This window comes from Anguilla anguilla, chromosome 15 (genome assembly GCF_013347855.1).
Source record: "Anguilla anguilla isolate fAngAng1 chromosome 15, fAngAng1.pri, whole genome shotgun sequence".
In the NCBI taxonomy this organism is placed as follows: Eukaryota; Metazoa; Chordata; class Actinopteri; order Anguilliformes; family Anguillidae; genus Anguilla; species Anguilla anguilla.
The window spans coordinates 17,386,317-17,528,347 of record NC_049215.1 but is presented as its reverse complement, the minus strand read 5'-3'; the positions used below and the strand labels follow the sequence as shown (position 1 = coordinate 17,528,347).

General features: G+C 44.9%; 7 protein-coding genes and 2 long non-coding RNA genes across 13 annotated transcripts in view; 4 read left to right on the top strand and 5 right to left on the bottom strand.

The window, feature by feature from the left end:
- The window catches only part of LOC118214230 (ras-related protein Rap-2a-like), a 13,625-nt gene extending 12,443 nt beyond the window's left edge, over window positions 1-1,182 (top strand). The window contains exon 2 of the mRNA XM_035394004.1: window positions 912-1,182. Within this exon, the coding sequence (XP_035249895.1) occupies window positions 912-1,149 (238 nt within the window). The 3' untranslated portion in view covers window positions 1,150-1,182. The remainder of the gene's footprint in view (window positions 1-911) is intronic.
- Window positions 1,183-6,487: 5,305 nt separating this feature from the next.
- Window positions 6,488-30,396, top strand: dzip1 (DAZ interacting zinc finger protein 1). 4 transcript variants are annotated; one of them, XM_035393985.1, is made up of 19 exons: window positions 6,488-6,506; window positions 13,545-13,700; window positions 14,034-14,627; window positions 16,722-16,806; window positions 17,235-17,371; window positions 18,835-19,002; window positions 20,206-20,331; window positions 20,425-20,487; window positions 21,220-21,345; window positions 21,970-22,018; window positions 22,152-22,196; window positions 22,660-22,728; window positions 23,205-23,353; window positions 23,507-23,711; window positions 23,918-24,077; window positions 24,457-24,695; window positions 25,127-25,263; window positions 27,830-27,992; window positions 28,787-30,396. In XM_035393985.1, the coding sequence occupies exons 2-19, from the start codon at window positions 13,698-13,700 to the stop codon at window positions 28,864-28,866; spliced, it is 2,598 nt and encodes an 865-aa protein (XP_035249876.1). In that variant the 5' UTR covers window positions 6,488-6,506; window positions 13,545-13,697; the 3' UTR covers window positions 28,867-30,396. The 4 variants fall into 4 exon arrangements, with proteins under 4 accessions (XP_035249876.1, XP_035249874.1, XP_035249877.1 ...); XM_035393983.1 differs by lacking the exon at window positions 6,488-6,506 and adding an exon at window positions 12,354-12,567; XM_035393984.1 differs by lacking the exon at window positions 6,488-6,506 and adding an exon at window positions 12,702-12,940.
- Window positions 30,397-31,101: 705 nt separating this feature from the next.
- LOC118214228 (claudin-10-like) lies at window positions 31,102-35,304 on the bottom strand. Its single transcript, XM_035394001.1, has 5 exons — window positions 34,850-35,304; window positions 32,324-32,485; window positions 31,999-32,080; window positions 31,592-31,699; window positions 31,102-31,502 (listed from the first exon to the last, which is right to left on the bottom strand). Exons 1-5 carry the CDS (start codon window positions 35,079-35,081, stop codon window positions 31,229-31,231), a joined length of 858 nt encoding a protein of 285 aa, XP_035249892.1. The 5' UTR covers window positions 35,082-35,304; the 3' UTR covers window positions 31,102-31,228.
- A 2,319-nt stretch (window positions 35,305-37,623) lies between these two features.
- LOC118214229 (claudin-10-like) lies at window positions 37,624-40,312 on the bottom strand. Its single transcript, XM_035394003.1, has 5 exons — window positions 40,081-40,312; window positions 39,012-39,173; window positions 38,820-38,907; window positions 38,365-38,472; window positions 37,624-37,852 (listed from the first exon to the last, which is right to left on the bottom strand). The coding sequence occupies exons 1-5, from the start codon at window positions 40,310-40,312 to the stop codon at window positions 37,657-37,659; spliced, it is 786 nt and encodes a 261-aa protein (XP_035249894.1). The 3' UTR covers window positions 37,624-37,656.
- Window positions 40,313-42,527: 2,215 nt separating this feature from the next.
- On the bottom strand, window positions 42,528-48,238 carry si:busm1-52i16.2 (claudin-10). Its single transcript, XM_035394281.1, has 5 exons — window positions 48,007-48,238; window positions 46,494-46,655; window positions 45,044-45,125; window positions 44,584-44,691; window positions 42,528-42,831 (listed from the first exon to the last, which is right to left on the bottom strand). The coding sequence occupies exons 1-5, from the start codon at window positions 48,236-48,238 to the stop codon at window positions 42,528-42,530; spliced, it is 888 nt and encodes a 295-aa protein (XP_035250172.1).
- A 5,060-nt stretch (window positions 48,239-53,298) lies between these two features.
- LOC118213659 lies at window positions 53,299-61,117 on the top strand. Its single transcript, XR_004762481.1, has 2 exons — window positions 53,299-53,457; window positions 60,630-61,117. It is a non-coding gene; the product is annotated as an uncharacterized LOC118213659 (long non-coding RNA).
- On the bottom strand, window positions 55,110-65,129 carry cldn10a (claudin 10a). Of its 2 annotated transcripts, XM_035392672.1 has the most exons (6): window positions 64,966-65,129; window positions 60,655-60,875; window positions 57,938-58,099; window positions 57,747-57,828; window positions 56,818-56,922; window positions 55,110-55,636 (listed from the first exon to the last, which is right to left on the bottom strand). In XM_035392672.1, exons 1-6 carry the CDS (start codon window positions 65,127-65,129, stop codon window positions 55,492-55,494), a joined length of 879 nt encoding a protein of 292 aa, XP_035248563.1. In that variant the 3' UTR covers window positions 55,110-55,491. The 2 variants fall into 2 exon arrangements, with proteins under 2 accessions (XP_035248563.1, XP_035248562.1); XM_035392671.1 differs by lacking the exon at window positions 60,655-60,875 and having other exon boundaries at window positions 64,916-65,129.
- Window positions 65,130-72,441: 7,312 nt separating this feature from the next.
- On the bottom strand, window positions 72,442-74,331 carry LOC118214541. The gene is made up of 2 exons (XR_004762643.1): window positions 74,213-74,331; window positions 72,442-73,627 (listed from the first exon to the last, which is right to left on the bottom strand). It is a non-coding gene; the product is annotated as an uncharacterized LOC118214541 (long non-coding RNA).
- abcc4 (ATP-binding cassette, sub-family C (CFTR/MRP), member 4) lies at window positions 74,196-127,030 on the top strand. The gene is made up of 31 exons (XM_035394584.1): window positions 74,196-74,666; window positions 77,105-77,215; window positions 79,696-79,816; window positions 83,701-83,925; window positions 84,957-85,046; window positions 86,160-86,323; window positions 87,500-87,625; window positions 90,592-90,841; window positions 92,528-92,635; window positions 93,353-93,442; window positions 94,680-94,871; window positions 95,250-95,344; window positions 96,847-96,933; window positions 98,745-98,841; window positions 99,405-99,596; window positions 101,003-101,140; window positions 101,317-101,354; window positions 102,753-102,859; window positions 103,338-103,484; window positions 108,539-108,618; window positions 111,093-111,243; window positions 111,539-111,658; window positions 112,913-113,023; window positions 113,559-113,659; window positions 113,996-114,187; window positions 115,966-116,121; window positions 121,119-121,208; window positions 121,576-121,748; window positions 122,107-122,212; window positions 124,410-124,544; window positions 126,115-127,030. The coding sequence occupies exons 1-31, from the start codon at window positions 74,593-74,595 to the stop codon at window positions 126,205-126,207; spliced, it is 3,960 nt and encodes a 1,319-aa protein (XP_035250475.1). The 5' UTR covers window positions 74,196-74,592; the 3' UTR covers window positions 126,208-127,030.
- Window positions 127,031-142,031: the final 15,001 nt, after the last annotated feature.

Sequence of the window (142,031 nt, the reverse complement as noted above, 5' to 3'; positions counted from 1 at the left end):
GGCTCGTACTTTTAAGAGGCTGTTTCAGTGTGTGTGCGTGTGAGTGTGTGTGTGTGTGTGTGTGTGTGCGTGCATCTGTGTGTGTGTCTGGGTATGTGTGTGTGAGCCTGATTTCTGAGCTGTGGTGTGAGGAGAGACAGTGGCTAAACATTGTGGGAGGGAATATGCTTGTCTGGGATCTCCTGGATCAGTCACCGAGGTTTGTGGCAATGAGTGCTGTTATATAGCCTATATGTATATCACCACTCATTGCTCAGGAAATCAGAACCACTTATTTTGTATTTTGTATTTTATACATAAAAATAACGTTGTTAGTTGTACATTTATCATGACTGTTGTGTAGTGTACTGGCTTAAATATTGCGCTAATTGACCTGTGTCTGGAGCTGAGTCATTAAAGCCTGCCTGAGAGATGAGTCAGCTCAGCCTTAATTGGGCTAATGCTGGCCTGAGCGCTTCTCTCCTGTTTAATCTTGCTGTTGTGAGTTGGACTCCCTTAATACTTTCTGTACTGTGCTTCCATCTCTGTCTGTGGCCCTCTGGGTACTAGAGTGAAAAAAATAGCCCTACATAAAGTGGCTGGACTGTCTGTTCTCCTTTATAAAACCACAAAACAGACTTTGGCATTTGATTTGTGACTATAGAAACCATGTGCAACATTCTAGACTTTTTAATCTCCACTAATTCCAGACTCTGCCAGTTTGTGTTAGCCGTAAAGCATATATGAATTTTTTTCCTCTATCAGCTCTTCACTGGGAAAATGGTGTAATGAGCCAGCCTGGTTCTAACTGTGCGGTGGGAGAGGTGTGTGGGTGGAGTGATTGCAGAGATTGCATTAGCCTGAGTGTTATTGCGTGGTAATGTAAAGTGCCATTTATGAAGCTTGTTTGTGTTTTTCTGTGTGCTTTTCAGGTACGAGAAGGTGCCGGTGATCCTGGTGGGGAACAAGGTGGACCTGGAGAGTGAGCGGGAGGTGTCGTCGGGAGAGGGGCAGGCCCTGGCCGAGGAGTGGGGCTGCCCCTTCATGGAGACGTCGGCCAAGAGCAAGACCATGGTGGACGAACTGTTCGCCGAGATCGTGCGGCAGATGGACTACGCGGCCCAGCCGGACAAGGACGAGCCCTGCTGCTCCTCCTGCAATATACAATAGCCCCGCCCCTGGGGAGGGGGAGGGGGAGGGGGAGAGCAGAGGAGGGGAGGGGAGGGGAGGTCAAACTGGGAACCCCAGCATGGGATCACCTGTATGAACGTAACAAAAAAAAAAATGAACAAGAAACAAAATGGTGGTTGCATGATGGATTCCTCTACGATGCATTATAAGCAGTTATAAGCAGTAATTTTGATGTTGGTACCGTGTTGGAAGGCGAAGGAAACGGCAGTAGTAGGAAGGGCCTGGTAGTATGGAAATTGGTTCACCTCACACACCCATTTTTAAAAACCCTCTGGTACGCAGTTTTTGGTCTTTTGGCTTTTGGGCCATCACCAGATAACCAAAGTTTTTTTTATTTTTTTAAATTTGTTTTTAAATTCCATTCTGCAGTGTGACTTGCTTGCATTCTCTTAAATAGTTTTAATGCATATTTTAATTGGTTAATTTTTTTTATTGTCAGGTTTTTATTTAATCGGATTTTGTTACTACTTTTGTTACGGATTTTGGCTACTTTCTGCTGTTTTTCTTATTTGGCCCACTCTGACCAATGAGAGCAGATAACCCCCCATAACCCTGTTTAACAGTGATGGGCGATCGGTCGAATTTGTTTTGCTAGAAGGAAGGAGCCCCTCATCTCAGGAGGTCATCCTCCTTCCTTTTTTTATTTTTCACAGGAATGAAATGAACAGAAGGGAAAAACAAAGGAAGAAAACGCTGTTTTGATTGAAAGTCATGATTGTGTTGTGTTGCTTATTTCTCTTCTTCCTCCCTTTCTTTCTAGAAGTCCTTTTTTTAAAGACAGCACATGAACCACAGGTCCTGCCCTAGGGTCTTCTTTCCTCAGTTTCACAATCGATCTGCAAATCTGGCAGCTCTGGTTTTAATCCAAACAGTACAGAGCTCCCATTTTGTCAGTATTCAATCATGTCCTGACTTCAGGATACATACTTTTATCAGGGGAGATTCCAGCAGGTTTTCTTTTCCTTTACATATGTTCCGATTGGCTAATAAACTGACAGCAGTTAGCAGGCTGCAACAAGTGTTTGTTTGTGCAAACTACAACAATCTAATCACGTCGAGGTTTCACCCTGTGTACTGAATATTCAGATGAACCGTGCGCACGGTTTAATCATAATTATGACACTATGACAACAGTTAGGAGAAATGCTAAGCTGCAAATGTGTAAATATTTTGTACGGAAAGGATTGAGCTATTTAGACTATGTTCAAATGGGATTGTCGACCGTACGCATGGGTAGTTAATGGCAGAACATGGGTGTGCTGTGGACCGCGTCACGCGGATTCTGTGACTGACTCTGACGTGCGAGAGCCCTGGGCTGCACCTGAGTGGTGGAGGGAGGGGGGGGGGGGATTGGGGGAGAGGAGCCAACCTCGTTGCCATTTTCATTGTTGATTTTATATTTTTTTATGTGAACATTTACTCTTCCCCACCCTGACTGACTGGTGACACGCTTTTGTTTGGCACCTGAACAATAAATGACGTCTTCAACACCACAGTCTCAGTACGGGTCGTTTTTTTTGGAGGTTGGAGGGTCACAGCAAATCAGCGTCTGGTCCACAGACATGCTTCTATTCTCCTCTCTCTCCCTCTCCTTCCCTAACTGCTTCACCATGGCTTCTTGGCTTCTCTTTTTGAGTAGCTTTACGCATTCCCTGTTACACACATGTACACACAGTTGTGTGGTTCCATAAAACTAGCTAATCATTTAGGGGAGAAAAAAAAACCTGTTCCCTGTTCCCACAATCCCCGTTTCACTGCCCAACACCACCAGGACCAACTGTTTCAATATGTTGGCAACAGGTTGCTGACTGGCTCAGTACAACTGCTGCTTGTGTCTCCCCGCCCACCCACAGCAGCAACTGCAATGCTGTTGGCCATTTGCCATCGTCCTCAGCTGTGTGCTCGTGAGAGAGAGCCCAAAGCTGGAACTAAGACTGAGACTGAGCGCATGATGATTATCTACAGGAACATTGAAACCTCGCTGAAGCACTTTCCTTTTGCTGCACAGAGATCAGACAGTTTCTCCTTTTGTACTTTGGCTTCTTAGAGGAGCTCAGTCTGTTCCCTGTGGTCAGTAGAACAGAGAGGTTGAGATGAGTGACCTGTGCTCCTCCTTGGTAGCTTTGTGACGCTGTTCCTATGGACCCGGTGCTGGTCTGCACTCTCCAAATCGACAGGGAGTGTACCAGCGACGGGCTGGGCTTACGTGTAGAACCCGATTTGGGAAACAAATTGAAACATTTTGGTCCCACTTGCTATTTGTCTTTCCACTTCCAACTGGAATTGCTAGTCAGAATTGTAGGCTTCATCCCAACCCTGCAACATCATCTTTCAGCTCCCACCGCCACACTGGTCCTTTGAAATCCATTCTAGCAGCGCTGCTCTTTTTCCGCTCTACATAGCAGTTGGGCTATGCAGCTACTGGGCAGGGCGACAGTGCGAGAGGTGCTGACCGTTGCCAGTTTGCGTGCCAGTGCGGCGCGGATTTGATCCAAACCATAAGGCTCCTCACAGCAGAAGAAGGTACAGTACGCATCCTCTGGATACTCCACAGACGCCCTCATATTTTTTTATTTTTGCACTTGCTGTCTTCTCACTGATGTGTGTGATGTGTTATCATTTGCATCTTACACGCAGGAATAAACTAATCAAATTCAGTCCGTCCAATGGTCCATTTGAATGGAAATACATAAATGATTTGTATCGCTAATGTGTGTAGTGAACAACTGATAGTTCCCCTTCTAATGCTTTTGAATATTACACTGGGAAATTGTGAGCTCATCAACTTAGTTAAATTATTTTTTTATTTTGATTAAAAATGGAGATTTTGGGGTGGGAGGAGGGTCTTCATTTAAGCTGTATCTGTGAAAGGATGCCCCTGTCACTCATCTTTGAAACGGGAATGAGAGTTGATCTCTGATTAGCCTTCTGCCTCAGCAGGGGGCCCGTGCCTCTGGGGAGGGTTATAGGGGTGGGAGTGCGGGTGTGGGTCTGTTTTAAATAGACTCAAGGATGTTTCTGTAAAGCATCCCCTGAGAAACTCGTCAGCAGCTCTGCAGTCAGCCTCCCACCTTCAGAGAATACGTTTCACCGCGTTCTGTCTGTTAAAAATACCCTTTTCCTTTTCTGCTGTCTCCTCATCTTCCGTTTTCCTGGTGTGAGTTTTTCAGGGTTCCTGCAGCCGCAGTCCACTGTGGTGCACAGCTCTGGACAAAATGAGAGAGGTGAGATCAAATTTCAGTTCCACAGTGTATGGGTATGTACCTGTGTAAAATTGATATTTTTTCATGAACTATTAACCACATTTGATTGTAATTCCAAACAAAATGTTGTCATTCCGAACATTTATTGCCAGAAATGAGCAACTGGGGAAAATCGTGTTATACATTGAACAATGCAAACGGAACAAGTTTATACCCATAAATGAATGAATGAAAATAACAATGTATTTGCTAAACATTTGACGTAACACCAAATCTTTTTTTTTTTTAAATATGGGGTTGTCTCTTACTTTTTTCCAGAGCTGCAGAAGACAGTAGGATATATCCTTAGGGCAGCACTATGTAATAATAATAATAATAATAATAATAATTTCAGCAGCAGCAGCAGCAGAGGCATCCACCTCCTCCTCATCCTAACTTTATACAAGGCTTCTTGCAGAGGCGTTCAAAGCACTTTGCAGTCAATAGAGAATAAATTGTGCACTGCAGGCAGTTTCTATTTCTAGTGTTCATTCTATCCAAAATAAACAGGTTACGTGTTTAACCCAGGGGTGTCAAACTCAAGTACAGAAGCGCCACAAGCATCTCTGGGTTTTTTGTGGTTTCCTTTCAATCAGTCTATGCCTCGGAAACAAGGTGTGCACACTCTTTAGCCAATCACTTAAGCGCTGAAATCAGCACAAAAACTGTCCCCCCAGGTCAGGACACTGACACCCCCTGGTTTAAACAGTCAATGCTGTGGTGCATTTCCTGGCAAACACAGGTGAACAAGGTTCTTCCTGGTTACCCATAACCATGTTTCAAAGAGAACAGTTTGTGTTACCCTTTCCTTGCTTGTTAGTTTTATGAGGCATTCAATCCTGGTTGCAATCCTGTTTGAAAAAAAGACCTCAGCAGACAGCGGTGATTCAGAGATTTTATAGCTTTCTGGAAGTGTTTACGTGAGGCTTACGTGATCTTTTCTTACGCAGAGGGGTGTTCATTTTAGGGGGCATTGGGATGGAAATAGTTGAGAGATTAGACCCCTGTACTGTGTTCTGCCTTCATTTAATCCAGAAACATTAATGAAAAATTCTCATAAACCAGTGGTTCCCACACCCATTCCTGGAGATGTACCATCCTGTAGGTTTTACACTCCAACCGTAACAAAGCAAAGCACACCTCATTCAACTGCTAGAGATCTCACTGAGCTGCTAATCAGCGTGCTAAATTAGGGTTGGAGTGATGACCTACAGGACAGTACATCTCCTGGAACCGGGCTGGGAACCATGGCCATAAACAGAATGAATGTGGGTGTAGAATAAATGGGGCAGAGTCAACCAGTTCACTAAAGGGAGGATTGGATATCCAGATGTACATAGCCAGTGTAGGAATTTGACCTTACCATTGGAATTAAAACTACTATTTGGTAAATGCTTGTTTGGATAGGAGCCATGGTACCTTTGCTGACATATTTTAACATCCAATTTGAAAACATGCAAACACGAAAACATCTCCTGGAGCAAAAGGCCTCTCATTGCATTGAGAGGCTTGAATTTTAATTGGTCTACAGGAAACAGCGCTCCCTACTGGCTTACCAGCTGTACTGCTGAAAACACCTCTTTAACTGGGTTGAGCAAAAACATTTTGAGAAGTGTGGAATTAGTTTTGTTAATTAACTTCAACATTTTCTGCTTTCTTATCCAAGTTGCAGTTGTTGACATTTTGATAAATTACTGTGGGAAACATTTAATTTAAATTAAATTTTCTTTCTTTTTAGCAATTCATAAAGGTATAGTGAAAGAAGTGAGTAAAATAATATTTAAGAGTAACTTTTTCCAGCATAGTCAAGACAGGGAAAACCTGATCAGCACTCCCATGCAGAAATTCTTTATTGGTATTATTCCTGGTCATACAACCAGCTTTCCTTTTCTCAAGAACTGTGCATTGATGAAAAAAGTACTGCTGTCTGTTTGAAATCCTCATTGGTGTGTTGAATACAGGTTCTGGGCAGGGGTTGAATGATCAGCTCCAGCACAGCAGGTTCCTGCCAATACTGCCGTTACCAGGGTAATGATCTGAACCCACCTGGACCCTGTTACAACTGACTCTGGAAGAGGAGAGAGGTACCAAGATGTAAGTGTAAAATTACAAAATGGAGTCAGACGAAAAGCTTAACCCCACCGCCCCAAAGCTGTCCGGTCGCGTTGATCTTTGAGTGACAGCCGTGGTGACGGGAACCCTCTTTCCTGACAGCAGAGCAGAGCTAGGCGAGGTTAAAAAGCCACTGGAGATTTGATTGAGTCATGGAAGCGTTTGACAAACTCGACCGAACAGTCCAGATTCCGATCTCTTATTAACAATGTTGCTTATTTATATGAATTGGAGCTTCTAGGCACTGGGACTTCATGAACTATTTGATCCACTGATAGTCAACGCACATCCAAACTAGTCAGTGACTGTTTTGTATTTTGGCTTTGATATAATGTAAAACAAATAATCAAAAGGCAACCAAGTGCCTGATGGCCGTCCGAGCACCCGTAGCTTCCTCTCTGCGCACACGTATGATTGGGTCTCCTCCGCCCCCTCTTCTGTGTGCACACCACGTGTTTCGGAGAAGAATCCCAAGAGAAAGAAAGTGTGTGTGACTGAGAGGGAGAGAGAGAGAGTGTAGTGGGGCCACCGTAAGGTCCCAATCTGGTGTCATGGCAACCATATGGCTGCACATCAGCTGTCAATTTCAGTCTAATTTGCAGCTGTTGCATGGACAATGTGCGTGCGTGTGTGTGTCTGTATGTGGTAATGGGGGGTGGAGGGACACACACGTTCTGCTTTCTACAACATGCGGTCGTACATTTCTGTGTGTATGGAAATCCATGGCCCCATGTTTATACCTTTACTAAAATACATTTTTATGAATACATTTTCCTTTGGTATGCACTACAGTACACAGCTCCCTTTCCTTCACTCCTAATGCGGATTACCCAATCACATTCGTAGTCCAGTGGCTTTGCTGCAGTGGCCTCTGTTGCTCTGGGAGAGACCACCAGCCGAGCCCCCAGCTTTCTCCCGGCTGCCCACCTGGATGCTCCTAATCTTCAGGCCCCGGACTCTTTTCCCAGGGACAGTTCATGGTGCGCTCAGCAAAGTGAAGCGGAACCAGAGGGGAGCAGCGGGGCTGTTAGGGCTGAGCAGATTTGGATCATATCTGGCATTATTACGGCCTCTGCTAGCGTAGAGCAGTGCATCAGAGTGTTGTGGCCTTGGCCCGAGGCCATGGGCAGGCAGGCGGAGCCAAGGAGTTTCCCCAGAGCTGCGGTGGGAGGGGCCAGTGTGGTTGACTGACATTTTGCTGATTGTTGCCGTTTAGTAAAAACCTTAATAAATCAAGTGCCTAGACTTGCAGGGTTCTGACATTTTTGTAAAAAGAAAAATGTGTTCTTAACATGCCAATGTTTTTTGTTTTTGCTATGAAACAGATTAAATACCTGAAATTGTTTTTTTTCATATGTTAGAACTAGCATAGAGTACATAGCACCGTACAATGCTAAGATACAGGACCTGAAAGTTATAACTCTTGATAGTTTGGAGCTATACAACTTGCAGATAGAACGCTATAATGCTATGGTTCTGATTCTTGAAATATCCAAATATATTCTGTTGCATCAATTCTACTCTTGTGCTTTTCTAAAATATGTTGATTTGCAACCATTGTGTTTTTCCCCCTGAGGAATCAAATGAGGACAAATGACACAAAGCACAAAGAATGACATCTCTGTACATTACATACATACTTACTCGCATCATTTTCATTCCAGTTATAAGGGTACAAATAAATGAGTAGGACTTCACAAAAAACACTTGGTAACAGGATACAGGCCAGAATCTGAAGGTGTCTGGTAAATGAGTTGCATGCTTGGCTGGTCACATCGTATGCATTGCCAATAATTAGGTGAGAATAAATGATTACCAGCAAGAATTTTGCACCTGCTTATAATTCAGTGACAGGAATGTCACCAGTACTCTCTTGAGAAAACAAGAGCTTTGCTGAAATGTAGGGCTTTGTGTTGATAACATGTATATTACCCTTCCCTACGCGTATTATTTTCCCTACACATTAGATTCATTTTCTGTGTGCTCCCCACCATGTTATTTCTCTACTGATCTTTGATGAAACGCTACATGTTTTATCAGTCAGTGTTCCAATGCTGCTCACCTCATTGGTGCTGTATGTGCTTGAGCTGATTCTCACTGGAGACGTGACAAACAAAGTTGAAACATACAATTTGGGTGTGTGAGTTTGTGTGTGTTGGTTTAATGTGTGCGGGAGGGTGTATGTGTGTGTCTGTATGTGTTTCCCTGTGTGTATATGTGTGTGTGTGTGTGTGTGTGTGTGTGGAGGGGGGGGGGGTATTTGTATGTAGATTTGTGTGTATGTGTGTGTATGTTCATTTATGTGTGGGTGTATTTGTGGTTGGTTGCATTATTAATGTTTGAAACATGAGGCCATTTCAGGTGCTTTAACACCTCCCCAGTGGACGTGAGATTGGTGTGAATGAGCTCAGGAATACACCGATGCTGTGTTTCATTATGTCTGAGTCAGTCGGGAGATGAACACACCGTTGGTGTTTTCAGACATAGCGCAGGGTGTGCAGGGCCCTCTCTCACCAGCGTTAGACCATCGCTGCATCACGCCCGGGTGGCCCCTTGCTTCAGAGCAAGGAGGAGATTAAATGAATGATATTTGGCTGTCCCGTGTGGCACCTCCTCTCAGAGCATTAGCAGGCGGGGCAGTGACATGCTGAACAGTCAAAACTGGATCCTGACTGTGCCAGGGCCAATTACTGTTCTGCAGCATCATGCAAAAGCAGAGGGGTTCAGCTGGCAGGGTGATGGCTCACCGGTCAATAACAATTACTCAGATCAACTGAGCCCCTGTAGCCAGCCTGAGCTGCAGGTGGAAGGTTTAACTTCACCTAGAAAGACTACACTGTTACCATTATCTGTAATGAATACACTGTTACCATCACCTGTAATTAATACTATGTCACAATCACCTGCAATTAATACACTGTTACCATCACCTGCAATTAATACACTGTCACAATCACCTGTAATTAATACAATGTCACAATAACCTGTAATTAATACACTGTCACAATCACCTGTAATTAATACAATGTCACAATCACCTGTAATAAATACACTGTCACAATCACCTGTAATTAATACACTGTCACAATCACTTGTAATTAATACAATGTCACAATCCCCTGTAATTAATACACTGTCACAATCACCTGTAATTAATACAATGTCACAGTCACCTGTAATGAATACACTGTCACAATCACCTGTAATTAATACACTGTCACAATCACCTGTAATTAATACACTGTTCCTATCATGATGTAATGAATGAATCTTTTGACAGAGTTCAGGGATGTGCAGCCATGGTTCTGAGGAGAGACACACTGTTCAGCATTTGAGTCAGTGATGTGTTCCAGGCTGTCTGGGTTGGGTTGGGTTGGGGGGAGGGGGGAGGGGGGAGGTGGCACACGGGAAGGATAAAAGGTGTCTGAGCGGCAGGGTGAATGGGTTCATGGGCCTGATCACGCTGCTGGGGAATGCAGCATGTGCATCTTACTCTCAGACCGGCGGGGGTAAGCCATTCCAGACGCCCATCTGGCACCAGGCCCAAACATTGGTCAGTGTGAGAGAGATGTGTTTTATAAATCCCTCCCCACCCCAAAATGACTTCCACTTTAAATCCACTGCTGTTAATGTACATTTGTTGTTTGTAAAACTGATTTTCAGCATTTTTAGATGATTATTAGAAATAAACTATATCTCGACAGCCAAATATAGTATATTTTTGCCCGTTCTCTCATTCTCATCATAGCTGATGGCCCCAATTACACTGATGCTCCATAAAATATGGAAACACAGATCAGTTTAGCTTAATCAATCTGATTTAAAAGCTTTATTTGTATTGATCTGTGCAGTGCTTTACATCTGACCCTGCTGTGTCTGCCTCCATTTACAATTCAGCGGTGTTGAATTGGTAGCCTTGGGAAATATTAATCTTTCCTAGTTTAATGATTTCATTTTTCAGGATAAAATGCATTCAAAAATCATGTTTGAAAGACACCAATGGGTCTAGATAATGGCATCATAAACTAATGAAAGAATTATGCTAATACATATACGTGATAATCACAGGAAGCAAGGACACACAACTGATGATAATTGTTCCATTCTGATGGAACGAGAATATATTGATTTCACCTTGAAGTCCTTGTTCTTTTATTTATGGCAGAAACATTATTCATTTATTTGCCTAATTAAGACTAAGGCTAACATGACATGTCTGTATTGAGAGAGCCTAGTCAAAATCGGACATTTCTTCAAGAATGAGACGGCTGCGGTGGTGACGGAAGCAATTTGGGTTGAATAGTTGGAATGCATTATTAGTTATTAACCACTAGAGGGCACAAAGTACTCAAAAAAGAGCTACATTCTCAGCGAAATTTGAACTTGGATATCCATTTGTAGAACTATTTGCCGGACAGGAATAGCCTACGTGTGATTCGATCGCTTTCGATGTCGGGACGTTTTCAGTTTTAAAATAATAACGTAACTTTCCTGAGAAACACGGAATCACTGCTATACAAAAAACCTCAAAACAACTGAGCTGTAGGCTAGTCTGTTTTTTTTTTTTTGGCAATAGCCTACAAAAATAAAATGACAGAAGCAATTATATAGGGAATATAGAAACGAATTATGATTATCTTCATCGCGTCATATTTCACATTTCCAGCAATCCTGTTAAAATAGTAGCCTACTTCAGACCTGCAGTTGCAAGAGATTATGAAAAAAATTACAGAAATCCATTTGGGTTCGGAGAAATGCGAAGAAGCCAACATAGAAATAAGTAATGCTCACAGATGACTCAACGCTACAAGTAAAGAATCAATCGATCAATAAATCTGTATTATACCATTCATGGGAAATGGATATTGCTGCAGCAATAGGCACAGACAATGCGCATTTAGGCTACATATAGGATATTGTTCTGTTCAAATTTCCTCTGGGTAGCCTATACACGAGTGAAAAATTGCGAATAGATTCCCGTAGAGCAAACTGTTTTATTCTACAGTTCTATAACAATTTCAGTCATTTTGCTGACAATTTAGCGATTTAGTAGCCGTATTTAAGTATGACAGTCAATCATAAAAATGTTTACTAGGCTAATAAGAGTAGGCCTAATTATTAAACATTTTAATAAAAACTTGAGAATGAAAATAAATGTATGAAAATAATTCCTAATTAAAATTAACGGAAACATCTAATCCTATTTTTATTATTCAGTTTGGCTGTGTTAATGTTGGGGAGTCAACATTCTCCTGTAAAACCAGGCTATTTGTCGGTGTAACGTTCTAACTTCTGTGCTACAATCCGGAAGCCAAATAATAATGTTCAGCCTTATTTATTTTTCTCAAGGGGCACAAAAGAGAAATTTCAATGCAGGCATAGACAAGTAGCCTACTCTAGCGATCAGTTATGTACAAACTCAGTTAGCATGGTCTGCTACTTTCCTTGATGTCTAGTAACATTCAATAAAACTAGGTAGTTAACTAGCAATTCTTACTTTCATGCAAAACGTCTCCGCAAACACGTTTCACCTAATTGCTACAGAGTATTTTCAGTTTGAGTTAATGACCGTGGAACAGACCTTACGAACTACTGGTGAAGTGAAAATAAAATAATAAAATCAACAAGCTTAATGTTAAAGTTGAATCGCAGAGCCATATCCGTTAGTGATAGATTAACTTAAGTAACTTTAGATGGCTAAGTACTTCCCATTGCAAGACTCAACACTCATACGCTACTTTCAAAAAACAGTTTTTGTGTTTGGGCCACCCTTACTGCGTGCCCCCGCCCAGACCCCAAAATCTGTGGCCTTGCACTGCTTGAATTCCCTTCCCCCTCCCGCACCCCAGAGGAGATGGAGGCTGTGATGAGAAGGTTTAGGAATGTAGCTCCAGCTAACAACGTCATCGCCATCCGCACCAAGAACACTTCTGCACGGTTGTGTAATCAAAACCCTTTTTTGTGTTTTTATATGAAATTCAACGTTTATTTCCTTAGTATCATTTCCTTAAATTAACTGAACCATTATAGCTACATACCTGGGGTAAGTTTGGAAACTTTGTAACTACCGCTGTTTTTCCTAACGCAAATGTAATAATCTCATTGTCATTTTATAACGAGGAAACTCTATTTCGATAGGGTAACGTTAGCAATGGATTCTCCGTTAGTCTAGCCAACTTCCGTTACTCCGTGACAGAGCTAGCGAAGTAAATATTAGCAAGATAGCCAACTAGTTGACCGTAGAAAGTCTGCATAATATTAACCCCGCCACTACCTGCGAGCAGTTTGCTTTGTACCCATTTTGGTTTAAGACGAGAAACGACCTCACTGTTAAATGTGATCGTCGGTATGTCTTCCTTCTTTGTTCGACTTAAGTGCCTGTCCCAACATGACTGGGCTGTGTTTGAGAAGGAAAGGTAATTTCCGAGGACGCATTTGAAGCGGCTTTTACTTAAGTTTAGCCTACAAAGTTAGCTAACGTTAACAGAAGGGGCCACGCTTGCAACTGGTTTGTTAAACATGCAGCGTTGATTTTTTAGCTAGCTAATTATAGCTACCTAGTGTGGTGATATATTGCGTGCAGTGATTTTAGATAGCTATATGTCATAAGCTAATGTAACGGATGGGAAGTGTAATATATGGTTTTATTGTTTGTTTACTACATTTTTTGTAGTAAACAAACCATAGACTAACTGGCTAGCGTTTTGTTTATTTAAGCCACTTATTATACAAATTATAACAGATGAGTGTTAGCTAACGTTAATAGTCAAATGCTGTATCTGTTAGCTATGAACTTTAATGTAGGAAAATGTGATTTAGAGGTAGCTTTTTGGGTGCTGTTTTAATCATAGGTTAGCCACGTGTGAATTTGTGGTAAACGTCACCATTTGGTTAATGCTGCACTGACCATGTCACACGTTTCAGTGACATTCAGTTAGCTAGCTATGTTACATGTTTTTGTATACCGGTTCCAACAGGTGACATGTTAATTCGCTAACGTTAACCTCGTTTTAAAAATAGTCCCCGACCGTGCTGATTTCTGAAGTGGGACGCAAATTGGTTTCCATGGAGACTGTGAGGACGCATTGATTGGTGTTGTCGCGCAGAACTGAAGGGGGAGGCACCGGAGGACGTATCGCTCTCTCCGGCGTCAGAGACGGCGATGGTAGAGAGATGGTAAGCGCAAAACGCAACATCTGCAGGGGGGGGACATGCTATCTGGGATAGAAAATCCAGTATTCACCTCTGGGCTTGCCACTGTTTTTTTCTCTTCTCCTACCATTGTCTTATTTGCCGACCGACACGCATTCCACCGTTTCCTGTTTTCTCTCTGTCTTTTTTACACGACCTCCTGGTTTTGCGAGCTATACCGTTCTGTTGTGGCTCATTTTTTCATTTTTCCATTGAAATTTAAGGACAGCTTTTATTTAAAAGAAGAAAAGGATAAATGGTAAATATATTTTTAATTTGAATCGTGCTACATTTACCTGGTAAATATTCTCTTTTCAGCCATTTCACAACAGCGTGTATTACCCCTACCAGTCGGAACCTCCTGGGGGGCAGTCGTCGGCAGGCATTCCCTCGCTGCTGAACTCCCCCCAGAGCCAGCGTTCCTCCAGCAGCGGGCTGGCCCCCGGGGCGTCGGCCATGTCGGGGGCGCCCCCCGTGCCCGTCTTCAAGTTCCGGCCGCGGCGCGAGAGCGTGGACTGGCGGCGGATCAGTGCGGTGGACGTGGACCGCGTGGCCAGCGAGCTGGACTTCCAGACCCTGCAGGAACACGTGATGGGCGTGACCTTCTGCAGCGTGGAGCACGAGCGCTGCCCCCACTGCCAGAACCCCGTGGACCCCGTGCTCCTCAAGCTCTTCCGCCTGGCCCAGCTTACCGTGGAGTACCTGCTGCACTCCCAGGACTACCTGACCCACAGCCTGCAGGCCGCCGAGGAGAAGCTGCAGGCCGCTGCGCTGGAGAAGGAGCAGCTCCACGCGCAGCTGCAGAAGCAGGTGCAGGACACCAAGGGCCTGAAGGACGAGCTGAAGCAGAGGAAGAAGATCATCGTCTCCCAGCAGTCCATGATCAACGCCGGCATGGGCGGCTACCACAAGGTAAGCGCCGTGAACGATCCTGGCGCTATGCGTTACGCTATGGGTTTTCACCTGCTCCACAAAACACAAACCGCTCTGTTCTGGAGCTGTGAGGCTCGTAGTGTCCTGACTGAACACGATTCATACTGTGAGTCTTTTCTGGGCAAGAGCGCTTGCTAACTGAATGTAATGCAATGCAATGGATTGCAGGCATGGTGAGTGTATTACCATTTGCTTTGTTTGGCACCCCACCCCCCCCTCAAATCTACCCCCCAAACCCCCCCCCCCCTCCCAGCTGTGGTTCCCCCTCAGCCATTGTTCCTGGTGTGTCAGTGAGGGGCGGCGTTTTTGTTCGCGGAACCGTTTGTTCTCGCGTTGCGGGGGGGGGGGGGGGAGCAAGGATGTGACGCCTCTCCTTAAAACGGAACCCCGCGAGGAGACGCGAACCAGGAAATGGCGGCCTCTCAATCTCAGACAGACCCAGAGACACAGCTCCCCCTCCCCCTTTACCGCTTTTTTTTACCGGCAGGTCATTATTGGCCTTATTTGAGGACGTGATAAACAGGATTTGTAGCGGAGCAGATGGTGTCAGCTGGTGACAAAGCGTTTGTTAATCCCCTTACAAAAGTGCGGTGACTCAATATGTCAGAAAATCCTCCTTATCTACATGCTCGTAATCTGGCCCTCACCCTGCCTGTTAACTGCTCTGGCCACCGTGCTTCTCCTCACTGTCTGTGCCTGATGATGCTCGGCTGGGCGTGTTCCGGGGCCGGACGCATGTTTATTTTCTCCTCCGCTTTGTGGGGACTGGTGACTGGCGCTAGCCGTTGCCAAGGTGACACCTGAAGCCCCATGTGACAGAGCACGGTTGCTAGGTGAGGGCTCAATGGTGTGGCTAACTGAGGGAGCTTGATGACATTTTCCCAGGATGGCTCAATAATTAATAGAAAGTCATACAGCCAAGAGGGAAAGATCGCACGCTGTTGCCGGTGACGAGCCACGTGGCGTAAGCTGGCTCGTTTTACACACCCACAGGAAATGACAGCTGTAGAGTGAGCAGCCACCGGGCAGCGGCCTGTACATTACAGCACAGCTCAGAGACCTAACGGGTTGTGTGTGCTTGCTTACTTCCACTGCACTGTAAACAGAGTGGAGTAGCGCGCTGTAGAAAGTATGCTCCGATGCTGTGAATAGGCCCATTGTTTATTTTTTTGCGTTTCTTCCTCGCACACACCAAGCGAAGATTCCCTTATTGCCTTTGTCCCCCGAACCAGTTAATTCAATTTCACAGACGATTTTCGTCTTGTTCTGGAAGAGTCTCTCCGACGCGGTGTTATTTCAGGCAATTGCCGAGGCTAAACGTAATCGGCGCTGGAGACGCGTCTGGTGTGTCGCGCGGTGGCTGCGCTGGAGCGCGTCTGAAGGCGTGTGGTGCCACACGGTGTCAATGCCAGCTGCGTTAAATTTGAATGAAGACGCAAAGACGGGCGGAACTGGCTGGGGAAATTCACCGTGCGATCTGCTGAGCCGGTGTGCAAGCTGCCCTGTCACTACGGTGACACAAAATCAGCGCGAGCCGGTCTCCCAGGAAACCTGCAGTGCTCTATCTCCCACAGCTGACTGACTTGACCAAGTTCTGATTGGCTCTTGATGGTGGGGAGTGGGAGGGGATGTTGTCTGGCACCAATGCCCTCTTAAAATATGCAGATTATTTTGCAATTTTTCAGCCTCAACTCCCAATAAAGGTCAGCTGAGTCTGTGATTCTGATAAACCACAGTGAAGTGTCATTTGCATGCATTAGGGGCCCATTGGCCTGATACTTTGCTTTCTCTGTAAGCTAATATTTGTGTGTGTGTGTGTGTGTGTGTGTGTGTGTGTGTGTGTGTGTGTGTGTGCACGTGCACGTCCAAATAATGTTTTATTTGAAATTTAATGAGCGGGTGGGGGGGTGGGAAACGAATATACCCCCGATCCAGGGTCTTAATCTGAATTGCTCCACGAAATGTACAGATGCAGTGGAGTAGTGCGTAAAATGTAAGTTTTGTGAGTCTGAAGAAGCCTGCGAGTTGAACATTCTGAATAAGCCTGAATGCGAGCGCTGCTGTGTGTTTCAGTGCCAGTGCTGTGACAAGGCCTTCATGAACAGCTCCTTTCTGCAGAGCCACATGCAGCGCCGCCACCCTGAGGAGTATGACATCAGTGAGTGCAATGCATCCTGGGACCTGAGGAAGTAAAGCTAGACTGGACAAACTGTAGTTTTGATTTGTGTTATGCTAATCTCGCTATTCAGGCGACTTTGAGAAATCAGTTTCCAAACCTGTATCGACTGGAAGGTCAAATATAATGTTTTGTGTGAATATGTAATGCCCTGCGATGGACTGGCGACCTGTCCAGGGTGTGTTCCTGCCTGTCGCCCAATGCATGCTGGGATAGGCTCCAGCAGCCCCCGCGACCCTGACCAGGATAAGCGGGTTAGATAACAGATGGATGGATGAATATGTAATGATGCTGTGATGCTCCTGTTTAAAGAGTTGTACTTGTGAATATTAACAGCCTATTTCACTGTGGTAGTAGCGCAATGTGGTGTGTGTGGTAGTGTAGTGAAACGTTTATTTCTGTGTGCTCAGGGCTGATGTCTGAGAAGCAGAGGAAGGTGCAGGCGGTGAAACTGCAGGAGGAGATTAACAAGCTGAAGGAGCAGTTAAGTCTGACCAGGTCCCAGCTGGAGGTGCAGCAGCAGGCCCACACGCTGAAGGCATCTCAGGTAACTGTATCACTGCATTACACCACATTACATCACGCTCCGTTACACTGCATATCACACAGCATACTGCATTGCATCACACTCCATTACACTGCATATCTCACAGCATACTGCATTACATCACACTCCATTACACTGCATATCTCACAGCATACTGCATTACATCACACTCCATTACACTGCATATCACACAGCATACTGCATTACATCACACTCCATTACACTGCATATCACACAGCATACTGCATTACATCACACTCCATTACACTGCATATCACACAGCATACTGCATTACATCACACTCCATTACACTGCATATCACACAGCATACTGCATTACATCACACTCCATTACACTGCATATCTCGCAACGTACTGTATTACATCACACTATATCATACTGAATGCCACCACTTTACATCACGCTCCATTACACTACATATCTCACAACGTACCACATTACATCACGCTCCATTACACTATATATCCCACAGCATACTGCATTACATCACAGTATATCATACTAAATTCCACCACATTACATCACGCTCCATTTCACTGCATACCCCACAGCATACTGCATTTCATCACACTATATCATACTAAATGCCAGCACAGTATACATTATATTCCAGTAATCATTTCTATCACAACACATTACCTTTGTTTGGTATCAGCAAGCCTTTTCCCCTTTTCAGTGGTCACGTTAATGCAGGATTCTGTGTTTTTTATGCAGAAAATAGAGCCAAAATGCAGGAGAAAAATATACACTATGTTCCATAAATGCACATATTCTGAGGTATTTTCTTACTATGGGCAATGACCCAGTCTTGAACCATAACAAAATAATTTCTCCTGTCTCTTTGAGCCAATCGTCTTTCGGTGTCTGATGTTTGTGTTGTGTATTGACCATAGTATTTACAGCTGTTGGTAGCATTGCAAGATTCAAAGAGGAAGTGCTTAACTTGAATGAAAAGTCAAAAACCAGATGTCACTCTTTAGTTAGCAGGCTGAACACGAGTAAATTAAACCTGTAATTGCTCCTAGGGTTTTTAAATACTTGCCTGTGTGGCAAAAATTTGTTTTGATCAGCACGCCAAAACATTATTTGTCATTTATTTAATCTTGCTAATCCCGCTATTTCGTCCTGTTGCAAGTGTCATAATGAAATTTTGAAAGACATACATTTATTTTGTTATTATTGTGAGTTGGCATATTATGGCAAAATTGTTATTTCTGTCTGAATGCAGCTGAGTTAATGTATAACAGATTTTGAAATATCCTGCGTCCCAAAGACGCAACAATCCATGGGCCACTGCTTTTGTCAAGGATAACTGACGTATGCATTTTAACGTTTGCCCAGTGAGATCTGCTCAGCTGAGCTTTGCTTGAAGCCGGCAGGCATTTTGTTGGTTGGGTCTGGCCTCTGTCTGTCTGCTGTGACTAACAGCACTGCTGCTTCAGGAGCAGGAGCAGCAGTCCAAGGAGGAGGACATGCTGAAGCGCCTGGAGAGGTGGAAGGAGGAAGAGAGGGAGCGACAGAGCCGTCAGATGGAGGAGATGAGAGAGATATTCCTGAAGGAATCCAAGGAACTCAAGACCGAGTTGCAGCAGTATAAATCACAAGTCAATGTGAGGACCGGACACTACCGATCACGCTGTTAGGATGTACAGCCACAGAGACTGTAAGGCTAGTTCAGACCCAAGATTTGTCACGCGACAAGCTACAACTGCCTACTCGTTGCAAAACTCTAAAACCGCAACATTCTAAAACTGACCTATTCACATCAAATGAATGAGATGAGATGTTGTTTATGGTTACCATAGCAACAATTCTCTCTACTTCCTTGCTTAGATACTTACATGTGGTAGTCTACAGAGCTAGCTCAGAAGAAGAAAAATTAACTTACTGTAGACCCCCAGACTCTCTGCTATGTGGCAGATGCCGTTTTGTTTATTTTACCTTTTTGAGTACGTTTTTAAACTTGTGTCCTAAATACACAGCTGCTCCTCAAACAGCTGAATCGAGAAATCCTCTCCTCTGTCCAAAACTCTGCCATCACTGTGTTTGCACTTTACTGCTAGAAAAATGTAATTTTGGCACTGACGCTTGCCAACAACAGCAAGCACCAGCATCAGACGGGATCGTTCACACTGCTACAATTTCTTTCTGCAACATTCTAAGACGGTTTCATCATATCGTGAACCTTTGCTCTGAACTGGCCTTTAGACACACTCAGTGCTTACGTTCCTTCTGTCTTCCCTTAAGAAGGCTCTGGTTATTACCTGAACATCTGTTGCCACAGTGTTGTACTTGCTCAAACTCTTAAATTAATGTGTAGGAGATACATGTTATTGGGATTGTGAGGTTTATTTGTCAGGAAGGCGGGACTGTTGGTGTTAAAACTACAGAGCTGACTAACTGCTGGGTGGCGCATTTGGTGTCTCGCTGCACGCTGTCTCCACAGAGTGCTGTGCAGTTGGCGATCGCATTGCTCAGAATACGGGAGGATACTGTCTGTTCTGGTTATGCATTTAATTGCTACTTAGTGACCCCTGCTGGTCGATCAGGCAGCTGTGGAACGCAAGCTCTCACAGCTGAACTCTTGTGGTGTGAAAAGAAGCAGCCTGGCATCACCATGCATTTTGGAGTAGAGATGCTGCCGTTGCAGATAATTAGACATTCCAAATTAGAGTGGGATTTGGAAATGGACAACCCCTCTTTGGGTGCCGTATTATGAAATAATGATACAGAGCTGAGAGTGTGTGGACTCTGTCGTGAGGTGTCTGGGATGACGCTATTCCTTATTCGGCTGGTCTCCCTGTTCCCCGCAGCTCCTCTCTGAGATGGAAGAGAGCAGCCGGAAGATGAGGTCTCTGCAGGAGGAGAAGCTGCAGGCCAGCAGCGAGGAGCGGCACCGCGACGACGTGCGCAAGCTCCAGCTGCTGCTCAAAAAACAGGTACGGGGTGTGGCCTCGTCCTCCTCCTCCAATCAGAAACGAGGTGTGTTTCAGCGGCTTGTGCTTTTAAACTGATGCGTTCTTGTTCTGCAGGACGAGAAGTGGGCGTCACGGTTACAGAAGTCCCAGGAAGAGCACGAGAGAGAAAGGAGCAAGGTAAACATCGGTTTGGTGAACACCAGTCAGGTACACATCAGGTAAAAGTCAGTCATGTTAACCAGGTAAAGGCCTGGTAAAGAGCAGTTGGGTAAATACCAGAGAGATAAAAGTTTATATGGGCTGGGTAATAATGCAAGCATGAGTGCTAATGCGAACATGATGAGAAGTCTGCTAGGCCTCATGTGACCCAGGACACAATAAATAAAATAAAATCTGAAGTAATTTAATAAAAACTGGTTTGGATACAAATCTAAACAGAAAAAAAATTGAGTAGAAGAAAAAATGTACATGAGCACAGAATTACAGGTAATTTGAGTGATCAAAACAGCAGTTCTCACCGATAAAGTGACCAGCCTGAATGATAAATGATCTGTGGTAAAATAATTTCAAAAAATCACCTGAAGTCTAAAGCTGTGGTTCCCAACCTCTCCTCGGTTACACCCAGCCGGATCTGGGTATTTGATGTGTTCCATTTCAAGCACACCTGATGCAGCTGATCAGGTGTGCTTGAAGAGAAACACATGAAATCCCTGTATCCTGCTGGGAGTACACTGGGAGAGCTTTGGTAACCAGTGGTCTGAGGCAATCAGAAGGACCAGTGGCAGCATTAACATTCCATGGCTGTACTGGCGAGGTCACAGCTAAAATGGCCGCCGGGAAGTGAAGTGCGGTGGGCTCGTACCGTCTCCTCCGCCGGCTGGTCTGACGTACGCCTGTGCCCCTCCACAGCTCCAGGGGGACCTGCGCCGGCTGCGGGGCGTGACGGAGGAGCAGGAGGCCAGCAGGAGGCGCCTGGAGGAGATGAGCTGGAAGCTGCAGGAGCAGAGGGAGCTGCTCGCCTCTCAGAGGGAGCAGGTCAGCACGTCCGGAGCGGCAGGAAGTGCCTCATTCAGGAAATCCTGTATCGGGCCCCGGCCCCGCACAGCCACCGATAAGAGCCAAGCGCTCGCCTCCATGCCCTGACTTTCCCATCTGGGGAGAAAGCGCAGTGCAGTCAAATCAAATTCAGCCAGGACCGAGCGCTCAGCGTCTGCTTCTCCTCATGCTGTCCTGTGGGCTGAATTAACATCCATTCTGTGGTCAATTTTATTAAAGGTCACAAGTGGCCATTTTTCATTTCCGGATCATTAAGCAATTAAATTATGAATCTGATGGACATGGAAGCATAATTTTATTTTCTGGGAGCCAGACACAGCGAAGTCTGAATTTTTAAAGTCAGGCAGACGGGCTGAGTAGAGTGTTTAATTTTGTATTGTACATCCAACAGTAACTGAAATTACAGAACCATGAAACAATTACAAATGCGCTTGTTTTGCCCTTTGAAAATAAGGGCATTTTACTTTAGAGTTCTGCAATAATAAACACGAGAAACATCAATGGATAAAATATAGCTGTTGGGTTGGATATGTTAATTAAGGCATTTTCATTTGTATTCAGTCAGCTTTATTTAATGGTTTTTTGTTGTTGTTTGTCCTTTAGATGAGTCAGTTCACCTCGAATCTACCGGTCCGTGTGGCTGAGCCTACAGGTGTGTCTGAGTAGCTCTGAGTAGCTCTCCTGCTCTGCGGGGGTTCGTTTGGGTGCAGTCATTTCATGGATCAGCCGGTTTCAAAATGGAGCTCACAGTAACACATGTCCCTCTTTCTGTTCTACTGTTTCAGTCATTGTTACAGCTCCAGAGCCTAAACCAAAGCCACCAGTCACTGGTGAGTGACATTCCCCTTGCCTTGTCATCAAGAAACAGCACTTTAACATTTTTAACAGAGTTTAAAAGAATTTGATTTGAGAGCTTAATGTGTAAAATACATTGTCACCGTTACTCATGCATGACTGTTTTAATTGCTAGCCGCCAAAAGACTTATTGGCCTGTTAATTTGGCCCATGTGCCAAGATTGTAAACAATGCTGCTACTTTGTTAAGAAAGGCCTATTAGGTAAGTCTAGCCTCTGGTAGCGCACCTGTGTTAGCGTGAGCGGTGTTGAGGAGACTGCAGAATAGCAACACAGTTGCATATTCACTGTAAAGCTACACAAAGTTGCTGCATGCAGGCCATTGCACAGCTGTTACTGGCCTCCACCGCGTGCGTAAAATGTACCTGCCACTCAAACCCCGGCTCCTGGGCCCCGCCCCCCTAACCCCAGTTTCCGTTTGTCTGACCTGTGTGTGCAGTCCAAATAGAGCAGCCTAAGTCAGTGGGTAAGCTGGACCCTATTACGGAGCTGTCAGAGGAGGAGAAAGGTAACAGGGCCTGACGGGTTGCATGCTGTCTGCATGGCTGTCTCAGTCTGTACAGTGTAAACTCCCGTGTGGCAGTGTAAGGCGCTAGGTTGCAGGTTTAAGTCCCCATGCAATGCGGGGGCACTGCTTTTGCACCATGAAAGGGCATAACCAATAGCATTATTTCTAAGCAATTAATTATAATACTGAGCTACACATACATATAAGCTTTCAGACCATGTCAGTTCCATTCTCCTCAGAGCTGAGTTCTCATGATAGCTATGACTCTCCTTTTTCTGTTCATGTTGCTGTAGGTTTTAATGTTTTAATGTGTCACACACTGATACGGCTGTGCAGTAGTGTAGGGAGAGGGTGCAGTGTAGCATTCCTATGCCAGTTACAGCACACAGTCTGCCTCCCTCTAGATTCAAGCTTTTGTCTCTGAGGCTTTGCGTCGGTTTCCAGGAGGGGTTGTGATTGGGCCGATGTTTCCGCAGACTCCTCCAGCATTTCGGAAAAGAAGACGGCGGTGAAGAAGCAGCCCCCTATCAGCGCCTTAAAGAAGAACCCCAATCTGAAGAGGGAACTGCGCTCGGCCCTGGAGCAGACTCTCACGGAGAAGCTGGAGTCTCTCGGCGTCAAGGAGGCAAGAGCTGTTCCGCCCAACGGGGGGAGCACACCTTAAATATTTATTTAACTGTAAAATGTCAGGATTGTTCTCCTGTTTGTCTCCACCCCTCTTCCGTCCGCAGTTCTGAATCTTTAAAGGAAGGATGGATTAGATGTTTCTGTTCGGCAGGGAGTGAGCAGGCTCACTAAGGACGAGCACGTCGCCGTGCTGGCCAAGCTGCGCTCCGAGAGGGAGAGGAGGGCCAAGATGTTTCCGGAGTACCGGAGCCTTCGGGAGGACCTGTCCCACAGCCTGACGCTTAGGGCCAGAGAGAGGGACAGGGAGAGCAGCAGCGCCCCAGAGCAGCCTGGCCCACCCAGACGCTCCCCAGACGGTACCTCCGCCCCCCCGCCCCCCCGCCGGGTCACGCGGCCTCGCGACCGGCGCTGCGCCGACGTCCTGCGATAGGGCGGAGCCCCCCCCCCGCTCCCCCGCCCACCCAAACATTCATAACGGCCCGGGACCGTGCCAGTCCTCTGTGTGCCAGTCCTCCGTGTGCGAATCAGGACTTTTTTTTTCTTCGTTCTTAAACTCCATCAGAAGGGGCTCAGGTGAGGAGCAGGTCCAGCAGTCTCCCCTCCCGGGTTACGCAGGTGGTGTCCAAACCGGGCCCCTCCTGGCCCCAACAGCCCCCTCAGCAGCCCCCCCAGCCCGCCCCCAGGAGCAAGAACAGCACCCTGCCCAAGAGCTCCACCCCCAGGTACTGCCTCACCCGCGTGCCACGCCCAGTGCCTGCCGCTCACCCTCACAGATTACACACTGAGGCGTAGAAGACTCAGTAATCCGGGGGTTGCAGGTTTAAATCCCAGGTAGGGCACAGCATTTGAACCCCAGAACTTTGTGTGGGTTATTTTCTGAAAAATGTTATCTGCATTGACAGAGGTGGTTGCTCTGATGAGCTCAACCTGACACTGATAAAATAAATAGTTTAAAAATAAAACTAATAGGGGTCAAATAAATTTAAAAGTAGCATTGCACAGTGCCGTTTGACAGAGCCGGTTACAGTGTTTGAGGCTGTTGCGAGAGGATGAGGAGGGAGGAAGGACGTCAGACTCAAATTTGCACTCTGGTTTTTTCAGAACTGCAGAAGTCAGCTCGGACGAGGAGTCTGAGGAGGAGGAGGGGCCCTCACTGAGGCGGGGGGGGCCCCAGGGCCACAGTGCGGAAGCAAAGGACGCAGCCCAGAGCGTCATGGCGACCGCGGCGTCGGCGGAGAGCGACAGCGAGTGGTCGGAGGGCAGTGTCATGGAGGAGATCGACCTGCGGCAGCTGCAGCGCTACGGAGGGCAGAACGGCATCATGGGAAAAGCCTCCCAAGGTGAGCAGGCCCCCTCACCTGTCCAAGAGCCGTGGAGCCACAAATACTCTACTGGCCTGCTGCTGAGCTGGATGCTCTTAACACCAAACACTCTCCCTCAGCTGTTGAAACCAAAACATTTCATTTAGATGCACCTCCTCAGAATTCATTTACAGGAGTGAGCAAATGCTTAACTGACAGTAGACACGCTTTACCGTAACATAGAATCTCCTGTAATATGTAACTTCCTGTTATAAATCTGAACTTCCTGTAGTTTAGCGGACAGGAAGGAGGCATCACAGCAGTTGGAGAGTGTGTAGAGCCTGTGGTGCAGCCTTCTTCCCAGCCTGTGGAGAGCGGGGTCTGCAGGGGCTGAGGTTTAGCTGCTTGTGTGCCAGCGCTGGTCCCTATGACCCGGGGGGGCTGACACGTTTCCGCTCCTGTGCCGAAAGGTAACCTAGTGAAGGACCTGAGCCGCAGTCTGGAGAGGCAGCTGCAGGACCGGAGCCAGCGGCGGCCGGCCGGGGGCGTAGGCCTGCTGCCAGGCAACAAGGAGGCGGCAGTGAGGGAGGCGGTGCAGGAGCTGAAGGTGAGGAGAGGGGGCGGAGCCAGCGAGCATAACGTCTGTGCGGGTGGAAATCGACCTGGGGAAGAAGCAGGTTTCTGGTAGCTTCTGCGTGTAGGTGGTCCGCAGGGGTGGTCCCTGTTTCTGCTTTATGATATCTGGGCTCGCCCAGTGTTCTGGCACAAAATGGCTGCTTTGCCTCACCCAACTGTGTACTTACACACTGGCTGTCAGTTGATCTGGGCTTTCACCCTCCAATATGTAGTGCTTTTAGTTGATGAGGTACAAACCTCTTTTAAAATCCAATCCATTGTTATTTGTAATAACTCTTGAGCAGAATGACCGTATATCATGGGGCCATTACCCACAGTCCATCTCAATGCTGAATGCCAAGTTATGCGAGTCTGTTTTAAAGTCTTAATGTGGGGGCCTGGCTGGGAATTAAACAAACAACCTCCTGCGGTTGGGATGGATACTCAGACCCCCTACAGCTGATTATCAGGATTTGAAGTGTATCTCTTTTCTTCTTATGACATTTTATGTTAAGTAGAAAGGAGAATCCCTCCTGAATTATCGTTGTGGGTGGTGAACATTGTGTACTGGTTGTGAAATCAAGTGAGCCTGCCTGCACTTCCTGGGGGGTAAAAAAAACAAAAACAATGTGAGCTGCTGGTTTTTTCCATGTCCTCTTGCCCTCTTATTTTCAGATTCTCTCTGTCTCTCACTTGCTCTCTCTCTCTCTGTCTTGCTCGCTCACTCTCTCACTCTCTCACTCACTCTCTCACTCACTCACTCACTCACTCACTCACTCTCTCTCTCTCTCTCTCTCTAGATTCTCTGTCTCTGTAGTGTTTAGTTTTCCCTCCCAAAGCGGTGTCTGATTTCAGAATCAGCTGGACTGAAAGAGCACAGGGGCTCTGGGTGAATATGAGCCTCTCGAGCTGAACGCAGCTGCATGCAGATGCTAGCCTGGTCAGCAGTGTAGATCAGACTGATAATGCTCCATTAAATCAGGGGTCGCTGGAGCCCTCGCTGGTGTCCAGGCCAAAGGGTGAAGGTGCCACGCACGTGAGAGATTACGTAATTTAATTTGGTGAGCACAGCGCAGTGATTTCACCCGCCGTGGCCACGAAGCTGGGGTTTCCACACGGGCCGCTGCTCTGAGCTGGAGACAGGCTGCTCTGCGCTGGGGACAGACTGCTCTGAGCTGGAGACAGGCTGCTCTGCGCTGGGGACAGACTGCTCTGAGCTGGAGACAGGCTGCTCTGCGCTGGGGACAGACTGCTCTGAGCTGGAGACAGGCTGCTCTGCGCTGGGGACAGACTGCTCTGAGCTGGAGTCAGGCTGCTCTGAGCTGGAGTCAGGCTGCTCTGAGCTGGGGACAGACTGCTTTGAGCTGGAGGCGGTCCGCTCTGTGCTGGGGACAGACTGCTCTGAGCTGGAGTCTGACTGCTCTGTGCTGGGGACAGACTGCTCTAAGCTGGAGTCTGACTGCTCTGAGCTGGAGACAGGCTGCTCTGCGCTGGGGACAGACTGCTCTGAGCTGGAGACAGACTGCTCTGAGCTGGGGACAGACTGCTCTGAGCTGGAGACAGGCTGCTCCTCCCCGCCCGCATGTTTATCCCAAAGCCAGGGTGACAGCAGCCCCAGCGCTGAACCGTCTGTGACCGTTTCACACGCTCGGCTGCAGACGCTGCGCTGTGAGAGCCTGCACTGTGAGAGCCTGCGCTGGTCTGAGCAGGCCTGCAGGGACAGGCCTCAGTTAACCCTTTGAAGAGCGGGTTTTAAAAAATGTTTTTTCTAAATTCAGTGTTCTAGAACTCCATTGCTTTCATTTATCAGTAGTGATTGTTCCATCAGCGTTAGAATGTTCAGTTAAGAACACTTAAAGGGTTAAACACACATGAGTTCTACTACAATGTGTAATGGCTGCCACATCAGTCATGGTGACCTGGACCGAGCCCCTTAACATGTCACAGGACGGTGCTTCTTTTCTTCACAGTGGGCTTGATTTCATTAACAGAGTGCAGTTATGTCCTCTCTATGTGATCTCTAGCAGAAGAGCCTGCCTGCCTGTCTGTGTTTACTCACACACATGAAATGCGTGTGTTTGCACAGCAGGGCTGCTAATCGCAGGTGGGGAAGCCTTGGGCAGGTCTGTACCTGTGTGAGGAGCAGACAGCTAGACCTGTGAGGGCAAGGTGTGAGCTGCAGTGATTAATGCACAGGATACCCCTGGTCTCCTCTGTGCTTTAAAATAAACACTGTGAGCTTTACGGGCTCGCTTCAAATATTTCTGTGTTCTTTGGGTGCTGCAGTGGCACTTTTGAATCAGGAAATGTCTGCTGATATCTGACAGAACCTGTGCTAATACTACTGCCGATTGATGTAGATTGCTGAGGTATCAGTTGTGGTGCTGAAATATCCATTAAACCTGTGGTTGTTGACCACGCTGTGGAGGACTGCATTAGGCGAAACACACCTGTGCTACAGGGAGACGTGTGTTCTCAAATAAAATGTGAAAAAAGGTTTTGTAACTGCATTTAAATTTTGTGACTGCTGACTTTCCTTTGCCGTTTGTGTTCCTCAGTACACAGAAATAGACGAGGATGACGATGATGACTGGGATATCTCCTCTCTGGAGGACAAGCCGTCGCTGCCCAAACAGGACAGTGTGGTCATGGTCAAAAAGAGCCTGGATTCGTCCAACACCAGCGTCTGGGGCACTTCCACAGGGAAAGGACAGGAAGGAGGTCAGCTTTTATTTTTAAAGGAGAGAAGTTAATGTGTGCCAGCTTTGGGGAAAACAACAGACTCGCGTAGATAAATGAAAGATGTGTAAAAGCCTGTTTGTGATGTCTGACCTTTTTAAATGTGTTGTTTTAATCTGCGTATTTGTGGTTTTAAGAGTGATTCTTGGGAATTCAGGGGATTGATTGAAAAAGCCAGTCCATTATTATGAACGTTGCTCATTTATTTATTTCTTTTTTATGCTCTTCCCCTGCTTCTCCCTCATTTTGGATTGCCCAGTCATTTATAAAAGATCTCATTGCCCAGCCTTATCGAATCGGTAGAGCACAGGCGAGCATGTGATCTCCTCCACAGCAGCTAATGTCAGTGGCAGGTTATCACACCGTGCCTCAGCCTCGTACAGACACGAGCCGGAGGAAGACTCTTCCTGTGCAGCTCAGCAGGCGTAGGCAGCGTTGGTAGTAACGGTGTCCAGGGTTAGTGGGGTATCTGTTGGGATCTCATGGTTTTTAGTGACCTCTGCTGGTCGCTCAGCTGCTTGCATGTCTGCCTGTTAAGTGCACATGAACAGTCTTCTTCCGACCCATCTTAGTTCAAGCCTGTCTTAGGAGCTTCTGTGTGGTAAGATGCAGTTGGCACAGCAAAAAAAAAGTAAATAAATAAAAATGAAATTCATAATTCATGCATTAAAATGTTGATGGTGAACATTGCTGTTTAGAGTAACTCTTTCTGACAGTACAGACAGCAGCGTGGCTAGGTTAAGCCCCTCAGTGCTTGTGTGTGTCTCTCCCTTCAGGTCTACAGAAAGGAGGCACCAGCAGCACTCTGAAGAGCAGTCTGGTGACGGTCAGTGACTGGAGCGATGATGACATATAACACACACACACACACACACACAGCATATAAACAGCATATCAACAGCACATCAACAGACTGTCTGTAGGATTACTGTGTCCTTGTACCAATGACAAACGTTACCAATAAAGCAGAACACTGTCAGCAAGTGTGGAGGCTAATGTACTGTACATTTAATCTTTGTGCCTATTCTAGTGCCCACTGCCAGTGGTGCTGTAGTGGGAGGGGAGCTTATATTATCACCCCTGCCCGTCTGTCTGGCCATTTAAATCAGGACACCTGAAATAGCACTAATGGATTTGGTTGTGGGACAGGGTGTAGAAGTTAAGGGCAGATATGACCAGCATTCCGGCCTGCCGAGACCCTACTGCCTTATGGTGGTTCACGTGTTGAAGATTTTATCACAGCAATAATGGAAGGTTCTAGATGCCTTGTTTTTGTAAACTGGCTCCCAGTGAAGGCGAGAGAAAATGACGGCACCAAGTCTTCTAATGGTTTGGGTTTTAATCAGACCCATTTTGGGACCTCATGCGCTCCTTTAGAGTCCCACTTCCTTTGACACTGCTGCCTCCGATGACTGAAGACATCCTCTTGCTTAACTCTGTAAGCAAATATGTCCAGTGTACAGTTTCATATGTAGTGTATTTTCATGAGTTTGCTCAAAATTCACGGAGTAATTGTGGACTGAGGAAGAAGCAGTAGTATCAGTGGTTTGGGTTGGACAGTAATCTCAGTAATTTTGTCTTCAGCGCTGATGTTATTGGCTGGGTTGATGCGCTACACACTAGCTAGCAATAAATAGCCTCTCAGTCCAGGAGCTAAAACCAGGTTTTATTCAACCAGGAGTGAAGGGATTGTGCTCTGACTGCATTAGCCAAGCTCATTCAAGATCTGTTCATTTCGTCTTTGCTGTGTCCTTATTCTGTCCTTATTCTGTCTTCTGTTATGAATTTGTTGACGTTGATGTAAATGAATGAATGCCCATAACTTAAACATTAACACAAGCGCATAACCGATATGAAAGTGTATTCTCAACTCTAGTATGTACATGTGTACTTGGAAACTGAGCGTACTTTGTGGATTAGTAATACCGCTCACTCAAGCAGTGTGGATTTGCGCTAGCTTGTGTTTGTGTTATTATAGCGCCCAATATTTTTTGAGGTTTTAAAACTACCTCACACATTTTAGTATCATGTACACAATATGATTAACCATTGGAGACTCAACAAATGTACTTTTCATATTTCTGTGTGGTAGTCTTTAGTGAGTGTGAGTGTAGCAGTCACAAAAACGCATAATTGAGGTAATAATGGTATGTTGCTTACATATGATCCTTATATGTGATGTTTTTCATGCAATACAGGATGTGTTATGTTGACTTGTGTGCCAGAAAGTGTACTTTAAAAGTATTCTGTCATATATTTGTACTTTTAATTTTATAAAGCAGTTTACAAAGCCATGAAGCATTTTATATGTATATAAACAAGCATTTATTCATATGTACAGGTAGATGAATATTTACACAATAAAAATATTTTCCAAGAAACCAAATGATACTTCTCAGTAATTTTTCTGTTCATAATGATGCTTTCATTTTATTTCAGTTCAAATTTTATCTTAAATATTAACTTATTAATATATGAATGCAATTAAAGAACAGGCAAAACTGTCATATTTATAATTGAGAAAGTCCAGAAGCAAATTATTCAAATGTCTCAAATTAAAATTGCACTCCAACTATAATTTTAAAAATAAAGAGAAATGCTTATTTTAAATGATCATATTCACACAGTACAGATTTAAAAAATATTTATTACACAAAGCACATATTAACAATTTTTTGTTTAAATTAACATTTTCCCATGCATTTTAATAATCATTACTGCCCTCTGCTGGAGAAAGTAAATAACGCGCACACTCATTAATCAGTTGCTATGCCAGTTGGTGGAGTTCATTGGTAAGACAGTTGCCATTATTCTGTTCAGCATGTGAAGTGTCATTAGGCTACATATGGTAAGTTTCAGTTTTAAAGAGGGAGTTTACCTTTGGATATTTTAAAATATTATTTCAGTTTTAGTGTATTTTCATTGGCCCAGGTTTTGTGTGCAAGTCTCTGAAATTCAGGGCAAACCACTGAATGTACCTGTAGCCCATCACCAGAGAGGTTTGTACGGTGTAAACTATGTGCAGTGTGCAGATTTAAAGTTATAAAGTATTCTCAGTATTCTGTTTCGTGTTTGCAGATAGTGACTGAATTATCAAAAAAAAAAAAACTAAATTTAAAACTATTGAGAAGTTTTGTCTCCTTGATATTCAGAAGGTATTCCTTTTGCATCGACCTGTAATGTGGTGCATTAGACATTGACATCTTCACTGAAGTGCATTAGACAAAGGCATCTCTACTGAGGGTTCTGGCGGTTTGGGCGTAGGGAGCTCTACTAAGTGATCTGGCTGTTTGGGCGTAGGGATCTCTACTGAGCGATCTGGCAGTTTGGGCGTAAGGGTATCTAATGAGTGATCTGGCAGTCTGGGCGTAGGGATCTCTGCTGGCCCTGGTCCGTCGGCTCTCTCCACCGTCCCTAGTCTGGGGTGGCAGCATGTACGTGCGCCGGGTTCGAGCAGTGATGTTAGACCCAGGCTTCTTTGGGTTCTTTGAACTGAAAGAGGGAGAGGGGTGTGTAAGGACAGTTCAGGGCGGTTTCTGAGTGGTAAAACTCTCAGAAACAAAGATTGCACAGATTTGTACCTGGAGCCGAGGCCCTCCCTTCCAGCGAAGAAACTGTAGACGAACCCCCCCACTATGAGCAGAGAGGAGCCCCCCCAGCCCACGAAAACCGCTGCTCCGATCTCAAATCTTTAAAAAAATAAAAATAAAACAGTGGAACAATTAAGTAACATACTTTTAATCTCGTGATCACATCTTGTGTAACATACAAACAGATTAATTTGTTGTCTTCAGTTTTTTGTAAATGAACAAAGTGTTGTATACATTTATCAAGGTGGTCTGTGGTATTGATCATTGTTATTCTTCCTTATAGTTGCTCTTGTTAGCTCTGGCTCTTTAGAAGCCATTTTGTGGAAATTTGCCAGCATGTAATCTGATTGTGTATTGAGACTCAGGGTATTTTAAGGCTCAAAGCTGATAAGATTTACTTCTGCGCCTTGTAGTTCGGGTCCACAAATTCGGCTCTTATCTTGTTTCCATACCAGGAGAATGCGATCATGGCACAGAACCCTAGACAAGAGAAAAAGAATGAAGGGAATGAAGGGAATTAGACTTTTAACCAGTAGGTTGTAGGTTTGAATCCCAAGCAGACCAATGCACAGCTGTACTTTTGTATTAAGATACAGCCCTTTTTCTCAATCCTGTAATTGAATATCTACCTGACACACTGCACATGCTATAGTTCTGTATCTGCTGTAGATATTAGCCTGCGTAGCTGATCGAATAGGGCAGTGCTAAAGGGTGGATGCTTACCTGAGATCAGGTAGTTTATCCCCGCTGCAAACGTGACTTTTGCGTTGACGATGTCCGAGCCGCCGATCTTGGTGCACTTCATCCCCACGAGGGCCAGGATGGCCCCGAAGAAGCCCAGGATGATCGCTATGATGATGAGGGCCCGGCACACGTGTATGTACACTGGCAACCGCGTGACCCCATGCAAAAACACGCACGCGCAAACAGAGACCCCGCACAAACACGCACACGCAGAGACCCCGCACACACGCGCACACGCAAACAGAGACCCCGCACACACACGCACACGCAAACAGAGACCCCGCACACACACGCACACACAAACAGAGACCACGCACACGCAAACAGAGACCCCGCACAAACACGCACACGCAGAGACCCCGCACACACACGCAAACAGAGACCCCGCACACACACGCACACGCAAACAGAGACCCCGCACAAACACGCACACGCAGAGACCCCGCACACACACGCAAACAGAGACCCCGCACGCACACGCAAACAGAGACCCCGCACACACACGCACACGAAAACACACACGCACACGCAAACAGAGACCACGCACACGCAAACACGCACACGCAAACAGAGACCCCGCACAAACACGCACACGCAAACACACACACGCACACGCAAACAGAGACCCCGCACAAACACGCACACGCAAACACACACACGCACACGCAAACAGAGACCCCGCACAAACACGCAAACACAAACACGCACACGCAAACAGAGATCCCGCACAAACACGCACACATGCAACCATAGACACCCGCAAACACACAAACACAGACACCAGCAAACACGCACACGCAAACACAGACACCAGCAAACACGCACACGCAAACACAGACACCAGCAAACACGCACACGCAAACACAGACACCAGCAAACACGCACACGCAAACACAGACACCAGCAAACACGCACACATGCAAACACAGACACCAGCAAACACGTACACACGCAAACACAGACACCAGCAAACACAGACACCAGCAAACACAGACACCAGCAAACACGCACACACGCAAACACAGACACCAGCAAACACGCACACACGCAAACACAGACACCAGCAAACACGCACACGCAAACACAGACACCAGCAAACACGCACACGCAAACACAGACACCAGCAAACACGCAAACACAGACACCAGCAAACACGCACACGCAAACACAGACACCAGCAAACACGCACACGCACACGCAAACACGCACACGCAAAGAGAGACCCCGCAAAAACACACACACACACACAGACACCAGCAAACACAGATATATGAATGCACACACAGGCACCCATAAATAAGAAGAGACACCGTGCAAGCAATTTCAAGCACACATGCACAGACGCAGACATGCAAACAGAGACACACACATACAGTCACAGACATGCAAAAACAGACATACACAAGCAAGTACATACAAACACAAAAACATGAATGTTCATACACAGACACAGGAAAAAGTTATTGCCATTATTTGAGATCACTGTTAACACCATTATCATTTGGGATCTAATTTCTGTTACTAACTTCATTTTTAAATGTCGCACTATGCTTACACAGTAATGCGTAACAATATTTAAATATTCACCTGGAAATTACTTCATATCTCAAGGGAATGAGATATTATCTCATGGGAACAGCTTAATATCACAGTATATCTTGTAATTTCTTATCTTGAAAGGACAGCTTGCTATAAGGGTTGAATGATATGAAATAATTCCCTTGAGAAGATAAAACCTGTTCTGTTCACCTTCCTGACCTCTGTTTGATCTATTTATTTATATATTTATTTAGCCTTATAATATAGTTTAATTGTAGTATAGTAATTAAACAGCAGGTTTTCATTTAATTTTCTCACACTTCAAAAGTACACTGAATGTAAAAAAAAAAAGTATATTCAATAGGGAAATATATGGTAGATGATAAAGTGGAAAATACATGTACCTCATTGAGCACGCAGATACCAACTGGGCTACACCGCTTTGCTTCAGTACATTTACAGTTCAGTTACAAAGCTCACCCCAATCAAGATAGAAATCATGCACACGGCAAAGTGGTTTCAAAAGTGCTTGTGTGAATGATAAATGTTGTATAGTTTCAATTTGTATTGTGTTTCATTATTGTTTATTCCAAGAAAGGATCATTGGAGATAACCACTGTTTCTGACATAGAGATTGTTTATTTTTATTTTTTTATCATGTAGTTTTTACCACGGTTTATTTCTTTTTTTGTGAGTTAATTTTCACACTTTTTTGGAATAACCAAGGACTTCCTTTAAATAGTAACATTAATCTGGGCACTTCGAGTTCCTATTCCTAAAAAATCTGGTTCGTCCCTAAAATGACCCTCCCACCTTCGTACAGTTTGATAGAGGGAAATCCTTAGTTGCACAGTGTGAGGCTCCTAAAAAACTCGCAGTAAAGAACAACAAAATATCTGTTATCGCCTTCTAATTATTAGCCCTTCTCCCTTTCTGTAAAGCAGGAAATGAAGAGATCGTACTTACGTTCTAGTGCCAACATTGATGGGAACTCTTTGCAATCAGATACGCCGGTTGAATCGGAAATGCAGTCTTTCCAGAGGTTGGAGAAGTAGTTTGAAGTGGTGAGGACAATGCTGTCAACGGTGGAGTAATTCCAGTACTCCGTGGGCATGGTGGAGCAGACTAGGATCCATCCGGAGACGCACAGCACGAAACACCCGATCTCCGTGTACATGACCACCGTCCGGTACTTCATAGTGGTCTCTTGCAGCGGGGATAGATATCGAGGCTTACAAATGGGGATGTTGGAGGACCTTTAATGTAAAAAAAAAATAAATAAATAAATAAATAAAAAAAGTGGATGAAACGGTCGGCGCGATTAACTCTTGTGAGTTGACGTTGAAGAGCCGGAGTGCGGCCGTGAGTGGTCCAGAACTGTCTCGCGTCTGTCCCTGTTCCAAGCTGTGGGAACCCGACTCTGGCGCACGCTTCACCGCACCCCCACAGGCTACACCCTTACCTGCGAGGTTTTTTTTTTTGCACAGTTTGCGCGTTTCTCTTCGCTGGGGTTTCGTCCTGTGAAGGTCATGCGGGCAGTGCGCTGTTCTTTTTGTTTATTTTCGTTTATTTCCAGCACTACCGTCACAGAACCGGTTTCTTCTCTGACCCCTTATTCCATTGTCCCTGAATATTTATGCAACATATACCAGTTACATACAAATTTTTGCGGTTGTTGTTGTTGTTGTTGTTGTTGTTGTTGTTGTAATATCTATTATTATTATCAAATACTATTTTTATGGAATCCCCTTCCCTTCCCATCCAGGGTGTCTTGCTGAGATTACCCCAATATTGATCTGTTTCTACTGTTTGATACTTTTGTGGAGGTATGGTTCAATACCTGGTTTGTAAGAATTGTTAATTAAGACATTACTACAAAAATAAATCAATGAATAAGTAAAAAAATTCAAAAAAGGAAGATTGCACAAAGTAACTAGTTCTAAAGCACTTGAGGAAGCGCTACAGCTAGGTAACACCTGGTAAAAACAAAAGGCACTGTTGCCACAGTGATTGTGTTCAGTTATGAACGGTGCTCTGAAAAACCTGGTGAAAAACTCGGTGTTTATCACAATGCTCACAGCACAGCAGTGGAACTGAAACAGAGATTTCCTGACTGCCTCTGGAGGAGGAACGACAGTGAGGGAGCTGGTCAGAGTGTGCTGTCAGTGCACGAGGGGGGTCAGTTTACAGAGAAAGACCCCGAGGTTATCTGCTCTGATGAGCCTGCTTGGGTCAGCACTGTGGGAGTGGTGATGGAGCTGACTGACAAACCGATGAGAGGGATCAGGCATCAGAAATCTGCTGTGCTCAGAAAGAACTCTGTGTGTAAAAACAACAAACCAAGACATTTACTTAAAAAAACGATGTCTAAGTATTTCACGGAGGGCGAGCTCTTTATTACGTAAGACATTGTAGCATGTACTCAGACAGATATTTGACAATGGCTTGAAGAAGTGTTTAATGAAGTGCTATTAGTGACTGTTAAACAATGTTAAGTAGGAACAGATTTTAGAAATATGAAGTAATCAGCCATGGATGCTTTTTGAAATTAAATCTTATTTTAATGACTTTTCTAAATATTACATGATTACTTTCTGGATTATTTTAATATACATTTGAATAAATGCCACAGACACACACACACACACACACGCCACATGCAAACATACATAAGCACACCATGTGTACACCTATACAGGGGATTGAGCAATAATTGATGTTTTGTAGCTGGACATTCAAAGAAAAATAGGAACTGCAGTCAGACCACTATACAAACTGATATATTTAGCTAAAATATTTATTCTAGAATATACTTGGCTAATGGAACTCAAATTAATCCAGAAGTAATTCGATTATATTGCTCCTCTGAATAATCCAGCAGGTTCCTTTTATAATTATATTTTTTGGTGATGTCATTTTTAATCAATACTGGCTTACATTTTTCAAGTGTTCTGTCCAGCACTGTCATTAAACCATATAAAACACTTAGTTTTAAGAAAAACTTAATAATGGCAATAGACTTGTTTTAGAGCGTTGATAAACTTTATTTATAAAGCACCTTTCATACATGAAAATGTATTGTGTTAACTTTAATACTTTATCCATCTTTAAAAATATACACACAGTCCTCACAAAAGAGGAAAGAACTGTACACAGAGAGCAGTAGCCTGACCGCACTAGCACTAAATAATGCTGTATTCCAGACTGCGCATGTATTGAACGGATTTCACATTTATGTTCGCATGTGGAGCTACAATAAAAAAACAATCCTAATGGCAACAATACAGTTAATAAAAAAGTTGGTAAAAAAAGTTGGTTGATTCATTCAGTTGTAGGTTTGGAATGGAGGGAGTGGTTTGGTGATGGGTGTGAGCACAGTTGATAGGGTTGCTTTATTTTCCAAACAAAATACTCATTTATTGCAGTCCCTTTTGATAGCACACAGGAAAATGTCACCAAAGCGATAAACAATGCCTTCACAAATCTGCATTTACTCACAAGTGTCGATAAAAAACTACAAAAACAAATAAAATGCGCAACAATTACGTTCATTTACATTTACAGTTTTAATATTTCAGAATTAGTCTTAATGTATGTCAATAATTATTTTATCATCTCGCTGCAATCCGAAGGGAGTCTTTGAAAGGTTATTCCATGCCTTGTATCCGCCTAGCCAAAGTGTTGCTGAGATTGCATAACCATATAAATTAATTAATCGTAGCCATTTTCTTAAAAAAAAAAAAAAAAAAAATGAAAAAAATGACATCGTTTATTCACACAAAGGCGTCTCTGTCCGATATTTTCTCGTCAGTGATCTGAGAAATGTTGGAGAGATCGGAACTCTTGGTCTCGGAAGATAAGGTTGATCGCTGTGATTGGCGCGAGGGCCGGTAGTATCCGGTGTACAGCGTCCTGCTTCTGGTTCGCGGGGTGACGTATGACTTTGAGGCGTTCGTGTACACCACTTTGCTGTGAATAAGGATACGCTTTATTAGTCGTGTGTATCCAACGTCCCTCAAAAAGTTGTATTGATAACACAACGCAGATCAAAAGACATTTGTTTTTAAATCCAGATAAAGATATTTTTTTCCTGAACTGAGCTACAGCACTTGAGTAAATGAGTGTTTCCCCACAGCCTGAAGTATAACTTCTAGATTATGGTTGCTTTCTTTTTGCTATTATTCGCACATTACTGAGGTTTTACAGCAATGCATACATACAGTGTAATAATAACATCAATGTAAATCAATGTAATCAAAATAATCAATGTAAACATGTTAATTGTGGAATCAGTGTCCCCATCGTACATTTGAGGGAATAGTGACCATGTTAGAGGAGGATGGTGTGGTAAATTAATGTTTTCAGAGAGTGCACATGTTACTGCGGTAGACATGATCCTGCAGTGGAGGTCAAGTTGTTGCTGTGCTGGCTCTGTCTGCTCATGAGGTGGATGTGTTGGTGGTTTTTCGTTTAAAACTCACGGTTCTGGGAAGAGGATTCTGAACACAGTGACCAAATAAAAAACGGCGCCAACCAGGATGAGGAAGCTTCCCACCAACCCCAGGAAGAGAGGAGTGCCTATGTCATACCTGGAGACAAATGACAGACGATTACTGAGAAGACAAGTACAGAGCTGTTCACGTATAAGAGCTGCATTCCTCTATTTGTGTCAGTAGTGAATGTAAAAAAACAGTTGTAATCATAGGTAGCATCGTTTCATTTTCTCCGGTGAAACTAAGGGAAATATTTTCCCCTATTTTTCTGAAAGTGCAGTATCATACTGAAAATGTATCTTCATGCACGCTGCAGATGAAAATATTTAAAGAAAAGAGAAAAACAAAATGAGAATAGCCATATTTAGATAAATATACTTAAATATAAATACATCATTAGATATAAGCTTTATGAATGTATGCTACAAGAATTGATGGCGTACCTTAAGCTTGTGGGGTCGAGGTTTGGGTTGAAGGCCGTTCTTGCGATCCTGTTTATGTATAAGCAGTATCCAGAGATGTCAGAAATGCCTGCATGGAGAAGAGGTTTCATCCACACTCAGACGTGTTGAGAGGGAAAACACGGGCCTGTGGTTTCAGTAAACCTGCCTTAACGATGCCAACCGCCTACTCACCTCCGACGATGTGGAAAATAGCGCCCGAGAAGAGGACCTTGTCGTTGGTCTTATCAGTCCACCCGATGTAGGTGCACTCCATCCCCACGAAGGCCAGTATGGCGCCCACGAACCCCAGACCCAGCCCAGTCATCAGTAAGCCTCGGACTCCCTGGATGTAGGCTGCCCAACACAGAACCACAGATACAGCCAGCATTAACCCATTAATGTCCAGACTTTCCCCAGAGATTTCGTACATAAGGATCTATAGTCACCCAAAAAATATTCACAGATGGAAAAAGAGTGGTAGAGACTTCGGGAACTTTAGTTTCTCACAGGCTTAAATGGGTTAAGGGTCCAATGTGCACAGTTCACATTATTACACGCTTCCTAAGGCAACATATACCATTCATAAACATTACTAATTCTGCATGACTAATACTGATATTTCATTGCTATTGTTATAAAAGAAAAGTAGTTACCACCATCAAAATAATAATAGTATTCTTTTTGGCTGGCATCCTTCCCATATCAAGGAAAACTTATGGAGATTGCATTTATTTGAACTATTTATACAGCTGGATTATTATGAACAGGTCAGGTTAAATCCCTGGCTCAGAAAAACAGTGGCAGTGCCTCCCTCTAGGAATCAAACCTGTAATTCTCTAAAACATACATTGAATAAAGAAATTTCCTTAACTCTGACTAAAACATATTAGCCGGCGCATAGTTAACTTGCACTAATGCTTTAGTAATGTTGCGTATTTACTCACTGGTCTGGTAACAATGTTAGCCTGGTCTGACTGTTGCTCAAATGAATCAGGTTATTGCATTTTAATTTCTCCTGTATTGTTAAGCTGTTTGGATGAGAGAGTCTACTAAATGTATGTTATGTAATATAGTGTAATGCATTAAATTTACATCTGTCCATACATCCAAATGTTTTAGTTTTTCTCATTAATTGGACTCTTGAACAAGGTCACCTTGATCAAAACAGTTTCTGTCTGATAGAGAAGTTAATTAATCATTTATGTCCGTTGGTTTCCTAATTGCATGATCGGACCACAGGAGTGACCACAGGGGTACCTACGCGTCACAGACCACAGCACAGCGAAGTCCCTGCAGTTGACCACTGCGGTGGAGTCGATGAAGCAGTCCTTCCACAGGTTGGACCAGTACCAGGCCACTTTGATGATGTTGGACCCTCCCAGGCCTCCGATCTGGGAGACCCTCCAGTAGTCCATGGCCATGGTGCAGGACACGAAGAGCCAGCCCAGGGTGGATATCAGGAAGCCTAAAATCTGGAAGAGCCTTTTCTTCATGCCTCCGGGCCAAAAGGAAGCTTGCCTCTTCGGTGAACGGGGTCAGAAGGACAGTGCTTTTTGGAGGATATCCTGAGGGGGCCTGTCTAATGGTTCAGGAGCCTCACCGGGTGGGCTGCTAATGCTAAACCCACCAGCAGAATCAGTAGAGGCTCATGCTAAACACTTGCCTTCCTCTGCTTTTGTTTTGGGAGGTGGTTTTATTGACACTGGAGCTGGTGTGTGTAGTGTCAGTGTAGTGGGACCTGGGGGGTGAGAGGAGGGTGCTTGTTTGCTGTGATTTTCACTGTGGCTGCTGTTTACCGTCAACTTACCAGGCTGTAGGGTTGAGGTTATAAGGCTTAACAACAGCAATGACATTTTAGACAATGAGTCATTTACTAAAGAAAAGCCATAATAATAATCATCATCATCATCATCGTTGTCGTCGTCATCATCGTTGTCATCATTTTTTCCAGATAGCTTTACAGGCTTACAGAAGGGTACAGTGTAGATTCCAAGCAGGAAATGAAAAGTTATAGAATAACTTTTCACAAAACATGATGCATAGGCAACGTAGAAGTAACAAGTTCTCTTTATTTTTTATAAAGATTTTTATTGAAAATTTTTCAAAATTAAAAAAGTCTCTTTCTGAACTCCCGTAGGCAGGGGTTAAGTTGGGCTGGAACACCATCTGGAATGTTTTTAAATTTGTCTCAAATCATGAAAATCCAGTTAATTTCTCATATGCTCCAGTCTGTTTATTTTACTATCCAGTTTACTTGCTCAACCAGACTAGAGGATGCAGAAGTCAAGCGCATGCATGAGCTGAGTCAGGAAAAACAGAACGAACAATGCTTGACTGGGCTGCTCAGAAGCGGTAGGCCATTTCATTAGCTCTATTTAAACTAACTTCCAGAAGCAGAATCTTTCTTTATTTTTTCTTGCCCCCACCCATAACAAACAAAGGACCCCCCAAAAGAAAGGGAAAATTAAGCTTTGGGGGGGTGGTTACACATTATATTATGGTCGTAAAAAGTGAATGGCAGTAAATGTTCAATTCCTTTTGGGGCACACAGTAGCACTTCTTATTTGGCTAGTAGAAGGAATAAATCTGTGAACCATGCCGTTCTTTATGTTGCACCAGTACTTCTGCCCCCGGTCCCCCCTAGCCCTGAAGTGTCCCTCCCATCACGCCTGATGCTAAGAGCAGATAAAATGCCCTCAACATGGTTGTTGGTTGAAAGTTTCCGTTTCAAAGTGCGTTTTACTTTTAATTCAATGGCAAAGTGAAAATGGAAAGCAGGATGAGAGAGGAAGCTGGCCTTTTGGAGGGTAAACAGGATTTCTCAGCATTCACTCCATGAGCTTGAAATAGGCACACATGTAGGCTATTTATTAATGCAATAGCATCAGTAGATTTTATATGTTTTTTTTTTATACGTTGTTACTTACTTGTTCATGATGCTTTAGAGATGCATTTTATGTGCTTTGTAGACCTAGAAAGTTTAATTTTATTCAATTCTACTTTTTTAAAGTTATTTTTTAAAAATAGATCCCCACCTCCCAAATCCCAGTTTAACCCCTGTCAGCTTTGATACAGTACCCAAAAAGCAATTGTTTTATACTGTACGGCCACTCTAAAGCGTGAAATCATACTTGACAATCAAAGAAAGAGAAAATTTCTGGCCATTTTATCTAACGTTTCCCATCAATTACCCTGCTTTCTGTCTGAAATGATTTCTGGTGTATGTTTTAAGTATTCAGTTTATGAAACAGGTTGTACAGCAGCCTATGCACACAGAAAATACCGACAGATTCAGCAACAGAATAGGCTAATGTTGTGTCAACATCATAGCCTAAACATTCAAATGTGAAATTAAACTACCATCTAAAAGGATTGAATTTGCAGTATTTCCTAAAATGTTCTGTCAGAAGAAATAGTTCCAAAAGGCTCCTCTGTGTCTCCTTAGAGGAACCCTATCTAGTTCAGTAGTTCTTTGTCTGGCAAAATCTGGGAGCTCTCACACTCCACATCTACCATAGAGGTTTCCCCCGTGAAGACAAGCCAAAGAACCCTTCCAGAGCCTTTTGCACGTGGATGTTTGGTTAGCGTCGTGAACGCTCATTGTCTACAGCCAGAATTAAAATGATGCGATTGCAGTTCCGTGAGCAGTTCAGACGCTTTTGACCTCCTGCCCCGATCATGTGGCCCCACTTTGACCCCAGCGCTTTATCACACGTAAGAGTTCCTGTTTACGGACCTCCTGTCACTCCTGCTGCCGCTGGACAGAGAAGAGCCCACAGTGCTGCTGCCGCTGCTGCTGCTGCTGCTGCTCCCGCTGCCACGCCCGCTCTCCCCGGACCCGGAGGAGAGGTCCGACTTGGAGGAAAGAGAAGACTCCGAGGACAGCGCAGATTCCGAGGGGAGCTTGGGTTTGATGGAGAGCTTGGCCTTCGAGTAGAGCACGGACTTCTCATAGAGTTTGGACTTGGTTTCTGCCTGGGATGCTTTAGCCTCAGCGTCAGTCTCAGCAGGTCTTGAGAAGGACAAACAGAAGGAGAGAGAGCGACAGAAAACAACTGGACAATGAGTGACCTATAGTGCAGGACATGCGGCTGCTTTTAAAAGGATTGTTCACTTTCTGGGGGAGATTTCAGGGCTCTTTGAAAGTTTGTGAATTTGAGAAAAGTATATCAGGCCTTGATAGTTTTTGAAAATGGACATAGTCCTTGAAAGTGCTTGAATCCACAGTTGAATATGTTGTGCAGAAATTGAAATGGAGGTTTTTGCCTTGTGGTTCAATTGTATAGCTTTTCTGGATATGTTCTGGATATATAAAATATATGTTTTTTTCACTAATCTGAATTAATTTAGCATCTAATTAAACAGCTGTTGAAGCAACCTGGTCAGTGAACCAAAAACAAACTTAATTTGTGTTCCACATTGCTTATGAACTTTGGGAGTAAGTCAGCATAAGATTAGTTGATATGACCATGCAAATGTTCCAGCAGCCTAGCTAGTAAATAGGCTTGTCATGGTGTTACTTCCCTAAAAAAAAACAGTTTATAACGGTATTACCAGTATTACACTTTAAACTGATCATTGGACTCAACCTGTTTTCATTAGACTAATTGTCCTTGATTAGCAAGTGTAACAATCTGAATAATACACACAGCTTATTTACTGACATCATGTCAGAGAGATAAATGATAGGCCTAAATTCAATTGCGAAAAATCAGTTTTAATCACGAAGTACATTTAAGGAAAAAAGATACACCACTCTGTTAACTACCATGATAGCAAAATGATTTCATTACTCAACTAATAGCCCAATTGAGGAGAACTGGCTGTATCTGATGGCATTGAATGTTATGTGATTCTATACTCAATTCTCCATTTGATTGAAATATAGGTTGAAACCAATCATTTTAAGGGGAAGTTTCCTTCGAATTTTAAAATACTTACGGAAGTTCCCAGTGACCTGCAAGCTTTACAGTGGCTAGTACATAGGCATTGGGGGTTCATTTTTTTAAAGCAATAAAATACGCTCCAATACAACATTTAAGACAATGCTATGTTTCCAGGAACTGTACATATCAACACCTGTTAATAGTGTTTATTCACGCGTATCAACATAAATATCAGTTTTTATCTTGTGCTGGTACCTCCCTTCCCTTGAGCGCAGTGGTCTCAGGTTACATGTGCTGGCCTACAGGAAGTAGTTCCAACTGAAAATATGATTAAATGTAATTTTCTTGAGGGACAATTGTCTAAAATACACGCGTATAATGTCTGGAGACATAATGTCGTTGTACAAGGTGCTTTGTAGTTACTTGACGAGTATTTTCTCACTTTAGGCCACAAACCCCCAATGCCTCAATGTGAACCATTTTAAAGTGGTCAGAAACTTCTGTTAATATTGAAAGTGTGCTTAATCATGCACCAGAGCTGCTTGGGTCTGTACAAAATGTACGCTAAAACAGAAAGAATACCACAGTAATGCCAGAAAGTGAGCTACCCCTTTTAAAGTCTCTATTTGTAGAGCACTTAAAAAGTTTGTTTCAAAATGGAAATTGTAATTAAGGGAGTGACACACATGGTGTGGTAAATAAAGGAAACACAGAGCCATTTTCTGTAATTAAAGCACAAACTCCTTGTCATTGCTTAATGTAAACCTAATTGCTTGTTTTTAGCTATCCTTAGCAAGTGGCAGACTATATATTGGCCTACTACAGCTCTGACAAATCGAGGCAGACCAAAACATTTAGACAGGATCATATATACTCACGTCTTCTGGTTGAGAAGTTTCCGCACTGACACGCAGTAGAACACGCCTCCTGTCATTTCAAACATGGCCCCCACCCACCCAAGAAACAGAGGAGTTCCTAAATCGTACCTGTAAAAAGAGAGAGTACTTAACTTGACTTCCGCTTTCTGTGAAGCTTTCAGTTCAACCAGGATTGTCTCATTCAGTCCTGGAGGGCAACACATCTTGAGTCAATACACCTGATTTCACAGCATAAGCTCTTCCTCCATATATCTGAGTTGCAAAACTCTGCAAATTATTATTCTCAAAACTGCATCCTGCCAAGATTTAATCTAGCACTGAACCATATACTGTCTTGTTTTAATACATGCTTAAATGTATTGCTCAAAGTAAACAGCAAAGCTTCTTATAATAATAATAATTATTATAATTATAATTACAAATGTGCTTATTATAATTTAATGATCCCATTTGATCTTACTTCTGGTCTCCATAGAAGCGGTTCAGATATTCATCTGAAACATGGCGTGCGTAGACCACATAGGCCGAGAAGGACGACATCGCTGGAGTAAAAACGAAAAAAAATTAAGTATTGGTCTAAGGGGGAGATGGGTGTGTTTATGCAAATAAGGAAAAACATTAAATTTTTTTACACAACAATACTGAAACATGTAAATAAAAACTCGTTATAACATCATACAATTGAAATGAAATGTACACTGTATTGCATGCTAGGAGAGGCTCCAGCACCCCCTGTGACCCTGCTCAGGATAAGCGGTTATAGACAATGGATGAGTAGATGGATGGATTGAAATTTCAGGGAACGGCGTCATGAATTTGAAATGGTCCATTTACATGAATTGAGAATTTTGAGATATTAAGTTGTTTCAAGAAACATTGACGAGGTCCATTTGCTGCTCAGTTAGCAGATCTCATCAGTTCTTCCTTTTTTGTCATTATAATTCTCGTACTATTAATTTTGTATGAATCCCTTATATAATAACAGGCAAGTTTCCAATTAATATTATAGAATAATGCTTTAAAAAAACAGACGTGAGAAAAATTAACCTTTTACTTTATCTGTGCAATGCATTCAGAAATACTGTAACTTCCAGGAAGACCCATTTTAAATGAAACAAGACTAGGAAACCTAGTACATGGCTGGACCTAACACACATGATCCGGCCGACCAATGGTGTAACTTCATAACTCGGCCGACCAATGGTGTAACTTCACTCAGTCACTCACTCAGTCACAGACATTCGCATTTGTAGCGCTGGCCCCGCTGTTGCGGTCCAGCCAAAAAGATTGTGCTTAGACAGCTGAGATAAGGCACACCCTCAAATGTAACTAATGCAGCAGAGAAGACGAGACTTGGTGTGACCCTCATGTAAAAAATATTTTACAATCTGACTGCCAAAACATGTTTTGCAACAAAAAACGTAGCCCATTATTGTATTTGTGAGCTAGTTTTGCGCTCCTTCTTCCTCTAAGACAGCTTATTTGTTGTAAAAGGTCAGTTCAAATGCTGGGCTATAGCTAACATGTCAGTAGAGTGTGTGTTGTGGTTGAATTAAGGCCATTGAGTGGACCGCTCTCCTGAATGGTGCCCGTGGCACTGCAATTTGGGGGATGGTGCTGTCAAAGATCGGCCTCTCAGTTCGCCATGCTGACAAAAATGTATTCTCCTGCAAACTGCTAGATAGTTTGTTTAATCAGGGGGTGGCTTCGTTTTTAGTTGCTGTCATTTTATCTGGCGTGAGATGCGTTTGGTAGCCTGAGAGCACGAGACAGAGCTTGAAACATTTGTCTGACGCTAAACGAGTGATAGTTGGCGACCCCATTGTTGCCAGCTGTCGCGCAGTTTAGATTTTCGGGTGGAATACAATTTTAAATGCCTTGCGAGGCCTGCGATTAAACGGAAGACTTACCACTGATGATGTGGCAAATCCCCCCGGTGAGCACTGTGCGGTTCTTGTGTTTGTCTTTCCCGCCGATGTATGTGCACTCCATGCCTGTCAGAGACAGCACGAAGCCCAGCATTCCCCCAGAGAGCCCGATCATCAGCAGCCCGCGCACCGCCTGCACGTAGCCTGGAGATACATGCACACACACACGCACAATGCACACACAGACATGTACACACACACGCACACAATGCACACACAGACATGCACACACACACGCACACAATGCACACACAGACATGTACACACACACGCACACACAGACATGTACACACACACAAGCATGTTCATATTTGTCTTCTTTTTCCCACACCACAGTTAATTATCAAAACAAAGCACGCCACATGCTGTCTGGCAGAGCTGGCTTCTATCCAACTATCCGTGGGCCTCACACTTCCAGTTATGGTGAGTGTGATTTATGTGGGAGTGCTTTGGGGCCACTACAGCATTCTTATTTAGAGAGTCAGGAATGGCCTGGACCTTGGTTACTTCTCAACGTTAATGTTCACTTACACAAACTACTGACATGTAGGGCCTACTTGCATGTCCACAAACAAATATACAAATTTGCACACATGTACTCACAGAGACGTACAGTGCACACACTATTGATATGTGTGCACACGTGTATATACACATGCATATATATGTACACACACGGAAATCTTTCTCTCAAGCTTTGTATCTGTGTCTCTCTGGATTCCTACGTGCTTCATCTTTAGTGGAGGTTCAGAGACCCCCGAAAAATGGCACAAGAGACACTGCTAGTTTCAAATAGATGCATAATAATCTGACCCTAAATGGAGAATGTAAAATTATTGTGTTTTCTCATAATTGCATTGCTTCAGGCTCATTAATTTGACTTTAATATTGATTGATAACGTGACAATACAAAATAATCTTTTTTGTTACACTAATGCCACTTGCTCAATACCCTGTCTCACCCTGTCTCACTGAACATGTACACTGAATGGAGAACATTTCTTGAATAATGACTTTGTGGTCACAAACTAAAAGTATCACCTGAAATGAGGACTCATGGGAAATCTGTGAGATGACAGAAAATTCCCCAAATTTTCCAAGCCCAGCTACTATATTATGAGTAAATGTGTTTTCTGTAGCCAGCCTTTTCTGCAATGTAAAGAACCACATTACACATCCTGCATGACAAGGAAGCGCGTGTCACAAGGCTTGAACAGTGAAAATGAACCTGGAAACTCAATGAAGCCATAGACAAATCTGGATAAATCACAGAAACAAGAGCAAGTGCAAAAATAAGTGTATACAATTCTGCAGAACTTATAGAAGTTAAGTTATTATTCATTCTGTAGTCAAGCTGAACATTGTACTATATGCTGTATCATTTAATAGAGAAGGGAATCGAGCAAGGAGAGCTGAGATGTTGATTATAGAGGTGCGTTTTGAGTTTACGCTGTACGATGTTGCACTTTTAGACTGTAACCGGTGCAGTACCCACCTTCCACGGACCAGAGCACAGGGAAGTCGATGCAGTTGGTGACGGCGGTGGAGTCTGTGAAGCAGGCTCGCCACAGGCTGGACCAGTACCAGGCCACCTTGATGATGTTGGACCCGCCCAGCCCGCCAATGGCCGTGATCTTCCAGTACTCCATCGCCATGGTGCAGGCCACGAAGATCCAGCCCAGCACAGTGAAGAGGAAGCCGAAGATCTGCATCACCCGAACGTTCATCCTGGCCAAGAACGCCTTCGATGTCCCCGAGAGAAAGGAGCTGTCCTTCATCCGGTGGCTCCCGTCGTCCGTACTGCCGCGGTCACATCCTGCGTCACCGCTCAAAACTGCCACCCCCTCAGGTGTTACCCCTGGCCTGGGCGGAGAGGGGGGGGGGGAGGGGGGGAAGGCCTGGTCAGGCCCTGTCTGTGGTTTCGCTCCTCACATCTTGCTGGTGTGGGAAAGGCGACGTGCGTATTTTCCCAGGGTTTTTGCTCAGAAGCTGCTGATGCAGGCAGTGTGCTTCTCAGGTGGCAGCTGACCTTGCTGCGGGAAAAGGTTGTTGCCATGGAGACTTTCTCTCTTTCGTGACCTTTGACTTTCGTGAGTGGTGGGGCTGCTGTACCAACTAGAGTGGCAAAGTAGGTAGTGACAATAGAGTGGTAATGCCAGTAGTATGGCGAGACTGGCCAGTTTGTCATAGTACTGCCGTAATGTTGTGGGGTATTAATGTTATATGCGTGCATGTGAGTGTGTGTGTGTGTGTGTGTGTGTATATATATATATATATATATTGGTGTCAGTTCTGTACAGCACAGGAAAAAGTATTATTGCCAGTGCCAATGTAATTTTCATTTGTTTTTACAAAAAATATAAATACAAAAATGTATATACACTTGATATTCTTCCTTGATTCGGCTCTACTCCCAATTTTAGATTTGTAATCAAACAATTCAGGAGGTGAATCTTGGTCTCATCTGTCCACATCAAAACTCTGCAGGGTATTTTAGGTACTCAACAAACTGTAACCTGCCCATCCTGTTTTTGCGGCTAAATAGTGGTTTGCACCTTTCAGTGAGCGTGACGTCTTCTGCAGACAGTAGTCACTGATACATCCACACCTGCCATCCTGTAGTGTTTCTGATCTGTCAGGTGTTTGGGGGTTTTTCTTCATTACGGTGAGAATTATTCCCTTTGCGATTACTGAGCTCAATAGTGCTTTCTTTCTTTTTAATGATGTTCCAAACAGTTGATTTTGGTTAGCCTAAGGTTTGGCTTATGTCTCTGACTGCTTTCTCACTTCTCATCCTCACAATGACGTCTTTCACGTTCATTATCACAACTCTGGTCCTCATGTTTACAAATGCCAATAACAGACTCCAAAGGCAATTGCCTACACTAAGGGAGCAATTGAACACATTTGACGAATCAGAAACACCTGTCAAGCCATTTCTTCCAGACATTAGAATGCCCTGACGATATGTAAAACATACTGTAATTGCTAAATGATATACACACACACATACGTGCATAAATACATATATAGGTTTTGTATGGGAATGAAATGAAGCATAAACCATGAGAAAATGTTGGTCATCTTAATTTTGTTTTGTCAATGCTCTATCCTTTCAAAGGAAATTAATTACTTTATATACCTTTCATGTGCCAGGCTTTCAAGGGAACTTAGTGAATAAAAGTCAGCCGTTTTTCTTGCTTTAATATAACTGGCTCTAAGACCCTTGATGTGGGATCTTGTTTTATTAGTTTTTCTGGCAAGAATACAGCCTGCTTTGTCACAGAACACAGGCCTCGTTACTGAAAAAGTATTGGAAATTGTTTTCATTTATGGCTTAATTTCTGGAGTCCTTTAAAAAAACGGCAAGTCATTAGCTGTGTTATGGTTTTCATAAGAGTAGTCTGGAGGTCCCACAGCATGCTTACAATGGAGGGGTTATGCACATGAGCTGGCTGTGCTTCAATACAGGAGGATTATTACATAACACCACCTGCTCTATTTTTTAAATTAACATTTTAGTAGCTCTTTATTTAATATTAATAATTTATCTTTCCTCCTATTTCGCCTGGATTTCTTTCTGGGGGCAAATATATATCATAGTGTATAGAAATAATACATATATTAAATTATATATTAAACGTATATATTATTATTATATAGTATGTTTGCAGTGATTTTGATATATATGAAAATGATTTTCATGATCAATATCATTTTCATATAATTCAAGCCTCAGTGCTGAGGCTTGAATACGCTCACATAATATATAATACATAAAAAAATACATGATATATATTTACAATAAATAATCACAATATGACTTATTAACGCAGACTTTCTCATCAGAATCAAATGTGACTTTTTGCCGCATGTTCTTAACAGTTCCTGAAATACAGTATATTTAAATATTTCCATTATGGAGAACCTTTGCATTAAGGCGTGTGTGTTTTACAATAATTCACCGGTAATATCACAAACAGTTCAGCCATGTTCGCGTGCCCGATCCTGCCCTCTGCAGGTGTAATGCTTTATCTCAGGATGTTTCCCTATCCATGGTTTGGAACAGGCAGTACTGAACCGTGTGTGCTTGGAGAAACATAAAGTGGAGGGACAAAGAAGAGGGCATTTCCTGGGGTCAAAATATAAATAAACGTGAGTGAGCTGATGCCCTGACAGAGTGCGGTTCAAATCTACTGGGTCTAGAATAGACTGAATAGCCAGAGCTCTGTTGTGTTAGAGGAGCAAAAACTACCAGATATTGTATCTGTATACTGATGTTCCATCTGTTTATACCATTTGTACTATTCATAGTCACTCTAGTCTAAACCATTCATTTGTACCTCAGTGAAATAGTTACTAGGCTCATACAAGTATGTGTGCTGGCAGATAATAGCATAAATGTTCTGTAGGCTAGCTTTCCAAACCCATTTTATGTCACTTTTATAATAATAATAATAAATTTAAAAAATAAAATAAAATAAAATAATAATAATAATGGTTTTATGGTGCTGTTCATTCTGACATTGCAGGTAACACAAAATTTCACAAAGGAAAAATCCTAAAAGCAAATAAAAACATTCATACTCCTGTAATTGACTGGGGAACCACCTCCACATAAGATGCAGTTGATAGTGTGTGCCGGAGCAGAGCTGGGCCAGCTGCCCTGAGCCCCCATGGTGTTCTACAGGGAGCTTGAGCTGCATGGGTTCCAGTTTCCTTCAGTCATCAGCTGGCTGGAGAGAGACACAAGGTTGCAAGAATGACTACCTCTCCAATTTCCAAAAACAGGAAGAGTTGTGTGGTCACCTGTGTTACACTTGAACTGACTGAGGTTAACACTCAGATCAAAATAATGAAATGTGTGTGTGTGTGTGTGTGTGTATATGTGTGTTTATGTGTGTGCGTGTGTATGTGTGTGTGCATCTGTGTGTTTGTGTGTGTGTGAGTGTGTGTGTGTGTGTTTGTGTGTGTGTGTGTGCGTATGTGTGCATTACATGCTCTCCAGAAGGAAGAGCTGTACAGTGAGACAAAGCAGCTTCACAGCAGAAGCCGGATCTCAGCTGTCTGTGAACATAAGCCATCTGAATTCATGGTGCCGTTTAACAAGGAAACCCACATCTGTGTGCATTCCTCGCCCTCCGTCTTTCACTATCAGCCATATTAGGACATATTAGTACATTCCTGTGGAATGAAGGCATATGGATGATTACTTTTTCAATGTCCTCAATATCCTCTTCATTGGCTGGGATTCCTGGTATAAACAGCCTTACAAAGAGCAGGCAGAGTGTAGATTTGCATTCAAATGTAATTTAATGTCATTCAAATTTAACACAAATTGTTATGGTTATTTGTACAATTCCAGTGAGTAGCATGTTATATTTTGTATCCAATGACTGCCAAATGGATGGGAGTTTTCAAATCCAATGTGCTGGATTGTGGAGCCAAAATGGCAAAAATTGTGTCACTGTCCAAATACTTACAAACTGCTCTGTATCTAGTAGATAGCAGTAGTACCCACCCTGAGAGCGTGTGTGTATCATGAGAACCACATGGCTTTGAGCAGAATATTCCACTTATGCCATAACACTTACCATAAATAGGTATTAAATTACAAGTGTACACAATATCAAAATTAAAGCAAAAATAATTACAGGTTGGTATGTTTACATCCTCCAAGGTATATAGCTATGTCATTAAAGATGAAATTGTGGTTTCTAGTAAATATCAAAATACCAGTGCTGTTCAAGCAATCAAAACAAAATGGGAAGCATATTTGGAAACTGTATGAAAAAGACTTTTATTTATATATATGCTTATAGAATAATAGCAAAATATTGTAGTTAATTTCCCCAAAAATTTTAAATCAAAAACAAGATATAAAAAAGTAACAAATCTGAAGCAAACAAAAAAAGAGAAAAGAATAAGTGTGTGATTTGCTTATATTCAGCCCTTTATAAGCGGACAGGTTTAGGAATGAATGGCGGTCCTGTGACTTTTAAAACAACAATATCCTGAATTTAGACTGCCCCTTAAGTAGTTTGCTGCTTTATGGAGCGGTGAATGTATCAAGTTGCAGCTTCAAGGTGATCTCCAGGCTGTATTGTTGTATTCCCCCCAGACAGAATTTCCTGCAAATTACAGAGTCCATGCCGCTTGTTGACAAGTGAGGCTGCTCAGTTAAAAAACGGAGAAGATTCACAATGTCGCTCTCACGTTTATGGAGCCTTAAACCGTGGACAGGATGCTCTGAATGCTAATCTCCTGTGAAATCAAAGAGATGCAGCATCATCGTGGACCTTGTGATTATAACATCAGCTGCATTATAATGCTGCTTCTTCGTAGATTTTAGACATTTTTGTTTGTGTCTTGTCGGTGAGAACATGAGAAGTAAGAAGGCTTCTTCAGACTAACATATAATGTGACTTTTGTGACATATTTCAAGTACTGGTCTGGCTAAATGCTTCAAGAGTCTGCCTGTTCTATATTGTAACAGCAAAGTTAATATTCATGAATTTACTGAAATGTGAATAGAATATTGGAAATACATATTGCGTTACTGAAAAACACATGCTTCTTACAACAACACAAAATATAAATAAAAAGGACATTAGAAAAAAAAAACTTTTAATCAAGTTAAAAAAAGTTAATTATAAAAGAATGAAAACAAAATAAGTTAATGATAAAAGAGGGATGACTTAAGGTGAGTCATGTGTGGTGCTGCAAGAGTTCCTCTAGCCAGGCACAGCCTTACCCTTTCTGAGAATAAGGATGTTTTTTTGGGGGGGGGGGGGGGGGGGTAGGGGGTGCAACATGTAATTCTATTTTTTCCCTTCACACCCACCAGATGGATGGCACCCTGGACAACTGCCCTTGTCACCTATGGCTAGAACTGGTCCTGCCTCCAGGAGTTCCACTCAAAAAACTGTTTGTCCAACTGCCACAGGTACATATTTCAAAAGCGCTAACGAGTTTCAAAAGGGTTAAAAGAGGATTAGTAGACTGTGATGTAGCCATATAAACACATGGAGCAGCTTACTTCTAGTCTGGAAGCAATGCAAAACATATTTGTATGCACGTGTAACACACTGTTTACAAAGGACAGTGTAAGAAGACAGACAGAATGACAGATATCAAGACATAAACAGGGTGAAACTCCAACAGGTATCTCTCAGTTAAATTCACTCTTTTGAGCGAAGCGGAAGGTGTAAATGTGAGGCGTGCGTTGGGGAGGGAGAGGCCAGTGGAAACAGCGCAGCAGGCTGAACTCAGTGCTCCTGAGTGGGGGCCTTAGGGCTGGAAAACCAGGGAGCCAGGCAGCCACGCCCGAGCACTTTACTACTGATCAAGTGCCGCAACCTCCATGCTCTGCCTTTCTCTTAGGAAGATTTTCAGCCAGATTTACTAAGCAAACAGTCAAAGCACAAACATATTCGCTATATTGTGTCTCTGTTGCAGCTGTACATACCAACAACACATTAACAACTGACTCGCTAAGGCTGTTCCTAATTTTGCGATCAAAGAAATGAAACATCCTCATTCTCAATGTTTGCAGTTGGAGACACCGGTAACAAAAGAAAAGATGACGTGAAGTTAGGCAGTTTTCCACAGGAATACTTTCCTAAAACATAATCCAACCAAAGAAAGAACAGCAACGTGGATGGAACAGCAGGTGGAACAGGAGGAAGTAATGGGGTGGAGGGAATAGACACGGCTGAACTTCGACCCAGTTTATGGGAGAAAGCCACAGGGCATCTGAAGGTAAAACTATTTTTTTTTTTTGTTCTATACCCAACTAACTGTGTACACGCACAGTTTACATTTATAACAGCATTTTTATACTAAGCTGATGGCCGATTGGTCAAAATGGATGCAAAGTCTTGCATCCTTCCAAAAACAAACATTTCCATCTTAGCCTACATCTGAAAATAAATAAGTGATCGATAGAAATAAGTGTATGTTTGTCATCGGGGCAAAGCTTCCAGCACTTCGGACCGCCTCGTGCAATTCCTGCAGCTGTAGGCTACTTTTAAAAGATCGGGACGCACGGAAATGTAAAGTTGAGAGCAACTTCACAGTAACCGGCAGAGAATGAGATCTTTGGGATCACGGCTCACGTTCCTTTTTTAAATCGTCCAGTGGTGCGGCTGTGTGGCTGTGCAGCCTGTCTTCAGCGCTTCGCTAACTGCCGATCAGCTAACTGAAAGAGTGCAACTCTGGGAAGAAAGACCCTGTCCTGTCTTATTCTGATTTGCTTTTGTCGTGCGTACAGTCTTCTGTCTGAGCTGAGTGCCGCCATGGTTGGGAGAGAGAATGCCTTAGCAGGGCTTTTAAAATCTCAGGTCAGTATCAGCACTCTGCAAATGACCACATACTTTCAGAAAGTCTTAGAATCCACAGGCAAAGAGGACAGTCACAATTCAAGGAGTTACATTAGAGTACAATGACTTTCTTCTCCAGAGCGACATATCAAAGTGGAGAAGCATGCTTCAGTAAATTATATGGAATATTTCACTGACATAATTTAATAAGTCTCCACCCTGTTTTTGCATGTTCTCATGTATACATACGGTATGTATGAACAGATTCAACTATCTAGCAAAAGGAGAGAGATTTAATCCCAGCAAATCACATGCTAATTGTGATTTTCACCCGTTGTGACCGATTAGTAAGTCAGACATAGATATTGCTATCTTGTAGCGCCTGCATTTACATTGGAAAAGCAGTTGCAACCTCAGTAAATCGGGCCCTGTGTATTTAAACCGTGTTGCGACTGCACATTTCCCAGACCCCCATTAGTCCTTTTCCTGTGTCTCTGCACCTGTGTCCGTTACTGGATACATACATAGACTCTGTTTCCTGTACACTTGATGTTCCAGTCAAACTCATGTCCATAGAAAAGGGGCGACCGGTGGCTGTGTTTGCGTCCATCAGACTGAAAGACCGCTCCCCTTTGCGCCCCCTCCTCTGGCGTGATTGGCTACACGTAGGCGTTCTTTCCGAATTGCCGGGAGGAGTCGCTGTAGTCCGGCGAGCCCTTGGGGGCGCTGGGCTTGGCCTTGGCGTTGGTTTTGGGGTGCGAGGACACGAAAGAGGGCGCTCCGGCGTACGTATACTGCGGCCGACTGGCGTGAGAGAAACAACACATTAACAAGGTTAATGCCACGAGCCGCATGAGGAGAGTCAGATTTAATATTTAATCATTGCTTAACTGCGAGTAATGACCTTTGCTTAACTATGAGTAATGGCCATTTTCCATCACTTCTTTGGCTTCCAGGAAAATGCCCTCAGTTCTCCATAAAGCAGGGCTGCGTGCATTTTGCGGACCCTCTTATCCAGGGTAGATTACGCAGATGACCTTTCGCACACAATCCATTTATACCGCTGGATATTTACTGAAACAGCTCAGAATATATTCCTTGCTCAAGGGTATAACCGCAGTGCCCTCAACTGCGAATGTGACCTTCCACCTGCGAGGGGTAGCAGACCTGAGGGGTGTTGGGGTGGGATGGGGGAGGGCGTGGGTGGGTAGGGGGGGGGGGTTGTGTACTGGCCCATTTGGCATCTGCTGGAACTGCCAGACGGCCAGTCCAGCCATGTCCACTGGTGACAGCGTACAGCGTGTGTCCGCATTACCATGGTTCAGATCCGACTAGCCCCTCCCAGAGGACTGGGGAACAGTAATAACAGCAAAGCGTCTTTTGACTGGACTGGAGTCATAAGGGGCGGAGTCATATGAAGGCCCCAGCTCTGAAAGGGATAATTAGTCACCACGGCAACAGCGATGATGCTTGCACATCTGTCATACTTTCGAGGAACAGAGAGGAGTTCATAAAGTCACAGAGGCCTCTTAGTCACTCCTCACTGGGGTGGTGGTGGTGGTTGGGGGGGTTATGACTTCTTCATTTCCCTTCATAATGCTCAAGCCCCCAAACCCAAGGTGACTTTCAGAGGAACAAGATCTGATATCAGAGATTAACAAAGGAAACATTCACTCTGCAACAAGCATGACTCCTATGCTGCTGTATGTACCTACGGCTGATCTCCAGTGGCCGTACGTCATACAGTCTCTCTGTGACAGCCTAACAGGTACTGCCACTTCCATTGGCTGGTAAAACTGAAGCTGTGTTCTGCGGAAAGTTTGGGGTTTGGGCGAACCTGCCTGGGCGAACCTGCCTCTTTCTCTCTCCGACTCGTTTCCAGTGGTTTCCACAGAGTACTCATGTTCACCGAGTGCATGCTACATGTCATGTATATGTCACCCTAAATTCTAGAACCCGTACACATCCATTAAGCCCATACTAACCTCTCAGTGAAGCCCTCCGCCATGGAGAAGCAGAAAACCACGCCTCCTAAAATGCAGAGGACAGACCCTGCCCAGCCAATGAACAGCGCCGCTCCCAGCTCAAACCTAAATCACAGGGGGAAATAACACCAATAATTACTTACGATGATGTGGCCAGCTCTTTTATACACTCTGCTGTATTTAACATTAAACCAGTTATACATTTAGGTTATCTCTGAACAGTTCAGGCTTAATATCCTGCTCAAAAAGCACAACAGCAATGCCATGCCTCATCTGAGACTTGAGCCTGCAAGCTCTTAACCAACACACCACCCTGGCTTTCTGATTGGGCGTCACAATCACCGATTGACACTACTAACATTCATCAGTGTGGTGTAGTAGTTAAGCCAGGGGATCCCAGACCTTTTCATCTCATGGCTCCTGACATGGCCACACTGTGGCTGAGGACCTGCACTTATATAAAACAGCTAATGCTTCACACTTCCTCCTACAGCGCCCTGCAGCCTGCAATGCTGTAGCTAGCGTAAATCATGAAGATCGATTTAGCACATATCAATATAGGACAATATACATATTTTACTATTATTATGATCCACAGTTTACCAAGGATGTGCAAATCAGGCCGGCTTTGATCTTAGCTGAATTTTGAACATGTCACATGAAATATATAAATATATATTTTTTTTTAAGTAAGGTGCAGGGATTGAAACTAGAAGTCTGCAGGTTCAAGGATCAGGTCGGGCACTACATTCGTAAATGTGAGTAATCTGTAACTGTGTATGAGACGATTGAATGTGCTGAGTCATATTTCTAAGAAAATAGATAGATTTTCTGTTTAATAGATGCAGATGTTCCCAATTCTCAATAAGCGAAATCCGTGGTACCAGAGAAATCATTAACAGAATTCACTAGCGGAACAAACGACTTACTTCTGAGCGATGAACATGGGGTCGAAAAACTCGGAGGTTATTCGGTGTGCGTACAGGGAGCACGCTGTCAAAGAGCAGAGACCTGCAAAGAGCACAGTGTTTAAAGCCCGTCCAGAGAGAGACGGTGTGAGACTCAACAACAAACAGCAGACTGAGAGCCCTCAGGGAGACGAGCGAGCCGCCATGTTTACCGCTCAAGATGAAGTTGAATCCCGCCAGGCAGACGATCCTGGCCTTGGTCTTGTCGGAGCCGCCGATCTTGGTGCACTTCATGCCGACCAGGGCGAAGACGGAGCCGAAGAATCCCAGGCAGACCGCTGAGATCATGAGGCCTCGGCACACCTGGATGTACCCTGGAGATCAAAGGCATCGCGTGGTCAGATTCGCCTGGTAACATATGGAACTGCCAGCATCAGTCCAGCACTATTATTATTATTATTATTATTATTATTATTATTACTATTATTATTATTGGAGTTGTTAATAATGACATAATCAATGTCATGATTATCAACAAACAGAACAAGAACAATGTCGAAAATCATCATCATCATCATCATCATCATCCTACTTAGCATCATCATAATCATAATAATGGCAATCACTTTATGTACTTCTAGTTTCCAGGGCAATTTACAGAGCATTTTAATTGACTGTACAAAAATAAGTAGATGACCAGGAAACAAGAAGTACTAAAGCAGTCGTAACCAACCCTGTTCCTAGAAATCTACCATCCTGCAGGTTTTTACTCCAACCCTCACAAAGCACACCTCATTCAACAGCTAGAGATTTATGCTGCGTTGCTAAGCAGTGGAGTCCAGTGTGCCAAATTAGGGTTAAAATGAAAACCTACAGGATGGTAGGTCTCCAGGAACAGGGTTGGTTACCACTGTACTAAAGGATAAACAAACATAAACATTTATAAACCAAGTACTCATTCCATTGAAAAATTCAGCACAACATTCTTGGCTGAAGTTTGGGACTAATACATTTTTCCTTTCTTTTGACTTTTGAAGACATTGCATTTATCACGATTTTGTAGTGAACAATTAATAGAGATTTGGTAGAAGCAGACTAGTGCATGGTAAGCACGCACACTGCTACACTGACGACACCCATAATTAAGTCACTGTTTAATCTTAACGTTTTTTTGGTTTGAATGCGGAGTATTATGGTAACTTCTTAAAACTCATTTATGGATTTTGAGGAGTGGGTCATCATAGCTGCCCTTAGAGAGGATTAATGCGTGAGCCTCGTCGTGGGTGACCTCACATTGCCTGCACCTGTGCCCGCTTGCGGAATTGGGGGGGGGGGGCAGATCTAGATCCGACACGCTGGTTTGAGAGAGAGCTGCGCGGCGGCACTGCGATGAAGCAGGTGGGCAGGAAGGGAGCGCACAGAGCCGCCATTGTTCCTGGCGGCTCCCCCCCCCCCCACCCACCCCTGGGGGGGATTTCATCCAGGACCTGTCATCGTCTGGTCTATCGGTGTCCACTTCAGGACCCCCAGGACTACAACTCCCACTCCCCTCTGCTCTCACGCCTTGGGGCCACTTCAGGACCCCAGGACTACAACTCCCACTCCCCTCAGCACTCACGCCCTGGGGCCGCTTCCCAGCTCATCATTTACCACTGCTGACTGACAGCTGTGTAACGGTGAGCCTTTGACTTAATTAAATTATTTATGGCTTGTGATTGGCTGTCTGGAGTTCAGGCAGCTTTTTGTCCATATACATTTATACAGCTTGCTCTGTCATCGAGCCATCCCCATGGCTTTAAGTGGACAAAAAGAAAAGCACTGCGCATCGGATCAGATGGCGGTGGCAACAGAATCCCTTGCGGTCGTTTTTAAATTAGAGGTGTCTATCTCATCACACCATCATTTCCTTGTTTTCATCAGCGACTTATCAGCCACCTATACCGCTGCAGACTAACTAGAAGCATGGCAATTGTAGTGAAACGGTAATTACCGTCACAGTGATACAGCATGCACGCCCTTGGATTTGTATTCCGCCTACAATTTTTGTGTACGGGCAAAGTAACGGGTCTTTTTTGGAACTGACGCTCGTCTGGTGAATCAATGAGCCACAGTTACGTCACAAACATTTTAAGACGAGAGGGAAGTCACATTGTGCTATTACATGACACAAATACACATCTGCGGTTCACAAGACCTCAACCTGAACCATAATGTGTGAGTACAGCGACCGAGAACCGTAATTAGCCGGTGGAGTGGTCAGTCCTCTGCCCATATTAGAAATGGCTACGCATGGGTTGTGATTTATGGGCAAATATTAACCCCTAAAACAAGTGGAGCGTGCAGGAAACAGACCTTGAGCGCTCGTAAAAATAATTTATCACTTGCCACCTCAAAGGAGTAATGCTAAACATTGACATTGGGGGATAAACGAGTTGACCCTGAAGGAGGGCTTTGCCTTGTGCCCTCTAGTTGATATATTATCGCTGAGAGTTATTTAAAGTTCTTGCCAAAGGTCCAAAGTGATGTTTCAGAGAGAGGGAAAGGCCAGCTATCCTCAACAGAGACTGGTACTCTGTGCTGCCTTTGGAAATAAATAACAGATTCGGTTACAACTGCTATTGAGTAAAAACAAGCTCGAGGTAAGATTGTACTTGTGTAATGAAGTACATTTTACACCGATACTTTCCCTAATAGCCCTTGGATTAATACCGGATTCAAACACTTCCCTCCTACCCTCTACCTTACATGGCTTGTGCTGTGGCATCTCTTAAGCTTCATCCAACACACACACACACACGCACACACTCACACAAACGCAACCAATCACACAGATTAAGCACATAGATTCACTCGAATAACAAAAAAAAGAAACTTTTTTTTTTTGCCTCGTTTACTCTCAAAAAGGGGAAGAAAGAAAAGCTTGTCAGACCATCCAGCGCCAGCATGGAGGGGAAGTCCTTGCAGTTGGAGACCCCGGTGGAGTCGGTGACGCAGGTCTTCCACAGGTTGGACCAGAACGTGGCGGTGGTGATTACCGTGCCGTCTATGGAGGACACCTTCCAGTAGTCCGTGGGCAAGGTGGAGGAGATGAGCACCCAGCCCGAAACGCTCAGGATGAAGGCCAGGATCTCCGTGGCCATGTTGCTCATTTTCGCGCGGCGACGGTGGCGGTGATTGGACGCTTTCAAGGGTGAGTGAGCGCGGCTGCTGGCTGTAGCTGCTCGGGCTCCAGGTGAGGCACTCTGTGGCTGGGATCCCAGTTAAAGGCACAAGGTGGGGTCGCTTGGTGCCGGTGGTTATATGCGCTCAACTGATTTATATTCAACTGGGAGGGCTTAGTTTCACAGCATCATCTTCCTGCTGACCAATAGCCTTGGACTACCCCCCCCCCCCCCACACACACACATAAACACTCACTTACACATACACACACTCTAACTTAGATGCATACACAGACATCACTCTGTAGGTCACAGGGAAGAGGGGGCGGTGAATGCAGGTAAAAGATGAATGTGTGTGAGTGTGTGGGAGACAACTCATAATGACTCATGTGGGGATTTAACACGTGTGTGTGTGCGTAAGTGTGTGTGTGTGTGCACATGTGTGCTGGTGCTTGTAGGGGCAAAGTTATGAATGTAAAAGTGTTTTGACATGGGTGGGCTATAGTGGGAAGTATTGTGTGAATGCTGGAATTGATCAAATTAGAAATGTGTCTTGGCCGAGAATAACACTTAGAATATCGTGCAGCTGTCCTGCTGTTGCCCTGATGAAAATTTAAACTGGAGTGTTGCTCCAGAAGGATGGCAAATGGACAGTACAGACAAACTACAGAACAGTACAGACAGCCTACAGAACACTTCAGACAGCAGGATGGTACAGACAGCCTACAGAACAGTACAGACAGCAGGGCAGTACAGACAGTGAGGGCTGCAGCAGAGTGATGTGATTGGCTCTTTCTCTCCCCTCAGAACACCCAGTGCCCTCAGATTGGAATATACGCCTATCCTGTTACGTCAGCCTTTTTTTTTTAGCCGATGAACAAGACCATGCAAACTCAACATGCTTTTCTTACTCGAGACATCCCTTTGGAGTTTAAAAATAACATGTGCAAGGTGCTTGTTACTCATTTACTTGTACTGACACTTACACTGAAAGGGGATGGGGTGGGGGTGTGGGGGGGGGGGGGGGGGGGCTGGCTGAGGTGTGTTGTTAGCTCATGTGCCAAAAGATTGTGCCCACTTCCTGAAATCACAAACCGAATTGGGAGAGTTTGAGAGACGGGGGAAAACAACAAAATAGTCAATGGCCCATAAAGCAGTTTTGGAAAAGGTTCAGAAAAGGTGGAAGCAAAATGTAGAACATATAAATACCGTTTTCCATAAGGTATATAATGTAATTTCTTTATTTTCAAGTGGTTTCTAGTGACAATGTGCCGTAAATGTGTACTACTGAATCAAACCACTAGGGGGGGAACGTGTATAGGAAAATATCGCTTCAGGAGTCATGTTGAGAACCGGAGGATGAATTATGTTCTTTAATATAGCCTAATTTAAAATAATCTTGAGCTACATATCTAAGTAATTTAAGGTAATGTCCGGTCTTTCCTTGGGTGATGTTTACGTTTATAAGAACAATGTAGCTGTGGAACTGTGAAGGATATTGCAGCTGATAAACAGAAATTCCCAATGGGGCCGAATAAGCGGATTTGCACGATGATCGTGAGAAGGGGTTCCACGTGACTGACTCGTAACCAGTTTATACCACCTGGGCTTAGGTAGGGAGAGAGAGAAAAAACTAACGGATAGGTTCTCACTACCGGTGTGACCCACACCACAGGATCTGGGAAATTCCGTGCATGCGGAGACCTTTCTGACACGCCTTTAAAAGCGCCTTAAGCAAGCAAGAACAAGCAGAATGTGTTTAAAGCAAGAAGCCAAAACAGTCACAAAACACCGAAACAGTAGGTGAGCGGCGTTTGGGTTTCTCACCCGGGCCGTGGTGTCCTGCCCCACGGAAAGGCGGAGCGCGTCGTTTACGCAGGATGTGGTCTTTAATCAAAGGTTAACGGTGTTTCCTCTCGGCTACCGTGAAAGCCTCACATTGTGGGATGTGTATGGGGGGGGGGGGGGTTGGCGACATTATGTACCCACACCTTCAGCTGACACAGGCACGAGCGTTCCTGTTAGCCCTCCCCGTTTAAACATTCTCTCTGTGATGCACACATTAACCACGATGACCAAGTGACCCTCGTCCCTGACAAAGTCTTCCTCCATCAGTAAAAACATTGACAAAACGCCGTAATGTCCGTATTTAAATTAAACAGACTGAAACGAACTGTGAACCGGATCCCATAACGTTCCAATTTTTTATATGGCCTAATACAGTAATCACATGAATCCGAAAGGTTACTAACGCATGCAAGCGCCTTCTACATTTCCCCACTTCTTGCAGAACATGAGTTAGTCGTTATTAAAATAAAAGAAAGAATTTTGAGTGCATTAAGGCTGGGTTGATTGGGGCCCCGTTTTTGTTACTGAACTAAGAAAAGGGAGGGAATTTATTTTAAGTATTATATTATTGTGAAATAAATATTTATCCCTTTTCATAATACAAAATCAATATTCAAGTTCTAGTCCTGCATTATGAATATATGAACATTTTTCGGATGATCTGGGGAAAATAATTGGAAAACAACTGGTAGAAATGCACTCCACTGATTATTAATAGCGGTAGCTAATTCGGCATTGAGCTTGTCTGTCTGTCACAGTGCTTTTGGTAGTTTGTTTGCTCTTGAAAAAAAACATACTCACTGGATCTTTATTGAACGTTGTTGATGGATTTAAGATTAAAAAAAAATCTTCCATCAATCCACACGAGGCCAGTAGACATCCCCAAACAGCAAGAGTATAGGCACCCCTCAACAACAGCGGCTGCAGAATGTAGCCAGGGACGAGGGAACAGGGCCGTACGACACGTGAGCTACTACTCATGTAGAATTTCCGTATGCTATTACTGTCACTTTTGCCTGTTTCCTCTCCAGACAGGTGTTTAACTCTCGAGGTTTGTTCTCTGGCTGTCCACAACAGAAGTTCAGAGCAAGTTCTCTGCGGTCAGTGCTTAACAGAACTATTTTCATTTTCATATTCACCTCAAATGCATGTAACACTCCCATTGTTAAGTTACTAGTGCATCAACTGCAGCTTTGTAAAATCAATAAACATCCTGAAAATATATTATTAAGAATATGAAAGAAACATATCTCCTTTTAAAAACAATGACACCGTCTACTTTTGAGAGCACATAATGTTTGCTTAGCAGTTTCCAGAAATCTGATATTTGAAGAAGAGAAGTGCAATTGTTTTCTGGATGTGTATCACACTCCCCAAATTATAGTTGTAAATATTGTAATAACCAAACCTGCTCCCCAGCAGCTATATAGCAAATAACCTCAGTTATGAGAAAATGACGACTTCCTGTTGTAAGATATGTTTTCACTCATTTCAGGCAGATCCATTTATCAAAGTAAATAAATCTTTAAGCCTTTAATGAATATTAATCTGTATTACTGAGCTAGATTTTGTTTCTATAGAAGCTGAATCTAATCAGCATTGCACTAAATCTGCCTTCTGCGGTTTTTGTGCTTGTAGTTATTCTTTTTTGTCCTGGAAAACAAATCTGAACAAAAGTACCTGTCAAATAAATGCATGTAAATGAGGAAGACAAAACTGCAGGTTGTTTTTTCCCCACACAATTCAAATGATTGATTACTGATTTCACAGCTGAGATTTAGTTTGGAAGTCCAAGGCATTGTATTGACTGCATACAAGATACAGCATGTACAATCAGTGACGGAAAATAATAGCAATACTAGGAAGGTGTGGGATGGAATTGGGATGGCACTAATGAACAATTATGATAACATTCACCCCTCTCTCTTTCAATCTCTCTCTTTATCTGTGCATTCAAATATTGATCCAACTGATCGATCAGTGCTCTCACAGTTTAACCTCTGAACATTGGGGCTTACTCCTAGTCTTGATCCCCCCTCTCTTTCTCTCTCTCTCTTTATCTGTGCATTCAATCCCATAATGACCAATTGGTGATATCACAGTTGAACTGTTGAACATTGGGGCTTACCCCTACTCTTGACCCCCCCTCTCCTCCCTCCCACCCACCACCCCCTCTCTCACCCTCCAGTTTGAAGATGGTGAGGTGCTCCCGGCAGTGCACGGCCCCGATGGCGTTCCCGGCGCAGTTCATCCACAGCCCCTGGAACACCCATGTGGCGGTGATGACGGACGAGGCGCGGCTCGTGGTCTTCCACTCGTTGGACACGGTGGCGCCGATGGTGGCGCCCAGGCCCACCAGAGCGCCCAGAAGGGCCAGGATCTGCCTGCAGGACATGGCGTCAGGGAAGGGGAGAACGCGCGGCCGGAAAGAGAGGTAAAATCTGCAGCGGGGAAAGACTGGCTGGGATCGAATGCCTCAGGCTGGCAAATTACACCTGGGACATGTGTTTGGCCGGAGATCATTTACACAGATGACACCTGGCCTTCTTCTGTTTGTCCCAGAGAGGGGGGGAGGCCGAAAGAAGAGGGCCTTTTGGAAATGAGAATGCAAATCTGGACACCCCGTAAATCGAAAGTTTGCCATTAACGTGACACTTCCGCCCTCATGTTTTTTTTTAGCGTTACCCCAGGGTGAGTTGCAGTTGAGTTTGAAATTAACATATAAAAGAAAATAAGAATCAGTAATCCTTTAGGCACAGAATAATGTCACAAAGTCCAGCTGACTGGTGAACTGTTTTACTTTTTTTTGTCATTGTTGTTAATGGAATTTAGCAACCTCTGGTTACCGTAGCTACTCCAATTACGTTGGGAAATGTTGTGGCAATTTGACTGGAGAAGGAGGGAAATGCACAAGTGACCCCGCCTCTGAGCTCTGAGTAACTTTATTATCTGCCTGAGCTTCTGCTATTGGTGTTACTTGTGCCAGAAAGTAACGTTAGTATGCGTAAGGCAGAGATACTACAAAAATTAGACAATGAGGCCTCACAGAAAAAATTAATCAAGATAATACTCAAATGAATTAGTGAAATAAAAAAAATCAAGACAAAAGTAACATTTTGGTGTCAAGCTCTCATCAGTGCCATTCTTACAACAAAAGATATTTATATAAATAGAGTCCAATGTAGTCCTCTGTCATGGTTGTCTTTTTGTTTCTGTTTTTCCTTTTTGGGCCGCCAGATGGCGGCACTTCTCAGTTTTGTATTTCTGTTCGTTCCCTCATTGGTTTCCCCTGTGTTAATTGTATTATTGTTTTCTATTATTGTTTTCAATTATTCAATCATTGTTTCTGTTTGTGTCTTGTTATGTCCTCCCTCTTTGGTTTGATTGTTCTTTGAGTTCACCTGTGTCTTATTAGTTTCCCTGTCTATTTAAGTTCTCTGCTTCCCTGACTCGGGTACTGGTTCCTTGTGTTTCTGCCTGCGTTTTCTGCTTGTGTTTCTGCCCGTGTGTTCCTGCCTGCCAGTTGTCTGTTTGTGTGTTTTTCTGCCCTGGAATTTTGGATTTTCTTCTGTTTTTCTGTTTTTGAAGAATCGCTTTGTGTTTTTGTGAGTAGCCCTGCGTGGCCTTGTTTTGGTTTTCTGCTTTTCGTTACCGTTTGTGATTAAAGTCTTTGTTTGGATTCGCCTTTTGAGTTTTCAGTTTTTCCACTCTGCTGTTGGGTCCTGGTCCTGCAAATCTTGACAGTCTTCTTGACAAAATTAATGACAGGTAAGCAAATTTGTTAGACAGTAGCAACAAATTCTTGCTATTCGGCAAAATCAAAATGCAGAACTCTTTTCATTGGCTCCTGAATGGACGGAAGACTAAACAAAATAAATAGCCGTCAGTACAAAAGATCACAGAATCACTTAATCCATAGATGACATAATTTATCACACAGTTATGCCATACACAGAATATGTATATTTATGATATGGCAAGAATCATGGTGTCTAGCCAAATTAACTCTTACCCAAAAAACAAAAAACATCATAGGGTCATCCAAGAGTTAAATCACAGTAGGAAAGCCACTAATCCCATCTGGAGAGACGGCCTATAGTATTGTAAGGAATACGGCCATTTGATTTGCTGACTCATCTGAAATCTTCTCATATTAATTTGACCTGCGAATAATGTGGAAGTGACATCTCACAGACTCTCATTTACACCTCTGCATGACATCCAGAGTGCAGAAAGCCGAGTGTGAACGCTTTGTCTGATCATGACAGCCATCCCTGTTCCTGTGATCATAGACAATCCTGCAAAGGATAAAGATGCAATCATCGCAACTCTGTGGTATTTGCCCTACCTTGCTTTGCCTGGTGTACATGTGCATCATGATCACCGTTTTCTCTTCTATAAACTACCTTCGATTGGAAACGAAACACAGTAGTTTCTCACAAGTTAATATTCCTGCAGTATGTAAGAGTCATGACAATATCCTACAGTATGTATAAGAAACCTGAACACACAGATGATGTGCTTTTATCCAGAGTGAGTTTCGGTAAAAGACAACATGAGTGCATTCACCTGATCTGTACGGTCCATAGTGGCAGACCAGGCCAACAACAATCCCAGACCGGTGAGTATAGATGCAGCACCACTGAAGCACTAATGGAGGTTAGCTATGCTAACCACAACTTGCCCTGATAAGAAAAACCTAAGAAGAAACCATAAAATCATAAAAATATCATAACCTAAACCCATTAAAATCCCATGACCTTGGCTGCCAGGTGAATCCTGCTACTAAAGCACTGGTATCCTATGCAGATTATGGCAGTGTCATTGGCCACAATTGGCTTTATCATCAACCAGGGAGAGAGGCTTTCAGTTGGCATGGGTGAAGATTTCTTACCGCGTACCTGTGACCGGTGCTGGTCAGCTGGGTACCTGTGGTTCACCTGTTGAGCTGCACATGTGGTGTCTTCCCCTGTGCAGGCTGATCTTCTGATGGCAGTGTGAAACAGCGGCAGCATTTATATCTCTGCGCCACCTATGAGGCAACCTCTGCCTCCACCATTTTGATTGTAGTTTATAGAAATATTCTGGAGTTGTTCTGTTAAGTAAGTACTTTCTTATGTTTTATTGCCTATCTCTACCTGCAGGGAGGTGCACAGCCTTAGTATTGTCTTGGGAGGGAAGGTCTCTGTCTCTCTGTGCAGGAGTGACTCCTCCAGTTGGTCTGGCTCCCGCAGTCTGCCTGACTGCACCCGCAGTGCATTAAGTGCACTCCCCTAACACAATGACTGAATGAGAGAACATGCTCGTCTGCATTCTTTTCAATTAGCGCGATGGTAATTAGATGGCCCAAACAAATGTTTTTTTTTTTTTTTTTTTTTTTTTTTTTTTTTTTTTTTTTAAATAAGAGAAAAGAGAAAACGAAAATCTAAGAAAAAAACAAAAACAGTTCTTCCAAATAAATGTGTATTGAATTTCCAACCGACGTAGAAGCGAGATTTGTGCAATGCTCAGTGAGTCATGTGCGGATAGAACATGTAGGTGAGCAAGCGCATGCCACCTTCCATTCCTAGCAAACAGCGCTAATGAGCACACAATGGACATGTGAAAGCACACCGCTAATTGCATTCTCCTGGCCTTGGTGAGTAAGGGAGACCGTGTTGCTGAGCTATCCTGGAACCCAATAAACAGCCTCGCCGCTCTCCTGGCAAACACGGAGCGCTGTCATGACGACAGCACAACGTCCACGGGGAGGTTGCATTTAGCACAATTTAAGAACAATGCAGGGTTTGCGTTCACACGCCAGACTAGTGCTGTGTCAGACAGTGGCAGATTTGTAGTTGTTTTTTATGGGAAGCTCCTGAAAAGTTTATTTTAGTTTTGTCCAAATGTATTATATGAACTGAAAAATAAGAGAATGCATGTTCCTGTCATAGTGAAAAAAAAAAAAAACTATTGGAGATGTGACTCATGGAACAATTAATAATTGACTTGTGAACTATTCCAAGAGCAGTGTTTGAGGATCCTAATTTTCTCGTTTTTAAAATACTCAGTTTGAGTAATTTGCTAAATGACCTGTAATTAAATTCTCCCTTTTTTCTCCCTGGTTTTCGGATTTTGTAGACAATTTTGTGAACAATTGCCCTATTATGTTACTGCTTTATTTTTTAGGCTTAGTCTTTTCCTCGTAATCTTTTTTTTTGGGGGGTGGGGGGGGGGGGGGGGCTGTGATATTTTGACAGAACAGTGGTTGAATTCAGCACTCACTGGTTTCAATTTGCACAAATGTCAAACCCTGCCTGCAATATTTTTAAAAAGAAAAAGGACTGCCCCTTTTCCATGGTCAGTGACTTATACTGGATAAAACACAGCATAATAGCACCACACAAGTTCGATGTAATGTAATTCTCGTGTAATCATGCCTCACTTCAAGTTTGACTTGCTATTATTTTACTGACTTAGCCTATGCTTACTGTATGAAATAGACTTGATGTTCATGATTATGGATAACAGATACTGCATGAGAATCCTGTCTTATCGGAACTGTGTTCTGTAGTTGTTCCAACAACCTTCGGTATACACTTACTGCATGTCGCTTTGGACAAAAGAGACAGCCAAATACGAATGTAATGTAATGCACTGACAGACCAGTGACAGATCTGCCTTATACATACTTGTTACACCAGTCCCCCCCCCCCAGCCTGGATAAATATTGTCCCCATTTCGATCCACCCTCTGCCCCAGTCATTTAAACAATGCACCACAAATCAGCTCTTGTGCTTTAGCGTGTTACCGCGATGCCCCCTTTTTAAACAACCAAATCCATGTATTTTATTCTGTGTAACCTGTATGTTCTGCAGAGATGTAGCTGAGAGTTTCTGAGATGCCCCTTTCCATTATTTACATTATTTATTTCCGTATGTTCCTTACATAATTTCAGTCCCATACATGTTCACTGAATGTATTAGTAACAGGCACATGGCCCTTGGTTATTTGTAACCATAAAGAGTTCAACCAAAACCTTTTAGACTGTGATATTTGTGATGTTTGTTCCACACTGCTGTTCATGTGTCTGGCTACTGAACGCACGCGCATACACACTCACACACATAGGGTGAGGCTACGTCACTGCAGCCTTCTCAGCCTCTGCCCCCTAGTGGTTGAATGGGGCCCTCTGCAACCCTCTTGTAAAGGCACACCTCTTCAGATTACAGCCCGTCTGTACACTGGGCTGGCTCCAGGCAGCAGCCACTGACAGCACACAAATTCTAATTATTAATCCTTGCTTTTTGTTCTCTTTCAGTACTTTTTTGCTCTGTACGTCACCATGATTAATATTTTTTTTTAAAGACAAAGAATTGTACCGATTATCTCCGATCTTGAGTAGCCTTCAGGATTATACCAGTCATTCTGCTGTCGTAATCTTCTGGCTGCTCTCTGAGAGGTCACCGGTCCACGGTGTTCTAGAAGCCTAGAGTGACACATCACACTAGGGTACGATAAGCCTTATTTGGTGGCCTGGTCTTCAGAAACTGTGAACATCAATCAATCCATCATTCAATCAATCTTTAATTTTGTATAGCACCACTTATGAATAGATTGTTGCACAGCATTTCACAGTGGACACTTTCAGGATCTGAGATTCCTCATGAGTGAGTTCGTGATTGTTATTATTATCCTGCTTGTTATTATCCTGCTTTAACCACAGACTGTAGCTTCAGCAGTATCTGGGGCTGTCCTGATATTGGTTCTCTTTGAAAGAAATTCTTTGAGATGGGAAACACTTGTTCTCAATGGGCCTTTTTAATTTCCATAAATGCTATATGCTACTCCTTCCATGACTTGTCTTAATATTTGGGGTTAAACTAACTGCTGGGGTTTTCCATTTTTAAAAAAAATCCACTCAGTCAAGAAATACAGGTAGTTAGAGCCATTTTATTCCTCATGTGCTTGTCTTCACAAAATGCAAATTGGGGAAATTTGAGTAAGAGCATAATATCTGAAGATGTATTCCACCCAGGGAATCTTTTTGATGTTTTATTTAATGTATCCAGCTTATGCAAATCAAACATAAATGTAAAGTGGGGCTACAACATTCTGCAGTTTTTTTTTCATCAGGAGTTCATGGCATAGAGTGGTTCATAATGAAGATGAGGAACTATTTTTTGAATTATAAAATATTTTTTAAAGTTTATAATTGACTTCAGTGTCCCTCAGGTGTGGTTAATGGTGGAGTTCATGCAGTTCATACTCTGCAGTTCAGAGTAAGGATGAGTAACTATGATTTAAAAAACATTTGCTCATGTTTGAAAGCCTGTTATGGCTATACAGCATATAGTTCACTGTTTGTTAAACACAGCTTTAAAAAGCAAATTAACTGCTGTGAAACTTAATTATTATTGATGTCATTGTAAAATCATGACTTTAATGCTTTAATATCTTAACAGTAGCAGTGCCAATGATTATAATGCTCAAAATCAGGAATTTTTTGCATTTTATACAGCTTTGGTTATCCTCCACACACTTCCAGTTTTAGTCATGCCCACTTCCGGTTTTTATCCAAATACAAACAATTTTTTGCTGAACAAATACAGATACAAATATAAATAGTGGCATCTCCCTCTACCACTAATAAGAACCAACAGACTCCAAGTGTGTTCAGAAGATTTCACTGTGCTCAAGTGCAGGAGCAAAGCAGCGCAGTTTATAGAGCCGTCAGAAAACTAAAACTAAGGTACTAGCACTACACCGGCCCCCTAGGACTGGGGTTCTGGATCCTTGTCATAATTATAACCATGTCATAATTATAAATGCAGGTCATCTTCTTGTGCTCATCCATTTGGGGTTCGTTCCTGCAAATTCAGCTGGCGAGTTGTTGGGAGCGCCATTTTCTCTCTCTCTCTTTCTGTCTGCTGCTCAGTAAGGATTTTCGGGGATTTTCCGAGGAACTGTCAGCCCTCAGGCAAAAACACAGCTGTACCACCAACTCTGGTTGTCACAAAAACTAATGAGAATGTGTGTGCTGTGTTGCAGGCTGTCCCGTCACTTACGGTCACAAGGTCACAGGTCAAATATAAGCAGAATGATAAATCTGTGCAGAAGATATTGAAATGAGCTCAAAAGCACTGTTGCCTCACAGCAAGAAGGTCCTAGGTCTGAATCCGGCTTGGGCCTTTCTGTGTGGAGTTTGCATGCTCTCCCCATGTCCACGTTGGTTTCCTCCGGGTACTCCGGTTTCCGCCCACAGTCCAAAGACATGCAGGCAGGCTAATTGGAGACTCTAAATTGAGTGTGCATGAGTGTGTGGGTGAATGGTGTGTGTGCCCTGCGGTAGATTGGTGGCCTGTCCAGGGTATATTCCTGCGACCCTGCCCAAGATATGCAGGTATAGATAATGGATGGATATTGAAATAAGGGGAAATAATGTCCTACATAGTGCATCTTCATTCAACTTCAATAACAGAGGTCGCTGTGCTTTTTATGAGCGCAGTCATGTACTGTAAAAATAACAATTCCATGCTAGAAAAAGCTGTTGGGTGAATGGTGTTATACATGCGCTGCAAAAAAGTGCAAGTCATACCAACTCATAACATCTTTCTGCGCTGAAATCACATAATAAGTTACTAGTGTGTACCAAAAATGTGTGAAATTATTTACAACGGAGGCAGGGCCTTTGGTAGTGCAAAAATCAAATGCAATTTAAAACAGCATTGACGTATTTTCATGAAATATAATTAGATTTTTCGTCATATGTTTTTTTATATCCAAAATGCATACATTGCTTTTACCTGCAGGCACACAGAAATTACAGCCACGTATGAGTTCAGACAGGTTCCAAGTCAAGTGTGGCATATTGAAGAGAGTGAATGATCCTCACAATGTACAAGTGTGCTCTGTACAAGGAAGAACCAAATACATATACATACTGTACATACCTCTCTCCAGGACAAAATACAACAATACACATACAACCCTCTGCCTACAAACACACTGCTCCCTCCATGCTGTAGCCTAATTAAAACACCTTCCAGCTGAATCCAAACCCACAGAGAACCTCATACATTTTCTCATCTGTAACCAACTTTATTTTCCCCCATCTGAGTAAAATGAAAGAAATAAAAACCCATAAGAATGGTGAACACCTCCTTTAAAAAAATTAAAATCAATAGACTGACTGACCTGAGACACAGCACTGTTACCTTAGAGCACGGATCAAATGGATTTAACTGTCTAGCCATTAACACGAGAGGCTGTTAATTATGAGCCAGTAACGTGTGCTGTTATTGGCTCATTATGGTGATTTGTGCCTGTTCCCTTAGGCCTCAAGCCCTTCAAACTGGATGACTTTGTTTCAGCTGTGAAGCAGTTTAGCTGAACCCGAGGTTGTTTGAAGGTGCTATATGGCTCTATTCAGCAGGCCCTGTCACTCAACAACACCAGCCTAAGGACGCATTTTCAACAACAAGGCACATTTTTCTACAAAAAGCTGACTAAGACCCATTCATTGAGAAAATTTGTATTACATAATGAAAAAGCCTATGAGGATGGTTCATTTACCTGTAGAGTCACAACAGTACATCACAGTAAAACCTACATGACCAAATTACACCAGTGTCTGTTTGGTTTTTATTGTGCAAATGGATATGATGGTTTATACAGTGGTAGTTATACTGAAGCAGTTATGATACAGTTCTTAAGCTCACAATGGTGGTGCCACACACATACATTGGGCTAAAACACAGGCCCAGTTCTTTAACCTCTGTACCGTACTGCTGCCTGCATTGGTGGCAGGACGTTAACGTGGAGGTAATCTGTTCTTGGGTCAACTTGGATGCAAACAGAGGAGCAGAGGTTTTCAGTGGGAGGCAAGAGAAAGTCCGTCTTCAGATGACATTCCTGCATTGAGGAGATTAGCTCTTGTCAATACCTAGAGGAAAAGGCCACTCTCACTTGCTAACCCCGCCTGCCATGTGGACTGCCGTTCATTGTCATTTGCAGTGAGTACAGGAAGGTCCCTGTAAGCCTTGCAGCACAAGTAGCAGCAGACTGACTCCTCTGGGACCATGGCTAACATTGTTTTGGAACCTAGGTCTTCCAAAACATTAATGCAGTCACAGAGTAAGAAAGCCATTACATAACAAGGTTTGGGGGGGGGGGGGGGATGGGGTAAACAATTTTTCTAAGGGAGGGCCACGCAACACTTTGAGGTCCTACACAATGGGGTAATATTACTACTTCTTAGACATGCCATGCAGAAGCCAGATCTTTGTGTATTACCTCAGTTTTGCACAATATCGTTTTTGAGTTGAAATAAAGGTTCTTTTATATTTGGTTTGAATTTGTGAGAAGTTCTATTACATCGCAGAGTGCGGTCGCGGAAAATCGTCACTAGACAGGAAACCTATATTTACACACTCGTATCTAAGACATTATCCCAAAAAGGAAACCAAAGAAAGAGAGGAAGAAAGCAGCTGTACTCACGTATTTTGTCTATGATAACTGCTAATATCTGAAGGAGCTGAACAACAAAAACAGTTCCAAAAGAACTAGTTCTGTTCAAATCTTCCATATTGTAATAAATTATTCTTATCAAGTCATTACCAACCGTAGCCGAAAACAACCAATACTAACAGGGGATACATTTTCAGCCAATCGCTGAGTTGTGGGTGGCACAGACAACGGACACGATGTGAGTGTTATTTCCCTTTGCTGTACGATGAGAAACAGCAATAGTGTTCTCTTAACATGTGCGGAAAGTATAGTTACACAACTACTGTACGGACAGAAGTCCGGTAAACAGACGGGAATACTATACTAGCTAGCAAGCGCACTGGTCCTGAGAAAGTCTGCGCCTGGGCACAATGGAGCCCCTTCGGAAAAATGCGAAGGTCAATCCGGCTGCCACAGCTAATCTTCTTTCTAAAGTGTTCTTCTGGTAAGTAGCTACCTAGCCGGCGACACAGTATGTACAGTATCCTGATGCGTTTTTGAAACGTAGCAAACAAGGAAGTATGCTAGCTTGTTCGCGCTTGCTTAGTAAGAAACCAACTTCATCTATGGAATTTAGCTATTTCTTTGATTAAAGATCATAGCAAAAGCTAACTACACACGATTATGTATTACGTTAAACTAGGACTAGCCGAGCACTGATACCTATCTCTTGTGTATGGCTTGCAAGCTATAATTGGTCGCGGCTGACTGAGAAAAGGTAGCTGGCTCTGTTCCGTAAGCTCCTGTATCACCCTGAGCACTGCACGGCATTTGTACATTTAGGTAGCTGACTTGGTGGATTTCGTGTGTGGACCGTGTGGACACGTCCGATGTTCCATTGGCAAAGGGACATTAACATTTGAGCTCGACATGTACATCCAAATAGCTGAAACTTTAAGTGGAACAGACATCTACTGTTAACATGAGCCTGCCATTTAGCGCTAACAAACTAAAACGCATTGCCCAGGTAACTGAATATATGCTCAGTTTCCGCTAGTTTCAGGTTTAACTTTTGCTAGTTTTCTAACAAACTTGTTTCTAACTTGACAGGTTTGTCGACCGTTGGATAGCAACTTCGTTAATAACAGCGTTACATAATAGGCTAACTAAGTTACTATGGACCATATATATGTTAACCAATAAAGTACGTAGGCTAGTTAGAGAGATAACTTCACTTATATAATTTAATTACGCTTGAATAAATCTTGTATTTTAGCTATAGCAGCCACACTGAAATAGCTTTCAGACTAGTGCACATCTTGAAGCATCTTTTTGTTTTTTATTTTTTTTAGTATACAGGCGTTTAGCATGCACGTTCAGGGTAAACAAATTATTTAAGTTAAATACAGTTTTTAGTTCGTCCAAGTTTTACATTCACCTGGTAGGAGAGGAAACGAAAAAGATGTTTTTTTTTTTTTTTTTTTTTTTTGCAGAATTATTGCAATCTGGTTTTGCTGTGTCACGAACAGTATTCAAGAACAGTTTTCTAGGATTCCAGTAAAATAACAGAAGAATGTGGCCGGGAATCCCAGCCTGTGAACATAAGCAGTTCAGCAAACTACTTTAGTTTCGCACTGAAACGGTCCTACTTCCTCAACATCCTGTTTTCAAACTTAACAATTGGTAGGCTAGCCTGGGACTGTAAAAAAAATAGTGGAAGGGAAACCTATGGGCCTATTATTAAGTGACCACTTTCCCATCTGTGTTCATGTTGAATTCAGGCTGTGCGCAGCACATTTTTTGGCACGATCCCATCTACCAGCAAAACCTAAGCATTCCTCCCACACTGTATACTCTGTGTGCAGCATTCCCTATTAATTAATGCATTTATACAGTTTGAAACCAAGTTCCAAAATTACAGCTACAGATATGATTTGTTTCCAGAATTAAGGTTTAGTTGAGAAAGACATTAACAGAGGAGGAGAAATGAAGGGAACCTAACTTCTTATGCCCTGACAGGTCCTAAACGATGCTAGGATGCAACACAATGCTGGTGTGTGTATATAAAACAGCGGGGCAGCGCTCTTCTTTATATGCTTCTTACTTTCTTTGTTTGCTTATTTGATTTGCAGTGAGATAAGATCACCCCATTATTAGAAATAAGGTCAAGAATTTATCATGCTGGGTCTGCTGGCAGTGCTGGCACTGTTCTAGTGTCTAGATGGTATCCACGGAGTCAAATCCGGCTCGTGCCAGTGCTAACTGCAGGTGATACACAATTGGCTCTACCATCGCCCTGGGATGGGAGGGTTTCAGTTGACCAAGATGATCTGGCTCTTCAATCAGGCGCTCACACGTTCCTCTGAGCTGCACATGAAGTGTCTGTGTTAGCCTGACTTGTGAACTGTGCTGTGATAAGATGTGGCAGCTTCACACTAAATGTTTTGGAGGAGAGCACATGCTTGTATGTGCTCTCTCAAATTTATGTTACAGGTTTTGTGTGATAATTAAAACAGTTGGGTATTCCAAATTAGGGAGAAAGGGGGGATGTGTGTTCTAAAAAATACTGTATGGGTCAGTGAATCACTGATTTGGAGAGCTCATTGGCAGAAGCAGCTGTACCCTTTAATAAATGTGTGAGTAGAGGATTTGCCACTTCTGAAGAAAAGATGTATGCTTTTGTCAAACATTAGCCTATAGTTTAATTTGCAGTGAGTGTGGTGAAATGAAAGATTTATGGTGGCTGCTCCTATCTGACTCTTTTCCCTATTACTATGAAAATTTACAAGACCTGTTCTTCTGAATCAACGCTGGCAAATATGCAACAGTAAGATCAAAAATAGTTCTGCATTCATAATTTACCCACCATCACCTGTCAGCGCTGAATTGTTTTCTGCCATTTTTTCGCGTGTGTTCATTCACATCGGATCTTTTCCTCCCCAGCTGGCTGAACCCGCTCTTTAGCGTTGGCTACAAGCGGAAACTGGCGGAGGATGACATGTACCAAGTGCTGCCAGAGGATGGGTCTGAGAGGCTGGGGGAGGACCTGCAACGGTACGCCTGTTCCCCTTACACATGCATCCGCCAGTGGTCTCGGTGACTGGTTACTCTATAGGCCAACTGCGCCCGGGCTTATGGCCACCATCAGTGGGAGCTGAAAACCACAGGTGGAAATATGAAAAAAATATAATGTTTACTTTGAAATGCACACCAAAATCATGTGTGGAGTTCTGTGATATCCAAGAAGGGTGGGAGCCAGTTCAGTAAAAGCATACACTCACAGTACTTATGAACAGTACGGTTCTTGGAAATTCCTAGAGACCACACGAGCGACCCAGATTCATTCTGTGTGTAGGTTACTCCTGCAGAAGCAGGGACTGGGTTTTTTGTAATTAGGGGAGTTATAGTGTTGCTGCCTGAGTTCCAGCCTCAAGCTAAGTTTCTCAGCTGTAGCACTGCCCACTGGCCGGGGTTGATATCCTCCTAAACGGTTCCATGCAGAGCACACTAAAACACCAAGAAATAAAGAAGAAAACAACCCAGGGCCTTTTGTTTGTGATTGGCTACCATGGAGATAGCACCTGTAGATTTTCATCAGAGTAGCTCAAATGCACTATTCAGAACCGCAGGCAGGTACGCAGGCGGCGAGATGTGTTCAACTTTCTCCAGACAGGTTCTCTCAGGAACTTGGAGGGGGAGGGGGTGGAGCGATAGGGAGTCTCCATGGAAAGTGCTTTAGCAGCAGCTCCCAAATATGCAGTGCTACACAAGGACCTGGGAGAGCTGGCTGGGAGATCAGAGAAGCCTGAATTGAACCTGTTTGTGTGCCTGTGTTCTTTTGTCGTTGTGCGATGAGCTGTGTGTGGGTCCCACATGCTACCCCCCACCCCCACCCCAGCCCCTCTCCTCCTGTCTTCATTACTGAGCACTCTCAGGCACAATTGAGTTGAAAGTTGACATTTAAACAGCGGGGCCCATCCAGTTTTTGCACATTTTTTGTTCAGGTGCGTCATGATACCTCAACGCTGGGACAGTGGGGCCATGGCTACTGATTAACTGCGTGCATGGCTTTCTTGTCCTGTTCTCCGTGTTGTCTTTCTCCTTGTCTCGGTAGTGCCCGGCGCAGGATGGATGGTTAACTTTGGGGTAGATTGTTAACGCTCCGTGTGAGGCCTATAGGTGACCCATTCCCAATACGTTTGCAGCGCTGGTCTTCTTTGTCGTTCCCTGGCCTCAAGAGTAAATGGTGGTGATAAATGTTGTTTAGTTATCTATCTGTCTGCTAGTCTCTGGGCTGACTGCAAATAGGACAGAAATACAAATGCTAAGTGTCTTACACCCGTGCTTTTCCCATTCACTTTGGCTCCCATGATTTTGTGCTCGCACTGTGATTGGGTTGTTATTTATTGTCTTTTTTATTTATTAATTTATTTATAGCATCTTTGAATGCTTTCCTTTCTTTTTGCTCACCAAGTTTTGGAGTAGCTGGCCATGACCGTAGGTTTGTCCCATGGCTGTTTTGAGGGGACAGACGCTAGCGTGTGCTCTCTCTGGAATATGTTCAGCCAGCCTCAACGTCTTTTCATTCTGCAGTCCATCTGCTGAGCTACAGTTTACAGCTTAGTCGTTTAGTCATTTAGTAGGCAGTTTTAGCCAAAGAGACTCACAAAAGTGCATTTTACATGGCAAGCAAACACCATTAAAACCAGAGATAGCTCCAGTTAGAGTCGTATAGGCCTAAGTGCCATTCTCAAGGTGTGTAGGCAACACCTTCTTGATAAAGGGAGAAGGGTTAGTTCTTTTATGGATGGAAGCACGCAGTTAAGTATAAACATTGAGGTGTAATTTGAAAAGGCAGGTTTTGAGATGTTTGCAGATCACAGCCAGTGAATTACCTTTTCTGGCTGATGGGAGAAGATCGTTCCTCTGTCCGGGGGTAGGGGCAGAACAGACTGCGAGAAGCTCAGCTCTGTCCGGAGCCTTCTTTTCCAGAAGATCTGATGTAGGCAGTGCTGTAGCATGCCGTTCATAGTGTCCTGTACCTGCCATGTCCCCGTTTCTTTTGTTGTGTATGTTTTGTGATGGATTGTTGGAATAGTGTACGTTTCTCTTGGTTTTTATAACCGTGATCCATGTGTAATGTTCATATGTTAGCCTTTAGTTGACTACTTGGTTATTGTATCCAAGGGGGTCATTGGCTGTAAGGCCTCCTTGTAAGATTCTGCTGAGCCCACTCTCTAGGGGGTGCTGTTTCCTAGCTGTTCTGATGTTGCCCCGATGACTCATCAGTTTGCAGTATAGTCTCCATGCAGGAGAAGCAATAAAGTACATCACAGAGAAACAGGCGAGGGTCTTAAAACTGGTGGAATCTGCAGAGGTGGGGCAGAAACCAACCCAGTTTACTCATGTGGTAGGAATGGATTTGGAGAAATGGGAAAAGGGGATGGCGCTCATTCACATGTCCTGGATGCAGGCGAGGGATGAGTGTGGGGGAGGGATTTAATTTCTCTCCTTCCCTCTCTTCCTTCTCTCAGCCACTGGGACCAAGAAGTGCTGGAGGCAGCCAAGGACCTCCGTACACCCAAACTCACCAAAGTTCTCATAAAGTGCTACTGGAGGCCTTATGCTGTTATAGGAATCTTTACTCTATTAGAGGTATGCATTAAGAGCTCCCTTCTGTCTGCCCCATGCAAAGAAGTGATATAAAGACAATACAGCTTCTTCAGTGTGCTGTGTGCTGTGCTGCTTCAGTGTGCTGTGTGCTGTGCTGCTCCAGTGTGCTGTGTGCTGTGCTGCTTCAGTGTGCTGTAAGATGTGCTGCTTCAGTGCGCTGCGTGCTGTGCTGCTTCAGTGTGCTGTAAACTGTGCTGCTTCAGTGCACAGTGTGCTATGTTGCTTCAGTATGCTGTGTGCTGTAACCTGTACTGCTTCATTATGTTGTGTGCTGTAAGTTGTACTGCTTCATCATGTTGTGTGCTGTAAGCTGTACTGCTTCATTATGTTGTGTGCTGTAAGCTGTGCTGCTTCAGTGCACTGTGTGCTGTGCTGCTTCAGTGCACAGTGTGCTGTAAGCTGTGCTGCTTCAGTACACTGCTGTGCTGCTTCAGTGTGCTGTAAACTGTGCTGCTTCAGTGTGTTGTGTGCTGTAAACTGTGCTGCTTCAGTGTGCTGTAAGCTGTGCTGCTTCATTATGTTGTGTGCTGTAAGCTGTGCTGCTTCAGTTTGCTGTGCTGTAAGCTGTGCTGCTTCATTATGTTGTGTGCTGTAAGCTGTGCTGCTTCAGTGCTGTGTGCTGTGCTGCTTCAGTTTGCTGTGTGCTGTAAGCTGTGCTGCTTCATTATGTTGTGTGTTGTAAGCTGTGTTGCTGTGTGCTGTGCTGCTTCAGTGTGCTGTAAGCTGTGCTGCTTCATTATGTCGTGTGCTGTAAGCTGTGCTGCTTCAGTGTGCTGTGTGCTGGGCTGCTCCAGTGTGCTGTAAGCTGGGCTGCTCCAGTGTGCTGTAAGCTGTGCTGCTGTGTGCTGTGCTGCTTCAGTGTGCTGTAAGCTGGGCTGCTCCAGTGTGCTGTAAGCTGTGCTGCTGTGTGCTGTGCTGCTTCAGTGTGCTGTAAGCTGGGCTGCTCCAGTGTGCTGTAAGCTGTGCTGCTGTGTGCTGTGCTGCTTCAGTGTGCTGTAAGCTGGGCTGCTTCAGTGTGCTGTGCTGCTTCAGTGTGCTGTAAGCTGGGCTGCTCCAGTGTGCTGTAGGCTGTGCTGCTGTGTGCTGTGCTGCTTCAGTGTGCTGTAAGCTGGGCTGCTTCAGTGTGCTGTGTGCTGTGCTGCTTCAGTGTGCTGTGTACCCTAAGCTCTTCTCCTTTAGTGCGTTTTCATTGTTTTCAGATGGACATCGGTGACTAGTGATAGAATAATAAGTACTAGCTTATGCATATTTTAAGAATGTACCTTCCTTGTACACACATGCATTTCCAAAACACCTTATTCATAAATTAATTTTTAAATAGCATGTGGAAAACATTTGGACTGTATTTATAATTTAAAAAAAGGGTAGCTCCCAGTAAGTAGTCACTAATGTACCCCAGGCCATTGCTGTGTAGACCTTTGGCAGAGTTTCCACAGTTTTCCCATCATGCTCCTGGTTCTGTTCAAACAGAAAGCGTATTTAGCCTCAGGCTCTTCAGTGCTTCCTTTAGAAAACCACAGGCCCAGTTCTGTGTATCACTTATTCCTGAGCCCTGATCAACATACATATGGAGTTTGTTGTATTGTGTCTTTATTATGCAATCAAACCTTTTCACACTGCGATCAAAAAATTATTTCCTTGAAACCAAAAATATTCATTTAAAGTTATGAGATCAACTGTTACTTGGTAGCAAAACTATTTGCATTGCAGGCAAAACATATTAGAGCCCGACCGATATATCGGTATGGCCGATATATCGGCCATTATTTGACTTTTTTGACGACATCGGGATCGGCAGTTATGCCGCCGATGTGCCCCGATTTTTTAATAAGTATGATAAACAAAAAAACAATGATTATTTATCTGTACTTGTCTGTTCGAACGTTGTAATTGCTATTTACTAGAATTATCCAGTAGAGGGAGCTGCAGCAGCTGTTCAAATGTGAACTGCAGCAGCTGACGCGCTACTTCTCTAATAAGACGTTTGTCACTCGTGCCTCATCCAGTATTCTCCACTGTAAGACTTGTCTGCACAGATTCGATTGCCGCAATAAAGGTATGTATATTTAGTGAAAGTTTTTAATTAAATGCGTTTATACGACCACTATGTTTATCAATACTCATTCTCAAGCGAGCGAGCTAGCTAACATATTTGGTTCACTTTAGCAAGCTAGCTGGCTAGTAAGCCTTTATGAAGTGGCAGTGAGCTCATAAGCAGCGTAGGATCTACATTTCCAGAGGACATCGCTGTATTCTCAAATAAATAACCAGCCAAAATAAAATGGTGATTGAATGTATCACACATTTGTTTTTTTTATCTGAGATAATGATATTAGCTACTATATGATGCTGTGTAAATAGCCAACGCGTGATTGCAAGCGAGTGTGTCATCTAGTCACGCGTCATCGTAGCAAGCTAACCAGACAGTAAAAACGCAGATAAAACACTTCTAACATGGATAATTTTAAGCCATGTTAACTAGCTTTGTCGTGATAACATAAGAGAAGGATTGCTGTTGGAGAAGTGAATCAACCAACAGTTAGCGCGGGTAACCTGCACGAAAGCGCATTGTAGTTTTTTTCACGTATTTCATCCAGTCAATTTAATTTCATCTAACGTTGCACTTGATTCACTCTTTAGCTCCGCTAGATAATGTCTTACTCTTTGAGATCATGTAGTAGAAATAAAATATAATTAATTCAACTTACTGAGAATATATAATAAGAAATAATGAGGCTGTGTCAATAGCTAATGCGTTATTGCGAGCGAGTGTGTCATCTAGTCACGCGTCAGAGCGCATTGTAGTTATTTTCACCGCCTAATTCTTATGGACAGGGAAGCTCGGTAGATAAAGTCTTACTCTTTGAGATCATGTAGTAGGAATAAAATAAGAAAATATAATTAATGTACTGAGAATAGATAATAAGACATAATTATAACAAATTAATAATAATAATAATAATAACAACAATAATAATAATATTCATAAAAATACATGTTTGAAACTGGAAAACTGATTTTTAAAAATGGAGTTGGAGTTATTTTGATTTCACAAACTTAAAGATGGTGTTAATATATATATTTAATTTAATATCATGTCTTACTTTTTTATCTAAAAAGTTCTTTGTGGGGGGTCATCTTGCTTTCTCTCTGGTAGATGTCTCAGTTGTGTTTTGTAAGTGTCAGCCTGTTGAATTGTAAATACAATGTGAGGTGCTGATATTTGACACTAGTGGTAGACAAGTGAAAGTAAGTTCACTGTTTTGTCTCAATGTCCGTACAAATCCAAGTTTTCATACAAAGCTAACAGGCCATTGAGAGGCTAGGAACTGAAAAATGTCGTGTGATTTTGATTTTGAAAGTAATATTTATTAAAAAAGCACAACAATGTGGGTGTTTAAGCAGCCTTGTTTCAGTATGTAGTATGTATCAAGCAGCATTCTTTCATGAAGCACAAAAATATCTCAAACGCACAGTATGGGAGGCTAGCTAGTTAATAAGGGTATTAAGTGCAGCATGCTGTTAAACCCTTCAGTGCTGCCACAACCTCTTTCATCCACTTAGATTAATTAAGGCAAGATATAATTAAACGAAGCAGTGTGAAGCTCTTCCAGTAGATTTCAGTGGATGGTTTAATTTGCAGAGCGAGCAGGGGGAGGCCAAAGGTCGGGGGGCATTAACTGTGATGTCACAATGAGGCAACACTAAGTTTTTGACAGATTGCATCATTATTTGTTTGTTCGTACTGCCCCCAAGTATGTGATGTGACCACTTCCAAGAGCATGTTTAAGAGGTATTTTTTGCCTTTGCGAAATTCTTCGAAAAAACATTTTTCGCCCCCTTGCCCCACCCCCTGTTCCCCGCAGGAGGTAATCAAGGTGATTCAGCCGGTGTTTTTGGGGAAGTTGATCCTGTACTTCGAGAAGTACGGCCTGGACGACAAGGCCGCCCTCCATGAGGCCTACGGCTATGCCGCAGGCATCTCGCTGTCCAGCATCGGGCTGGCCATCATTCACCACCTCTACTTCTACCACGTCCAGCGAGCTGGCATGAAGATCCGGGTGGCCATGTGTCACATGATCTACAAGAAGGTTGGTCCTTCCCTCGTCTGAAGTAGCCGTTGCTTTGTGGAAAAAGGGCCCGTGAGAGGTCTTTCGTTCATAATTCGGTGGTATGAGAACCTGATTTATGGATGCTACAGTGCTTGCTGAAACACTGCACTGCCCATGGTAATACCATTTGTAGATCGTATGTAAAGACTAGGGCTCTTTGCTGTGAGCGCACCTGTCTGCTGGATTTTATTTATTTTGCTTTTCATTTGTTTTACGGTCAGGATACTTTCTATGAGAAACTGATCTGTTACTTTAGGGTCATAATTCAAGTCCTGAACTCAGAGTTTGTTATGCTTTGGTTTACTGGCAGGATTCCATGTAATCCGCCACAACGAAAAAGATGAACAAGTCAAAAACAACTCGGCCCGTAGCCTCCCCCAGCTTCACATCCATTTTTTGACTTCTCCCCTGCTTAGTTTGTACCTGTGCACCATATTTAAAGCTGAACATTATAACTTTGCCATTGTTTGGCATTGTGCCATTTAACCACTACCTCAGCACATGACCATATCATTATATCACAATAGCACTTTGTCATTACGTTAATGGTTAGTCAATGATTGCTAGATAGTATAATAAGAAGGTAATAAATTCTTGTAATATTGAGGTTGTTACATAGGAATTAATTTTTTTCCGTAATGTGACATTTCAGAAATAATTATGTGTGTATATACATTATATCCTAGTTTAATGTGGACTCATACTTTAGTGTTGCATATCATAAGGCACTGTACTTGGCAGTGGGAATCGAATGCATTGTATATCAAAGTTCATTGATTTCAGGATTATTTTATGGCTGTGAGTCATGCTGTTTTATAATGTATTTATAGGAGCAATGTGCGACTGTATATCCATTGAAATCCGGCAACCTGACGTGATGGATCACATTGAACCATGTGATTCTTTATAATTCTTTTTTGCTGACATATAGTTCTTCTGTTAGATAAAAATGTCTTTATGTTTGTATATCCCTTATTTGTGTGTTTGATCTTTCTTTGTTTTATAACCAGGCCCTTTGCCTCAGCAGTACAGCTATGGGAAAGACAACCACTGGGCAGATTGTGAACCTCTTATCCAATGATGTCAACAAGTTTGATGAGGTACAGTCCTGACTATGTCCCTCTTTGGTAGCTGCAGTCTCTGAAATCCTAATATTGTCTCTGCTTTCGGGGTTTTATCTTTGTCACACCAGTCTGCATGCCGCTGCAGTCATGCTGTAACTGTCCTCAGACAATGCACGCGGTGTACATACGGTGTATACACACTGTGCTTTCTCAGTGCACGTGTCATTACAATTCCCTGCAGTGATAAATCTGAGTTTAAGAACTGTTTATTGTGATGTTTTGCTTTCTAAATCCTAACCACAGTGCTCTTACTGTAACTCAGTCACATGCAGCCCTCTTCCTGTAATTCAGTCACATGCAGCCCTCTTCCTGTAATTCAGTCACATACAGCCCTCTTCCTATAGCTCAGTCACATACAGCCCTCTTCCTGTAGCTCAGTCACATACAGCCCTCTTCCTGTAGCTCAATCACATACAGCCCTCTTCCTATAGCTCAGTCACATACAGCCCTCTTCCTGTAGCTCAGTCACATACAGCCCTCTCCCTGTAGCTCAGTCACATACAGCCCTCTTCCTGTAGCTCAGTCACATACAGCCCTCTTCCTGTAGCTCAATCACATACAGTCTTCTTCCTGTAGCTCAGTTACATGGAGCTCTATTCCTGTAACTTGGTCCAACATGTCTTCCTGATTCCTGTAGCTCAGTGCATGGTATTGTTCTTGGCTTTCAGCCCAAATTTCATAGGACAGTGGATAAGTGGAAATGAGGAATTAATGTAATTTCTGTCTGTATGTTATGTATATCTGCATGTTTTGTACAAGTGTCTTTTTGTACAAGTGTAGCGTGTGCAGGCATGTGCTGCTGTGAATGTGTGTATAAACCTCTGATCACAGAGCAAAAGGAAAACCTTGTTCAGAAGTATTCTCATGAACCCTGTGGTGTCCGATGCTGCGCTGAGCTCTTGAGTTTCTAGCCTGCTGCTGGGAGCTAAGGCACGCAAGGTTCCGGTGACAGTGTTTTCTTAAAGAGGCCACAGCTCGGCCCAGGGAACAGGGAGTGTTCGTAACAGGATTGTTTTTATAGGCTTTTTTTACTGCCCACCCCCAGAATCGAGCCTGACCCCCCTCTCTGACTGCTTCCTCCTTTCACAGGTCACCATATTTTTGCACTTCCTGTGGGCGGGGCCTCTGCAGGCGGCCGCTGTGATTGGGCTGCTGTGGAACGAGATCGGCCCGTCGTGCCTTGCTGGGATGGCTGTGCTGGTCTTCCTGATGCCTTTGCAAACCCTGTTTGGCCGCCTGTTCTCTTCCTTCAGGTACGGCGTGCTTGCTTTGGGAGAGGGAGAGCCCCCTGCAGTAACGTGGTAGCTGTGAGAGTGAGACAGAGAGAGAGAGAGGGAGAGTGACAGACAGAGAGAGAGTGAGAGAGCCACAAGTGAAAGAATGCTGCAAAGCCTGCATTCCCATACACCTCAAGTCACAGTCCTATCTGTGCTGTGAAACTCTGAAACCCATTCATTACAGCACACCTGACCCTGTTACTGGGGATCTGCCATCATGTAGGCTTTCATTTCACCCCTAATTTGGCACACCTGGTTCTACTAATTGTTATGCTATTCCCAACATTGTACAGTAATTTAGTGTTAGGCTTACGTTCTTGTGGAACACTGATATTAGCTGACTACTGACACAAATTAAGTGGCAGAAATAGTGATCACTGCGAGGGTGAACCTGATAAATGTTAATCGACTTCAGCCAACTTTGTGACAAATTCTGAATGAATTCAGCATGTTAGCAAGCTAGCGGTAACATGATGCTTAGCCTGCCTAAACCACTCACCTGCCTGTGCTTCTGTCGAAGGGACTTCAGATGCTTCAGCAGCATCTGTTGCCTGAGGTAATCCACGGTGTGCTGGCAAACTTTACTGAATAACACTCCCCCATCCTTATTAAAATCATTGGCAAATTAATTTGCCCTGCCCTGGCTTTTGTCTTTGGTGGTAATTAATGATATCTCTCTTAGCTCCTCAGTTATAAATCTTATTTTTGATGTTATTTTTGGCTGGACCGCAACAGCGGGGCCAGCTCTACAAACGCAAACTGACTGTGACTGACTGAGTGACTGAGTGAGTGATGAAGTTACACCATTGGTCGGCCAAGTTATGACGTCACACCATTGGTCGGCCGGTCCAGCCAGACCTGGTCTTGTTTGTTTTCAGTCACTCAGACCTGGGACGGAGAGAGGCTGTGTCAACTTTCTGAATGTCTTGCAAGATTTTGCTGTGTTGGATTTCCACGGAATTCGGCGGGGTTCTCGTCGGAGTTCTGCGGGTGCAGATTCCGCCCGGGCCTGCTAATTAACAGCTCAGTGCAGTCTATCTGTTGAATGAGGTGTGCTTTATTACATCAGCAGTTAACATCGGTCTCTCTGTCTCTTATCTCTCTCTCCATTTCTCTTTCTCTCCCTCCCTCCCTCCCTCCCTCCCTCCACAGGAGCAAAACGGCCGCATTGACCGACAACAGAATCCGCACCATGAATGAAGTAGTGTCCGGGATGCGCATCATAAAGATGTACGCGTGGGAGAAGCCCTTCTCCGCCCTGGTGAATGAAGTCAGGAGGTACTGCGCTGGGAGTGGGGGCGGAGTCGGGGCTCTATGCGACCCAGCTCATTGGCTGTCCCTTAGAAGCAGTCAGTACAGATTCCAGGCCTGGTTGTGGCTGTGGGTGACCCTCATTGGCTGTGTGCTTGTGGAGACAGTTCAGATGAACTTAGTTAAGGTTCTGGCAAACATAAACGCGCCCTTCGGCGACCTCATTCCAGTACTCAAAGCCAGACTGTGTGCAGACTGTGTGCAGACTGTGTGCGGGCTGTGTGCACACGGGCCCCTGTGGATTTTCCGTGCGTTTCATGTGTGTTGCAATCACCCGGTAACCGGGTGTGTCACGATGTGTCACGGTGTGTCACGCTCCCCTGGCAGCGCGGCATTCCCACAGTTCCTCTTGGGACGGCAGGAAGTGCGTCGCGTTGCCACAGAGACGAGAAGGGTCACATGACGTGCTCAGACCAAGAACCATCTGCTTCCACTTTTTAAATATAAACTAATAAAGCTTTTTTTTTTCTTTTTTTGCAAACACGAGCAAAGCATTAAGTGCAGAAACCTTCGGTCAGCTGCGTTACAGATGCCCGCACAAACGCACCTCTGTCTACACACGCCTTAACCACTGAACGTACGGCACGTGATGGCCGTCTTTACCATGGGAGCGGAAAAAGAACCTTGTAGGTTATCGCCTCTGAGTCAGGTTCAAGGCTCAAGATGCCAGCTGTATAAGGACATAGTGACAGATTAAGGTGATTAGTAATTAGCCCGGTATAAAGGCCTCCTCAATGCGAATTAACGGTGACACTGGTGCAGGTGTGTTGGAGCTCGGCTGGCCAGTGAAAGCGTTCTCTGTGCTGGGATGGGAGAGGCTGGAGAGGGCTGTTCCTGTTTAGAGACAGAGACAGCCCTGACCAGGTGACAGCCGACTGGGATTCAAATCAGGCAGCCCTGTCACCAACCTTCCCCATGTCTCCATCCGCTGGTTAAGGCTCATAACTCCTCCCCTCCCCCACCCCTCCTTCAGAGGTCCAAAAATGTGCTCCAATTTCTTAATTTTCTACTAATGCCAGTCCACATGTATTTAGTTATTAAATTAGTGCCCTTATAAAGTGTGTGTGTGTGTATATGTATGTATATATACTTTTTTATCTTTTAAGCAAGCATGCCTTATGTGGTTATATCTTAGTGGTTCCCCTAGGAGTTGCTGTAAGGCTTAAATGTCTGTGAGGGGCCCTGGAGCCACAAATAGCCAGCGTGAGATGGTGAGTTGCTAAAGAAAGGAAAGGAGAACTGAAATAACTGAGGCCTTCTGAGGTCTGCAGCTCAGCTTGTGGCTTCCTCCAGAGGAGGAGTGCGCTCCTGTTCATCTTCATGCGCTCCTGTTAACAAATGGCGTTTTATTGATCGAAGCCATTTCTGACTGGGTTCCTGACATTTAACCTAAACTAACCTCCCCCCCCCCCCGTCTGTCCCTCCCAGGCTTTGACCCTGAGTCTCCCTCCGCACGCCCCCACCCCACACACCAGAGCTTTTACACACTGCCAAAGGCTGCTGTTTTATCCCTCACCTCCAAGAATTGAGCAGATTTACTCCAAACTTCTGTGGACACGCATGATGTAATCCCAGCTTTAGTAAACAGAGTAGAACAGCCATTATGCAGGAAGACTTTAGGAACTCTGCGCTTGTAGCTTGAAGAAAAAAACAAACAGCAAGTAAAAACAGAATGGACTGAACTGTCCCTGGAAAAGGACAAGGTTGAGGTCAGCAAGATTGAAGATTATCACACATACTGTAGATACTGCTGCTGTGCTATCAGCAAACCCTCTTTCAGGTCACGTGTCTGTCCTTTCATATTAGCTTCGAGTTCAAGTATATCAGCTGTCTACTACTATGCTTTGTGTACATTTGATTATTAGATATTACGACATTGTTTCGTTTTTTCCATTTTTTTTGTCATTGTAAAAGGTGCATGTTTTGTGTTCAACCATTTTTATCTCCTTGCGCTACATAAAGTCCTACGAAGTGAGAAGACCCCACGCGGTGTCTCCGTCCGTCTTGTATAACGTGTAAACTACACACGCTCAATTCAAAGTTAATTTTTTGTATACTTTAGTTATTTAAAGTTCCCTTAGTCATTCTTGCTCGCTGCATACTCAAATTGGAACGTATCCTGTGCATTTCGAACCCCTGGCTGGAACGGTTGGGCCGTTAATGCAGGTCATGCTGTTGAGACCGTTTTAATAAGGGATGAACGTTGACGAACAGATGGAATCTGGAGTCAGGCTGTGACTTGTAATAGCCTTTATTGTGTGAGGTGTTCAGGTTGTGGCTGTCTGTCAGGATGTGACATGTAGTAGCCTTTATTGTTTTGAGGTGTTTCATTGTTCTCAGGCCAGACGCTGTCTGAGTCTCAGCAGTTTTTCTGGTTTAATGGAATCTGAGGCTGGCATCGGTCCACCATGCCTCAGAGTTCCTGCAGTGGCTGTGCGTCAGTGTTTGGATGAGTGCTTTTGGGGTGCTGCGTATCTGCATCTGAATAAGGGTTTCTGGGGTTCAGCGTGTATGCGATTTTGGGGTTGGGTGCGTGTGTGTTTGCGTGCGTCTGTTTATATTCTCCTGTGATTGTGTGTTTGGATCGTTGTGAGTTTTCGGGGTTAAATGTGTATCTGCACATCATCTTTTGCACCCATGTTTGTGGGGTTCAGTGTGCGTTTGTGAGTGTGTGTGCCGTCATGTTTGGATCAGTGTGTTTGGGGTGCAGGGATTGTGGGATGGATTAGAGTTGTTATGGTTCTGTGTGACCTATCCACGGTGTATTCCTGCCTCTCACCCAATGCATGCTGGGATAGGCTCCAGCACCCCCCACAGCTCTGCCCATGACACGCGTGTATATATAATGGATGGATGGATGCATGGATGGTTCTGTGTGTGCATTTGGACATGTGTACCAGTTTTAGTGTAACGCCCTCTCCTGTCCCGCTCAGGAAGGAGATCTCGAAGGTCCTGAAGAGCTCGTACCTGCGGGGACTGAACATGGCTTCGTTCTTCGTGGCGGGGAAGGTGATCGTGTTCGTCACCTTCGCGGTGTACGTGCTGGTGGGGAACACCATCTCGGCCAGCCGCGTCTTTGTGACCGTGTCCCTGTACAGCGCCGTCCGGCTCACCGTCACCCTCTTCTTCCCCTCCGCCGTCGAGAAGGTGTCCGAGACGCTCATCAGTGTGCGCAGGATCAAGGTAACCCCCCCCCCCCCGCTCCCGCTTTCTAAACCACACCCCCTCTGTCAGCTAATGCCCCTGCCAGTCACTTCCTGTGGGTGCCCCACCTCCTTCCTCTGTCAGTTTGGTTTCTCTTCTGACTCTTCTGATATTTTCACTGTGTAGTTTTTCTGACACGGACTGAGGTGTGCATTTCGAGAATGTGGTCTCGGTTCAGAATCCACGTAGTCAGCGTGCGTGTGGTTTGGATTGGAGTTGAAAGAGCTTATCCTGAGACAGCGGCCATTTTCTGGGGTCGTTTTTAGAGGCCCTTTTTATATTGCTTTGTCTGCAGCATATAAGCTGTGCAGATTTTGGGGGGAAATGGGACTGAGGGAACTGAAAAGCCCTCAAGTTAGTGGCAGAGGTGCGTGTGGAAGCCCTGCAGGTAAACATGTGAACCCAGAGCTGTGGGTTAGGAGGGACTGCAGAGGTGCCTGCAGAGCAGGGATGTGGGTCTGGCGTGTGTACTTGTGCGTGTGTGTGTGTCTCACGGGGTGTGTACATGAACACGCCGGTCCAGTGAGTGTGCGCATGTACATGCGTGTGCTTGTAGACATTCTCTTTAGCGTGTGCGCTGGCGTGTCAGAGCAGTGGGTCCGCCTGCCGCAGAGGAGCTGCACCATGCAGATGCAGGAAATGAGCAGCGCGCATGGAATGGAATGCGTCGCTGCTGCTGCTCAGAAATGCGATCACCCTGCACCCCCCTAGCACCACCTGCTGTTTGGATCTGCTTGTAGGTACTGGGGGGGTTTTCTGGTATTCCTCTTGTTTATTATGGGAGATGTATAGTGCCCCCCTGTTAGATAGGGTAGTACATGCTGGTGCGTGCGCTAATACCTGAAATCAGCGCAAAACCAGAAAAATGTATTTACATACTCATGTGAATATTGAAATACACGCGTTCCTGCCTGAAATGCAGCTCTGGTGCCCGCGGGTCCTGCACAGGAAGCAGAGCAGATTCACTGCAGGCAGCCAGTGCCTCCGTCAGTGCCAGCCTCACAGTGGCAGCATGGTGACTCTGTCTGACCGTGCTTCAGTAGGAGGCCAGACATCTCTTGAGCAATCAGTGAAAATGCGGTCGAATTGGGGAAGTGCAGCACTGAAAGCATGTCGCAGCTGCAGCCCTGCGCTACGGCCTGAGAGGAAGAAGGAAACCCCCCCCCCCCCTGCGGCCGCTGCAGCGAGACTCGTGCAGCCGTGAGACTCGCGTGTGCGGAAGTGCCTGACCTGGCCGCCTGACCTGACCGCAGACGGTCAAAAACACTTCTGCTTACCGTGACCGTGACCGCATACTGTGCTCGCCGTTGGGCCTGATGCTGTGGTTACACAAAGGGTAGTGGGGAAGGGACATGGGGGGTGTGTGCATATGTGGTGGGTTTCCGCTGAAACACAAAAGCGGGGAGGGGTTATTCAATTCGCATAAAGTATCCTCGTGTTGCCCTGATTGGCTGCTGAGTCATTCTAGAGCTCTGCATAGGGGAAGCATTCAGAATTCTGGCCAGCAGTGACTGTGTCAGTAGTCAGTGTGTCAGTGTCGGTGCTGACTGTGTCAGTGTTGGTGCTGAATGTGTCAGTGTCAGTAGTGAATGTGTCAGTGTTGGTGCTGAATGTGTCAGTATTCAGTGTGTCAGTGTTTGTGCTGATGGTCAGTCTCTTCCACAGAATTTCCTCCTGCTGGATGAGACTGTGAAGCAGGTAGCTGAGCTGCCCCAGGAGGAGAAGAAGGAGCCCACAGTGGAGATACAGGATCTGATTTGCTACTGGGACGAGGTGAGGCCACGCCCACGAGACCACACCAATAGTCCTCACACAGAGACTGAGCTATTCCTGCTTAAGCCAAGACACACACGCACACATACACGCCTGCGCGCACACATACACACACATGCTCACCCACACACACACACGCACACATACACGCCTGCGCGCACACATACACACACATGCTCACCCACACACACACACGCACACATACACGCCTGCGCGCACACATACACACACATGCTCACCCACACACACACACGCACACATTCACGCCTGCACGCACACATACACACACATGCTCACCCACACACACACACGCACACATTCACGCCTGCGCGCACGCATACACACACATGCTCACCCACACACACACACTCACACATTCACGCCTGCGCACACACATACACACACATGCTCACCCACACACACACACGCACACATTCACGCCTGCACGCACACATACACGCATGCAAATACATACACACACACACACACATACACGCAAACATACACACGTACGCACACACACACAAACACATGCACACACTCGCACACACGCACACACACACAAACACACGCACACACAAACACGCACACACGGTCACACGCACACACACACAAACACACGCACGCACGCACACACACAAACACACGCACACACTTGCACGCACGCACGCACACACACACACGCACACACTCACACGCTGCTGCGCTGTGTTTCAGACCCTGGATGCTCCGACCCTGCAGAACGTGTCGTTCACACTGAAGCCAGAGCAGCTGCTGGTGGTCATCGGACCCGTGGGCGCAGGAAAGGTCAGAGATCTAACGCTCTGCTATTGGTTTTATATCTGCGCTCTGTGTTTATACTGCTGTCCGGACTTTTTTCATTAAGCGAGCAGGCTTGCATCTATCTGTATCTATGGCAACAAAGAGAGCTAAGGTCTAAGGTGCGGTACACATATCCAGATAGGGTTACTGCTGTAGGAGTGTGGCACAGTTTGCTGGGCAGCTGACTCTGGTCATATACACATCCTCCCTGTAGCCAGGGGTTCCATTTCTGGTCATGGGACCTTCTGTGCATGTGACCCCATTCCTGTGTGTAACCCTCTGCTTTCCTACTGTCTGCTTAAAGCGCACAAATGTCTGCTAAATAAAGACTACACATACCTCACTCAAGGGTAGAATGGCAGCTCCTCACTTCAGAATCAAAATGACAACCTTTACTTAGCCCCTCCCCCCACCTTGCCCTAACTGTTGTGTGATGAACATCCACAGCTGTGTGTGAAATGGCTGCCATGCATCACCCAGGTGGGTGGTCTCATTGTTACTCAAGCTGTGCGGGCCGCCCCCCCGACACCTTCACCTGAAACCGCTCAGAGATCCTGAGTGAAAGGGGTTGTGTAAAAGCAGTCCTTTGTTACGTAACTCTGTTAAAAGGGGGAGTGGAAAAAGGGGGTGGGTTTAATCTTTGAAAATTGAAGCAGGGGGGTCCGTCCTGCCCGAGCGGGACACCTGCTGCGGCGTGTCAGCTTTCCTGCCCCCCCCCCCCCCACCCACCCCCCAAACCCGCTGGCCGCTGGCATTCCTCCCGTGAACCTGGGGCTTTTATATAGCTGTGCTGCACAGTCCAGGCCTAGCACAGGCAGGCCCTGCCAGACCCAGTAAAACCTGTCACTTCAGCCCTGTGTCTCTGCCTCTCTGTCTCCCTGCGTCTCACTGTGTGGTACCACACGTGGTCTGACTTTTGACTGTGTTGTGCTGTGTATTACCATGTTTTACAGTGTGCCACACTGTTGGTGTTACTCTGCTTTACTTGTTTTATAGTGTTACTGTGCGCCACTGTGTGTTACAGTGTCTGTTACTAATGCATCACTATTGCACTGCATTGAACTACAGTATACAACTAGTGCATCTTACTGCGTGTTACAGTGTGTTAATATCACTGTGCTAGTGTTGTACAGTGTTAGGGTGCAGTGTTACATTACTGTGTTAGTGTTGTACAGTGTTAGGGTGCAGTGTTAATTACTGTGTTCTGCTGTGTCCCCCTCAGTCCTCTTTGCTGAGTACGGTTCTGGGAGAGCTGCCTCCAGAGAAGGGCGTGGTCAAGGTGAGAGGGGCCCTGACCTACGCCTCCCAGCAGCCCTGCGTTTTCCCCGGAACCATCCGCAGCAACATCCTGTTTGGCAAGGAGCTCCACCCCCAGAAGTACGAGAAGGTGCTGAGAGCGTGCGCGCTCACCAGGGTAAGACACACGGGAATGTCTGCGAGCACACGGCTGCCAGGCACACGCATGTACATGCGCACACTCGCTGGACCAGCGTGTTCATGTACACACCCGTGAGACACACACACGCGCACAAGTACACACGCCAGACCCACATACTATTCTTATGTTCTGTGACTGGGGTATATATTTTTATAGTCTGTGACTGTGGGGTGTATTCTCTTAGTCTGTGACTGTGGGGTATGTTCTCTTAGTCTGTGACTGTGGGGTATGTTCTCTTAGTCTGACTGTGGGGTATGTTCTCTTAGTCTGTGACTGTGGGGTATGTTCTCTTAGTCTGTGACTGTGGGGTATGTTCTCTTAGTCTTATTATGGGATGTATTCCCCTGTGTTTAGGACATGGAGCTGCTGCCGGACGGAGACCTGACGGTGATTGGGGACCGAGGAGCCACCCTCAGCGGGGGGCAGAAGGCCCGCGTTAACCTGGCCAGGTGCGCCCCTGCCGGCCAATCACAGCTCACATCCTCTCATTCCATTACAGTCACTAAGCAGATGCTCTTATCCACAGCCACTTACAGCCCTTTCCCACTGGAGGAACCTTTTCCAGACATCTGGAACCTTTTCCAGACCTCTGGAACCTTTTGGTTTTCCCCCTCAGGGAACACAAAGTCAGTTTTGGTTCCTGGGGCTTACCTATTCTCCATTTTAGTCCCCGCTGGTGAAGTAGCACTTGTTGGTGGTTCACAATCTGTTGAGTGGAGCTTGGAGTACTGAACATCGCCAAACGCAATTTTGACAGGAATCGCCAATCACCAAAGCACCTTAGAAAACAACAGAAAAACATTTAAAATGAAAAATAATAAAAGAGATTAAGATGACCATGATTAGGCCACTTTGAAGTTTTTACTCAATTTTCATTCACTCCTCAAACGAGTCTCCTCTTTGGCATATCACTTATCTTATCAGCTCCGCATAACAGCTGTATTCTTAGTATTCTGCTGTTATCTTAGAATTGCGCTGTAATCTTAGCATTGCGCTGTGATCTTAGCATTGTGCTGACACAACCATTAGTGATAAGTCCATTTTCAGCTGTTAAGGATTAAACAACAGCCTGTTGTTGTACTGTATAATCATACCTTCTTCAGAGCTGTCACTGATGCAGGTACACGCAGGTACTTCTAAAAGAATTAGAACCACATCATATACAGCAGAAACACATGAAACACACAACACATAATACATCAACACGGTCCAAGGATTCCAAAATAAAAGAGAATTAGAAGTAAGGCATTGTATAATATTATCTGTTTCAGTCCTGGGTGGTTACAAAGGATGAATACGGAATGCAAACGTAACCGATTAAACGCAGCCATCGCTGTTTTCTGTCACTTCCTCCTAGTTTGGCTAATCCTCACGGTTCTCGAGGTGCGGTGGATAAGTGACCGTGCTCCAGAAACCGCGTAGTCCCCGTTGTGGATAGTTCCTACAGCCTGGTGGAAAAGGGCCATCACAGGACTGCTCATGTCCTCTCAGCCTGGAACAGCTTAAATTCTCTCAGCCAATCACAAGCTCGCTCAAGTACACTCACCCAATCACAGCTCAGATCCTTCCAGCGAATCTCTGCTCAAGCCAGTAACAGCTCCAGGCCTGCTAGGTTATCACAGCTCAAGGGCAGCCGGTGAAGCTGAGTTTGGGGGAATTGAGTATCGCTGTGTTGTGGAGAAGTCCCTTTGGTATTCATAACTCTGGCACCTTTTCCAGCTTCACCGCAATCACCATCTTCAAACACTTCCCCAGATTCATGAAATCGATAAGGAAACATTTACTACTGAATTTTCCTTTCCATATCGTTTCATATCAGTGTCTAAACAGGCTGCTGCTTGAAATGTACATAGTTCTTGTTGCTGGAGATAAGATCATCTGCTGAAAGGATGTAATGTGCGGTAATGTGCGGTAACAGAAAGGAGTGAACAGAGTGCTGTCTCGTCCCCAGAGCGGTCTATCAGGATGCTGATATCTACCTGCTGGATGATCCCCTCAGCGCTGTGGACGCTGAGGTGGGGAAACACCTGTTTGAGCAGTGAGTATCAGAGAGGAACAACCGCACACCTGTATGAGAGAGAGAGAGTGTATCAGAGGAGCAACCGCACACCTGTATGAGATAGAGAGAGAGAGTGTATCAGAGGAGCACCTGCACACCTGTATGAGCGAGAGAGAGATTGTGTGTGTGCGTATGTGTACACATCTGTTTGTGTGTGTCTACGAGTTTTGAGGTGTATTTGTGGATACCTGTACCTGAATATGTGTGTGTGTGTGTGTGTGTGTGTCTGACGTACAAGTCCATGTGTTCTGGGTCACTGTTACCTGCTGTGGTATGTGGATTGGCCCGGGGTAATTCGAAAAGGAAATACTTGAAAAGAATTTCTACTTCGGAAAATAGCGATCAGCGGGGAAATTGTGTAAAAGCTGTGGGCGAAGTCAGGGAAACCTTGCAGATGAAATAGTTCGGGTATTAGGCCAAGCAGGAGCCTGAAGTCATGGAGTTCTGAAAAAACAAATGGAAAAAGTAGCCTATTTGAAAGATTTATCATCCCCTTGCAATGTTACTCCGGTAGTCGTGGAAACCAGGCCAGGAGGTGTTCTGGCTGAACTTCAGTGTGGTTGTGCGGAGTTATGTAAGAGCAGTTTCGTAGTCCTCACTTTCCTCAGTGCACATGAATTGCTGCAGGACTAATTCCATGACAGTAATGTAAATTTAGAGTTTTGGAGTATATGATTGTGTCTCGTAGTTTGTCTTAGTCATTGTGTTTTGCTTTGGGCCAGTTGTTGGGTTGAATTTGTCCATTGTGTTGTAATTTTTCGGTGGCTCTTCTGTGGTTGTTTTGGCTAGCTGTTGCTTTTGTTGGCCTGTGGCTGTTGGCTGGTACGTTGTCCATTGTTGTGTGGCCATTTTGATTGGTTCTTGTGTTGAGTGTTGTGTTAAGTTTTTGTTTTCTTGTTTTAGCTGGCTGTTGTGTTTGAAATATTTTTTATGTTGCTGTTTTGGCTAGCTGTTGACTAGAATGTACTCATGGCACATTTTTGGCTGGTTGTGTTGTGATGTTCTGACCAGTTTGGTTGGTTTGTGAGGTTGTTCACCTGTTTGCCACCAGCTATTTATTTTGCTGGTACACAGTGAGCTTTGTCCGTGTGTGTGTGTGTGTGTGTGCGTGTGTGTGGGTACATGCATGCATATTTGTTTGTGTGTGCATGTGTGTGTGTGTGTGTGTGTGTGTGCTTGTGCCTGTGTGTGTGTGTGCGTGCATGCGTGTGTGTGTGTGTGTTTGGGTTTCAGGGCAGCAGCCTTTCCGTTTACCGTGCCACAGAACTTCCAGGAGCCAGGCGGGGACGTTCCCGTAAGGGAAACGGTCTCCGGAGCGGAGCCTGGCGCTGCTGGCCTTGCAGGATGGACACTCCCTGCACACTGGACTAACAGCCATGCTTTCCTCCAGCAGATCCCCTAATCCCAGCCGCAGCACGTGTAACAAGTGAACACGTATTCTGTGACCTGCCTTCCCCTCTGACACGCACACTAATGGGCTTGAGGCAGTGCATTCTGGCATTAGCTCACACGGCTAGGCGTGAGCTTACTTTTAATTGCCCTGTAATTACTACTCCTGTGACCTGCCTCGACCCTGTCCCTGCGAGCCGCCGCTGGGCTCCTGCCTGGGTTCAGTAATCGCTGTGTTCATCCGCGTGGACGGGATGTTCCCGATTCCCCTTCCGGGGTCCCCCTCGCGTGGCGCTTTGCTCCGTGCTGTTCGGGGAGGTTACGGGCGCGGGTTCGAGGTCTGCAGCACGTGTGCGCTTTTGGCAGCTTATTTGAGCTTCTCATCTGTCGCTTCTCACCAGGTGCATCTGCGGGCTCCTGAGGAAGAAGCCGCGTATCCTGGTGACCCACCAGCTGCAGTACCTGAAGGCTGCCGACCAGATCCTGGTCCTGAAGGAGGTATACGCTGACGACCTGTAGTCTGTACATACCTTTGTATGTACAGTATGAGTATGAGTATATCCCACTGTACCACATACCAGTGAAGGTTCATACATACGGATGCAACACAGTGACTCACATTCGTTAATAAATAAATGTTCTCTTTAGTCAGAATAGATAATTGTGAATTGCATAACTGGGTTCAGCTGTGCTTGAATCAGGATGCACAGGAATGTGAACTTGCAGGCTCCGGCTACTACGCAAGAGTGCATATTTTTATCTTAACGCACACACAAGATTCTCATGCATGTATATCTGATACACACAGTTCACATACTTGCTTTGTTTTGGAGAAAGTGCATGTGTGTGTTTGGTGGATTGTGTGTTTGCGTATTTGTGTAGTCGTTTGAGTTCCTGTTCCCTTCTCAGTTCCTGCCTAACACGCACACACACACACACACGTACATGCACATACACACACACACACACATGTACTGACACGCACACACGTGCCCACACACTGTCTCAGTCTCAGGTACCTGTCGTAAGCGTGACCCCCCTGTTCCCCCCCCCCCCCGCAGGGTCACATGGTGGCGAGGGGCACGTACTCAGAACTGCAGCGCTCTGGGCTGGACTTCACCTCCCTGCTGAAGCACGAGGAGGAGGAGGAGCAGCAGGGGGTGGAGCTGCGCAGCCGCACCCTCTCCCAGACCTCCATGCGCTCCCAGTCCTCCTCCCTGCTGTCCGTCAAAGACGGGGCCGACCAACTGCCGGTACGGGGCGCCGCCGCAGCCTCCCCTCACTTCCTGTCCCGGCGTTCCAGACCAGGAGCACTTCCTGTACATTGTCCTGTCAGGACTTCCTGACAGTTTAACACTGTTTAACTGTTATATAAATCTCTGAGACTGTGTTCCTCTCAAAGCTACTTCTGTAGGTTGTTCTGTGACGCCCCTTTCTCACCGAAGCAGTGACCCGGGTAAAGCCCGTGTTTGTCGTTGGTGTGAAAGGGACCAGCGGCGTATTCTGGCCCGGGTTCGTGACCCTGCTCATGATGGGGTTTACACGGGTTCAGCGCTGCTCGGCTTGGGTATGGGAGGGGAGGCACGGGTTCCTCTACGCAGCGCGGTCACCTGACCGACCCTCGGTCTCCTCCTGTGTTTAACCGGCCCAAATTTCCTGAATCGGTGCTCCAAGTCTTACAGCTGTACTCATGCACAAACAACACTCTGAAACTTTTACATAAATGCCGGAAACCGCATTCATGTAAGTGTATATTCACATGTAATTGCGCAGCTGTCACCGGTAAATATGTAACTGGAAATGAAATAGTCAATAATATGTTACTTAAAATGTTTTGTGACAGTTTTTCCAAAGCATTCTCAAAATTTGAAGCAGATCACTGGACTGTCGATTCAGGAGTTAGAGTACAGAGTTGAGCCAGCATCATGGTAAATGGTAAATGGACTGCATTTATATAGCGCTTTTATCCAAAGCGCTTTACAATTGATGCCTCTCATTCGCCAGAGCAGTTAGAGGTTGGGGGTTAGGTGTCTTGCTCAAGGACACTTCGACATGCCCAGGGCGGGGTTTGAACCGGCAACCCTCCGACTGCCAGACAATCGGTCCTACCTCCTGAGCTATGTCGCCCCCCATGGCTGTATTAGCAGGAGAAACCGGAATGTGTACTTAAGTAAACTAGCAGACTCGGGCCTTGTGTGAACAGTGGGTACATTGTGTGATGTCAGTGGGTTCAACACAGATTGAACCCATGTTCAGTATACTCTGTGTCAACCCTGGGTTTTGTGTGTGAAAGGGGTGTTGAAGTGCTGATTATAGGTTAACATGGGGAAGTAATGATACATAGCATCCACAGGAGGGCAGCAGCTGGTTTCTGTTAAAACAAACTTTCTGTACATCTATAAATGTGTTGCTATGTTCTTAAAACATCTCCCACTGTCCAGAGTTCTCTATATAATTATGAGTGTCATATTCAATTCTTTTTAAGCAAATGACTATCCTATTAGTGGCTGATTTATGGATGTACCAACTTTGGCTCTATTTTTGGGTTTGGTCGATGCGAGGTGATGGGGCGGGGTTGTGTCTCTGTGCGGGTGAGGCAGGTCACAGGGTTGTCGGAAGTTCACAGAGAGTGACGGGGTGTGATTTTGTGGTTCTGCAGGCGGAGCAGGTCCAGTCCATCGCCGAGGAAACGCGCTCCGAGGGGAAGATCAGACTCAGCCTGTATCTGAAGTTTTTGAGAGCCGGGGCCAACACCCTGTTCCTGCTCCTGCTCGTCGTCCTCAACCTGTTTGCTCAAGTGAGACGCGTTCCCGAGCGCATGTGTGCGTTAGCGTGTGTGCGTTAGCCTGGGTGTGTGCGTTAGCGTGTGTGCGTTAGCCTGGGTGTGTGCGTTAGCCTGGGTGTGTGCGTTAGCGTGGGTGTGTGCAGGGACAGGTCTCTCATCTTCATTTTTTTATTCTATTTTCTTTTCAGGTGTCATACATCCTGCAGGACTGGTGGCTGGCTTACTGGTGAGAAACAGAAGCATTAGAGTCACATGATCATCCCTATGTACTCAATGTACTCCATCCCCATGTACTCAAACTCCATTAGTGTCACATGATCATCCCCATGTACTCAAACTCCATTAGTGTCACATGATCATCCCCATGTACTCAAACTCCATTAGTGTCACTTGATCATCCCCATGTACTCAAACTACATTAGTGTCACATGATCATCCCCATGTACTCAAACTCCATTAGTGTCACATGATCATCCCCATGTACTCAAACTACATTAGTGTCACTTGATCATCCCCATGTACTCAAACTCCATTAGTGTCACTTGATCATCCCCATGTACTCAAACTCCATTAGTGTCACTTGATCATCCCCATGTACTCAAACTACATTAGTGTCACTTGATCATCCCCATGTACTCAAACTCCATTAGTGTCACATGATCATCCCCATGTACTCAAACTACATTAGTGTCACTTGATCATCCCCATGTACTCAAACTCCATTAGTGTCACATGATCATCCCCATGTACTCCCAGCTTTATAAACAAGTCATACTGCTAACACTGTGGAGGACAATAACCCTGCTGTATGTATTGATATTAGGGGTGGGTGGTAATGTCAGGGTCATGTTTGTATCTGGCCAATATGAGCCTAAATTGAGCTTACTGCCATTGGCCTGATGCTACAATGACGGCTAATATGATGGTCCATAAAAGCGATGCAGTATACACATGCCAGAGAGAGGACACATTGGCCGAGTCACAGAGTGTAAATGACACCTGTTCATCTCCTTCCTTGAATGTGGAAACTTGGTTTTGGCTTGCCTTTGTGCTATGAGGTAAATCAGTATTATCATTGGACCACGAGGCCAGGCAAATGTAACTTAATTATATCGGCCTAGAATGTCTATATTACGCACTCCCAATTGCAATATTATTATATATACGAAACCTTACACTTATGTTGAGGGTGCGTATGTAACCGTATTGCATTTATGCACGCACACACACACACACACACTTGCACTCGCGCACACACACAGGGATAGATAAAGTGCTCAGTATGTATTGTGTTCATTGACTAGAGGGGTTGAATTCAGTAGGGTTTAAAATAAATAATAAATAAGAGGTTCAGACTTTAGACACTGGCACTTTACAGGAGCTGAGAATCCCTCATCAACAAAACAGGGCACTCAAAATGAAGGATCTCTCATTCAGCATACGTCTGTATGGAAGTGTATTAGCCGTGAAAATGGCTGTCTGTCTACATGCCACTAAAGGACGCTTTATGAGAGAAGGCCTCGCTGTGGGCTTTTGCACTCATGGCCGCAGCCCTCTGATTGTCTGTTCTGTGTGTTCTTCCTGTGTCTTAGCGGCTTTGATTCCTCCTCTGTGTGATTGACAGGTCATCAATGCAGGAGAAGCTCAATGTCACGGCAACCACTGCCCAGTCCAACGGACTCAATCAGACCCAACAGCTGGACCTCAGCCTCTACCTGGGGGTCTACGGAGGTGAGTCACCGTCCTTGCCAGAGCTGAGAACCTTCTAGAAAGTACGCTTGGGAGGACAGGAGAGAGCAGAGCTCACTAGGAAGTAATATTTATAGTCTCCCTGACCTTTTATCTTGCCATTTCCAAGTTCATTTCCAACTTCTTTTGTCTGAAAACACAAAGAAACAGGCCTCTCTCTCTCTCTCTCTCTCTCTCTCTCATGCGTTCTGTTAATCTTTGTTTATGAATAAATTGTAAATAGTGTTTATTTTGTCAGTATTAGGATGTTGTTTTGTGTCCCTGTTGTCTGTTCTTTCTGTTTGAAATTAGATTGTAGATGGGTTGTGACTGCTGTGTGTTTGTCTGCTAGTTTAAAAGGCTTTGTTTGATTGGTCTGATGTGCGTGTGATGGTTTAAATGTTTCATTTGATTGGTCTGACGCTTGTGTGGTAGTGTAAAAGGCTTTGTGTGATTGGTCTGTGTGTGTTGCACTCCTCAGGGCTGACGGTGGCCACCATCATCTTCGGCTTCCTGCGCAGCCTGCTGTTCTTCAACGTGCTGGTGAGGTCTGCGCAGTCGCTGCACAACCGCATGTTCCAGTCCATCCTGCGCACGCCCATCCGCTTCTTCGACGTCAACCCCATCGGTGAGCCACACGTGGCACAGACCACCACCACTGACGCTCCGCCGTCTGCTGCTCTGCAGTCTGTACTTCTGAGAGCATACAGGTCCTCACACACTGTGTACTGCGTACTGTGTACTACTGACCTCATCATACTGATACTGCTCCTTACACAGGATGGGAAAAGGACACTCCTGATACACTGTTGTTAGGGCCAGTCCAGGTTTTAAAGAAAATTTTGGTGTTGCGACGGCCTGATTCTTGTATGAGGGTTGAAAATATAATTGTACATTTGAAATGTACATGTGAAAATGCTAATCATAATTGTTATGCTAATAACTGCTCATAACAATTATTATAACTAGCACTCCCGGCCATCCGGGTGAATGGCTCTCGTTCTGCTCGTCCCTATCCACCCTAGCTCCCCAGTGGTGGAACAGTCGTTGCCCATCTTCCGCCGTGGTCTGAAAACGCATCTCTTCAGACTATACCTGGACTAACTATCACCTCTCTGCAAGGCACTCCCATTCTAGGATCACTTTCATCACTTCTGTCCTTCTATCCTTGTTTCTGTAGCACTTTAATGTTACACTTGTATCTCCATCCAGCACTTACATTGCGCTTGATGTTCTAGCTCGTTGTTATGCCTCCTAGTTTGAATTACCCTAACTTCCTGACCGAGTCTATGCTTCCTGTGTGAACTGGACTTATTGTGTTCATAGCTATGAATGACTGTTACGTAATGAGTATTGTACCTTATCAGACCTGTGTTTTGTAGTTGTCCAATGACCTTCGGTGTGCACTTATTGTATGTCGCTAGCATCTGCCATATAAATATAATGCTATAACAGGAAAAGTTCAGGTACTGAGTTGAATTCCTCTTTGAACTGCTACTTTATTTTCTCCACTAGAGGGCACATACTGCGAAGATTTTGAAGCTGGAATTTGATCAGCCTAATGAATTGGTTCCTCCTGAATGTGTTATGCTCCCGTCTTACAGCAAAGTAGCTGTACTTGCAAGGTGTGAATATTCATTATTGTTAAACAGGGTCCATTTTAATTTTCACCGGTCTCATCCAGCTGCATCAAAATAATAGAATTATGATGTGTTGCTGGGAGCGAGCCAGGGTGATCCACTTTGTAAACCGTCTTCTTTTTAGTAGAGGACGTTTGTTAGTCCTGTTTCATTAAAGGAAGGAGGCATATGCGCTGCTCAGTGCAGTTATGAGCCCTTCAATGGAAAGTTAAAGATTCTTTTGCGATGCATTACCCACCTGTATTCAGGATTTCATTGCAATTTCTTTTTGGATAATTTAGTGATCCTGGGCAGTTTGAATAAGCAAAGCTAGATTTTTACTGAAGGTCCTGAGGTTAAGAACCTCACCCTGCGGTTGTCCTTTTGGGATTCAAACTAGCAACCTCATTATTTACCGCCTCCAGTTTCCTAACTTTGTACCTGGAGTCCCCCCACAGGCCTTTATGTGCATATAAGGTCATCCGCAGTCCCAGAGGGGGCTTAAAGTGACTAATAAAATGTACTGCAGATTGGGGGCCCTGGGGGGGCGGGCGGGGGGGCGGGTATTTGCAGAGGCAGAGTTCTTTTTCGTGAGCTTGAACAGTAAAGCAAACAGGCCTCTGGAGCGCGTGGCTGTTTGCCGTAGACGCCGGACTGGGCGCCGCGTTTGCGTTTGGGTGGCTGGGTAAACAGAGGCGGGTTCGTCCCGCCTGTGTGAAATCTGACGCCTCTGATTGCTCCATTAGCTTAGTGGGCCGTGCGGCTGTTTGAACAGGGCCGAGCGGGCCGGGAGGCGCGGTGTCAGACCAGAGCAAACGCACCGCGGGCCCCATACCCCCCGGCCTCTGTTATCAGCGCTCAGCGAGCGACACAATGCGCCTGGCTGCAGCAGTGCAGGCTGTTTAAATAAGCACGGCCCATTTACTCCCTCTGTGTTAGTCTGTGCTGGGCTTAGGTAGACAGAAGCAGATATTACCAGTTGTGTCTTACTGTGGGCTGTGTGCCAGTCAGGCAGCTGAGTGCCTGCTGGTATTCAGTCAGACCTGTTGAGTTGAGGACACTGAAATAAGAGTTTAACCCCAGTGTAAATGGCCATGCCTGGATAGTGTGGTCGTCCTCTGGCCTGTATAGTCATTGAAATGGAGCACTGGCTCAATCAAATCAATTAGCAGCTATGGTGCATTTGAATATTACAGGTGTGCGGGCCAGTTGACTGATTCAGTGAGGCTTCTAAGAGGACAGGCCTGCACAGTCCAAAAAAATAAAAGGGCCTATTTGTATTCATAAAAGTGTAACTTTAAATCTCGCCTCATGTTTCTGTGGGAGAGATACATACTTTTCAGGTCCAGGCCTTCAGTCCCTGGCCTTTTGAAGTTTCTGACCCAGGACAGGCCTAAGGACCTATGATAAGCATTCAGTTTAAGCATTCAGCATTCAGAACTTCTGACTGTGAACCAAGGGTCAAATTATTGATGAACACGAGGGATGAGCATGACTTGTGGAGGTGTTGGCAGGACGTCTGAGGCGTTTAGTGTAAATGATTGAAGGGTGAACAGATTTGACGATGTTGCACACAGGGGTATCTGTAACATGTAGAGCTGGTGTGTCCAGTCCAGGAGGGCTGCAGTGTCTGCTGGTTTTTGGTGAATTTCAGCACAAGTGATTAATTAAAGCCATCGGTGAGTCCACACATCTTAAGTGGCTGCTGTTTGAAACGAAACCACAAATACCTGCGGATACCACTGCCATGCAGGACTGGAGTTTGACACCCCTGGTTTAGAGAGCAGCTGCTATTCGGTTCTCAGCAATAAGATCACTTCCAGGGTTTGACCCTTTGTGCGTTTCATTTTTTGGGTGTTTTTTTGTGCGTGAAAGGAAGGAGCTCCCGCGTGTTTAATAATGCAGCGGGCGGTGGAACCCGAGGCCTGGCGCTGTCGGGTGGCTGTTGTGCGGCTGTCAGTGGCCATTGTGCGGCCTGGCCCAGTTACTGGAGCCAAACGCCACGGCGGGCCCTTCAGAGCGGAGAGCCACCGCGCGGGGCGCGGGGCGTGGGGCGCGGCGTGCGGGGAGGAGCCGTTAGCGCTTACCGAAGCCGCGCTCGGGGAGCTGAAGAGCAGCGGTTTGTTTGTGGAAGTCTCTGGCGGAGCGGAGCCGCTGTGTGCAGCTGTGTAATCAGACACAGCAGAATAGACCCAGCCCCAGTCCTGGGTCAGGCGCTTTATCTGGAGTACTGTAACCTTTAGGCCCCAGTAAAGTTCATACAGACTGCTGATTTTAAAACAAAAATAATTTCACCTCTATTGAGAATGTCTTCCATGTGATTGCTAAAGGTTGTTGTTAATGGTTCTAGGTTAGTCTTGCCTTGGGCAAGGCCTACTTAGAGGAGGTAGGCCTGCTCTGTCTGTCATTCCCACATTCAACCATGGGCCTGTCTCAGTTATTCCATCAATGTTCTGGTTATGTTCTCTGTATGTTCTTCCACATTTACACAGCCACGTATATTCATGTGTGTTGTTCAGTGTGCCCGTGTGTGCATGTGTGCGTGTGTGGGTTTGTATCACTCAGGAGGGTGTGTGTGTGTGTGTGTGTGTGTGCATGCGTGCGTGTGGGTTTGTAAGTGTGTGGTTTTCGGGCAGGTCCTGTGAGCAGCGCGGTATGGCTGCTCTGCAGGTGAGTGGCAGTTGGCCCTGGCTGTGCCCGGCTCCTTTGTCTCCTGTGTTGGCTCTGGGCTGTGCGCTGTTTCTCTGATACGGCCTGTGCTATCGCAGCGCTCATTAGCAGACCGCGGCTGCTGATTGGAGGCCTGCGTGCGGCGCTGTTTGCTTTGCGCGCGGTGATTGATCGCTGGTCCGGCGCCGTACTGAATCATCCGCCCGTGGGGGCGGGACCTTAACTCCCGTCAGATCTGGGGTTTGCGATGGGAGGCGATTCATCTTTAGCAGCTGTGAGGAGGTTGTTAATGTGGTGTGCCTCTCCACACTTGGGTGGCTGTTTGGACATTGCTGAGCATGTCAGCTTGTGTCTCTGAGCTCGTTGATGTTTTCATGGTTTAGGTACCCTCAGAAAGACAGAAGGCCATCTCTCTACTTTGGTTAAGTGCCCCCCTCATGAGGCCACGCCCCCACGTGTCAACCAGTAGGCAGGGAGCTGAGAAAGCAGAGCCTATCGTGGTGCAGGAAATAGCTTTGGTGGAGCTTATTTACTAAGTAAAACTTTCTGTTCAAATCCACTGTGCAGATGTGAGTGCACCTGCACAGATGAGCTCAGGTAAGTTTGCTCTTGTGATCCATCCTCTCTGGATTGGCCCAGAACGGGCTCAGGTTGTTAACAGGCTTGCTTGCTCATTGGCTGAATGAGATGTGCGGCCGTGCTCTAATTTAGGAACCACAAGGGGTCATGTGAATATGCAAGGCAGACATGGGCGACCGAAGCATCCGTCAGTCAAACCCAGATAGGTGTTATCTTTACCTGTGTATAATCAGGATGCCTCCGATTTACTCCCTCCCTCTCTCCCTCCATCCTTCCCTTACTTCTCTGCTCCCCCCATTCCTCTCCATTCTCCTGTCCTTGACTAGTGGAGATGATGTTCAGGTGCTTCTCTGTGATGACCAATGTTAGGGGGTCAGTGGCATTAATCCCATCTGCCCCCCTCACTGATTTTATGCCCTGACAGAGGGCTATAGACCAGACTGGCCCTGTAACTCAGTTTATTTTCATTGGACAGGCTGGGGAGTCCTCTGGGCTGTCTCTGGCTCTGGTTTGGGCTTGGGTAAAGCCCGCGTGTGAGAAGGGGGGGGGGGGGGCTATGAGAATAGAAAGCTGAACTTCTGCATCAATGTGCCTCATTGGTGGCGGTTGAGATGAGCTTAGGATTGATTTATCTGCTGCGTGAGTAATTCAGTGAGTAACTGTGGGGAAATGCTGCTCTGGGCCACTGTGAATCATAAGCCCCTCCCCCCTCTTCTCTGTCACTTGCGTGAGCTCATTAGAGCTGCTTATTCCTGTCAGTTGCAAGGAAGAGAAATTAGAAATTCACTCACTCTCTCTGTCTCTCTCTTTCCAGGGAGAATCCTCAACAGGTTCACCAAGGACATCGGCCACCTGGACTCCCAGCTGCCCTGGACGTTCGTGGACTTTATCCAGGTGAGGGGCGTCTCTGGCCAGGCTGTGGAGGAGCGGTACTGAGGGGCAGGCTCAGCCTCCTCTGGGCCTGTAGGACTGCTGTGGAGAGGACGGGTGGAATGGAGATGGAGCAGGTCACTTCACCGTGTGTGTGTGTGTGTCTGTGTCTGTGTGAGAGAGAGAGTGTGTGTGCGTGTAGTCTGTGTGTGTGTGTATGTGGTCTGTGTCTGTGTGTGTGTGAGAGAGATACAGAGAGAGAGTGTTTGTGCGTGTAGTCTGTGTGTGTGTATGTGTCTGTGTCTGTGTGTGTGTGAGAGAGATAGAGAGAGAGAGTGTGTGTGCGTGTAGTCTGTGTGTGTGTGTATGTGGTCTGTATGTCTGTGCCTGAGTGGGTGTGTGTGTGTGTGTCTGTGCCTGTGTGGGTGTGTGTGTGTGTGTGTGTTTGGCTCCTGTGGGAAGGTGACCTGTAAACCCTGGGCTGCTGCTGACTTTATAGTGAGCAGGGCAGGAGGCAGAGGCCTTTAAGATAAGATATGCAGACATGCTTGCTTTGAAGTGTGAGTTTGAGTATGAGGATATATTTGGATATATGGGAACTTTTGGAAGGAAGAGAGTATTTAGGTATTATAAGGTTATGTTTGTGCGTACGGGTGTATTTGTATATAAGGGTGTATTTGGATAGGTGCTTATCTGGGTGGTAGTTTACGTGTTTGGATATACGGGTTGTGGGGGCCGGCGCTGCTTCAGGACCACGGACAGGGCCGGCCCCAGTCACAGCCAGCTGCCCGTCAGCACGGCTGCTCTCCATTGGCTAACCGATGGGCTGTGTAAAGGCCTGGGGAATGAGAACCAGCTGTGGCAGGACAGACGTCTCATGACCTTGAGTGGCAAACCTTTAGGCCTCTCTCTGTTGTCCTGTCTGGAAGCTGCACCTTTTGTCTTTTCAGATCGGTTATTTTTGTGTTGTTTGCGCTCCTCGCTGTAAAGGATTGAATAAAAGGTGGTCGGCCTTCAGCATTTCCTGTGCGTCTTGTCATTTCCTCACCCATCACAGTGCCATACGCTGTGCTTGGGTTGAAGGCCGTGTTCGTTTTCTCTGTGAAAATCTCCTGGAGGATAATATCCCAATCTGCTGGTCGATACTTGAGTCAGAAGAGAACATCACATTTTGTGGTGTGAGTGTGTGTGTGTGTGAGCGTATGTGGTCTGTGTTTGTGTGTGTGTGTGTGGTGTATGTGTGTGTGTGTGTGTGTGTGTGTGTGTGTGTGTGTGTGTGTGTGGTGTATGTGTGTGTGTGTGTGTGTGAGAGAGAGAGTTAGTGTGTGTGTGAGCGTCAGTTTGAATGTGTGTGAGTTAGTGTGTGTCTGTGTGTGTGTAACAGTGTGTGTGTGTGTTGGTGTGTGAGAGAGTGTGTGTGTGTGTGAGTGAGTTAGTGTGTGAGTGTGTGTGTCTGTATGCGTGTGTCTGTATGTGTGTGTGTGTGTCTGTGTGTGTGTGTGCTTTTGTATGCTATTGTGCTGTTTCCTATGGAGAGCCGTGCTGGGCTGTGTAGAGGGACATTTACAGGACAGAGGGAAAGCTGAGAGAATGAGTGCATTTCAAAGCCCTTTCTCTTCTGTTTCTTTTAAACGACAGAGGGCTGGAATCAGCAGCTTGACTGAGTCAGAATAAGTGACTTCTCTCACCTTTTCATGGTCCACAAAGGCCCCACAAAGGCCCCATCCTGAGAGCCAGGGCTGCTGCTAGAGAGAGAGAGAGAGACAGAGAGAGAGAGAGAGATAGAAAGAGAGAAAGAGAGAGAAACAGAGAGCGAGAGAGAGACCACCACATTGTGAAACACACACACACACTCTCTCTCTCTCACACATACACACACACACACACACGCTCCCACTCTCTGTCTCATGCGCACCCACCACAGAAACACACCACATACACACACACACACACACACGCACACACGTACACATATAACAACCCTCTTTTCAGTACAAATCACCCCTGAACTCTTGCTGTGCGGTTTCCCCCCACCGCTCTCTGACAGGACGTACCCCTGATAAGCAGTCGCACTGTTTGGGGCTGTGTGTGTCAGATCAGGAGCCAGCCGAGGGCTGTCTGTGTGCTCCTGGCGCTGTTCTCAATGTCACACTGACCTTGTGTGGGTCACGTCTCTAAAAGCATCTTCTGAATGCCCAAACTCTTCATTGTGAGCATGCTGCCATTCGGTCCATGTGGCTCTCAGAAGGTTTTTCCCTCTGCAGTCCTTGTCTTAGCGTGGGCACAGTGCCTGTGACAGAGTTAAAGGGACGGCAGAAAAGAGTGACGGTGGAGAATTGTGTTATTAATGGTCTACACTTGTGTTATCGCCTACTGTCTGGGTTTTACTGGTCTTTGGTTTTTCTTGGTGGCTGGGGCCATGCAATGACCTGTGAAGTGTGTGATCTGACAGCACAGGTGTGTGTAGGACCCCATTCTGACCTCTCCCTCCCCAACAGGTGTTCCTGCAGATCTTGGGTGTGATCGCCGTGGCGACCGCAGTCATCCCTTGGATCCTGATCCCTGTCCTTCCCCTGCTCATCGCCTTCCTCTTCCTGCGGCGCTACTTCCTGCAGACCTCCCGAGACATCAAGCGCTTAGAGGCCACCAGTAGGTTCACAGAGTGCGTGTGTCTGTGTGTGCATGTGTGTGTATGTGTGCGAGTGAGTGTGAGTGTGTGTGTGTGTGTACAGCCTCTCAAGCTGGAGGAGCCACCGTATACATGGAAAAGGTGTTTTGAGGTAGCGATTAATTAATTAAGAAAATTATTATGTTGAGTAGACATAAAGTTGATTTAAGGGTATTCCTAACCTAAAATAATGTGGGACGTTTTATTACCTGTGTTTACCTGTGGTCTCACATAAAGCACTAAACTGTGTGTTTTTATTTCTGTGTGTCTCTGCAGCTCGAAGTCCCGTCTTCTCCCACCTGTCCTCGTCTCTCCAGGGACTCTGGACGATCCGAGCCTTCAGAGCAGAGCAGAGGTTTCAGGAATCGTTCGACGCACACCAAGATTTGCATTCGGGTCAGTCTTTTAAATAAATAAATAAATAAAATTTCTCTGCTGGTGTGAATTTGCCCTGTCCTGTATCACATTATATTTCTGGTTCAGGGGGAATGTTATGACACGCCTTAAATCTTTCCCATTAGCAAAGTTGAGTTTTTTTGATGTGGAACGAATCGGGGAGATTTTTCACCGGAGGACATGCAAAGTTACTATAATGTCAGTCCCAAGGTCACAGAATTCTGCTCTGTATCCGGTGGCAACCCCCGCCTTATTCACCTGATTACTGATTCGGCACGGTCACTAAAACCCAGTTCAGACCAAAGATTTGAACCACGTTTTATAGCGTTGCATGGAGTTTCCGGTTGCAGCTCGTTGTGTGGTGAATCTTGGGTCTAAACTGGGCTGCATTCAGTACCTTTCACATTCATACATCTGCATGTTCGGTTCAAGCGACTCAGGTCAAACGTCTTGCTCCTGGACACAACAGCAGTGCCCCACCTGGGATCTGAACCTGCATCCCTCTGGTTACCCTCTCTGTCCCCTGACCGTTCTGCCTCTCATAGTAGTCTTGACGAAAGCAGAAACATATCTGAAGTAACATGAAGAGTGCTTGTGATAGTGAAATGCTATGCGTTACACGTGTTTGGATATAAGCCTAAAGGGTAATTGTAATTGGATAGTTACATGGTGGTACAGGGCTGTTATAGAGTGGATTCAGGACTGTAACAGGGTGGATACAGGACTGTAACAGGGTGGATTCAGGACTGTAACAGGGTTGATACAGGACTGTAACAGTGTGGATTCAAGGCTGTAACAGGGTGGATTCAGGGCTGTAACAGGGTGGATTCAGGGCTGTAACAGGGTGGATTCAGGACTGTAACAGGGTGGATACAGGACTGTAACGGGGTGGATTCAAGGCTGTAACAGGGTGGATTCAGGGCTGTAACAGGGTGGGTTCAGGGCTGTAACAGGGTGGATTCAGGACTGTAACAGGGTGGATTCAGGACTGTAACAGGGTGGATTCAGGGCTGTAACAGGGTGTATTCAGGGCTGTAACAGGGTGGATTCAGGACTGTAACAGGGTGGATTCAGGGCTGTAACAGGGTGGGTGCAGGGCTGTAACAGGGTGGATACAGGGCTGTAACAGGGTGGGTGCAGCAGAGTTACAGCGTGTTTACAGGGCTGTAACAGTGGGTACAGTGTGGTTACAGGTTGCTTAATGGCAGTTGGTGATTGAAGCACATTGTGATCAGAAGCTGTACTATCTTTCAGAGGCCTGGTTTTTGTTCCTCACCTCGTCCCGCTGGCTGGCGGTTCGTCTGGACGCTATCTGCGCCGTCTTCGTCACCATCACCTCCTTCGGCTGTCTGCTGCTGCGAAACGGTGAGAGAGGAGACAGGGAGGGCCACGCGGCTCTGACATGCCCAGTTGCAACAGTGTTGATGTACATGTCTTGTGTTACAGTGCTGACATACGTAGTTTTTACAGTGCTGATGTGTGTAGTTTATGTGTTACAGTGCAGATGTGTGTAGTTTATGTGTTACAGTGCTGATGTGTGTAGTTTATGTTACAGTGCAGATGTGTGTAGTTTATGTGTTACAGTGCTGATGTGTGTAGTTTATGTGTTACAGTGCAGATGTGTGTAGTTTATGTGTTACAGTGCTGATGTGTGTAGTTTGTTACAGTGCAGATGTGTGTAGTTTATGTGTTACAGTGCTGATGTGTGTAGTTTACGTGTTACAGTGCAGATGTGTGTAGTTTATGTGTTACAGTGCTGATGTGTGCAGTTTATGTTACAGTGCAGATGTGTGTAGTTTATGTGTTACAGTGCTGATGTGTGTAGTTTATGTGTTGCAGTTTTGATGTTTGTCTGGTTCCCTTGTCTGAGATGCTGTTGTGTGTGTTTCCTGTGTGACAGATTTGGAGGCGGGCTCAGTGGGTCTGGCGCTGTCCTATGCTGTCACTCTCATGGGGATGTTTCAGTGGGGGGTCCGACAGAGCACCGAGGTGGAGAACATGGTAAGAGAGGGGTTCCCACGCACCCTAAAAACCTTGAGTGTGCTTTATTTTAAATTTCAGAGATTAAAATTTAAGGGATTTGATTGTCTGGTGGTTTAAGAATATTTCCATTGATATTAATATTCTGTACAACAAAAACATTTCCAGACTTATTCATCTTTGGGTCTGAGCCATTTACAAAGCTAGACTTTTACTGACGCATGCACACTCACACAGACACACACACACACACACACGCGCACACGCACACACACACACACACACACACACACACGCACACACACACACACACACACACACCCTCACCCTCCTGAGCTCCTGTTGCGGACCCCACAGATGACGTCAGTGGAGAGGGTGGTGGAGTACACAGAGCTGGAGAACGAGGCCCCCTGGGAGACTGAGAAGCGGCCCCCTCCGGAGTGGCCCAGCCAGGGCTGCGTCACCTTCGATCGGGTCAGCTTCGCCTACAGCGCCGACGGGCCCGTGGTCCTCAAGAACATGAAGGCTGTGTTCCGACCCAAAGAGAAGGTAAGTCCAGTACCGCTGCCCATCGTCATGACTGACACTTAGAGTCTGTACGATGAGTTACTGCGACGGTCTGTATGATAATGACAGTTACAGTCTGTATGATGAGTAACACTTAGAGTCTGTATGATAAGTTACTGTGACGGTCTGTATGATAGTGGCAGTTACAGTCTGTATGATGAGTAACACTTAGAGTCTGTATGATAAGTTACTGTGACGGTCTGTATGATAGTGACAGTTACAGTCTGTATCCCTGTAATCCCTCTCTCACAGGAATTCAGAATTTAAAATGTCGCTGCAGGTTTCGAGCTCATTGACTTGTCCTGGAAATTCATAGATTTAACAGCTTTCAAATGGGTGGCCTTGCTAACCAAATGAAGCTCTCGCTCTGTATCTAAGAACTAGTGTAGTATTTACACTATATATTACACTCTGTATTTTCTCCTTTGTCAATAGATAAATGAATCCATATTCTGAGCCCTACCCAACAATCAGCAGTACCCACTGAGTATACAGTACACCCTATTTCGCTCATCCCTCTGCTTATTTCCCTATACGTACGGCAGGTGTGGCGTGTCTTTTGTCAGGCGTTATTTTGAAAATTAATAGGAAAATGTATTATTAATGCTGCCGCATTGTGCCGTTGCTTCCTGTGGAGGTGCGTAATTGGCGATTCATGGAATGCATAGGGTGTAATTAAGACTGGTGGAGTGTGGCGGCGTGTGTGGGGGAGCGCGGGCAGGGTGGATATTGGGTGAGCAGGGGGAGATGCTGGCTAGCGATTGAGCCGCGGCGCAGCGCTCAGACACGGGCCGCCACCGCCGCTGATTTCACAATGGATGAGCTGATAAAGGGGAGAGGCCCTGACTCCGGCAGCCTATAGGAAGAGCGAACGCGCATACACGCGCGCGCACGGACTGGAGCGCACACACACACACGCGCATACACACACACACACACACGCTCATGCATGAACATTATACACCCCACACACATACTCATGCATGCTGCTCTGCAAACACCGTTCTTTGACTTCAAACACACACACTTGCACTCTCAAGTACACGTATACACAGACACGCATGTAAACCCTCACTTAACTGCATGCAGTTCCTGGGGCCACTGAGAGGGGAGGCAGCAAACAGCCTTTATGGGTTTGTGTGAGGAGGAGCTGGGCCTGCTGCTGTCATCCTGCTGCTCTGTACAGATCACACACACAGCTCATGGACATTAGCATTCAGCAGCACATCTGTCTCCTGCATTGAGCGAGCAGTCCTTCAGGAGACCCTGTCAGAAAGGCTAACCCACACCAGCGCAGGCTGCACTGACAGGCTATGCCGTTTCACAAGCTCTGTAGGGCTTTTGGAGCAGTGAAGCGTCATGTCCTGTTACCGCGGTGACGGTGCTGCCGTCGATGACATCACAGCCCTGAATGCGCACTCGATGCTGATGTGCTGGTGGGTTGGAGACGCCCGCGCTCTCTCCGAGCTGCGGCAGCTGCGCAGTCCGCCTGCGCAGTGACTGCGTGTGCTCAGCTGCGGGCTGCAGAGTGGAGCGGGAGCGGCTTGTGCCAGCGCATGTGTGCCCTTTCCGCCTGACCGCCCTCTAGTGGTGACAACCAGGCATTAAACCGGGCAAAGGAACATTGAAAAAAATGGGTGAAAGATAAAAGCAATAAGAACCGGAGAGTGGTGCTGTGTGCAGAAGTGAGCACAGCTGGAGACAGCTGGAAAAGGCCCGTGGAGGGGGAGGAGCTAAACGCTGCGTTTTGCATTGGGCAGGTGGGCATTGTGGGAAGGACTGGCGCCGGTAAGAGCTCCCTCATCTCCGCCCTCTTCCGCCTGGCCGAACCCGAGGGCAGGATCTTCATCGACGGCGTCCTGACCTCCGAGATCGGCCTGCACGACCTCCGGCAGAAGATGTCCATCATCCCTCAGGTACGGCCCCCTCCTCCACAGCCCCGCCCCCCGCTCCTCCACTTCCTCCTGTGATTTAGTTTTAAAAGTGAAAGCTGACACTGGAGAAGTTTATTTGTCACTTTGGGGGGTTCTGCTTCTTTTTTTTTTTTGAAGTGTGACAAACGGGTGCCCAGGGACAGCCGGAGTTTGTTTCTGCCTGTTGAAACTCTGATACCATATTAAGAGAAAGCAGCCTGAGGGGAGAGAGAGAGGGGGAGGGAGGAGAGAGACTCCCAGAGATGCTCCCCGAGGAGCTGGGCTCCTGAAAGTGACAGGGGATTAGTCATCTACCCCCGAAACATCTGAAAGCTGCTTACAGAACTGCTCCTCCTCTTCTCGTTCCTCCTCGTCCTCCTGTTTTAATGAGCCAGATTTCATAAGAGCAGCAGAGGTTTCCAAAACTGTAAATAAAGTTCATTAAGGGTGTAGTAAGCGCGCTGCATGGAGGGTGTAGTGTTTGGTGTTCTGGGTCAGGTAATGTGTTTTGTGTTAAATGTGTAGTATCTGTTTGGAATTAGAGGTCTGCTTTAGGCTAGAAATGAGGACCAAACCCGCCTAAGCGTTGTGGTCTGACCCAAACTAGCCCTGCTAGTACGATGTAGGGACGGGTGCGGTTAATTAAGTCATTGCACCAGTTAGCTGACCTCCTAAAATAGTTGAAATGCCTGTCTTCATCCAGCATGTAATGCTTAACTACAACATATTCGCATTTTTCCCTATTTTGGCGACTGAAGGACCACCTTCTTTTTTCCATTCACGACATTTTTTATAAAAATAGTTTTTAAATCTCTTCCGCTTCTAGGGCCGTTTCTCAGTAGCTTCACCTGGCGCCACCATGTTTTCACATGTTCAGGTGGCGTCTCGTTACCGTAGATACAAGAACCTTTTAATCACACGACACTTGTCATGCTACATATTATACAAGTATAAATCAGGCTTACGGGCGGTGGAGTTGAGCTGTCCTCCCACTGGCCAGGGGTGGATGGATACGAGGGTGGAGCTAGCCATGCTTAGAATAACACAAAAGGGAAAGCGATTCCATTTTGAAGATAGCCTATGATATGTTTCACCATCAACTCTGATTTAAAAATATATATATATATATTTTTTTAATGTAAACAATATGCTCATATGGGTTCAGTTCAGTTATAATGTTCACTGTTTAAGCGTATATTATTACCCCCCTGCCTGTTTTAATTTTTCTGGCAGATTCTTGGCTGTAGTGCGCTGTGTCGTGGTGTTGCAGTCAGCCTGTGACACAGGCTAGGCTTAAAGCAGCGCTGACTGTGCTGTAGGACTCAGGCTGCGCTTTGAGTGGGTCCCTGCAGAGTCACGTGGGAGGTCCCTTTTTAAAAAGTCCCTTCTCTCACTTTCTGAAGTATCGCCATGGCTTCAGACGGGACGGTAAACTGGGACGTGTTTATCTTTGTTGCCGGGGTCGGGGGTGCCTCCACCGTGCGTTTTTATATTTCCTGCGCTTGTACCTTTTTGAAAAGTTTTTATGAATTTTTTTTGTGATTTTTTTTTTCTCCCCACCCTGTCCTATCCTCATTGTTTACGTGGTATCTGGCCGAACCTTTCAAATGGAAAATAGCTTTACATAAGATGCTCATTGGCGTACGTAGCGATGTGGAATGCACCGATTCCAGATATGCATTCTTTACATCACTGGCACTGAAGAGTGGTATTATTCCCTCACCTTCTGGCTGATTTTATTATGATAAACTTTTTTATTATTAGTCGCGCGGTATTAAAACGGAATCCATTTCACGTTCTATTGAGAGCGGGGGAGCGGCTGCAGGAGGGGGAAATGAATTTGGCGTGGGGGGGCGGGGGGAGAGTTGCTGGAGCACATAATCGGTCCCCTGTGCAGAGCCGAACTCCGCCTCTGTTTCCTAACTTTACACTCAATCCTCAATTAGAGGGTGTCAGAGAGAACGCGGGCCGGGCCGGGGCTTGAGCCGGCTTAATGGCAGCCGCCGGATGCGGATGAGGGGAACACGCGTGGGGTGGGGTGGGGGGGTGGGGGTGGGCGTAGAGAGGGACGGCCGCACAGAATTGGGAGAGACAGAAAGTGATGTGATGTCATATGTGGAAAAGCTGTGAAATAGGCTGCTGCAGAGTAGCGTGAAGCCCCTCCATCACCTGTGGGTTGCTGGTTTGAGTCTCGTTGGGACGGGGGGTGGGGGTGGGGGTGGCGGTGGGGGGGTTGGGGCTCTGGTGTTTGTGTCCCTGAGCGATTGAATCGCTGCAGTTTAATATCCAGCTGTATAAATGGATAATGTTTAAGCCATGTTAAGTCGCCCTGGATGAAGTCGTCTGCCAAGTGGATGTGTAACGCAGTGAAATTCCCCCCGTGGGCCTGCGCTCTGCGCTTGTGTGTTCATGTTTGGCGAGGAGCTCCCTGACGTGGGTACTGCTAGACACACACGTTTACAGCCCACCGCCTGACTGTGGACAGGACCCGGTACAGAAGTGTGTGTGCGCGTGTGTGTGTGAGTGTGCGTGTGTGTGTGAGTGTGTGAGTGTGAGTGTGAGTGTGAGTGTGAGTGTGAGTGTGAGTGTGAGTGTGTGTGTGAGTGTGAGTGTGAGTGTGTGTGTGTGTGTGTGTGTGTGTGTGTGTGTGTGTGTGTGTGTGTGTGTGCGTGTGTGTGTGAGTGTGTGTGTGTGTGTGCGCGTGTGTGTGTGTGAGTGTGAGTGTGTGTGTGTGTGTGTGTGTGTGTGTGAGTGTGTGTGTGTGTGTGTGTGTGTGTTCGACGGTAGCATTTGCATAGGAGTGGGGTTTTCTGTGTGTGTGTGTGTGTGTTGGGGGTTAGGGGTAGGAAGCGTTTGTATATGACTGAGAGTTTCTGTGTGTGTGTGTGTGTGTGTGTGTGTTGGGGGTAGCGTTTGTGTATGAGTGAGGGTTTCTGTCTGTGTGTGTGTGTGTGTGTTGGGGGTTAGGGGTAGGAAGCGTTTGTATATGACTGAGAGTTTCTGTGTGTGTGTGTGTGTGTGTGTGTTGGGGGTAGCGTTTGTGTATGAGTGAGGGTTTCTGTCTGTGTGTGTGTGTGTGTGTTGGGGGTTAGGGGTAGGAAGCGTTTGTATATGACTGAGAGTTTCTGTGTGTGTGTGTGTGTGTGTGTGTGTTGGGGGTAGCGTTTGTGTATGAGTGAGGGTTTCTGTCTGTGTGTGTGTGTGTGTGTGTTGGGGGTTAGGGGTAGGAAGTGTTTGTATATGACAGAGTTTCTGTATGTGTGTGTGTGTGTGTGTGTGTTGGGGGTAGCGTTTGTGTATGAGTGAGGGTTTCTGTCTGTGTGTGTGTGTGTGTGTGTGTGTTGGGGGTTAGGGGTAGGAAGCGTTTGTATATGACTGAGAGTTTCTGTGTGTGTGTGTGTGTGTTTGGGGATAGCGGTGGGAAGAGTTTGTGTGTGCCCGTGTCTCATAGCTGATATGCATTAAACACTGACAGCAGTGATTACTGTACCCGTCAGGCAGCAGCTGGTCTCTGTTTCTCTGGTTATAATGCACTGTACCTGGCTGGCCTCTAATCTTACAGTTTCCCCTTATCTTGATTGGCCGACAGATTACTGTCTTAAATAAGCTGCAGTTCTCGCCTCCGCCTCGTGCCCATTGTGTCTCCTGACAGCCATTGCCGCTGCTTAAACTCCTTAGGCTAATTTACTCTCGTTAATGTTTTGTCAGACGCCAGATTTGTGCAATAAAATGCCATAAACTTTAAGCTGTTATATCGATAAAGCGACAGGGAAATAGCAGCATAATAATGGGGGGGAAAAAACAAAATCTCATCCTTAGTAGCTTCATGAATTGAGTGGGAAACTCCGGTAAGTATTTCACAAATTACCTTCGATATAAAAAGTTGGCATGTACTGGAAGTGTGCTGTGTGCATGTGTGTAATTGTGCATGTTTGTGTGTGTGTGTGTGCGTGCGTGTGTGTGTGTCCCATTGCCAGGTTTTACAGGGCTGCTTGTTGAAGCCCTGAGTTGATGTGTAGACTTACAGGTGTACAAATGCAGTCCACACCAGGCCATAATATTACTGCCAATGTACCGCAGTGCTTTAATGTGGATCTTTCACTGAACCTTTGATCCAGCTGCCAATGTAACCACAAGTGAGCACACAATCAGAAAGCTGATGCCTCCAGCTCAGGAGCATAAAGACAGAGACTGCCCGGGCTGTTATTATTTTTTTACAGATGGATGTGCATTCTCAGTGGGATAATAGTCATAATGAGACTTTACAGGGCTAGAAGGCATTTAACATGAAAGCCTTTTTTCAAACGCGGTGCATTTTGTTCTGTTTGTATATTTACTTAATATTAAAATTAGAGGATTAAAAACACAATTAAAAATACTGCTGATAATATTTTTCTCATTATTTCGCAGTTTTCTTGTTTTAGGCAGTCAAAGGAGTGAAATTAAGTATCCTCAGTTAACTCCGTCTTAAGTGCTGCAAACAGCTCTTGTTTGAACATCACTCCTGATTCCCTCAGTGGAATATGCTAACTCTGAACCTTGACTGCCCCACTGTTGTTCTGGGTGCAGACTAGTGACATTATTTGGGGAGGACATTGATGAGGGCAGTTTAGCTTTCTTACCGGGTCTGGCTGTAACAGAACAGAAGTCTGCCTTCCCATTGGCTACTCAGGGTGTAATTAAGAAGCCTGCCCTCCCAGTTGCTGCTTAAGTCTTAATTGCAGTACCTATTCTCCAATTAACTACCTGAGGCTTAAATACCACATCCACCTTCCAATTGGCTGCCGCAGGATTAATCACCATTCCTACCCTTCCATTTGCTGCCTAACCTGCTCATTTATTCAGCTACTTTGTTGACCAGCAGCTGGAAGTCCATTTTCTATGAAGTTGACTGAGCAACCTAAGCAACTGGTCTGATGTTGCCAGAAAAAAGTTGCTCTGCAAACAAAGCAAGCAGTTTTTGCTACGTGGGGTGCCTAACACTGTGCTTCCCTACCCAGGATCCTGTGCTCTTCACTGGGAGCATGCGGAAGAACCTGGACCCCTTCAGCCAGCACACAGACGAGGACCTGTGGAACGCCCTTCAGGAGGTACCGGAATTAACCTTCCCCACGACCTTTGGGGAGATCCCTCTGACCCCCCCCCCCCTCCATGCCCCATACATCCAATACAATGCCACCATTCAGCAGCCCTGCCCCCCAGTTAGCGGGAAATCCCATTAGCACCGCGGGGCCCAGTGGGGTGGGATTCAGATGTAGTTGTGGGTGGATGGTGTGGCCTGTCGGGTGAGGGGGGGTGTAGACCCTATGTTTCTGAGTTCAGTCTCGCTCATTTGTATGGAGTTAGCTGCAACGCGGGGGCCTAATTTAAAGGTGACGTTTCTGAAAGCCCCTGAGGGGAGTGTGGGGGGGTCAGCGGCGGTCACTCAGAGATGTGGTCCGGTCCCGTCCCATTCAGGTGCAGCTGAAGGGGGTGGTGGAGGAGTTGCCGGGGCGACTGGAGACGGAGCTGGCCGAGTCCGGCTCGAACTTCAGCGTGGGCCAGAGGCAGCTGGTCTGCCTGGCGCGGGCCGTCCTGAGGAAGAACCGCATCCTCATCATCGATGAGGCCACGGCCAACGTGGACCCCAGGTACAGCTGCGCTCACCTTCACCAGTGTCTTTACATTAAACGTATTTTTATCTTTACATTTATATTTACCTTTACATTTGTATTTACATTTACCTTTTACATTTTTATTGACCTTTACAGTTACCGTTACATTTTACATTTACATTTATATTTATCTTTACATTTATATTTATATTTACCTTTCACATTTATATTGACTTCTACGTTTTGTTGCATTTTACATTTACATTTATATTTACCTTTTACATTTATATTGACCTTTAAATATATAGTTGTATTTTACATTTGTGTTTACATTTACTTTTACTTTCATATTGACCTTTACATTTACTATCCTATGTACTTTTATGACTTTTAGGACAGATGAGCTGATTCAGAAGACCATTCGGGAGAAATTCAGGGAGTGCACGGTCCTCACCATCGCCCACCGCCTCAATACCATCATCGACAGCGACCGCATACTGGTGAGGGCCTGACCCGGCGTTGGAGCGCACTCTGGCACAGCCAGGCTTTCGCTCTCAGCGCGCTGGCTGTGTGCTTTTGCAGGTCTGTCTGTGACATTTGCATGCACAGTCAGTTTTAATCAGCAGACACCTGAAGCCGTGACAATCAAACAGAAGATATTAGATAAGGCGGGCTGGATGGACTGAGTCTACTACTGTAAATAGGGAAAACACACGCACCCACGCACACACACACACACACATACGTACAAACACTAATACAAAAACACACACACTCACACCACAGAACATTAATACACTAATGCAAACACACACAAGCACTACAAACACACACCCACACACACACACACACACACATACACACACACTTCACTGTGCTCAGAGTATGGTTTCCTTGGCTGGACGTGTCCTTTGTCGGGGCAGCTGCAGTACAGTTGTCTCTCTGCTCAGACTGCCCGGTGTAAGGGCAGAGGAGATGCCAGGCCCCCCCATGCCACCTGATCTTTGCCCTTCCATAGTTGCTGCCTGCCGAGGTGCCAATTAGTGCCATTTGTGATGGGACCCTCCCCCCCGCTCCCCCGGGCGCGGGCCTGTCCTGCCGGCCGGCTGGACTCTGTGGGGGGCGGGGGGCGGGGCAGGTGTCCCGCGGCCGGGTCAGTTCCCCTCCCGCTACGGTGTCAAATACCCCCAGACTGACCCTCTGTGTGACAGCAGGGACCTGGAAGCCTGCTCTGTGTCTCTGGCCAAATAATGGGCTGCACACATTAAGGAATGCGCCTCTGTGTGTGTGCGCGTGTGTGTGTGTGTTTGCGTCTGTGCGTGTGTGTGTGTGTGTGTGTGCACGTCTGTGTGTGTGTGTGTTTGTGTGTGAGTGTGTGTCTGTGTGTGTGTGCGTCTGTGCGTGTGTGTTTGTGTGTGAGTGTGTGTGTGTGCGCGTCTGTGCGTGTGGGCATTACCGGACCGACTGCCATGGCAACGGCAGTGCTGACAACAGAGGTGTGACCATCATCTCCCGAACAAACAGCTGTCAGCTTGGCGTGGACACGCCATTCAAGCCGTGCACTTTCAACTCAACAATTACTACTGTTAATCTCATAACTGCGCCTGCTAGTTTACACTTTCACTGCGCGTTTGGAACTGGGCTAGGCTGCAATCAGGAGCCTTGCTCTGCATGTTTGCAGTGTGACTCACTCCAGACTGGTGTTTAAGTGCTCGGAGAGGCTTGCTATAGAGTGTATTCTGCTGATGGTCAAACAGCTAAAATACCTATAATGAGGCAGAAGATTGCATTCAAATCAACGTCTGCCCTTAACTTCGAGTTAAGCTGAAGTTAAGTGTTAGTTACTTTTTGTATAGCCTTGCTAGCCAGGCATTTATAAATCCTTGTGGATATAAGGCCTGGTCATAAAAGCACAGTGTTTGAGCATAAGGTTTTAGGGAGGGGCCCAGTTAATGCCCTTGTCAATAATATACCATGTCTAATTATGCTTGGGGTGAGCTGCACAGTCGATCCCTGTAACATTTATTAAACCAAAATATCATGCAAATTACAGAAATATTGATTCAGTTATCACTCAGTGCCATTTTACACACAATGTGGCCCGGGTGTAGACAAAATGGTGTGCAAGATGTAGCCGGAATGCTAACTAAAGGTAATGCAGGTTGGATTAAATTAGCTAACCTTTCGGTAAAACAGCAGCTAGGCTGCTTTAGCATTTATCAGAAAGCAAGAAAACTGAAAGCGTTATTCTTACCATTTGACCATTAGCGTGGACTTGCGTCACCCACACCAACTATTCCTATCGAACACTGGCAGAGAACTGAAACACTTCCCTCCTCTATTCTGCAGTTTCCTCATCAATGTCTTTGAATTGGTGTGCGTATTAGACAGACACTCCAAACCCGAACCCAGGATATTTTATGGCCAATTTCTTTGGCAATTTTAGATAGCATAACTGGGGGCTGCATGTATTGGAAACAGTCATATTTGCCTTTTTCAGTGAGAACACAGCCAAGTAGCTACACAAACAGCAGACATGGCTTAACTTTCAGGAAATTAGTAAGGTGGGGGGGGGGTGAAGATTTGGTTTTCATCTTCAGAAATACAGTTTGGTCAGGTTATTTCGCTGATGGCCAAACTTTGTGAAGAAAAAGAGTTTTGTTGCCTGAGAGAGCATTCTGGGTATTGTGGTTTCAGGTTCTGGATGCTGGCAGGATACAGGAATACGCTGAGCCCTACGTCCTGCTGCAGAACCAGGGGGGCATCTTCAGCAGCATGGTCCAGCAAATGGGCAAGAATGAGGCCGCCGCCCTCCTGCAGACAGCCAAACAGGTGACCACGCCCGCCTTGATCACAGTCAAACATTCAGAGCTCGAATCTCCGCCATTACATTTGATCTGCCGTCAGATGGTCTGTTGTGTCAATGGTCAAATATGCTTGGTGAAAATTGTCCACGAGAAAAGATTCATCTTTCTGCATCAGAAATGTTGGTTACAACAGACAGGTATCATTTTGTTTGAATAAGACTTGAAAATGTTCCAGAGTCTCACCTGTATATGTCTTTTGGGATAAACTAGCTTCAGTAAACCAAAGAAAACTGAATTGGTCTACAGAAACGCGTGTCTTTGGATGTGGATGTGATTGGCAGACGTTGTTTTGTGTGATGAAAAGTGTGCTGCCTCTACGGCTGGTGTCACGAGGTGCTGTGCAGTGACCTCCGGAGCCATGGTTCTGCTCACTCTGTGGGGTCCTGTGTGAAAATAAACTCAGGGTACAGGACTTACAGAGCACCGCTCACATTCACACTCCTTCCTGCACTGTCCAGCTTTAGGGCGTGGGTTCTATGGGGATTACTGTAATAGGGGCTGATCTTAAGTTTTCCTTTGAAATTCATTTGTCTCTCCTCCACCGCTCTCCTGATAAGCACAGAGAGCATTCACCAGACAGTCCAGCCCTTATGAGTGCACTGACAACTTTCAAACAGGAATCCCTGAAAGGAGAGAAAGAAATAATAATAAAAGTGGAAATGGTTTCGTTTGTGTGCCCCCCCAAACCCTCACACGCACACGTTTATCAGCTGAGCTGTATCTCCTGTGCCTCGGACAGAAACGGGTAAAACGGGGGTTTGGGAATCAGCGGACCGCCCCATTCTCCAGTGCGGCTTGGCCCCCCGTGCGGCTGGCTGGCGGGGTGGGGCGGGGGAGGGGACATCGGCAGGCCTCAGTCTCCTCTCTATTGTGGCCGCGCTGCGCTCGGATCAGATTACCCATAACACCCACAACCTCCCGGCACTGCTTATTAAACATAGAGCCGGCTCAGAAATACAGCGCAGAGTTTCTATGGTCGTCAGTCAAGGTTTAAATACGTGAATTCATCTGATATACGGCTATGGTGCTTTGTCCTGGTAAATGAATGAATTAATGAATGAACGAATTAATGAATGAAGCTGGACATTGGTGTATATCTGATATGCTGCCCATCAGTATTACATTTGGATTGTTATTTTACTTTTTATAATTGTACTATGTAAAGAAAAAACATTAACTTCTGCTTGGAACAGGATTGGCAGCACACGTTTAAATAATCCGGTATTATCCAAAAAAAGTCCAGGATTGTTTGTTTGAGTGAGGGTCCCATTGTGGGCCTTTTTGTTGTATTTTTTTTGTTTGTTTTATCGTTATGTTTTGATCTATATTTATCTCCTGAATATCTCATTATATTTGTTGTCATTTTAATGGTATTTATATTTATTTGTTTTTAAGTGCGGTTAGATTTTTTTTGGTTTAGATATAGCTGAAACCAGTATGAGCTGAATAGCCTCTTTCTTCTCTTCTGCAAATGTTCCAGAATGTTTTATTGTTCTAAATGTTTTAATGTTTTTTTGTACTAAATCTCCTTCCAGACGTACCTGAACAGGAGCCAGACAAACCTGGCGAACGGTGTCATCAGCGGCAATGGCGACGGCAGTCTCATCATCTTCGAGACGGCGCTATAACATCAAAGATGCTGCGGCCCCTGTGCCCGACCCTGCCCACACTCCCGGCCATGTCCATCGCTATGGTAACTTCCTGTCCAGGCTTCGGGGAAGTCTCTGGGCTTAGCACTCCACACAGTAACTTGTGGCTCGTTTCTGTGGAGCGACAGACTTTGCATCTTATTTTAAAGGGCACGTAAGGTTGTTATCAAGAAAATATGTGTGTGTGTGTGCATGTGTGTGTGCGTGTGTGTGTGTGTGTGTCTGTGTGAGACACACATATCCCCCCTGACCTTAATCTGTAGAGAAAGAGATTAGGGTGAAGTAAAACTATTAATGCCTTTTTGACAGTTGATTGTATTGTATACATGTATGTGCCTTAATAGTCTATTTAAGTGCCAGATAGAATTTGTTTAATTTTTTAATGGGCCAAAAAGACAGGAAAACTAGTGTTGCGTTCTTTAAGGTGACCTAGTTTTGTGGATGAACCAAAAGAACACCATGGAACCATGCCGGTGCCTTCTCAATGCCTTGCTGTCTGTGTTTTAAGGACTGAATATTTTATGTTGTGTGTGGTCGGTTGATGGTGCAATAACTAGTTCAAAGACAGATGCCTTGTCTTTTTTTATTTGTGACTTGTTTTATGGTTCTATCTGGTACAGTTTTACTATTGACTCCCACATATTGATAAGTGACTTTGGTAAGCTGACATAAGCTGCGTTTCCACCCAAAGTACCCAGAACTTTTAGTCCCAGGAACTACTTTTCAAGGAACTAAAAGGTTCCTTCAGCCCATTGTTGTCTGCGTTTCCACCGCGGTCTAAAGTCCCGCTGACGTATGAAAAAGCGACTTAATCACCTGAAATTGAATTATTTTGGGGCATATTATTTTACTGTTGTCAAGCAAAACTCTCGTTGGTAGTTCGACTTGGACCGTTGTTATGCAACAAACAGGATATAACAGACCAATATACAGATTGTAACTGTTTTATATATCCTCTCAAACACATTCATTGTGTTTTTAAGCGAACATTCACTTTCATGTCTTGACATCCGAGGCGACAGAATGCATTCACATTCCACAAATAACTGGTAACAACATTTATAGCAGAAAACATGCACACGTCGTAAACAATTCGAAAAAGCAAAAGGGACGATTACTAGAATTAACCTGTTATGTCACCCTGACAAAAAGTGCGGAAGGTGATTTTTTCCAGTTTGCTTTTACTGGAAATTACGCAGAACTATCTAATACCTCACATAACTGTATCAAACGTTTTGAGTCAATTATAACGGGCTAACAAAGAAAATCCGGAAGAAAATATTCAGCAACCGAATTAAACCGTTTGAATGTTTTGGTACGTAATATGCTGTCCCAGCGATTATAAAAATGAATACTAAAGCAAGAAAAGAACAGAAGAGCACACGTTATAATCCTCAATCTTAATTTCTCATCTGTTCCAAGACGTTGGCAGGCTATAACCAAAAGTAGGCTACTGCTCCGCATAACATACATGTTTGAATTCAAGTTAAAATAAATTGGTTTGCGGCTGCAGATTTTTTAAAATGGCGGTTGAAATAAAATACTACGACCAATCAGAAATATTCAGCGCTTGCGCCCCACCCCAAAAGGTCCGGTACTTTTGGAAAGTACTACCCCCCCGAGCAGGGACTTTTTTTGGGGTAAAATAAAGTCCCCGGAACGTAATTTAAAGTCCCCTGGTCCCTGCGGTGGAAACGCACCGAGTTCCTCAAAAGGTTCCTAGTTCCTGGGGAAAGTTCCTGCGGTGGAAACGTGGCTATAGACTTGCAACTTCATGCGACGGCCAGTTTATTCTTAGACCAGTGTACTCCTTTCTTTTAATGAATGTAACAGCGTACAGAAACGACTCTCCCTTTTCACTGCAACACGTTACTCTAACAGCTGCTGTTTACGGTCCGAACCATGGGGATGCAAACCATCACAGATCAACACTAACACCTTTAATCAAACTGCTTAACCTAAACACGTTTGTGAAATGCATCTTCCTATCATTTCTGAGGTCTGAGCTCCTTAGGATTTTCATTGCTGGAAAATCTTCAGTCTAGGTGATCCAAACACACTGACTGTTCATCTGTAGACATTTTCTGACTATATTTAAAGAGCTAATTAGACGCAAGTACCTCTGAAGAAGTATTAATTGTAAATTGGAGTGCAGAGATATTGTTTTGTTGGTACAATGGGACTTCATTGTATAAAGGCATGTGCCATATAGGTTGTATTTGCTTAAGCAAGAAATAAAAGCATTGAGATGAAACTTCAAGCGTAACATGGCATGACATTTGGCTTGTCTAAAAATGTCAATTGCAGCATCATGTGGGCATTCTCCATCTGTATAAATATTCATTTTGTAGGTTTCAATGAACAGACTTTTGGTGGGCCCACTTTTGCAAGTGTTCAGTGAAGCTGTTTGTGGACACCCTATATATAGTCTACATTTTTTTATTCTGTTAAAGCCGTCACAGAGGATTTAGTTCTCTTGTTTTGGTTTTCATAATTACGTGTACAGTCCTGCTTGAAAATTTGTGAACCCCTGTGCATTTTTGACATTTTGAGTATCCAATGATCTACAAGCCTCCCTTGCTGCATCTGATGTCACTGTGCATTGGTCAGCAGTAAGAAGACTAAATAGAAATGGCATACAAGCAAATGGCATTCACCACCTGGAGAACCCTGGAGATTTCTGTGAGTCCAAACTATCTGCCCCCAAGCAAAAATGTTTGATAAAAACCCAATGCTGTTCACCACCAGAACAGCCTTCTCCCGATGATGGGAGTGTCATGGTCTGGGGCTGCTTTTCTTCCTCTTGTCCCGTGCGACGTCTCTGAAAAGGAACCATGAGTTCTGAAGGATTCCAGAGGATTCTTGAAAAGAATGACAGGCCGTCAGTCCACCCGCTAAAGCCAGTCTGAATGTGGGTGTTCCAACCTGACAAGGAGCATTAAAATAAGCATTCGAGCAAATCTATCAGAGAATGGCTCAGGATGTTTCTGTGTTTTGGGGAAGATCAAGTCAAAGTCCTGCCCTGAATCCAAGCGAGATGCAGCGGCAGGACCTGCAGTGGGCTGTTCTTGTGAGACAGCCCTCAAACCTTAACGGGCTGGCCAAGTTCTGTAAAGATGTTCCTCCAGGAAGACACACAGACTGATCAGTGGACATGGGAGACTATCATACTGCAGTCATCGCTGCTAAAGGAGGTGCCACAAGTTATTGATTGAAGGGGTTCACATATTCTCGCACACAGAAATCTTTTTATGTTACATACACCAGTTAAATAAATTGTGTTTTACATGTCCTTTATTTGGGAAATCTTAATGAAGTTTGGAGGCTTACACAAGACTGTTGTAAGGCTGTTTCTCTAAAATTATTTAAAATAATGACCAACCCTTGTAGGTTTCACAGACTTTCAAGCATGACTGTATAAGTATCAAGTTTTACATATAAAAACATGTTGTGGTCAGATAATATCTCTGGCAGTCTTTGCTCAATAGAACAGAAGAATGTGATGTTTGCAAGCCTTTAATAAATTGTGTGGTGTCTGAGGCATCTGCCACTCTGACGTTACACTCCATATGTAATGCACCATGTCACACTCTTACATTACCATCAATACATAATGCCTCCATGTCACACTCTTACATTACCATCAATACGTAATGCACCATGTCACACTCTTACATCATCATCAACATGTAATGCACCATGTCTAACATTACAGTCAGTGTGTAAAAAGCTGTGTCATACTGTGACATCACAGTCAGCATGTTAAACGTTGTCATACTGTGACATTACAGTCAGTGTGTAACGCATGGTGTTGTACTCTGACATTACAGTCAGTGTGTAATGCTCAGCTGTGCTCCTAAATTGCCTCCAGTTTGTAATTCAACTGTGGGATGCTACCATTATGGTGGGTGCTTGATGCACTGTCACGTGCCTTACAGTCAGTCTGTGCATAATGCATGGACTCACACTGTTGTTTTCCCAAATTTTACAATGTCCAACTGTTTGGAGAATTCATTTTTACACCCTCCACTATCAATCAGCGGAGAGCTCGTGCAGATTAAAGTGGGTGGGGGGATCACTGGCGCAAGCTGAAATGCTGAGATCCTGGCTGACGGAAACCCTCCAGTCCTTGGGCAATGGTAGAGCCAGTTGCGCAGGGCTGCCAGGCTACCAGACGCGGGCAGCGTTGTCATGGTCCGGATTCAGTACCAGACCGAGGGGCCCATCCGTGCGCTAGAACAGGGCCTCTGTGAGCCACCCATCTGCCGCTGTTCTCTAATGTTCATTTATATTTACTTTACTGGCACAGGGTTGCAGGCCTGTGTGCAGGAAGGGGCCAGTTAGCCAGTCAATGCTCTTTAACATGGGAGCTAAAGAAAATAGCTAATACGCGTTTTCACCGTTGACCTCTCGTTCAGATTTCCTCAGTTCCACATTGCGGTGAGCCTTTAGCTTGAGTGGACCTCGTGCTTCCTGCTGCGCAGTGGAATGCCAGCTCTTTTAGTTATGCATGACAATCGCGGTGCCTTGACCTGAAGAATGCGTCCTCTTCAGCTGCACTACCAATGCGTGTCTTATGACCTGATGGATTTACTTGAATAGCGTGCACTGTGATTGGTGGAACACTGACGAGTACCGTACTTCCTGCTTGTAGTTATGGTTTAAGTAACAGAAGGACATTTAAGAGCAGAGTTGTTATTTGGTAATAATTTTACGGTCAGATCACATCTTGCTGGCCTCCTTTGTGGCAGTGTGTCATCCTGATGGAGTTTTTTGGTTGACTGAAGTGAAGATGACGTCATAGTCTACGAGTTACAGACTTTCTGTCTTTATGCTTATAACAACGTTACGTTCCTTTAATATTTATGTGAACGTATGCACACACGTATTTGAAGCAAGATCATTTTCTTTAATTAATACAGCATACGTCAAAAAATTTAATGATGATAATCCAAATTCATGTTTTATCAGACGTGTTTAAACAAATCTCCAGGAATTTTTTTTAAGATGGTATAATTGCCATGTTGCTTGTACTCCAAATACATACAATGATGTTATTAAGACACTATTCTGTGCACTGTGTTTATGTATCTGAGTGTATGTATGGTCTCCATACATATTCTATATCCCATGTGAAAACTGCACAATTTTATGTTAAATATACAGTTTTCTTTTTCTAAGTCAGTAACATGGTATACCAAATAGTTTTGTAATATGTTGGTTGTATCACTTAGGGTGTAATCCTTCTCACTACTGTTCAAAATGTTCTCAACAATTTTATGTACTCCTTCAAAGTATCTCTGAATGGGCAGTGTAATGTTGAATTGCACAGTCACTCTTTATTTTCTGATTATATTTTATTGTATTTTTTTTTCCTTTTTTTCCCCTGATGTAAGGAACATGACATGCCTGTAACACACATTATTTTATGGCTATTTTTTTATTTTATGTTATTTAAATTTTTTTTAAATGTTCAGGTATATCTTCTTTAATTTTGTCATTTCCAATTTACACATTGTATTCTTTGTTTAATCAAGATCAATTAAAAAATAAAAATGAAAAAAATCACTAATTCGGTTTCAACAAAAGCAGTTCTTGGGTGGGGACCTTCGAAACAACCATGGGGGGCACGTTTATAAGCAATTTTTAAATAATTATTACATTTCATCTTGTTGTTTTGATTCCTTTTCGATTGACATTTGTCAGATTTTGAGGTCACTTAAAAAGAGTGAGAAGTGTATTTTTCATTCATGAGAAATCCTCAATGGAAATGGTTGTATTGATGAAACCTGTTCAGCTCTGCCATGGAAACCCCAGAAGCCGCGTGTGGCAGCAGGCCGGTCGGGTCACAGATCTGAGTCTGTGGGCGTGTGGCGCACCTCTGCGCTCCCCTTCATTACGCGTGTTTGTGGTGGTAAAGCAGAGCCGCTCAAATGGATGGCTGTGGTTCTTTAAGAAGACCGCGCTGAGGTTCTCCTGACCCGCGGGGCGTTTTTGGTGGGGACACGGGGATGGTGGGGGGGATTTACGGGAAGGCCTCGCCCTGTACGTCAGCGTAATGACCTGTTGCCGGGGAAAACACGGTGACGTCGCCGACAGGTGTGCGTGACGGGTCAGTCGGGCGCTGAGCACCGGTCCGAGTGCGGCAGGGGAGCAGTTTTGGGTGACTGCTCATCCCGTAATTACAGGCTTTGGGAGTGCTGACGGATTTTTGGGAAGCCCAATGATCCCACACTCATTAAAAACGCCTCTCTTGCCCCTCAAAGAAAGTGACAGCCGGAGTGTGTGTGTGTGTGTGTGTGTGTGTGTGTGTATCACTGTCCATGGGAAGGTGTTCTATTATACTATTAGCAAAGCCAGGGTACTTACTGAAAGTTGGGCTAAGCACCTTGTAGTGCAGCACAGTACAATCGTGAGGGACCTGGGTTTGTTACTCAGGTTTATAGGTTTGATTCTCAGGACCTTGAGATGAAAAATCTGAATCACTTCAGTAGATAGCTTACATTTTTATAGCAGTATATGTTAGTCACTGGATAGTAGCATCTAATAAATTTCTAAAATTAAAGGTAACATTACAACCAACTGTAAGGACAATTGATCTTCAGTGGCATAGATATGCTAATTGATAAAGAGTAAACATTCAACTGCTGTTATGTGGTGTGTTGGTCAAAGAGTTGGGCTTGTATCCTTGAGTTTGCTGGTTTGAATCCTGAATATGTGTAGTGCTGGTGTTTCTGTGACCAAAGCACTTACCCTCTTACTGTCCCGCTTGATAGAGAATGAAAAATGTTTTAGTTCTAAGATAAAGGTCTCTGCTATAATTATATAAATCTCTTTCTAAAGGAAATATGTTCTTCAAATGTTACCTTGTTGAAATGCCAACTGCAATGATTTTATTTACATATTCAACAAATTTGGACACAAGATTAAGCTTCCAGTTTCACATATTTTTGGAATCCTCAAATAAATTTATATCGGTTAAACTAATATAAATCAGTGAAACAAAAGCACGGATTTTGAGCTCTATTTTCTGTTTGCAATAGGTATTTGTTGCAGTATTTAGCACTTGAAAGAAGGATGAAAGGGAGGAGTGGTTTTTTTTGGCGGGGGGCGGATGAAATGGAAGCCACGAGGTCCTTTAAGGCAGGACGATTTGCACAATTCATTAAAGATAGTGATTTTTCAGTTAGCATCATATTAAATGGTTACTTACTCCCAAATAGTCCTTGGGGAGTAGGATTGTTGGCTAGCGAACAGATTAAAGTTTGTATTGAAAGAGAAATTGAATTCAGGGGTAATCAATAGTATAATGCTGTGGCTGAAGAGCAGCCCGCTGCCTGAAATGAAATTACCATATTTTTAATCGTAATTTTCCACTCTGTTTATCTGACAGTGTGGATGTGCAATCCAAACAGATAATGAGAGAGTGCGATATTGACACCGTTGGTCCTCTGGAGTGCTTGTTTCAGTGATTAAACGCTGTGATCTGTGATTACTTTGTGTCGGGTGTCAGGGCTGCCTGCCAGGACGCGGTTAGAGAGCGGCGCGGAGCAGATGTACCATTCGCGTCGTTTCGGGAGTGCTGGCTCACCAGACATCGTCGTTGGGCGGTATTCAAACCGTAGCCTATCTGCGGCCGCTCTTTATACACACCCGGCCGGCACAATGGGGGAAATTCTCTAAGCGCTATCTACATCAAGAGTCAGCACATATCCTTTCCTGCTGGCCCCTCAATAATGGCATCAACAAAGTTTTCACAATGACTATTATTAACGGGATACCTTCGGCGTTAATAGGATAATAGTGCCATTTTTAACACAAATCTGATCTCGCGCAAAATAGCAAAAATGTCTACGTATATGCTGAGGTAGCTTTAATAAATAGACAGGGTTTTTGGGGTCGGCGAATTGTTGGCTATCTGAACAATGGAGTAAATGCGAAATAAATAATAAAAAAAACATATAGGCCTATATACAAAATGGGGCGGTTTTCACAATGTGGACCCAATGAATAAAATGACTGATGAATTCAGGCCACGCCACTATATTTGTGCGAGCTCTTCTGCATTTTAAGAGACATGATATGCTTTTGTTGGCTTTAAGAGGCGTGGAGACTTGTGTTCTGTGCAAGGTGTATTATAATCAATACTGTAATAAATAATGTAACAACGACTATGTGCACTAACAAAACTTAAAGAGCCATGAATTGCGAAAGGGTGTTATTTTATTGCTGATTGAAATGATTTTAAATGGACCGATCTAATCGCATAGCCATTTTAGATTGTTGGCACACTATTATTTTACTTTATATTGTGCAAGCAGTTCCTTTTGTGGTGGTATACTGCGGGTTGACAAATGGGAACAAATTGCATGACGCGTGTAGCTGAATAGCAGCTAGTTGCGGTGTGTCAAACTTTGTGTTGAAAGGTGTTGACGTGAAAGCGCGAGGGTTCTGTGGGTTGCGCAGACCCGACTGATGCGCACATAAAGTACTCGCTGAAGACGGAGGCGAAAGGAAAAACAACATTTCGACAAGCTGTGGTGGAATTAGGCGAAAGAACTATGCATCCTTTGTTCTGTGCCAGTGACACGCGGAGGGAATCGCGAGTCTTGAGTCGTTCCCCCGAGACAGTGTTTTCAAGCCCTCTTGAGCGACAACAAACGAAATATCCTGACGTTCCTCTTCAACACCTGACGCTACTATCTGAGGCCCGTTCAGAAATATAAACAACAAACTCCCATTTATAACAGCCCTGCTCTGACACTGGGAGCCTAAAATGGCATTATCTCCGGGTGAAAAAAAGTTTAAGATTTACCCTTAAAATATGTGTTCTAATTCAAAGCACATTCCTTAGTTCCCATCCACCTGCACGTCAACTGCATTCCTGTTGTCAATTTACTCTCTTCGAAAGCCCCTACATGTCAGGGCCAAATTAACATAAGTCTGACAAAAATAAATGTGTCCCCGTCCAAGTTACAATCCTGCTCAAACTTATGGGACGACGCGTCTCAGTATATTTCCAAAAAGATGTTATTGTAAGACTGAAAGACAGACTACACTGACGTAAAATGGTAACTTTACTTAAGTTATTTTGTTTAATCGGGTGTTCCATTGCTGTCAGAATGTGAAGGGAAAGTGTGATGTTTCAGCACTTTCTAACCACTCCTCTATGATCTCACAATTGCCACCGTGCTCCCACATCTACTTACATCATTCGGCACTTGGTCTGTAATGCAAAGCTGGTTCTCCCCCTGGAGTTATAAAAATAAGGTTTCAACCGGCTCGGTTCACCAGTGATCGAGCCTCCTGCAAAATGAGTCGGTTGTAAATACAAAAATCACGAACTGACTTCTTCGTGCAATAAGTACACACAAAAATCTTCACATATGTTTTAATGTGCAATACATTGCAATTATATGCATGGTATTTAACACTTTCTTCAAATCTATTAAAACTTTTGACTTATCCAACCATTCTTTTCTTTTTACTTTAAGATTTCATTTGTTTTGTCTTAAAACAGCAAACAATTTGAACTAACCTTTCCTTACCGAAACTCTTTTCTAAAGTTGGCTAAGTATGAAAATATTTTTTCTATTGTTACTCTCGGCATTCACAATTTATGCAATCGTTTTAAATATTAATGGCGAGGGGGGTGAACAAAAGAATCAGGCCTTTTGCCAAAAGAAGAATAAAAAAGAAAGACGGGGGGTGAAAGCAGAGCTGTTACCTGGACTGGGTGCTATGGGACAGCGAAACCCCCGGCCCTGCGTGAGGAGGGACACAGACCAGTTTCATGCTTTAACTCTCTAAATCCTCTGCATGCTCCAGCGCCTCGGAAAAATGCCCCTTCAACCCTTCAGCTGTCAGACGAGAGAGCCAAACAGCCGGGCGGACAATCGGAGGAGGGTTTATCTCATCGGTAAATAAGGTAACTTATTGCCTAAAGCTTAAGGAGACAGTGGATACTGATGATGTCATCCCTTTGTGCGAGATTGATGAAGCTTAAGAAAGGAGTCACGGTGTGTGTGTTTCTTTATGTGCGCGCCTGTATTCTTTTATTTGACCCTTTCATTTTATTTCCTTTTAATTTATTTAAGTTTCTCGTGATAGTGTGCACAATAAACAGCCTGCAGCTGCCTCTGAAATTCAAGAGCAGCAGAACATGTATCTTACCTGGAAAGATGGAACTTTATTGAGTATGTTTAGTGAAATACAGAGTCTATGTGTTTCTAAGACAGGGAGAGTGTTTGTGCATGTGTGTGCGCGTGTGTGTGTGAGAGAGAGAGAGAGAGAGAGAGATAAACGATGTGCATACATGAATGTCTGTGTGTGTGAGGGCGAGAATGTGAAACTGTCCACGCGTGAGTGTGTGTGTGTTTGAGAGAGAGAGAGTGAGAGAGAGAGACAGAGACAGAAAGTGAAGCCATGTGCATGCGTGATTGTATGTGTATGTTAGACCTTCCTGCAGACTGGTCCAGATTGGTCTGTAAACGGCAGTGACGGGGAAGCAGCTTAGGGTAATGCTGTGTGTAAAGAGCCTCTGCACTGCCCTGCATTTAAATACAGGGGTCTACGCCTGCTCAGTGACTGTGAAAGTACCCAGAGCTCATGCACAGGAACAGGAAGAGCAACTTTTTTTTGGGTGGGTGGGGGGGGGTTCTTTCTCATCATCCCCAAAGCCCGCCGTCCCCAGTGTAGGGACCCACAGGGTTGATGGTAGGGGCCCACAATGTGCCCGTTGTATGGTCCCTGTCAGCCCCCTCAAATAAGGCTTCCTGTTCATTAGACATCCTTTCACCTCGGCACAAAGCCGCGGCCTTGCTGCGCCGCAGAGTGGACGCCCATCTCTTCAGAGCCGTGTGAAAGGCTCTAAATGGTGTTTATGCACGCCATTGTCGGCCTTTGTGTGGCCGGTCTTAATGCACAGCGATTTGAGCGCCTTTGTGGCCTGGGACACTTTATCTTGCCTGTGTGGCTTCAAATGCACGCCTGGGCCATTCAGGACCCTGCCAGGCAGCCGGCTTAAAAAGTTAGCTTCACACACGGACAGTGGTGCTCTTGGATCCCACGGAGCCTCTGAGGATGTTCCCCCGCTCCTTCAAGCTCCCCTGGGTTCAGTCTAACCCCAAAATACACGCACGTATTTAGCGATGCATGGCCGGACAACACCTGAATTTCCTTGGTCACAGACATATCTCTATGTTGTTTTGTAAGAATAGTTTTTAAAAACTAAAGGAAAATAGTATTTATCTGTAAATATGATCAATGATATCTGTATTTTGAAATATAAATGATTTAAACCCCCAACTGAAGCAGAGCTAAAACAAAATGAATGAGGACCTCTGAATGTTTTCTGAACATGTTTATTAAAGTTCGCCAGGGGGGAAGGGAGGGCACGTCAAGGGTGTTGGACATTAATGTCAACATCATGCAATATTTTACTTACTGGTACTATTGGTACTGTTTTGTATTGAGTTATGGGTAATGGTTCACATGATGTTTATGGATTAAGTTAACCCGAGTGCTGGAGATCTGACCAGGGTGTCCATCCTGAAAGATATTTTCACATCTAGTTCAGTTCTGATTAGCAGCCCACTAAATGGGAACACTGCTGATTGGTTAAAATGTAAATTTCCATGTTATGTGCCTAAAAACCACGGTCTCCAAACGACAAATATTATAACATACTGTAGGGGGCAGTATAAGAACTTTCAGGATAAAATAACATTTTGGCTAAAGTTGAGAGAGTATGTTTTTTTTCCTTGGTTCGTTTACGTGTGACCATTAAAAAATGACGGTTTTTACACTCGGCTATGTCAGTGCTGCCTGCATTCCACCGCCTTTGTTCTGTAAGTCCAGCCTGAAGTGGCCTGTTCTGTTGAAGAGTCAGTCCACAAGTTGGGAGATGGTGCTTTTCAGGTTGGGACAATTAGGATGGAAAGATAAGCTTAGTTTTTTTTCCTTTTTGTGTCACAGCTGAGTTCATGGTTGCACGGCTCAAGTTCAGAGAAATATGACAATATTAAATGATGAAAAGGCCTACGCAGAAGGAGGCTAGTTGTTTTTTGGATGGAATAGACATGGCATATGTCTCTCATCCGCTTGTAGCATTGTTGTAGCGCGCATACATCGCCCCTGGAGTGTAATCAATAGGGCCTGCCTGTCTCTCTGTGGATGGGAACACAAAAGCAGAAGAGACTTGCAGAAGAGGATAACATTATACCCTGTTCAAAAGCGTTGGTAGGAAGGAATGCGAGGCTCTTCACTATTCAAAAACGCTTTTAACACTGGCCTGTGATTATAGGTTAAGGATGTAACTGATAGCCGGTCCATTATTGTTTTGGTGGTTTTTCGTGCCCCTCTTCTCCTTTCCCTAAGCGCTCTCCCGCCAAGCGAATTTACAGTACGTTTCCGAGCACACGGAAGCGGCTGTATTCTATCTCGCGCTTCCTTCTCTTCTGTGAGCTGAATGAGGGATTGTGATTGGTCTGTGCACCGTAAGCGTTTGGGGTTCACCCTGCTTTGCTTGATGTCTCCAAACGAGCAAGTATCTAAACACGTTGGCGGATGAACAAGTAACCTTTCTGTTGAGATTAGTATTGCCCAATAGAGAGGCCATAGGTAGGACTGTATTTGCAGTTTCAAAGCTTCCTCATTTAAAAATGTAGAATGACCAGCATTAGCTTCGTAGACTGAATACAAAGTTGCAAGGTGGCAGTACTGGTAGATTATAGGTACACTGGACAGCTTGTACTTTGCGTGGAGAAGCCTAGCCTAGTTGCCTTAGGCCATTTAAGTTGTGGTTCAAAAGCCTTCTGTGAGAACCGCATCCCCAATAATGTGCTCCAATACCATCAGGTGTTTCAGGACCAATCCCATTCTAAATGAATAGGCCTACATGCGTATTTAGGAATGTGCTGCCTCTACGTACTGTGAAGCAAAGGCATCTTTTCATACAGAAGAACGGAAGAGTGCTCCATGTACTGCTTCTGGCTAATATTTTCATTAAATGCACCCTTATCAAATAATGAAATGAGAAATCTTTCTCCAGCCAAATGCTATTACCTCACCATTCAAGTGGTTTCCGCAGAAATATCTTGTTTTCCACCCCAATCAATTGGAGTGATTTGCATTCCTGACTTTCTATTTCGTCTGCAATTGTCCCTCCATGACGAGCAGTACTGTACAGTGCAACTGCTTGTGGTTTTGTCTTTGTCTTGCCATCAGAACTTTTCTGTGGATATCAGCACAGAACCGTTCCCACTGTTAACTCTCACAAATTGTCTGTGCGCCTAGAATAACTTTGTTTAATTGAATGAAACAGTATTATCTCCAGCATTCACTGGTTCACAGCTAGATGGTGAAGGAGCTGTTATTCTGTCAACAGAAATGAATAAAAAAGTGTTTTTCCACACAGTTATAATTGCATGGAGTATCTCAACAGGAACTCTCTTCCTGGAGGCCTAGTGTTTATACAAGCTTTCTTTCCATGAGTTATCTTGGCTAAATTAACTATTTAGCGGTGTCCCCCAATGCTAGTTCACCAGATTAGATCACAACAAAATGTTTCACTTATCTAAAGTCCTCTTTGTGCAGTCCTGTTCTGGGCTGTAGGCAAAAAGGATGGGCTCAGATGGACTGCATGGTCACTGCTTGTCATTGACGTTTCTTATGGTTTTTATGTTACTTCAGAGGACTTTCAAATGTTTCACATTGGATGTTTTAAGCAGGACCCAATACATAATGCAAATCTCTCTTTTTGAGCGCTTCCCAGCGTGCATACAACACCGCCTTATTATTCATGCTAACATTGACTCTTATAGTGTCAGAATCTAAATGGATAAGAAAGAAATCCACAGCCCGAACAACAGGTTCAGCAAAGCCAATGTATGCAACCTCACCATTGATTTTAAACTGTTGCATAAATATTCACAATGTTCCCAATCATTGTGGGCGTGCGCTGTGCATGATTTGTTTTCATTGATTAAGTGACAGCCGCCCCAAACATCTCATAGCAAAGTTATTAATACTTATAGCATTGATATTATATCCGCATTAACAACAATTCCTCCAAGTGATGGCGATGGGAAGACCGATGCCATAGGAGGACACTGTCTGTGCCTTCCGAGCCAACAGCTTTAATCAGACGCTTTTCTGTGGGAAGGATCTTTGTTTTGAATCAATCTTCACTGATGAGGAGTCCAAGGGTTCTGTGCATTTTAACAGCATAGTTGTTAAGAGCTTCTGTAGACCTTGTTGTTGAAATGCTTGCATGCAGGTTTACATAGAGGTAATCTCCAAAGCGGGCGGGTGCTGGCTATGCAGTGCAGTGCAGATGGGTAATGATAGGCCAGAGTTGTTATCTCCAGTGGGAAGGGTGTCCTTTTCGAAGTGGCTCTATGTGACAGACTGGGCTGCCAGGTTTTGCCCTCTCAACCAGACTGGCTGAATCATCACCAGCTTTTTGTAATGACCCATGGGATTTAGCAAGCCAGCTGTCATTTTGGCTTAAACACACACCTTCGTTGAACCGGTTTTTATCCCTAAATTTAGCTTTTGCCTCCCTATTTGGAGTGGGGGCATGTATCTGTAGGCCGGTCTCGTGACCGGCCTGTAGTCACTCCTTCTTTCCCTGTGGTCCGCCAGCTGAGCTGTGCATTGTGCCAGAGGTCTGTGCTCCACAAAGCTAGCGCATGTACACAGCGGGCTCTCAATCAGCCAGAATTACCGCCCTTACACAGTTACACAGGGAACATCATGACCACTGAAACCCTCCCTCCCTGGGTGATGGTACAGCCAGCTATGTGCTGTGCACCATGCACGGTCTTGGCCTGTGTATCTACAAAGTGAAAGAGGACATGTTTAGAAGGTGCTCAGTTGAAGGGTCATCAACTGAAAAAAAGAAAAACCATACACTCATGAATGGGCTGTTACTTGACTGTGTACCCAGCAGGTCTTTTTCCATGCTTTTCAGAGGCTTTAACAGGCTGTTAGAGATTAAGGGGTGGAAGCAGCAGTGTCCCCGGTGTTAGGGCAGCGTCTGGGGACAGGAGGTTATCAGCTCCCACAACCCCACTGCGCACAGCTGACAAGTTCAAGCAATCACACTGACCTCCTGTCTGCCTGGGGCTGCAGAGCAGGAAGATGGATAGGCTTAACAGTGCATTGTGAACTTATCCGCGTCTGAAAAAACTGCTTATGCATACGCATGCACACGCGCGTGCGCGCACACACACACACACACATGCACCCAGTCAACGCATCTTATGGGGATATACAGATGTGTCGTAAAAAACGAGAAGGTAGCATCAGGACCCGTGACATTAGTAGTGCCAAGGTCACAGGTTCAGCACAGCCAAAAGCTTGTTGCAAATCAAGCGCAGCGTCTTTAATATGGGTTTATCTGATTCCTCAGCATCGGAGGAGGCGAGTGTCACGAGAGCGCACCCATTTATTTTAAAGTAGCGCGGCTGAGGGAAATTCATTTATCTCGAAATGCCGTTAAGGAAGATTGCAGACGGATTCATGAACTTTTCAACCCAAAAATTCCCCACAAACCAAACTACATGTCACAACTTCCTCTAAAAGCATTGGCCACCGGGGCATAGCCAATATGGCATATTATCCATTCCAAAGTCTATTCTATAGGCTGCTTATGGAAGCATATTTGCTTAGGGCAGCCATGCAAATTATTACTTAGTGCCTTATAACCTGATAACACAAATTAGATACCCATTAAACGTGAACAATGTATATAGAATTTTAAAAAGATTGCCGGTGATACTTGAAGCGATGCCAAAGCT

What these genes read in the sequence shown, in the direction of transcription:
- dzip1 (XM_035393985.1), top strand. An exon ending in AGTATAAATCACAAGTCAAT is followed by an intron (nt 19,003 to 20,205) that starts GTGAGGACCGGA and finishes TGTTCCCCGCAG; the next exon opens with CTCCTCTCTGAGATGGAAGA. An exon ending in CCGTGTGGCTGAGCCTACAG is followed by an intron (nt 22,019 to 22,151) that starts GTGTGTCTGAGT and finishes CTACTGTTTCAG; the next exon opens with TCATTGTTACAGCTCCAGAG.
- LOC118214228 (XM_035394001.1), bottom strand. Translation starts at nt 35,081, where the DNA reads ATGAAGTACCGGACGGTGGTCATGTACACGGAGATCGGGTGTTTCGTG. An exon ending in GATAAACTACCTGATCTCAG is followed by an intron (nt 32,081 to 32,323) that starts GTAAGCATCCAC and finishes TCTCTTGTCTAG; the next exon opens with GGTTCTGTGCCATGATCGCA. An exon ending in AGGGAGGGCCTCGGCTCCAG is followed by an intron (nt 31,503 to 31,591) that starts GTACAAATCTGT and finishes TCCCTCTTTCAG; the next exon opens with TTCAAAGAACCCAAAGAAGC.
- LOC118214229 (XM_035394003.1), bottom strand. Translation starts at nt 40,312, where the DNA reads ATGAAGAAAAGGCTCTTCCAGATTTTAGGCTTCCTGATATCCACCCTG. An exon ending in TGTGCTGTGGTCTGTGACGC is followed by an intron (nt 39,174 to 40,080) that starts GTAGGTACCCCT and finishes TGTGTTGGGCAG; the next exon opens with CCTACATCCAGGGAGTCCGA. An exon ending in AGAATCCTCTTCCCAGAACC is followed by an intron (nt 37,853 to 38,364) that starts GTGAGTTTTAAA and finishes CCTTATTCACAG; the next exon opens with CAAAGTGGTGTACACGAACG.
- si:busm1-52i16.2 (XM_035394281.1), bottom strand. Translation starts at nt 48,238, where the DNA reads ATGAACGTTCGGGTGATGCAGATCTTCGGCTTCCTCTTCACTGTGCTG. An exon ending in TGTGCTCTGGTCCGTGGAAG is followed by an intron (nt 46,656 to 48,006) that starts GTGGGTACTGCA and finishes ATGTATCTCCAG; the next exon opens with GCTACGTGCAGGCGGTGCGC. An exon ending in AAACTTCTCAACCAGAAGAC is followed by an intron (nt 42,832 to 44,583) that starts GTGAGTATATAT and finishes GTCCTTCTCAAG; the next exon opens with ACCTGCTGAGACTGACGCTG.
- cldn10a (XM_035392672.1), bottom strand. Translation starts at nt 65,129, where the DNA reads ATGTCCTGCAGGCAGATCCTGGCCCTTCTGGGCGCTCTGGTGGGCCTG. An exon ending in ATGAACTGCGCCGGGAACGC is followed by an intron (nt 60,876 to 64,965) that starts CATCGGGGCCGT and finishes TCGCCGCGCGAA; the next exon opens with AATGAGCAACATGGCCACGG. An exon ending in GCGGAGGGCTTCACTGAGAG is followed by an intron (nt 55,637 to 56,817) that starts GTTAGTATGGGC and finishes CTCTCACGCCAG; the next exon opens with TCGGCCGCAGTATACGTACG.
- abcc4 (XM_035394584.1), top strand. Translation starts at nt 74,593, where the DNA reads ATGGAGCCCCTTCGGAAAAATGCGAAGGTCAATCCGGCTGCCACAGCT. An exon ending in CTGTCTGCTGCTGCGAAACG is followed by an intron (nt 113,024 to 113,558) that starts GTGAGAGAGGAG and finishes CCTGTGTGACAG; the next exon opens with ATTTGGAGGCGGGCTCAGTG. An exon ending in TCGACAGCGACCGCATACTG is followed by an intron (nt 122,213 to 124,409) that starts GTGAGGGCCTGA and finishes TTGTGGTTTCAG; the next exon opens with GTTCTGGATGCTGGCAGGAT.